The sequence below is a fragment of the Xenia sp. Carnegie-2017 genome, unplaced genomic scaffold (genome assembly GCF_021976095.1).
Source record: "Xenia sp. Carnegie-2017 unplaced genomic scaffold, XeniaSp_v1 HiC_scaffold_6, whole genome shotgun sequence".
Lineage (NCBI taxonomy): Eukaryota > Metazoa > Cnidaria > Anthozoa > Malacalcyonacea > Xeniidae > Xenia > Xenia sp. Carnegie-2017.
In genome coordinates this window covers 11590510-11712405 of record NW_025813526.1, presented here as the reverse complement: position 1 = coordinate 11712405, position 121896 = coordinate 11590510, and the positions used below count along the sequence as shown (strand labels likewise).

At 34.0% G+C, this 121896-nt stretch overlaps 3 protein-coding genes and 4 long non-coding RNA genes across 12 annotated transcripts; 5 read left to right on the top strand and 2 right to left on the bottom strand.

Moving 5' to 3' along the window:
- Window positions 1-1120: 1120 nt before the first annotated feature.
- Window positions 1121-7111, top strand: LOC124458200. Of its 2 annotated transcripts, XM_047008257.1 has the most exons (3): window positions 1121-1323; window positions 3421-3528; window positions 5965-7111. In XM_047008257.1, the coding sequence occupies exon 3, from the start codon at window positions 5999-6001 to the stop codon at window positions 6773-6775; it is 777 nt and encodes a 258-aa protein (XP_046864213.1). In that variant the 5' UTR covers window positions 1121-1323; window positions 3421-3528; window positions 5965-5998; the 3' UTR covers window positions 6776-7111. The 2 variants fall into 2 exon arrangements, with proteins under 2 accessions (XP_046864213.1, XP_046864212.1); XM_047008256.1 differs by lacking the exon at window positions 3421-3528.
- Window positions 7112-10518: 3407 nt separating this feature from the next.
- On the top strand, window positions 10519-16276 carry LOC124458246. Its single transcript, XR_006953094.1, has 2 exons — window positions 10519-10685; window positions 16037-16276. It is a non-coding gene; the product is annotated as an uncharacterized LOC124458246 (long non-coding RNA).
- A 1769-nt stretch (window positions 16277-18045) lies between these two features.
- On the bottom strand, window positions 18046-35962 carry LOC124457397. Its single transcript, XR_006952558.1, has 3 exons — window positions 35884-35962; window positions 31170-31175; window positions 18046-18058 (listed from the first exon to the last, which is right to left on the bottom strand). It is a non-coding gene; the product is annotated as an uncharacterized LOC124457397 (long non-coding RNA).
- On the top strand, window positions 34810-45794 carry LOC124457395 (solute carrier family 2, facilitated glucose transporter member 1-like). 3 transcript variants are annotated; one of them, XM_047007660.1, is made up of 14 exons: window positions 34810-34928; window positions 35372-35571; window positions 38485-38586; window positions 38727-38887; window positions 39741-39865; window positions 39959-40099; window positions 41240-41377; window positions 42284-42474; window positions 42926-43036; window positions 43205-43306; window positions 43695-43770; window positions 44542-44669; window positions 44802-44951; window positions 45398-45794. In XM_047007660.1, exons 2-14 carry the CDS (start codon window positions 35533-35535, stop codon window positions 45479-45481), a joined length of 1548 nt encoding a protein of 515 aa, XP_046863616.1. In that variant the 5' UTR covers window positions 34810-34928; window positions 35372-35532; the 3' UTR covers window positions 45482-45794. The 3 variants fall into 3 exon arrangements, with proteins under 3 accessions (XP_046863616.1, XP_046863617.1, XP_046863615.1); XM_047007661.1 differs by lacking the exon at window positions 34810-34928 and adding an exon at window positions 35273-35291; XM_047007659.1 differs by lacking the exon at window positions 34810-34928 and having other exon boundaries at window positions 35301-35571.
- A 3139-nt stretch (window positions 45795-48933) lies between these two features.
- Window positions 48934-73070, bottom strand: LOC124457394 (methylenetetrahydrofolate reductase-like). Of its 3 annotated transcripts, none has more exons than XM_047007657.1 (11): window positions 72738-73070; window positions 69407-69612; window positions 67424-67653; window positions 64374-64487; window positions 62797-62990; window positions 61950-62147; window positions 57444-57818; window positions 55586-55768; window positions 55159-55260; window positions 51413-51529; window positions 48934-49561 (listed from the first exon to the last, which is right to left on the bottom strand). In XM_047007657.1, exons 2-11 carry the CDS (start codon window positions 69601-69603, stop codon window positions 49319-49321), a joined length of 1953 nt encoding a protein of 650 aa, XP_046863613.1. In that variant the 5' UTR covers window positions 69604-69612; window positions 72738-73070; the 3' UTR covers window positions 48934-49318. The 3 variants fall into 3 exon arrangements, with proteins under 3 accessions (XP_046863613.1, XP_046863614.1, XP_046863612.1); XM_047007658.1 differs by lacking the exon at window positions 72738-73070 and adding an exon at window positions 70025-70129; XM_047007656.1 differs by lacking the exon at window positions 72738-73070 and adding an exon at window positions 69745-69829.
- A 14744-nt stretch (window positions 73071-87814) lies between these two features.
- Window positions 87815-104193, top strand: LOC124457853. The gene is made up of 3 exons (XR_006952837.1): window positions 87815-87880; window positions 93094-93095; window positions 104181-104193. It is a non-coding gene; the product is annotated as an uncharacterized LOC124457853 (long non-coding RNA).
- On the top strand, window positions 99468-100046 carry LOC124457852. The gene is made up of 2 exons (XR_006952836.1): window positions 99468-99558; window positions 99874-100046. It is a non-coding gene; the product is annotated as an uncharacterized LOC124457852 (long non-coding RNA).
- Window positions 104194-121896: the final 17703 nt, after the last annotated feature.

The following is a 121896-nucleotide window of genomic DNA, read 5'->3' as shown; positions in this document are numbered from 1 at the left end:
TCACCATAGGATTTTTATTATGAATTATAAAATAAACACAATGAAACACGTGCGCTGATTTGTCAAGAACTGAGTTTCCATTAGCCAGTGCAAAGCACATCTGAGCTCAACCAATCAATTCAATCTAAAAATTCGGCCTCGGGCTTGCACTGATCTGCTCTCGAGTTCTCCCAAAGGTCTCCTCGGCTTGCATAAGCTTGTGCAAACACAATAAATATCTTTTATTCTTAAATGTAAACACGATGAAACGCGTGTATTAATTGGTCTATAGCTGTGTTGGCATAAGCCAGTGTAAAATAGATCTGAGCTTAACAAATCAAATCAATCAAAACAATCAAAACAATCAAAACAGTCAAAGAAAATTTACAAATCGATCATGAACTTTAGAAAAATTAAAGCGTTTGTTTTGAATTTATCTTCTTCGAATTGTTGTCATCTTATAAAAGATATAAAGAGAACTTTCAAGCAGGTGCAAGCCTCGACCTTCGGTTTCGGGATTGCACTGATCAGCTCTAGAGTTCTCCCAAAGATCTCATCGGTTTGCATAAGCCCGTGCAAATGCAGTAACATCTTTTATTTCTTAAATGGCAACGCTTATTTCTCGTTTATATCAAACATCCTCGTGATAAAGCGTTTAATTGTGTGAAATATGGAAATCGTGTTTTAAAGATTATATTCAAAAGTTAAAAGTTTTTCATTGTACAGTTAAATTTTTCGTTTGATACGAAACATTAGACAAATTAATATTAGCAGTAAATTGGAGCTTTCTTTGATTAGAAGTTTTGAATCTTCGCAAAGTCTTGTGCCAAAGTCGATTAAACATACACAAGATCTTGCAAAAATATTTTCAGTGTTATTATGTTGAACAGAAAAGTATCGTGTGATAAAATTTCATAAGTAATTGTTAAAACAAAAAAAGCCAAACTATCTCAAAGACATCAGAAAAATCATTTTTTACAACCGTTATGCAAATTATTTGTGCAGCAAATCAATTAGAATTATAGCTAAGATTGTAGGTGCCAAGTCTGCCTTCCATATATGGTCATGGTGAACACATGACGTGAAATTTGATATTCAAAATAATTGTCGTGGAGATTTTTGTGGTTAAATTTATCAGTTTCACAACAGTCTGCGTGCCCATACTCGCGACCTACTTTGCAAGTAATTGTTGTTTTTTTCTGTTAAGGCTTTTGTAACAGAAAACTTATTCAAATTAACAAGAAACAGTGATAAATACGCAGCTGTTCAGTTTGCGTCTTATAGTCAATATCAACGTCTCATCCTAAGTGCTGTTAACATGAAACATAAACAAAGGCAACCAAGGTATGTATTTAATAATATAACCGATACTTTTGTCGTGATAAGAATGCCAACAAAGAGGCATTGTTGAGTCAAAAGTTTGTTTGTTGGCGTGATTTTAATATTGCGTTGTACGGTATACATTGTTGACATTGTTGAATGCATGTTTTGTGTGAAATTATAATAATGCGTGGCAGAAATTTATCACGTTAAAGACAGAATTGATGGATTCCTCCGTCAACATATCAGTAGTGGAATACAGAGCTTGACTTAAATTTTATTTTAAATGATTCTTAAAATTGTAAAAGATTTAAGAACTTCTTGTTTATTGCCCCATTAAAAACGACTACATTATTTCACAGTTTGTTGAAATTCAAAATTCTGTACACTGTTTTAAAGTCGACAGGACATAGTCCAGTACTTTCTATACTTTAGGGCATCACGAAGCTCTTTAGTTTCAACAATTTAAACTTTCTGCTGCCCCAAGTATTAAAGCGCTTATGTCAAGTGGAGGCGCGGCAACGTCGAGAGTTCTACCAACGTCAAACTTTTATCCGTTAAGCAAATTAAAATTTTAAGGGCATTATTATTTAATGTTCATTGCAGTGCTTCCAATTAAACGAACGTCTTTAGTTGTGTTTAAATATTTTGAGAACAATGTGAAATATATAAGCACATGTCAGGATGAACAATAAATCGGCCAAATTGTTTTCAACAATTAAAAATGCTATTATTGTGCAAATAAAAACATTGCTGCGCCATGATTAAAAGGCAATTTTTGTTTGACGTAAATCTCCATTATGCAAACAAGATAGGAAAAAATATTTAATCAAAAACTCCCTTTTTTTAATGGAAATGAATGTCGCTTAAGTACATTCGTATCTAATTCTTAAAGGACATTGGCAGCGAAAAATTTTATGGCTTATATTTGAACCTTTGTGATGTCTACGAACTAAAATAGCAAAAATTTTTTCAAAAATATTTTGTTGCTGAGATATTTGCTGCAATAGTTTTATAAATTTCGCCATCTTGGATAAAATTTTGATAAAATTATCTCGAGCGGTAGTGACGTCATTGGCTGGTGAGCAGTCAAAACAACAATACAATATACTTTGTGATTGACGGCGTTACAACACTTTTAAAGCGTATTTTCCTGATTTTTTTTGCTGTAATGGATGACATAACCGAAAATCAACCGAGTGAGGTTCTGCCCTATCAATATGAATAGAAGTGAAGGCCGAAACAAGCGAAGAAAGCGGTTCCAAACAGGAGAGAAAGCAGAGCGACTTGTCCTCGTCGGAGGATGAAAAAGATGCTTAATTTGAGAGAGCAAATGCTTGCCGCCTTCAAACTCTTAGTTGGTGTAAGTTTGGACATTGTACTTTGTCGAAAAAGGCAATCGAGTGTCTTTGTTGCCACTAAAAAGCGCTTGAATACGATGAGCATGAGGCTTTACTAGGCCAAACAGAAACTCAAGGAGAGTATTGCTTGACAACACACCAAGAATTTAGGGACAATATGCTGTCAGAAAGTGTGTTAAAGATAGACGTGTGTCGATATCTTGAAGAAAACAGGCCCCTGTCTGATGAGGATCTGGAGAGAATACACAAGCTGCATCGATTAGTCGCATATCAAAGATGTTCTAGGGGGATTTTTCAAATTTTAGGGAATAAACATCGAAGACCATTTCCTACTTGTGTTTATGCTAGCATACGAAAACGCTCGCGTCACCAGACGGACTTTATACACATTTTAAGTACGCATGTTATCACGAAAGACCGTAAATTTAGTCTTAGACAGACGCTCTTTGATGTTCTTTGTTATGATCTGCAATTGCGATGCCATATCATTGTCAAAGAATTGTCACGAACTGCGCAAAAGCAAAATGCATGAGTGATCCACCGAAAACTTGTATTCATTCATAAGTTATAAAGTTAATAGAAAAGTGTACTTGTACATTGTGCACGCAAACACGCACGTAAAACATTACGGTTAAACGAAACTGTACAGTCAAGAACAAAACATAGCGGCTTTGAGCTTATCACCTATATAAAACTACATAATCTCGCAGACTCATATATATAAATAATAAATTAAACTTAAACTCTTTGTTGGTCACAGGTTTCTAATATGGGAAAATGAAATATTTCTATTGCACGAAATATTCAGTGTACAAAACACGCCTATTGTTGTCTTGGCTTACACTTGGTATGTCGCGAAAGCCTAAATGTAAGATCTGCTATAATAAACGTTTCTACGTCTTATAACGACTAAATATTGGAAAAGTATATAAGCGTGATAACACAACTTTGTTAATCTTAACAACCGCCGACTGTTGTTTTGTTTTAAAATTCCAGTGAACTAATGTGCTATATTTTATTATAATACTATTATTTTATATTGTGTCATTCAGTTGATACCAGCCAATGACGTCAGTAATGTATTTCGGCATAATTTAGCATAAGGGTTTTTTCAAAAATGGCGGATAAGGATTCGACTTTATGTCAAATTTTCTCAACAGCAAAATTCAAAAGAGACACGAAAACACGAAATTAAGTATTCCATAGGTATCTATGATAAACGTATGAAAAAAAATTTTTCATTGCCATTGTCCTTTAAAGAAATTCAAACATGCGTAAATTATACAATCAAAAATGTGGAAAATTAAAGTTTTAAATAAAGTTTGAAAAACCACGCGATAGCTACGCTAAAGTTTCTTCAAGGTAAATTTTTTGTTCCAAAATTTGACTTTTTAAAAACCTGCTTATCAGTTACAAAACGATCGTATATGAGCCGTTGATAAAATTAATTATTATATTACAAACGTACGGCGACGGCGGTATTGAAGATCTTGTCGTAGGGTGCCTTTATTAACAACTAATAGTATATAAATATTTAAACTCAATTTTAAAATACAGTAATGGCTTAATAATGTATCGCTCACATATTAGAGAGCTTTAGCAAGAGTACGACTAAGACGACAAGTACGAAATTTGACCGTGTAAGGGATTGGCGCGAGGAAGCTTCTTGTTGTTGTCGCTTCGTCAAAATTTTGTTTTACTTGTAAACAACAGAACGAGATTCATTATTGTGAGAAACACTGAACTTTGCGAAGTACCTACGATTCTATTAGTGAACAATGATATCAACAAATCATATATACTGATTTTGAGAGAATATAGGTCTCTTAAGACTAAAAAATCTTGTCTATTTTACGTTTTATGTACGATGTATTTGTAGTATTTTACTGTATGTTTACGCTTTACTTAGCGTACGAGATACATGGAAGTTTTGCTGTTCGTTTTTGTACATCTGCGCTCAAAAAAGTTTCTGTCATAAAGCCTGGATGATGAAAAACAGTACTGTAAGCTGATTTCTTACTCAATAAAAAAGTGTTTCTACTTTCTTTGTTTGAAAAGAGATCTTAGTCACGATTAGAACATTTTAACAAAACATCGTACTCAGATTGATGATAGCTATGTGTTGTTGTAGTCGCAACAATGTTTTCAGGTCGAAATGATGTACTTCGTACTCGTCGTACGAAGTGGTCTTTGCAAAAGGTCTTGTTAAAATCCATGTGCCATGACAATGAACGTCACGTGTCTTTCACCATGTAAACCTAAAGATGACAATCCTCTACTGTTTTCAAAAAAGTTTACTGTTAGTAAACTTTACCTCGCTTTCTCCTTCATCTTTCTTGTTAGTACAATACAATCGATATGCTCTTAACTCAATTTTAACTTAACTTAACTTAACTCAATCAACTGAAACTGGCCTTGGAAATAAGTCGCAAATATACTATTCTCTACATTCACTTTGTTGTTGCAATTCACATTTTTATATTTATTATTTTTATATGTAGCTACATAATTTCACTTTACCTAAGCCATAGTTTAATTACCTTTATAATTATATACTTTGAGATTTTCTCGACTTTGATTCACTGATTGCAGTGCAGCTTATCTGTAATTGCATTATGAAAATGTGTAATTGCACTGTTGAAGATCTGTAAATGCTCTGTAGCAAAGCTGTAATTGCACTATAGCATGTGTAATTGCACTTAAAAACTGTTTTTGTGATTGACTGAAAAGCAGTGAAAGCCAAACAAACTTCTTTTCAATTCAAAAGAAGACATGGCAGATGTTGTGATAAACAAAGTTTTCCACAACTGGAAGCGTTTGAGATTCAAGCATTACAAAAGAATGCAAAGAGTACAAACCAAACCGGAAGAACTGTCGTTTGGGTGAATGTTTTAAACAATTGTGCTGCGTAACCAGGCTTTTTCTAAAGCGTTTGAGAGTAACGAAACAAGATAGACTTAGACAATACAGTCAAGAAATACCTAAAAGTGTATTATTATTAAGCAGTAGGATAGTTTCTCTTGCAATTACACCTAAAGATAGACTAGTAAGTTTTTTAAAGACTGCCAAGAGCACTCGTCCTTCGAACTTTCGCTATTTAGTTGCACTCTTTAAAAAGCTAATTTGTGCATGTTTATCCCTAATTTAACTCGAAACTTCTCTTACCAATACACAATCTCCGTATGCACAAGTGGATCCCACTTACAGTCTTTTAGACCTGTTATGTTTTGATTTTCTCTAGGTACCTCTGTTTTTTAGTTTTTCTTTCAATGCAATCATGTTAATATAAAATCTTGACTTTTAGACGAAGGCGTGTTTTATGTTCTATTGAAACTGATATGAAAAACGGAGCTTACTCAAACTCGACTTTTAAGTCCTCGGATACAAAAGAAAGCCATGGAGATGGAAAGCTAAATACGGTTAACACTTTTGCTTCAGAAATAGCCGCTTGTGCCTTGTCTGAAGATAAGAAGAAAGGCACATTTCATAAGAAAGTGTCAGCAAAATCTGAAAAAATACCTGATGTTCTGGAGGTTTGCTCTTTCAAGAATTTCGCTAAAGAAGACTCGAATATAACAAAAAACTCTCAACTATTTATAAATTACCATGAAAAATCAAGAGTCTCTTTTCCAGTAATTAAGAACGTTTTTACATTATCTTCATTACCCGAGGAAATTTTAAAAACTCAGCTAGACTTTCCTATCACATCTCCACGCTCTCCTTCTTTGATATATAAAGAAAATGCAAGACACCAGATGGTTTTACATCCGTCAATAACGTATTATTCGTGTATGCAAGGAAAATCTTCTGAGATATCGGAAAGAAAGAAGAAAGAACATTGTGAAGATGGAAATGTGATTTCCTTTTTGACAAACTCCATTGAAATGGGGCCACCTCACATCAAATCTTCTTATCAAAATTCAGGGAATGAAGTGAATTTTCTAAATTATCTTCGTGAAGACAACTTTCAAATACACAACGCTGACTATGTATTTAGCGAAGAAAAACAATCGAGCGATGTTGCTTTAACAGCTCACGAGCACAAAGTCTTTCAATTAAAGAGGAAGTTGCAAGAACAGGAATTGGCTTTGAAAAGGTTACGTACGCAGTTTTAAAAAAGACCAACGACAGTGATCCTTTATTCAAAGCATTATATTAATTTGAAAAATATAAAAAATCTGTTTTCATTTGTATGGTTACAGACAAAAAGAGAAAAGAGAAATCAGAGAAACACTTTAAAATTTTTGATTTTATTATTGTTTACATAAGGTTAGTAGTCATAAGGTTTGCATTAAAAATCAACTTGTGGCAAAAATTTTTACTCCAAATTTAGTTGTCTGATCTACTATCTTAAATGTAATTATCAATCCTACATAAATCTTATCCTTGTTAGGATCTTTTTCATGATAAGGATTTAACATATATTTATACTTTAAGGGTTGACTATTAAATAATTGTGCTCATTCTCGTTCTATTCTAATGGTAAGGGCAAGATTAATGTGCTAAAAAGTTGTTTCCAATTTTGAAGCGACGTAAGGTTTTGTTTTTCTAATTTTAATGCCTTTGAATGTTTCGAAACTTCGAAACGTGTTCCGAGATTACCATTAATTTACCACTATCGTGAAGCCATTTATTATCAACAATATTAAGTTGTTCATACATCGTGTGCCTTCAAGAAGCTTGTAATATCAAGAGCATCATGATTACTGAAATCCCTCTCAATGTTTACTTACATTTGTGCCAACCAAATTGTTATTAGAAACGAATTACGTTTAAAATACGTCTCATTTTTTACACAATTTAAGAGTTTTTTGTATTCCTTGTACTTGAAAACAGTAAGTAATAATGATCTCGGGCTCAAATCTCCATGCATAATCAATTACTTTATTTTATAAAAATAAACCAAACTGAACTTAACTGAACAGAGTGGGATAATACCAGACCTTTTTCAGCTTGTCTTCCAATGACATAAGAAAGAGATATCCTTCACCAAGTATTGGTTCAACTGGGTATAAATATGCCCAGCAAAGTAGTAGAGTAAGAAATATTTCTTTTAACTACATTGCTATGATTATAGTTATTTCCTATACATCAGTTTCTATGATTGGTTCAACATTTTATATTCCATTGATAGTGGATGATTGAGAATTGAATGGTCATATTTATGTATTTATATGTTATTATTTGTCTAATTTCATTTGTGTTGCGGGCTGATCTATTCAAGTTATTTGCGCTAACAATTCGAAAACTGAAAGAATATCTATGCACCTTTTTACTAATAAAGAAAAAGATTTACAAAGACGACGAAAGCGGGTAACCTCCGTACGTAAACATAGACCGGGTTTTAAAGCAACCTCAACTTCGTTTCTTTGTTGTGCGCATATTGAGGAATCGTGGTTTGATGTAAATATCAGTGTTTCCGTCAAATTAAAACGACGATTAAAGAAAGATGCAGTTCCTACTATCGATGTGGCTGAAATCGTGGAACCATTTGAGGACGAGATGACCGATGGAAAACGAAGACAGGTAAGTGTTATATTTACTGGCGAACACTTGTAGTTGATGTTTGTGATATATAATAGCCTTTAACCGTTTTAGATTGTCAGAAGCATTGTTATTAGATCCATCTGGGCATAGATATATCATCCTACAAATTTGCAATGTGCAGACAGCATTGGTATCATTAAGCAAAGGTGTGTATTATACCAGATTTTTTGTGGTGAGAAGTATACCAACAGCTATTATTACATGTTTTTAATGTCGTAGTGACAGTGTTACTGAAAGCATTGTCATACTTCATGGGTCTCTTGTCATAAATCTAATGTGGAGATAACCACGATTATGGTGATGTTGTATAGTATTTTGTGTCCTTTTTATTTATGCTTTTATTAATTAGTTGTACTGTGTTGAGTTTTTTTTTGGAGGTTGACGAGAAAGAAGCTGAAGAGACTAATGAACAGTACTTGGAAATCAAATTCAAGAAAATGAACACAATATTTGAATTCAGATTTCAAAGTACACAAATTATTGCATAACACGATGGGGGAAAGGTCATCAAATGATGAACTTATTTTTAAGTGAGCTGACGGCGCCACATTTTTATTCCAAAACAAGATAACTTTTTCATGTTTAATATAACTTCAGAATTGTGACCAGGGATATACCGAGCGGAAAGCGAATTCTTATTATAAATATCAAAGCGCACCGAAGTGCTTTTAAAAGAGCCATTTAATGCATAAAAAAAATATTTATTTAGAAGCGTTACGTTTCGTCTTGATTCTCAAGACATCATCAGACAGTATTAAATTACAAGTATAGAGAGATATATATATAATACCAGTCTCTTAAGTATCTCATAAAATAACCATTTAGTTAGTTACACTTGACTTAATTATTTACTAATTACAGGAAGAATATGAGAGCATGTATTAACAACAAGGTGTCTCAGTGGTGTTATTCCTGAAATTTTAACTGAAATTGGATTCGTAGAAGTGATTTTATGAACGTTCAAAGTCAGGATTTCCAGCAAATTTTTTGCAAACTTTTTGATCGGTATGTTAATGAATGTGACGTATATGGCTAGTTGAGCACATATATGAACATGGCGTATTCTACTAGTGATAGCGAGCTTAAGTTCACGCGATGCGCCCTCACGACGACGCTTACACGAAGTAAATTCTCGTGATTTCAACAACTGCGCATGCGTCTCTTTGAAAATCGGCGCGTTGTGTGGCGACGATGCTTCGATTTTTGTCAAAGACACGGCGTCGTCATGGTTATTTAGTTTTTTTCTATGGACTTAAATATGGCTCAAGAACTTTTGCTTCCCACCACCACATCAACTTTTTAGCGTTTATAAAGTTTGCATCATATGCAACAGAGAATTCTTCCCTAGTTTTTCTAAAGCTAGTCATCGCTTTACAAACACATATGCCGTTGGTTATCAATTTTCTTAATCAGGTCTGTTGCTACGACGCTGCCGTTGGCTATCAATTTTCTTAATCAGGTCTGTTTCAACGACGGCGTCGCGCTAAAGGTGCGTCCTGTAAGCTTAAGCTTGCAAATTTTAACAAAAAACGCTGAGGAAACGCTGTGTTGCAGGCGGAACTAATGAAGTTAGTTTCGCCAATGATTCAAAAACCGAAGGAATGTCGATGCACCTGTTTCCCAAACAAGAAACGGAGCCAAAAGACGAAAGAAATTTGGTAAATTTTGTGCTAAAACATCGACCGGGTTTTGAGGCTTCCTCTACCTCATGTCTTTGTTCCGCACATTTTGAGGATTTGTATTTATCTTAATTTGAGTGTGCAAGTCAAACTCAAAAGAAGGTTGAAGAAATAAGCTCTCCCAGGCATTGATGCGGCTGGGATTCCTGAACCATCTAGAGAAGCTTCTTAATGAAGAATCGTGCATAGATTACTCTTCTTTTGAAAAGTCTATAGTCAATGTGATGATTTAGATGAAGAGACCGCCAAGAATACAGTCAGGGATTTTGTCTTTTATAGAATTAAATACCTGTTTTATTTCATGATTATATTTTTTAATCATGTCTTGGAATTGATGAAGAAACAAGCTTTAATGATATTTGTTCATGGTATTTTACATTTCATTATAGTTGAGTTATTTAAAAGATTTTGCTGTAACTGCAAAGCTGAAAATCCAAAAGTTCAACTCAAAGCATTGTTCCATTGTTATTTTTCTATGGTTATGGGAAGATCTCCAGCTAGAAACATTATGGCAAGTTTCGGTATAATAATGTCTGGTGTCAATATAAGTCAAGCCTTGATAATTTTCAAGCACATGAAAGTCTCAATAATTAGTGCCTTTTTGTTTCCAGCTGCTCTCACGCATTGGGAAAGCTATCATTTGAAATTGATTAAAGATAGGAACAAAAGTGAGACAGATAGCCAGACGTGGTCAGGAGATGCTTTTGATTCTAGGGGACACAGTGCAAATCATGCATATGGAGTCTACACAATGTGGAACTACACAACATCAAAGCTGGTACATTTTGAATTGCTTCAGGTATTATCAAATAATAAAATTCATAATTTTTGGTATTTTTAATTTAATGGTAAAAGTATTTATATTTTTCAACAGTTGGCAGCAGTAATGCCATGGATCTAAAAAGAGCAAAAAGATCATTTTAGTTCCTTGAAAAATTTTTATATTTTAAATATGCTGTGATATAGTTTCTTATATTTTTTCTTTTTTGCCTTCTTTCCGGAGACTGACATTGTAAAAAAGCCATTGAGTTCTATAAGACCTGGAGGGGAAACGTCAACAAAATTAGTATAAATTATTAGCGCGCGGCCGCGTGGTCAAAAACATGGCGGATTTTGGTTGTCAAAGTCAGCGGAAAGACGCAGGCTCATAAAATGAAATTTTTTTCGCCCACCCGGATTTGACAACCACAATTGCGATTATAGAAAATATCAATGCCAAGCACAAAAACTTTTAGAAATTTTATCTTTAAAACATGCTGCAAACTTGTTTGGTATACGGATGCTGAAGTAATGCCAGAAAAGGAAACATTTCATGACACCGGTAAGCAACGTAAGATTGTTTACTATTTAAAGTGTTCAGTGTTTTGTTTTAAGTCAATACTTGAAGTGTGATGGCATATATTTTGTGAATGTTTTTACTCCTAGGTTGTAATTTAAGTTATGTTTATCCAGTCTTATTTGTTCTTTACTTAATCGATTGCTAGACGAGGCAAAGCAACCAGTTCTTATCGAGATATGCATATCTTAAAACTCCTTGTTTCAACTGAGTTGAAATGGAGGATTTTTTCATGATATTTTTCTGAAAATATGAAGCAAATATTAAGGACAGAGCTGTATTGAAATCAAATGCAGTGCAGGATTACCGTAAATGCTCGAATAAGCGCCCAGCTTCCAATAAGCGCCCCGCTTCGAATTAGCGCCCCCTAGGACTCAAATTTTGAAATAAGCGCCCCTTCCAATAAGCGCCCCTCGAGAAAAGACGGGTTTTGCTAAGCGTCCTCTCAAATAAGCGCCCCCAACCCCCCCACCCTTCCCCCGATAAAAGATGAACTTCGGTACTCAGTTCGATACACAGTATTTTTAATTTTTTACATCGGTAACGGACATTCGTTAGAACTCAAAATCAATGTTCTTCAGAGGTTTGCTTCTCATTTGCTTGATTTCAATATCCATGTGGGCACATAGGAGCTTTACTTTATCAAGTTCCTCGTTAAACTTTGCTCCCAGTCGCCGGCTTCGTGTTACTGCTTTAAAAGTTCCTGGAACAACTAGGCCTTTTCAAGTTTTCTTTTCCAGTTACTTTTACCTCCACCGCATTATCCTCATGAGCTCGTAAAAATGTAAACACGAGGAAGGAAAGTTCAATGGGCGCATGTCCAACCAGCTTGCCACTGTCTTGAATAAATGTTCCAATCGCATATTCATCGTGCTCTTTAGCCTCCTTTCGATCGTCTTTCCGACACACTAGCCGTTCTCCAAGCTGTGGTGACCATTTAGCTTTATAAACATGGTGTCCTCTTATCACAGACGCAAATTCTATTTCGTAAACCATTTGCCAAGTAAAGGTATAGCTTGAACGCGCCATGTTGTAAACAGCAGATGAATGTCACACACGTGTTTGGTAGCACGTGATACAATGTGATCTTCTCATGGGAGGTCTTTTCCGGCCTTCTCGCATTACAGCATGCTTACCTTTGACATCATGGACGAAAGTATAACTCTAGCATCTACATCGCACGCAGGATTGAAGAACTCTTCTTATTCTAACGAATTTAAACTTAAGGCTGTTCAATTTGCCGAAGAGTGTAACAGTAACCGAAAAGCCGCAGCAAAGTTTGGTGTCGACCGCAAGAGAGTAAGAGAATGGCGACAAAAGAAAAGCAAATTGGAAGATACTAGCAGCAAGAGAAAGCGGCTTGAAGGAGGCGGACGAAAGCCATTCGATGAAGACCTCGAAGAAGCATTATTACAGTGGGTACATGAGCGCCGTTCCAATGGCCTTCGTGTTTCCAGAAAAATGATCGCAAGCAAAGCAAAATTTTTCGATAACGAGAAATGCAAAGAGAAGGAAATGCCACCATCGTTTCTTGCCAGTTCCGGTTGGTTACAGCGGTTCATGTCAAGACATGGTTTGGCAATCAGACGCAAAACCACTGAATCACAAAAGGACCCCGAGAAAGTGATAGACAAACTCATAGCGTATGTTTTGCAGATTCGCCGGCAACGTAAAAAAATCGCTTACCAAGACAGGGATATCATTGCAATGGATGAGACAGCAGTATGGCAAGATATGGTATCCAATACCACGGTCGACAACATTGGCGAAAGCACAATTCGATTGAAAACAACTGGCCATGAAAAAACGAAGGTTTCAGTGTGTTTGACTGCAAAGGAGACGGTACCAAACTAAAGCCGTTCATCGTTTTCCAGGTGCCAAGAGAGTCGAAAGCACTGAATGAGGAATTCAGAACAAAGTGTGTCGTAGCGTCCTCGATTAATGGATGGATGAATGAAGAACTAACCGTTTCTTGGGTTAAAAGTGTCTTGGGCCAGTTTTCGTTCACCAGACGGATGCTGGCTTGGGATTCTTTTAGATGCCACGTCTTAGACAGCGTTAAACAAGAGCTCAATCGCGCAAAGATAGATCCTGTAATTATACCTGGGGTGTACGAAATATATCCAAGCGCCTGATGTATCGTGGAACAAACCATTCAAAGCCAAAGTGACTGAGAGATATGACGAGTGGATGGCAAATGGTCAACACACGTTTACTGCAGCAGGGCGAGCTCCTCCTAGGCGAGAGATTGTCCAGTGGATCATTGAAGCATGGAATGATCTGGATAAGGACATTATTGTTAACTCCTTCAAGTGCTGTGCGCTGACACTTGCTGTCGACGGTTCTCAAGATGAGCTGATACACTGCTTAAAGCCGAGTCAACCTTGTCATTCTGGCCTGGCACAACTGAAGGCAGTTCAGCAGCAACTTCAGCAAACACTGGAGAATGATCCTTTTCAGGATATCACGCTATCAGATGTTGAAGATGCTGCTCCTGTGTCAACATTGCTTGATGACAGCGATACAGAAATTGAGATTGATTAAGGATCAAATGGTTAGCGAAAGACGCGATATAGCATAAACAATGTCAGTACTATTTTCATTGTGTGTTAAATTGAAGACAACCGCTGAACATTAACGGCAGGCTTTCTTTATATATACAAAACATTTCACGATGTTAAACGCATTGTACAATACACATGCCCTTTAACGGGCACCAGGAAATCGCTTGGAGAACATTTCAAGTTTCACAAAATGTTAATGTTGCTTTCTAGAATGTTAACGTTTTCAAAATTTTCATACTTATGTTACAGTTAAGGTCACAAGAAATAAAATACCAGTGTCATTTTCACGTCAAAAATCCGAAAATGAAATAAGCGCCCCTTCCAATAAGCGCCCCTTCGAATTAGCGCCCCCCTCTCGCCTCCAAAAATTAAATAAGCGCCCCGGGCGCTTATTCGAGCATTTACGGTAATTAATGAGCTCTTTGGTACATGTCGTACAATAAAAATTACCTGTATTAAACAGCTAGCCTGGACAATTTGACAGATTTGGACAAGCATGATGATGGTGTGTAAAGGTTTGCTTTATGCTAAAAGTTTTATAAATGCCATATGGTGTTTCTGTAAATGAATTGTTTGTTACACAGTGTACTAAACAGGTTAGTACATCAAAATCAAGATAAAAACTACTTTGTTCAATAATGTGCCAAATTTTGCTCCTACCTTGAAATATTTGCTCAAGAAAAGCTTATCATGACATGCATGAAACATTAAATACAGTACTGCATCATCTGACAAAATCCATACATTTTTCAATTCCAGGTGATTAAAATTCACATAAGATGCATTGGTTGCAATGAAGTTGAATGTGGAAGAAGCAAAATTGATGGCAAAGAACTTTTATGTCTTTTGAAGAATTACGATATCATTTAAAAGAATAAGAGTAGCAATCTAGTAAAAGAAGCCACATCTGCCTTCAACATGAGACTTTTCCAATTATGTATAGTTACTTTGTACAAAATACTATTTTAGATAAACTTGATTTTAAGTCATTCACTGATATTTTTACCAAAAGACAAAAAGAAAAATTCAAAGGCATAATGTAAAATTCAAAATTTATCAAGTTGTTTGAACCTAGAAAAAATTAGTATAGGTAACTGTAATTTGTAAGGACACAAAAGAAAAGTAGTGCAAGAAGGTTAGCATTTTTGAGAATTAATAAGTTCTTGACATACATTACACAAGGCCATAATATTATAAATAATGTCTGTATAATAACAATTATACAACATGCGAAATATCTTCACCTACATAATTATTTAAACAGGTTTGCCTTCATGCAGCAATAAGAAAAGTGTTATGTCAGAGAAACCAATGCACTTCGATTTAAGAAATAGTATTTTCAATGGGAAATTAATGTAGTTCTGTTTAGTAGTAGATCCATGGTTGTCAATAACAATCCAGTTTCTAATATCTTGGCTTAAAACAGAATCAGCAACATGATTATAGAATTTCTGAATTTCGTTCTTTTGCTCTCCTAGTTCAAGATATTTTCCTCATAAGTTCTCAGTAGATTTATCAGAATATCATAATACTTTATAAGACACCCAGAATCAATCCTACCAAAAAAAACTCAAAACAATTACATACCTACTTATAATATATTTCCAGTCGACTTAAGTCGTAGGTAAGCTAACTTTTCTAACTCCTTTTCGACATTTTAACTAAGATTTACCCATCTATTCAAGAAAGACAGTTGCACCAAGCTGTTCACAAACAGTCAAAAACACAAGTAATGCGCATGGGATTATGCATTAAAGCTTAACAACACATTAAAAGTGTAAAGATTGTCGTTTGATATTTATTTCTAATATATCTAAAGCATTACTTGACAAAATATACGTTATTTTACAGTAGATTTACCTCATTTAAATGTGTGTGTCTATTTCACAAAAACCTTAAGCATTATTTTCAATATTTTATGCTTACGGTATCGTGGTTGTTTTTGCTGGTTGTCATTACTATGAGCAGTAATAGAGATCCGTTTCGGGAGGGAGCGAATGTTAAAAATTTTTCTCAAAGTGGAAGTTTTGACAACCAAAATCCGCCATTACCTTCATGTTTTTGACCACGGGGTCCAGGCCCCTTTGCCCCTCCAGGTCTTATAGAGCTCAATGAAAAAAGCTAAAAAGATTTTCTTTCACTTATTCACTCAGCAGTTCCTTTTTTATTGTATCCCCTCGTTTCAATGCAATAAATTGCATGTCCACTTATACAGTGCATACATATATCTCCTGCATGGTCTTCATCTAGGCATGTTTCCTGACCATTCTAAATTCAGCAAAGACGGTCAACAGTCACTACACAAGTCTATTGACTTGTTGTACCACTTGGATATGCTTTCAGAGTAAAGTGGTAAACACAAGCAGGTAAAGGACGACTGCTCTTTCATACTATACATCTACAAAATCATCAACCATCTGTATGCTCTCAAATACCTAAAGTAAATAAGGTTAGACAAATCATTGTTGATAAAACATTGTTAATGAGAAATTCTTGTACAATCTTACTATCTTACATATTTAATGGTTGCGATGCTTAGCGGCGATAAGCACGTCCATTTCTGTCTCTCAACAACGCCCTAAAGATTTCAAGAACAGCCTCGTGTAGTGGAGGCTCAAATTTCGCATGTTGTGTTATGCACGATATTTTTTCAATGCTGCCATCGAAAGTCATTTCTGTAAAGCTGATCCCATTTCCTTACAACACCAGTACTGTAATGCTCCCTCTAAAAATTCCGTATGACAGCAATGAATATTAAAGAGATACTGCATCTAACAAATGTTTTAAGTCCATAATTTTCCAGCAAAAAAAAATTGTAATCTGTTTGCATTAAATTTTCATGCCTGCATCACGTTGCAAAATATGTACTACCTGAGTAAAATTTCATGATTACAGTGCTTGAAAACAGAACTTTGTCCAACTATGGATAACACTGATTTAATAGCAGGCACAGGCACAAGTCAAAATAAATTATAGCAGCTCAATTGTAAATTCAAAATACTTTTTAGTTTTAGAATAAGATTATTAGGGATGAATTTCTAAAGAATATACTTTTACCAGCTAAGTTGCCTCTATAGTTTTGAAATGTGAAATATAATCAAAAGTGAGCAGCAGTGATTTGATTTCACTTACCTTATACCCGACAAAGCATTGATTAAGTCTGGCCGTATGTGTAGTAGCGTTTTTTCCCGGCCAAGAATATGCCCCTGAAATGTCGAGTATTTTCTTTATTGATGGTAAATTATAGGCAATGAAAACAAATATGTTGGTGCTTATGCTAAAAACTGCTAGAATATACGTTCACATACATAAAAATGTCTAGCGGTGGGTCACGATTAGTTTTAAAGCACAAACTAGTCAACCGCGAATGTAGCTGAAATCCATAAAATTGAGTTTGGTTTGCAGTAATTATTCACAAAAACGCCAAAAGCTTGATTGTGGTTTCTGATATATTTAGTTTAAAATTTCTACTAATGAAGGCAATATTGCTTCATTGCTTTGCTCACATAGTCAATTTCACACAGTTTCATTATAAGTTTAACTTGCAAGTAGGAAGGAAAATGGGGGCTTCGCGCTCACCTCAGACACGTTGTCCTAACTCTTCCAATAGAGGGCTCTGAATTTACCTATTGCATTATATTTCAAGTTTCACACACACATACGAAATGTTAAGCGAATCCCTGGCTACTGGATCTTCTCCAGCATCTCTATTAGAAAGATCTCAATGGCAAAAATACAAAAATCAAGACCTTTGCTTGATAGTTATCCCAAAAGAAGCAAGAGTAATAAAGAAAGGTGTTTTTAAGCACGATCGTATAACTTATTTTCATGGTTGGAGTACTTTGAGAACGTCGACGCCTGTTTTTGTTATCCTTACAAAAATTTTGTGAAAAAAGACAAAACCTTCACTAAAGTTGGTTTCTTAAATTGGAAGGCTGCCATGAAAACTAATAAAGGATTTAATAAACACCAGAAGTGCATATTCAAGCTATGGCAAGTTTGAAAGAGAAGAAATATAAAGAAAGTCGGGGTAGGACAGTGCAAAATCTCATCCAACTAAACCCAGAACATAAAGTATGGTTAAAACTGCATTCAACACGATAAAATATATTGTTGTTAATTGACAGCCGTTCCGAGGAAACGAGTGAAGGACAGATTTTAACGAGAAAATTTCTTGTGGGCTTTATCTTACTACGTTCACTGATCTTCACTTCGCTCAAAATCCAAATTTGGATGAGACAGTAAAGCGATTGCCGACAAACGCAAAGTACACTTTACATAATATTCAAAATGAAGTTATAGAGACCTTTTAAGGATCGTTAGTGACACAGTAGCCAATGAATGTAAGAAAGCTGGACTGTTTACGTTGACGGTGGATGGAACCACAGATCAAAACATCTACAATAGCTTTCTATATTTTATAGTCAATCTTAACTATATAGCCGTTTAGTTAGCCATATGGAGGATATTGTACGCTTTCCTTTACTAAAATCATCGCTACTTTTAATATTTATTGCCTTTCATGGAACAATTGTTGAGCATAAATATATTAACATAGGGGATTAAATTTCCATTGTGGCTATGGGTTACTTATGTTTTCATTAAAGTAACATAATTTTACGTAAAAAAATTAGGAAATGGAACGAATTGCGCTAAGATATTTGAATGATTCGTGTGGAGGAGCTGTGGAGCATATCATTAACAACAATACGGCAGATGATAGGAGTGCCGAATATCGCAGTAAAGTGAAAGGTTACTTGGCGTCTCTAAAAGAGCCAGTGACCGAGTTTCTAACCATTTTTATAGATGTAATGAGGTTGTATATGGATGTTATAACGATAACAATTATTAGGGAGGAAGTTATTCGTATTATTTGTGAATACTGTGTTGTAAATTTTAGTTATAAGGATTTCAAACTTTAGCTTTAATGGCTGCAATTAGCTTATGCGAATAAAATAAAGTACTTCAAACGTAAGCATTTCTACGTAATTCTCAACCCAAGTGCGTAAGTTTAAATTATGCCATTTGGTAAAACTTGACTAGGCTATTTTCTGAGAGTTTAAGAAATAAATTGAGACGAAATACTCTGCAGATCTAATGTACGTCGCTTGAAGGTAATCACACAAACTTTGGGTACAAAAGAAGTAAGGTAGCAGTTATATCGCATTTAGCTTATATCAGTTCAACAGCAGTCTCTCTTTGTTGATATCGAAACAAATTTAATAGATGAGCGTTAGAATGAGACAAATTATCTAGTGGTCATTTAAGCCAGTTTCATGCTTCACAAAATCCTCGAAATTTTTCGATTTAGATTCAAAGTTTTTTCTTAAATAGTGGGCATCAACAGACCGTTCATAACATCCCAAGCCAAAACCAATCTTCAATCAGAATGCTAACTCTTCTTTAATCTATGCATGTTGAATTTCTTCATAGCAGGCTCTTGGGACCCTTTTTTTATTTCAGATATGAAACTGAGTTCTGACGCGTAAGGCAATCTGGGAGCAACGTAAAAAATAAATTATAGTTTAGTATCAGTTTTTGGAGTGGTGATGGATACAGCATTAACCCTTCCCTTGGGTTGTGATGGGTTTGCTCCCTAAAGATGCTTTATTTCTTGTATTTTACATGTTTGAAAGTAATAAAACATCATTGATGTGTCTTATTTAAAGAAAAAATGTCTTCTCTGTAGCAAAGAATTCGTTCTCTAACATATTTGGAGACATAAAATCAAGTTGCCACCTTAGTGTATCAGGCTTTTTTATAATAACGTGAACATTAACATGCTGCCATCAAATGACAGTTTGCATTAACAAAAATATAAATTTTCGGAGTTGAATTGTTGCCCATGTCTGTAGGCATTTTTAAATTATAGTTTGCGATTAGGAGTGAAGCATGATCAAAAGAGAATGTATAAAAATCACAATTTTAAAGAAAACGTTATACTTCTTAGACAAGGTAACTCCCTTCACTTTTTGGGGGAATAACTGGTGGAATGAGCAAGAAGGATGTTTCTCTAAAATTGGACATGCTTACACGAAGTTTGTTGTTTGCTACCACCAAGAGGTTAAACATACAACGTTCGCATTATTAAAGGAAAAAAAGAGTACATCTCAAAGAAATGGGTTTAATGGGGAAAGTTTCCACTAATACTTCTTGGGGGAGGAGCTGAAGAGGTGGAAGAATAATTTCTATTGTATTATTTCGGGTATTTAAATTTCACCCTGTTGAAGGTTTGTAATGTCATTACTTCCAATTTCAACGTCGAAACAACATCAAAATAACGTCGGAGTTTTGATATAGATTTAATGTCATACCTTCGACGACGAAACAACGTAGAAATAACGTCGATTATCTCGTTGCGAAGACAATATTCGAGATTTAAACGTCGAGCGGACGTTGGGTGCCCACTGGGTGGTCATTGCGACCTATAAAGCAATAATTTTTAATGGTGAAACATCATACAACAAAGACAGCTTGCTAGGAAAAAGTTTGATACACGACAATGCAATAGCATGTGCTGCTTGCTACCTGCAGTAAAATTGCCTTGAGATGCATTTAAGTTCTGTATTGTCCACAGCTCTACAGACCAACGTTTTAGATGAATAAAGAAGGTGGTTTTCTATTTCAAAGTATATAATCACACGATAGGGGAATTTGGTGGACTACAAACATCGAGTGAAAGTTTTCTTGCTTACATAAAGAGACAGAGAAGATATTTTTTGGCACTTTTTCAACGTGAACAAAGAATTTATTCGTTGGAATGGATATACTGAATAAGCTCCACAACGTTTCTGTTCCACACGCCAATTGCGACAACTTCCTTATGATTTCACAAAAACGCAAAAATCCGACGAATGTTAATGATTGCCATAGCAGTTTCTCCATCCCGAAACCAAGAGGCTTTCTTTCAACATGGTGTCAGAACCGAAAGTCATAAAGTTTTGGGGATAGAAACTTCAAAGGTTCCGACCAGAGGGGTCTTCTGTGTGATCTCTATTCTGTTCTGAAGAAAAATCGCAGCAATGTTTTGGAAAAACAAGTTAGTTTCTTTATGCTTTTATTCTTGATGAAAACCTTCTGTTTTGACACCATAGACATTGGCCATGTCCTTATAACTCTTTAAAATGCAATAATGGAACGATCTCAATTAAAAACAAAGGGCTGTACGATGTGAACGATGTCAATTAAAAACAAAGGGCTGTACGATCTCAATTAAAAACACAGGGCTGTACAATTAAAAACAAAGGGCTGCAGTGGCGTAGCTAGGAAAAATAGTCACTCCCGCGAATCCATCTCGCGCCGGAGGCGCGACCCCACTAGGGGGGTCCGGGGGCATGCTCCCCCGAAAAATTTTGAAATCCAGAGCCTTGGAAACAGCATTTCCTGCGATTCCGAGGGCGAATTATTTGTTGTACAATAATTTATAAAAACCCATTTTTGTTAGCTGCATTCTTAACGTGGCAATCGTTGAAACTGCAACTAGTTAAAAAGGTACTAAAGGTGGCTCAGAGAAACGTTACGCAGGAGACAATTGTCCCCTAAAACATAATTTACTCATCACTGCCCCTGCATAAACAGAAGAAATTTGTATTAGCACAAAAAATAATATAGTATACGACACTTCTAAAGTGCATAGAGAGATTTTTCTTAGCATTCTACTTGTTAGTTTAAACTTGTTTAGATTGGGGCAAGTAGACAGGGATGGCTTTATTCTTTAAGTTATGCTTAATTTTCTCAATGAAGTACCATGTATTATACGAACAAATATCAAAACATACTATACTCATCATTTATAAAGAAAGGCCAGCCTCCTGGGTTTTCTACAAATTTTCAACCACCTCGTTATGCAACACCTCTGATTCCTCTTTCTTTTCAATGATATCTTTGTGAATAGATATTCTACACAAAGAGCTAAGCCGACCTTGACCCATTCTATTTCTTAAATAGCTTTTACCCTTTTAAGCAAGAAAACGACCTCTCTACTGAAGCACTTGCCACTGCCAACACACCATTCAATTTTAACAAATTTACCACTTGACCTAAACTCGACTGGAGATTAAATTTGAAGATGTATTTAAGAACCTCATTACTGCACTCTTTGTGAAAGTCCTTGTCGTTGTAAATGAAGGAAAGTTGACTCTCCAAAGTTTGGATGTCAAAAAGAGGACTATACTTATCTTTAAGAAGATTGATCTTCTCCTGTGGAACTATGCCCTTCCATGTAGTAAATAGTTTAGGATTTACAAGGTCTAAAAACTCGAACTGATTAATATCTTGAAATCGTTCACTTAACATGCCTTTAATGGAATCAATGATCTCAAAATAAAGCTGTTTGTAATTGTATCTACTATCTGCTCTGGTTGCTGGTGGGCCTACTTTTTCTAGTGCAGTTTGGTAAAACTCGGTGAAAGCTTGATCTGTGCGAAGTGACACAATAAACTGCTTGAAATTGTCAATCTTGCTTATGCCATAGTTAAAATGGGTTTCCTATTTTGAAGAATGGAATACAAAATTGTGGACTGTTCTAAAATCCTGTAAAAACACACACTAGAAAACAAAGAGAAAGCTATCAAGATAATGCAGTAAGCCACTTATTTTACTTAATGACTCATCATCCCACCCAGCTGGTTGTTCAAGTACCCCTCAAAAATATCTAAAAGTTTTTCATAGTTTTGTGCAATACATTGATTAATCTAGAGCGATAATACCATCTTGTTTCACCAGGGCAGGAAACTCAAGGTTGTTAGATGTGAGAAAAGCTTTTCTTTTGGGGCATTGCTTGTAAATGTGCTGAATGTAGCTATATTAATAAAAAGATTTTAACAGGAGAAATTGATGAGGCTGACTGGCATAGGACCAGGTTCAATCTATGAGCTGCACAATGAACAAAATGAGCAAAAGGATACTCTTGTCGAACCAATGCTTGAACACCATTGATATGGCCAGACATGACAGAAGCACCATCATATGTTTGTAAAACCAGTTTTTCTTTTATATTAGAATACTCACCAAGTTTATCTTTGACAACTTGTGATATTGCTGTGGCATTTCTGTTCATACTTACATCCACAAATCCTAATTGCCTCTCCATAATTTCACTTGCTTTGTCAAACCGAGCAATAACACTTAGCTGCTCTTTGGTGGAGACATCAGATGCTTCATCAACCTGAATACTCATAAATGTGCAATCATTTATTTCCTTTCTGATTTCATCTTCAATAATTGAATCAAGACAGCTGATAAAATCATTTTGAATTTCTGGGGAGACTCCGGTAAATCTTCTGTCACCAACTATATCAGATTCTGCTAGTCTACTGTGCAGTCGACGCTCAAATACAGAATCAAACTTAGCAAAACATTCGAGCAACTCTCTATAATTACCTTTGTTCAAGCTACCTTCGGACTCATTGTGACCTCTAAATGGCAACTCTTGCTTTGACAAATACAGCACGGCCTCAGTAACAGTTTTTAAAATTTCTCGATTTTGTCTTACCTCCTCATTGTGACGCTGAATCTCATTTCTTCTAGCGAGGGACATAAGACAATCAATTCGTTCACTAGCTCCATACGTTTTCCATGTCTTAAAAGCAGTCAAATGCGATTTAGATTTTTCATGCTTCTTAGCATCAGACATAATACTCCGCATATCGTTGTAGCCATTCTTAGTCCACGATGGCGATGTTTTGGGAAAACATTAGACATGGCCAACAAAACACTTTCTGCAAGGTTGTACTGCCACACAGCCAGTCCTTCGCCTCATACCAATCTCTCTGAAATGCTCTTCCCTTATTTTGGATAGTTAAATCAGGAGTAGGCCGTTCATGAACGATAACATTCTGTTCGACCGACGATCGAGCAGAGAACGGTTTAGCTAATAAGCTATTTACTAAGTCAACATCAGTTGAGCAAATTGCAGTCGCACTTGAAGCCATTGTGTCATACACAAATACAAAATAGCAATTTGAGAGTAAACACAATGGAAAATTAATACCGACAATGACACGTAATTTGATAATCACTAATCGCTGTACTCGTATTAAAAGGTCGAATAATTACAACCTCCGCCAATTTAAAATAGCGCGAGTTCGACTATAAAAACAGCAGATTTGAGCATGCGTCAAGTCCCTTAGCCAACCAGAATTCAAAACTTCTTATATAGAATTATATTGTATGTTCCGCCCTCTGAAGATGGGCGGAATACGTGGAGAAACGCGCGAGTATGCAATGTGCGAGAAAAGGCGGTTGCTAGGTTACATAACAAATCTTGAGATTTTGCTGTATTACGATTACGAACCACCTAATAAAAGCGTAAATATGAACGAATAAAACATAATATTACAAATTGTTCGTGAAATAATGTATATCTTATGTCCAAATAGAATATTTATTATTTTTTGGGGAAATTTCTACTCCCGCCGGGCGGGAGTAGCGGGACCGCTAGCTACGCCACTGAAGGGCTGTAATTGTATGTACGATGTAAAAAAAAATAGTAAAAAACAATTTGTAGTAAAATTTGCAACAAAAAAATCTAGAAAAGTTGTTGAAAATAGTTAAGATTATGTTTTTAGTTATTCATTTAAATGGAGCAGTGCTCAACTAAAATAACCTACGACAATACGCAAAATGAAACATATCTCAAACATAAAAACATTAAAGGAAAATCCTGCTTGATGTTTTTTGCTCTTAAATTTGTATATTTTGAGCTTTTCCTACAGTTGCAAGGTCAAGAATACTTTTGTAGTAGAAATATTATGTAAAATATTGGAAAAAACCATACAAGTTCAGCTTCAATATTAAAAAAATTGACTGTAAGAGCTGACGTCCTCAAAGCAAAAAAAAACGCCATTTTCACTTCTTCGTCGACGTCGCGTAGTGTTTTCTAAAGCTATCTAATAGAAGTCATCAGGGCACTGATTTATTTGTCCAATGAACAACATATATATACACTTCAGATGAATATCTTAAAAACGGAAGTTGATGACTCTATGTATTTATTGCAAAAAAGTGATTTTCATTAACATTGATAATATATTTATCGTTACAAAATTTGTGAGAACTCTTAAGTTAGGTCACATGACACGAAATCTAAATAACCGCAATCGGTGAATGCATGAGGACATTGACAATAACTGCGTGGTTTCATAAAGCAGTGACCGAAAAACTAATTTTAAAATCTCGAGCATGTTTTGAGTATATAATATTAAATAATTGATATCACTTGAACTAAATTTACAAGCCACCCACATGCATGCAATGTACCTGTTTTTAATATTGTTCACTCACAACAAAACATCATTTTCTCTCCAACAAAGCTAACAAAATCTCAGTAGGCATCTATAGCACCTCGACCGTTAAATAGAATAACAAATTCATATATTGACTTATCATCATCTCCTAATGGATTTGGGGTGTCTGGAACACAAACATGTGGAAAATCTCTGCCTGATAGCTTTTCATTGCATGGCTAATTAGGGTAAGGTTCTTTAATATGTATCTGCAAACCTTATTTTTGCATTAGAATATTTGCTCTGGTGTGTAGTTATTTTCAGTAAAAATTTTATGTTGGTTTTGTATAAAAACAAGTTTTTCAATTGCATTATTAGTGCAAGGAATTAAAACACAAAAACAAAAGATATCAGTGTCATTATTTACATCAAGGGCTCTTTCACTTTCAAGTATCGTCAAAATATGGACTATACTTGCTCATCGAGAGCACGGTTGCTTCCTTCTCTGCATTGATTGAGAACTGACTAACCCACTAGCACCTGAACCACAGAAGAGAATTTGTATCTAACCAGAAGGGTCACTTCTTTGAAGTTTTGGTCACGCTGACAACTGCCAGAAGTCAACGTCCGTCATGTTCTTGGATAGTAAAGTGTGAGAATTTTACTATGAACAATATGGCGAAAAATGGATGATCGATGTAAAATTCGTTTTTTCAGAAACACCGGGGAGTATTTTCGTAGCTTTTTTTGAGTATTTGGAAGTAAAGGTAGCTTAAAAAGTATTTTAAAGTAAGTCATCTTTAAATATAAAGAGTTTTAATGGTTTGTATTCGCGTTAAATAACTAAATAACAGGGCCGCGATTGTCTGTTTTCTTGAAAGTAGATTTGTTCAAATTGATTTCTAATAAGTCATGTAAATATATAACGATTTTTTACTTATTTGTAAATACTCCTGACGAATGATTAAAACAACAATGACAAGTCGAATCTTACGACCAAAACGGCTTGATACACTCCCAAATAATTCGCTGTATATATTTTGCGTAAACATCTTTTTAGGTTAAAATAGTATATATATATGTAAGATAAACTTGAATTACGTTTCCTTCCATATATTCAAGAAAGTTTCGAAAATACCCCTTTGTTTCTGAAGAAAACGCATTTTAACATCGATCATCCATTTTTTGCCATATTATTCATAGTATAATTTACTACAACACTTTACTACACAAGAAACCTCAAAGGAGTGACCCTTCTGGAAAGTTATATAATCTGTTCCGAAGCACTCTCTTCTCCTCTATAGGCAATGGTATAGTGCAAAATGTCAATATTCTCGCAACCAAGATCTGTGCAAACTATGAAAAATTTTTCTATATCTTGAAATAGGCTGAACAAAAAGTCTATTTGCAGTTTCTTCCCATTTTTTGTGCTGCATTTTGCATTAAAATAGTATTTGATTATACCAATCTATTGCATGATTGCATCCTCACAAGTTTATGGTTTCCAGTGCAATACATAGTTTGGGAAAGAATTTTTGTAACCTCTTTGCCTATTTGTTTTACGCTTGTATTGACCAACAGCATGTATTTCTTGTCTAACTTTTTCCCGCTAAGCATGCAATCTCCTTGATGCAAATTATAATAATTTCTCCAGCGTTTACATGATCATTTTTAATTGGCACAAGCTCAGAAAGTTTTTGACAACGTGCTCCTCAAGTTCCTCTATGTATTTGTGCAAAGTGACTTTTGATTCAGACAGCTATTTTGCAATAACAGATATGCGCAAAGCTAGAAATGAGATGGAATTATTTTTTCAGGTAAAAAGTTTTCTTCTTCTGTTCCTAAATCGTAGTAAAACTCAAAGGTGTGCAGAAATTTCTCGCGCATTATGAGTTCTAAAAACTATGAGTTTTACATCCTCAACCAGATTTCACCACTAGAATAAAAACTAATACTTAACCCGCAACATATTGAAGTCATAACAACATCTAATTTATCTTATGTATGCAGATAAACCTTGAAATTTGGCAAAACTGCAAAGTATTTTTCATGATCACTAGGTAATTTTTCTCATGATCATTATAATTTCTAAACTAAATTATTTCAGATTTACATTTAAACGAGCTTTGATCATATGAAATGATATTTATCATAACCAGTAACATGACACATGCACCAAATTTAACATTCATGTAATTATATGATTAAAGCCATGTTGGTTACATTCTGTTTGTATTGGCAAATACAATGCTACTGGTGATTGCTATATAGAACACATTGCATATACTTACAGAAGATAATAGTCTATTGAAACGCCTAATATACGTTAATGGCATTAAGCTGTCCTTAATTGCAAATTTTCACTCTGATAATTTTTGCTTAATCTTTGGCAGAAAAAAATTTTGAGTTTTTTTCTCAAAAGGTGAATTTTCTGGCACTATATATGGAGATGGGTAAAGGGTTACAATAAACTTGCATGGTTTGAAGTCTGAGCTTTTCTATATATATGAACTGTCATTAGTAGTACCAAATTTCTAACGTAACTCATTACATAGAGGTATGAATGGGGGTCTCCAGGGTGGTCTTTGCCTGACAACTTGGTAGAAATTTTTGAAGACAATATCTTTTTTGGAATAGCGTTATTGTAAATTAAGTTTTATGTTCTTAGACATGCTAATGAGCCATATATTTGGCATTATAATGAGCCTAAATATTTGGCAAAACATTCAAGTACTGTTCACTTCAGTTTATTTTTTTTTGAAAAAACGTAAGCAAAATGTTTTGTATTTATGCAAAAACGATGCCCACAAAATACATTTTGTATTGTTTTAAAACGCTGGAAATGGGATTTACAAGGCTCTGAAAATCAAAATTTCCCAGGGGAGAATGCCTCGGACCCCCCACAGGTGCGGAGCTACTACGACGTTTTATGACTGATGTTTGAAAAATCCTAGGTCCGCTCCTGATTAGCAGAAGTCATTGGCATGCAGTGGCACGCATTTTGGTTAAAGAATTGTTTCAAGAAGTTTGCTTTCCTGTTCAGATATGTCTAGTTTTCAGAAAGCACTCCTTTCGTATACAGTTGCATTGGTGAAAGATTACTTCCTGTTAACAAGAGATGTTCTAAACCTGCCATTGTTGTAAAAATTCATGTGATGAATTGTTAATTGTTTGTTAATTGCCTTTGTCTGGTTTCAGAATGGCGTAATCACTACTGAGTTTCTTAAGTATACGAACACATATTACGAACTAACATCACATTTTGCAACATACTCTCTCACATTTACTAGTGCCACTAGTCATTCATACTTTTTGTTTTCCAAACAGAGTTAAGATCAGCCGTTCTTTTTGGTCTCTGACTACATTCCACTTCTACTACTTTCTTCTCTGATCTCCCCTCGTCGTGCTTTAACTCAGTAGGAAAGAGTTTTCATACAGGACGATTAAGATGGATAACTTTACCATTTTCAACTAACCTAACCTTTGTTCCTCTAACTACACCATCTTGCCCAGAAATTAGCTCCTCTATCACATCTGTTTTCCAAAAACTCCTTTCACACCATCTTTGTGAATAACCACGACATTACCCTTCTCCGCTACCCTTATACCATTTTCTTTATTTTTCCCTTGAAACTCCTTTAAATCAAACACATACTCTTTACGCCACCTATTAAACAAGTGCAGTTTCTTTTTACTGGAGATATTGATACCTTTTCTTACAATATTTTTCATCACACTCTTCTTCATCAAATACCTTCTCTGGCACTGACAACAACCGCCTTCTTTTACCAAGTAAGATGGAGTTAACGGTTCACTTCCAACCTCGTCATACAAATGCATCAGTTGTCTAGAGTTCAATGTCGCTTCAACTTCAAGTAATGTCCTCAACAACTCATCATAAGTCAGTCTAGCGTTTCCCAACACCTTCTTTAATCATATTTCACAGACCTTACCATTTGTTCAAAAAATCCTCCCCACGATGGAGCCCACTCTAAATTAAAGTACCACTCGATTCTGTGGTTCCCCAAATACCCTTGTACAAGTTCGTTATCGTACAGTTTTCGTAATGTCCTAAAAGTTGCCTTAATCGTCAAAGCATCTCAGCTTCTTACTCCCTCTAACTTCTTCACACAATGCACGTGTTAAAAATGTATTTTACCCGTTGCCTCTTTTTGGGGATCCAAAATCCAGATCTTATCTCTGCCAACATCGCTTTCACTCGCCCATGATGTACCATGTCTAATTAACAATTCAGTTAACTTCCTTTCCTTTGCCATCAAAATAGGAAATTTTATGTCTACTTGTAAATCTGCTTCTGCAAGTCGCACATGGCACCTTTATTAAAAAGCTTTTTTTTTAACTAATTTTAACTGACTCTCTAACTGTTTAAATTTGTCATCTTTATTCATTTCTGTCTGAAAAACTTTAATCCAACGCTTCTCTGCTTCGTTTATTTTCCTGACTTTTCAAGTTTATAATTCAATTCTATCCTCGTGTTTACATGCTCAGCCACTAAGTTTATCACGAATCTAACAACCCAAACCATTACTTGAAATAGCTTCCTACGCTACTGTATCTATCTATACAGATAATCTTCTCTACACTAATTTTCTAACTAAAATCCACTACTAACACAGGCGCCTTTCTTTCTTCATCAACACTCTCCTCTGTTTTAATCAGTACAGACTGAAGCCATTCCTGTTCGAAACTGCCTAACCAATTTTGTCTATTACCCTAAAGTGAACAATCTTGTAACTTTAACGCAAATACTCCACGACTTCCTAAATCTGCAGGATTGCCTACCCCAGGATAATGTCCCCAGTTCTCCTAACTCGTTAATGCTAATATCTCATTTACCTTATTTCTCATGTACATTTAGTTTCGTGTCCAACTTCGAAATAATGTATAGTTTCTGCACGAGTTTAAGCTGCGTTTGCTCCAACTCCACCTTTCTAAGCTTACCCACGTCTGTAACGATGTCTCGCGCTTTCTTCACGACTTTTGTGGCGTACTCCCTGTGTCCACTTCTCGACTGTCTCTTTTTTGTCGAAGCTGACATCGTAAGGCATCAACTGTTTTGCTTATCTGTCTTTCTTGAATCCTTAAATCCGGCTCGAAGGACTATTTGTCGCACTAACTAAGCGTTCTGTTGGGGGGGATGCTGGATCTCTATTTAATACACGATAGGACTGTAATTAGTGTATTTGAATATAATTTGACAAAGATAGAACATTTACAGTGTCTCGACTTTTGAAGACAAACGCTAGTTCGTTACAACGAGTAATAAGCCTGTTTTCCACTAGCCACGTATCCTAACGTAACGTATCAAAACGTAACAGGGCGCATGCGTGCTTATGAGTTTTATGGAGAACAATAGTGACACTGATCTCGAATTAAGACTGGTTCAAGCATCTAACACAAAAGTTTAAGACAAAAATAAGGAGCGCCGCCATTACTAAGGGACCAACTTTCGAAAATAAGGAGTAAATATATTGTTGATTAATATACGAGAATAATCAAGAATTTTCAACATGTAACTACATGAACATAACTAAGAGATAAATCAGTTTATAGAAGAGCTAAAAATACAATGAAATATGATGAAATATGATAAAAATGCAGAGATTTTTGTCATCGGTAACTCTAATGTGGTATAGAAAAACTATGGAAAATTGCCAAAAACTTTATGGAACAACCTAAAATTGTTGGAATCGTAGTTCAGAAGTACAAAGTGATTAAATAATCATATTTATGATCATACACTGATCAATACTTTAAAATTACAAGCCTTTTTTACGTGTGATTCGGAGTGAAACCTGTATGCGTTTTGTTGTATACGCTCGATTATATTCTTTCTGACTCGCTATACCATCGCCACAAAGGTTGTTTTTCATCTTCTGCGTTATCGTAAAGCCTAGTTTGGCCATATTTTGCCATGTTTTCCATAGTTTTCCTCAAAAATCTTTCAATGTGTTGGTCCCTGACTAACGGCGGCGGTGGCTTCAAAATTTGTTTACTACAATTATAGAGTTGCTTGAAATAGTCTTTTTTCGATGTCAGTGAATATTGAGTGAAGAATGGGTCGACAAAAATATCAAATTGGGAGGAGGGCAGATACCACCTTTTAGTTTCATAATAACTAGAGCGGCTAAGTGGACTGGGACCTGATGCCAAAAATGGCGGCCAATGGACCTATTTCCGCTGAAATGATCACTTTGCAGAAAAATTATATTCTCGACCTCCCCCTGATGTCTACAAATAATTATACAGCATTTTTTAAATACAAACACGATATCTTTCTTTGACATTTCTTTTAAAATACAAACACTTCAATCATTCAATTGTTGAATAACGTAATGTTCACAAAAAGAACATGTCACTTTCACAGGTGAGATATTTGTTTTGTTTGTTCATCAAAAATTGAAAGCAATTGAACTTGAAGCCTGAGCGATAAAATCCGACTTATGTTTTCCTATTTTTGTTTTTAAATATCAACATACTTTTCCTCTTATTTGTTAATGTGGGAAACCGTAAATCTGTTTGCAAAATAGTTTCCATAACGTGAAAAAGATTGAGCTCTTTTTAGTCAGTGGGTATATGCTATGAAGAAACGATTTCCCCAAAGAGTACCCATAATGTAGAGCAGAGTTTGTTCTGATCAATTTGCTGACAACATAAAGAAATGATTGGACAGCAAAATGTTTCTGGAATATGCTGCAGTACTAGTACCAACACTATTTCATAGATCACTATCTGAAGACAATTGGAAGATGCTATTAACCAAACAAAGTCTAACTGCAAAATTGTAAGGCGGAATACAAACAAAGGTAAATGATTTACAGACTTCCCTGTCCAAGAGTTATTTGAACTTGGACTAATTCTATGGATGGAGATGATGGATTTAATAAAGATGCCTTGAATGCTTTGAAAGTAAAGGTTAAGTACCAATTAAAGTTGACAAGGTTTTGTGTGTCTTGATGCTTGATGAAATGTCATGTAAAAAGGTCATAAACTTTGTGCTTTTATCAAAATTGATACTGAAATTGATGATGCTAGCTGCAACTCTACAATCCAGTGTGTTTTTACAACTAAATCGTAAAATCATGTCACATCTCTTTATTAAATTATTTTAGTAGAATGTTGTTTGAATGTTACTTATATGTAATGCATGCCATATTGAAGCATTAAAGATTCCGTGATGAAAACTTCAGTGTTATACATTTCTTCTTTATTTCAGTTTTTGCTGTAAAAATACTCAGAGCTCACTTACCTAATAAAGTACAGAATGGACATTTGCCATTTGCTTTATTTTCACCTTTATTAAACCAAAGAAATGTTTTGTTTTTTCCAAGTTTTTCTTCAGTTTTTTGCTTCTTAATTCATTTCATAATATGAATGAAATACAGGTAGTACAGTTTAATAAGTCTATAATTTCTGAAAAGCTGTTAAGCTTCTAGCATTAAAGAACACCAGATGTGTTTAATTCATTTGGTTTTATTGCCTTATTTTTATATGTGTACATGCACTTCATTATTCTTGTATAAACAACACAAGATGTTGCATACTTAGAGGGAAAAATCCCATAGCAACAGGTATTAAATATGGGTATAAAATTTATTATTGAGGTGAAAGCTGTATTAGTCAATCAAATTTTAAACTAAAATGGCTATTAGGAAACATATAAAAAAGAGAAAAAGAAGAGAAGTATTAAATACACAATTGTGTAGTCATGTATTCAAGTATTATAAACACTATTGTAATTTAAGTGTTTTAATGATTTGTATTTTTGCCATTGGACAATCATTACTACGAAATCAAATATGCTACGACTTGTCAAGTATTTGATGCAGTTCTTGTTCAGACCACAAAAATCTCAAAGGTTCTCAAGATTTGTATACAATATTTTTTCATTACTCATTTACGAAACGCGAGATGCATGTACAAAAACGAATCCTACAATTGTTGCGAAAAAGGCCATCACATAAAAGAAAGCAAAAAACCAATTAGAATAAATGAGCTAACATTTCTCTCGTGATCCGTTGCGATAAAATTTGATATATTTTGCGCAGACTAAAAACTTCGATCGAGCAAATCATTAAACGACAGTTACGACGCGCACATCTGCATTCCTATTTGGCCAACAAATAGCCCGTTCGTTAAAAAAGGCATCCGTCGTAGAGGCCGAGGACTGGCAACCACAGTACACTTGCTTTTATGAAATTTGTGTTTTTACAGTGATTTTCAACATAAAGTGATTTGCTTGCCGAATATGCGAAAAACACATATACTTTTCCATCACTTTTTCTCGAGGAGGGAGAGAGAAATTATGAGATTTTCGGAAAAGCAGTCAATTTCGGTAAATCTCAGCGGTGATGGAACAAATCCACCATTTTTGGCGTCAGCTGCTAATTAAAGCAGCGCTTGAGATAGCCGCTCCAGTTATTATAGAACTCAATGGATACCACCCTTTAAGAAATTCGCTTTTAGTCATAAATACAAGCACATTCTTGCTTCAGTCCAACTTTACGTCGCACGAAAGTTCTCACAAAAGATGCAACTTTATTCTCATAATATAAACGTATGTTTATAAAGTTTTAATTCAATTGCTAATTATAAAGCGACCTATATAATCTAGCGATTACTCAGAAACCTTTAAACGCATAATTAAAAAGAACCCTCTGGTGAAAAAAAGCTTTTTGATTTAAGAAAGAGAAAATACTTTGTTTTTTCTGACTTTGCATGTTTTATAACGTAACACATCTTTTGCATTCAGCGTCTATTTTTTATTTTTACTTCACATCAGGATGCACACATATGCTTGACATTCAGCAAGTTACTCGGAATAAGTAAACATCATCTTCCAATCGTTTTACTTCATAATACTGAAGTAGAATAATTTGTAAGATCATTATGCGGATATATTTTTGTTGACTTTTAAGCTCTTAAGACAGACTTATAATAAAACAGATTTCATTGTTTATAGAACATTGCATCGCCATAAGGCCCATATCGAATCTTTTCTTTTTATTCAATGACAAAAGCTATATGAGGCGCGCAATGTATACGTCCGCCTTACAATTAATCTTTGAAAAGAAACTTCGCCGCAGCGGCAGTTCTTGACATTCTGTCTTTACTATGTAAAATGTTTTTAAAACACATTCATAAGCAATGTCAATATAATTATTAGATTGTAAACTGATACTCTTTGCACTTTACTAAAGTCATTTCCTCAATAACACTGCTTTAGTAATTTAAAACCCTTGCACGGCCTTGTACAGTTACTATAGCTTTAGCACACTGTAAAACTACCTTGTACCGCCTTGTACCTACTTTTTACCGCCTTTTATTTGCCTTAAAACGCCTTGCACCTCCTTGAAAAGCCTTTTACACGCCTTGTACACGCCTTTATGTAACTTTAGATGAAATCTAAGGCGCCTTTATATGCACATTAAGTTGCTCAAAGAAATTTCCCTACTAATCGTTTACGTTTTATCCCAATATTCATTTTGTTTTAAATTCGGCCACGCTTATGACGTTTTATTAATTCTTTCCAGATTAGATTTTTCTTTGAAAAGAAAATGTGGACATCTTTTTTCTGAGTCAATTCGCCAACATTGCCACAAGTACAATTGAGTCGTGATTAGTGTTAAACGTGGAAATATGAATAAAAATATTAAGGAGAAAGCAACTAAATTTATTTCAAAGCATTTAATGAAGTGGTTATCGCTGAAAAATTGACGATTTCTTCATGAATATCGTGAAAGTGCGGGATTCTGGGATGCTTCCTTCCGGCAGTAAGCTAATACTTATTTTGACTGACCAATAAAATTACTGTCATGGATAAGCAAAAATAAAACAGAGTTTGCTCTTGAGTTTGTAAAAGGAGGCTGTCTAGCAAGAATCTTATATTTCCACAGGTATGTAAACCAATGCTGTTTATGTATGTAAGAACAACGAAGTCGGAATATTACAGATATGTTTATATTTCAACCCTTGTATCTGTTTGCTTGGTTAACTTGATAGTTTGCAAATATGCATCAATTACACATAATAGACCTGCGTGACTTCGCATGCATGGAGGCGTGTTATTAATCCTGTAAAGCACATGGATTTTTCTACGTGTTTTCAATGTTAGTTAAGGTCATGTTAGGTAGCATGTTTGTCCCGCGACTATCTCGAGGAAACTGGTCACCGTGAGTTCAAGTGAAAAAATATATTCAGAAACACGACTTGAAATCTCAGCAGGATATGTGGGCACGGTTTGACCTTTTACATGAAAAGTATCCTTCATTATATATCCACAAACGTAAATAAATCGCAATGGGTTGTGCACGTTGAAACTCAGCTTCTTTTTACACAGTTAAAGCATAACACAAGTGCACGAGACTTGGCAAAGGAAACGCGTGATTTCGAGCAATATTGTTAACTCACCCGATGTTCACAGTTCAAAGAGCCTTTAGTTGACGAGCATTCTAAGTGGATCAAGTGAAGCTACCATCGTGTTACTTATACAATCAAAAAATGGCCGACAGTAACAATGCTAACGAAACCAAGGAAAAGGTGAGTAATCTAATTACCTTTGCGATTTCCTTTGTTTTGACTCTTTGATTTGCATATGTCAAGTAATTATTGGGAGTAATGATTCACGTATTGTTCTGTAGGCCAAAAATATTGAAAAAACGTCCAGGAATGTTTCTATTTATATTAAGATTGATTTTGCGTCCGTTTCTTCACATCAATTTTCATTTAAGAAAAGTATTGTTCATTATTTTCATTATAAATGCTCTGTGGTAATTTCGTGTGTAAACATATAATATATTCATCTTAGTCATTGCCTGCATGTCATCTGCGTTCATGTCAATCTGTAGATACATCGACACACGCAAACGTTAAAATTGCTAAAACTGATTATTGTACGACTAGAAAAAGCATAAGGTGTCGGTTGAATACACATTTGTATAATTTTTTGACAATTTTAACGAAAATATTTCTCTGTTGTAACAAAGGTCGAATTATTCGATGGACCTTGTACCTTAGTTATTTTTGCGTCAGTAGACGATCTACGAGTTATATAAAAAGATGAATAGTTTAAATATATGCGAGTGCTCTTGTAATGTACAGTTTGTACGGCAAATTGACGAAGCTATTGCCTCAAAAAAAGTGAATTTATACACAGGACTAATGTCACTGAATTTTTTGAATTTTTTAGACCAGTGTAAATGAGGATATTGTAATTGTTACGTAGCATATGTCTGTTGTCGATAAACTGCTCTATTTTATATACTACTTCTATAAGTAGGTAAAAAACATCCTGAAACATTTTTGTTTGGACGCATGGATTGCTTACAATTATGTTGTATAAAATTTACGTTTGAATTGTATTATACATACATATAATTGAAACCAGATAACAAATGTCGATGGAGCGGAGCACGCCGTTAGAATTCTGGCCAAAAGCCAATGTCACAAATATTTTTATGTTCTAACTATGTGTTATAGCCTATTACTCGACTCACTGCACATGTCATGTCACAAAATAATTATATGATGAGATTTCCATTTAAAATATATAAAATAAAAAGCTACGACAAAAATCTAAAGCTCAGGTTTAGTTGGTCTTATACGACATGGCTGGGGAATTAACAACTAACAAGATGATATTTGGAAGATAAAGTATTATGAGCTCATTGTCTGGCTGTGTATTGACACATTTTATAAACTTAACTTGCATGTTTTTGAACTTTGTCATGGTGATCGTGTATTGACAAAATTTGTAAACTGAACATGCACCAGTTTCATGCTTGTTAACTTTGTCATGATGCTCGTTTAAATAAACTCATCTTTTAACTTTGTGATGAAATTCACATCTCAAATAATCTTTAAAATGCATTCTTTAATTGATTCAGTTTATTTGAAACTCGATCAATTCACATTAAAATATGAAAACATACGCAGAATATACACAAAATTATGGACGCAAGAAAGTTCTCTGTCATCGCAACTCCTATTAGAAGGTTTATAATTAGAACACATATTGACAGTACTTTAGTATTACAATCAGTAATTTTCTCATTTCATTAGATGTACAAACTATGTTTAGGAAATGACAAGATAGGTCGGTTAGTTTTAATTAAGTTGACTTTTATTTACTAACATTAATGTAAGTTTAAGTCTTTAGTTTTGTGTCTTTTGTCTAACAAGTACATGCAAGTCAATAAAATTGAATTTATGTTGAACAAAAATTTTTCCAGCAGATCTCAAAAAAAATTGAGAAACCGTGGTGAAAAAGTTTGTTATCATGCCAGTTGTGTCATATGAGTGACCTGTGCATGACAACCTTGCATGATCAAGCTTCATCCTTTCTCATTGTGCTTATCATAGTTTGGAGACCTTGATTGGCAAAGTCGTTCAAAGGTTGAAAGAGGCAAAACCTGTTAATTAAAGCATGTGTTTCTTATGCAATAAACTTTCAGTAAACAACAAAATTAGATGAGAAGTCAGTTGTTTTCCCATTTTAATTAATGTTTACGTTTTTACCACTTTGCTGAAAGACGTCATGTTCTCTCACATGAATTAAGTTTACATACGTCACGTCATCAATGAAAATGGCAAAGGGAATTCTGTATAGAACTCGTTGTACTTCAATTTTGCTTCGTGTTTATGCAAATGTTATCTTTATCTGTAAAACGATGTAAAATTCCAGCTCTTAAAAACATGGATGACAATCTTATTCATCATGATCGCTTTAACATATAATGTGTGCAAACGTTAACAACAAGTTTATGTGTTTTTTTTTGTCGATAAATAAATACATTTAATAAAGCCATGTCAATATTTGAACTGCTATAATCTACCCCTCTCAATAACTCTAGAATTTCAAAAGAAAAGATGAAAAACGTCATATAGTCTTGCTAACAATAAAAATGCTAAACATTTATATTTCTTTCTATCTCCCAGCGTTGCCGTATGGCAACACCAAAGAAACCATTAAAAATTCAAAGAACCAAAACTTTTGAAAAGCTAAGGATTAAAGAGTTGCTAGCAACAACGTACATGTTCTGGCAGTAACGCCATGCACGCAAGTTTTGTCAGACTATGTGAATTTCAGATCACTCATTTTTTTCCGAAATCTGTTTCTTTTCCATTGACAAAACACAGAAATAACTAGAACAACAATATCGAAATCGAGGCTGATAATTCATACACTTGATGTTAGAGTTTGTAAACTACAAGTGATTTCAAAAGAAAGTATCAAAGTAATCTGGTGAAACGCGTAAATGTATGAAAAACCGTCCCAATTTTTAACGTTTTAGCGCCCCTGCTTAAATGAGAGCATCTTCAGGTTCAGTTTTATAAACCGCTTCAGACAAAAATATCTTTAACGAAAAATGCCATTTGCTTACTTGCACAAATACTTTCATTTATAATATCTACATTCTCTTTTTATATTTTCTGTTGTTTTCTTTATCATAGGAGCCAATCACTTGGATGCTTATCTTTACTTGCTTCTTGTGCGTGTTTGGATCATCGGTGATATTTGGCTACAGCACTGGCGTTCTTAACTCCCCCGAAGAAGTGAGTTTATGCAAAAATTATTTGCCAGAGGAAAAGTACAAACTTTTAATTGAAGTTTTTAACATAAATTTAACTTGGCGATAAGAATAAACATAATTTCAGCAAGCATTGTTTATTTTACAATATTTTCGCTTCTCTAGATCTTTCGTTCCTTTTACAATGAAACATATACGGAAAGATTCAATAAAAAAATGTCGGACTCACTTTTAAATTTTCTGTGGGCCTTCACTGTTTCAATATATCTTGCTGGTGGAATGATAGGAATATTTAGTGCTGGATATCTTGCCAACAGATTTGGAAGGTATAAAGTTATCAAAATTTAAAGCTTGTTCATTACAGTTTTTGTTTATTTGTTTGGCAAATTATGAAATTTAGCAAAGTTATAAACTTATTGCAAAGGTATTGTACTGATAAGGTATAAGCGTTAACAAAGGTTTCGTATTGCAAAGGTATAAACTTTAGCAATGGTATTGTATTACAAATGTATTAACTTTGGCGAATGTAGAAAACACGTTCATAATACTCTTTGTTATTCATTACGACACAAATTTCATCACGAGTTTATTTGATTGGATTACATAAGACATATAAAATCATTTAATAAATTCTTCAGCGAAAATTTCTTATTTTACTTTTTGCTGGAGATATTTAATTTTATTTACTTATGCAAATAACATTGTTATGACACATTATAGAGCTTAATATATTTTAAAACTATCAATTTTCCTCATCGTCAAGACATTTTATGCACAAATACCATGTAAAGGTGCTAAATTAGACATTTAGTCTTGACTGTCGACAAAAATGCTAGGTCCCAAGGCTATTTGTGCTGGAAATATAATGTCATAACATCGTCGTTAAAAATTTTAAATATCTATCAAAGTGAACTAAAATCGATATCACCTTTTTATTGAAGAGCTTATTGTATATAAAGAAGTCCTTTAAATTGTCTTTGCATTGGAATCAAAAGTCTATGGTAAAATTTTTTATCATGATCACTTTACAGAACCAAGTTAAAAAACATGTCATATACTACTCGATTCTTTACTTTTGTGCTTTTTGTAGTTCTTATTTTTAAAAACAACGCCATGTTTTGGTTTAAAAAAGAGAACTACAAAAAAAATTAGCTGAAAACTTATCAATTTAATTTATAGGAGAGGAGCTATACAATTAAGTCACATACTTGCCTTTGCTGCCGCGCTATTTTTTGGCATCGCCAAACCATCAAAACGATTTGAAATGATCATTGTCGCTCGATTTCTCATTGGATTATCATCCGGTAACTATATTCAGCAATAAGAATTGAAAAAGTCGTGCAGAAACATTTTAAAACCATACAGCACACACGTGATATAAATTTTCCTCTATTTAGGAATTGGTGGCGGTGTGGTGCCAATGTATTTGACCGAAAGCTCACCAAAACATATTCGAGGATCACTTGGTGTTTTGCATCAGCTGGGCTGTACGATAGGAATTCTTATTTCACAAATATTAGGATTGGAGCAGTTACTAGGTTTGTACAGATGCCAGTTTTCTTGTAATGTTTGGACGATATGCAAAAGTATTATATTTTCTTCATTTATGATTTCACTTCACGTAATAATTGCTGGTATTCTATTACTACAGCAAATGAAAATATAAAAGCTATGTGCTGAAGACGCTGGCTTTTAATCAAACTTGAGTTTGCAAAAGGAAATACTTTAAAAATCAATTTTTTATCTAAACACGCTTTAAGCAAAATATGAAATAATTTAAAATGCTTTAATTCAACCATTAATTGACATATAAATCTTTATAAATATTGCGAAACAGTTCTTTTTTTACTAACAAACGCGGCTCGAAGACACATTTTGTTCCGCTACATTTTAAGAACAGATTAAATCTAAAGCAATGTTACGATACTTGACTTATGATCAAAAAATAAGAGACCGAATAAAACTCTAGGAAATTTATCAAAAAGACGCGTCTTATGAATGTAGAAAGGTCTCCGATCAAGAGATCAAAATTCAGACATTCTCAGGAATCAGCGTTTCTATCGAATTATTCCAAGATTCATTTTATATATGACAGAAATTGAGAGCACAGAAACGTGAATTTCTTATACTGGTTATTAATAAAAATTGACATCATGCCATTTGAGCATGAAATGTGAAAAAGTGTTTAAAAAAAAGACGAAAGTCATGGAGTCAAGAAAAAATTGGTGATAGCTACACCGTAAAATTTATTATCATCAACAGGGAATTTGAAAAATCAGAACTAGAGATTTTTTCTTATACGCCTCGCGTTTTCAATACGGACTCCAAGTCGTTTTCGTCTCAGTACATGTCTTCATGGATAAATTCGTTATGTGCCTTTTTCGAAAAAATCCTTTGCTAGCAAAATTAAACTAAAAACATAGAGTTTGGCAATAATGTATCACCATTATGTCACAAGGCAATGTTTAGCAAATGATGCGCTTTAGAACAGCATACACATGCATTTAGCTTATGTGACGTGTACTTTGTATTAGGATCAACAATGTACATTAAAAACTTTAAAAAATTACAAAGTAACTCCAGTAAAAGTATTTTATTCGAAGTAATATAACTGTATTGTGAAATATATAGCTTCATATATAAATTTTTGGTGAGTAAATTTTATATTCATTTCTTAGGAAGCGAAGAGTTATGGCCTGTTCTTCTAATCTTCTCCGCAGTCCCAGGGTTTATTGTGTCCTTCATGCTCCCGTTTGTTCCTGAGAGTCCTCGTTATCTTCTCATAATCAAGAAAAACGAAGAACAAGCAAAGAATGGTAAAATACTGAATAAATATTTTGAACGTTGATTGCAATTTAATTAAAAATTATCTAGTATTTTGCGTGAAGCAAGTGCACTTACACTTACCATAAAAGATCAGAATGACAAAGAAACACACCACAACAAAAATTCAATTGAAAAACTTTTCAATTGTTTTCGCTAAATACAACAAAATGTTAAAATTTTTATCCAAGGTACTTTTTTGGAATTCGTATGAAAAAAAAACAATAGCCAACATAAAATTTGAATTAAAGAAATTATATGTAAAAAGTATAAAGTATGAGTGAAGATATAAAATATAGAGTATGAAGTGAACAAAAAATCTACTCGGATAATTTGGAACAGCGGGAACTTTGTAGCATAGTTTGGAGCAGCCGGAGAAATAACTGAAAATTTAAATTTTGATGAATTACTAAAAAATAAGCAACTGTAACGAGTCAAACACAAGGGTTCCCAGACCTGAATTGGTCAACTGTGCACAATGTACTGTAGAAGAAGAAACAATTCCATAATAGACTTCCCCATAAAAATTCAATTTAAACAATAGGTAGCAAATTTATGTGGCGAAACTTTGACTATTCTTACCATAGGTGGTTTGACAAACAAGATATGGTGTTGCACCCTCATCAATGAAATTGTTGCATACTAACTTTTGATTTTATTTTCATTTTTCGTACCAAATATTTAACTTGCTCTGTCCATCTAAAAAGTCGATTCATATGTAACTTGGCTGCGGACAGCAATGAGTTCAAGTGTAAGAAGGAAGATTTATCTGAATGTAGGAGAAATGCACTCCTAAAGTTTAAAGCAGACCTTCATTTCACCCTAAATAACAGTTGCTACTTTGGAAAATTAGTTCAAATGTACCAGATCAGAAATATATAAAAATTTTCCATATTTAGCATTGAAAGCATTTCGTGGAGAAAAGCACGACATCAAAAACGACATTGCGGAAATGCAAGAAGAGCAAAGGCAAATGGAAATTGAGCCAGCATGGACAATGAGACAACTTTTGAAGTCAAAGAAACTCCGCTTCCCACTTATAATCCTTGCTTTTTTGCAAACAAGTCAACAATGCTCCGGAATCAATGTCGTAAGTAAATCAGATGATTTTTGAATTACAATGAAAGCACAGTAAAAAAATACAATTTAAAAACTTCTGTAACAAATCAATGCCCAGCAAATTCATTTTCCTGTTCACGAAATAGATTCCTTTATATTTCACTATGTCATACTTAAGCAGTTTCTTTATAAAACAAAGTGTAGTTTTTAGTAGAAAAGGTACTGAGCTTTTTTGAGCCATTATAGCTTTTAAACATTCAAACTTCACGACAGTGTCTGTTAATTATACTTCGTAACTTACATTATTATGTATCTCAGACGTTCATTTTGAATGTCTTCCTTGATAGTAATGCACTTTTTTTACTTCCGTTTCATGCTCATGACAACACTTTGTGAATTTGAACGGAATGTCCAAGATAATAATACAGGTTGAGTTTAAAACAAAAATACTTATTCTTACCATTTGCATTTTCTATATCAAGGTGTTTTACTACTCGACTGGAATCTTCAAGAAAGCTGGCATACCTGATAACTATGTGCAGTACGCAACAATTGGAGCCGGTGCCATTAATGTTGCCATGACAACCACTGCGGTAAGACCAAGTAATATTTTTGGTTTAATTTTCAAGCTGCATATATAAAAATGATTACTATTGATATAAAAAATAAAGAGTGGAAAAGATATTAGTTTTCAATTATTATGCAATGATCAGTTAAATATTTTTTATCTCGGTTATAATTATATTGTATGTCAATTCAAGGTATTCTTGATGGAGAAAGCAGGACGACGTCCATTATTGTTGTATGGGTTGATTGGTATGGCAATATCTGCTGCATTTATAACTCTTGGATTGAATTTGCAGGTTGCCTTTCATTTCCATCGTAAAATTAAGTACAATAACAGCCAAAACGAGAAGACAAATAGGCTATTATTTTCCAACACACAACATCTTTTTAAATTTTATAAAGCACATAAGAATAAGAACAAAAAATCTCTGTTTCCTGGTGCCGTATCGATTTGAAACAAAAGCTGTTTTAAGTAAGAATCTAAACCCAGTTTTCTTACACAGAAATTTCTTTTTAAGTACGCATCAGTTAATTACAACACAAGACCTAAATTCTTCCAATTGTACGGAACATATTGTATAATTTTTACACTACGCCATAGTTTGAAGACGGCACGTACAATTTTTAAGGAAAAGTTTTATTCAAAAGCAGCATACTCAAGTTAACATTTCTCGTCAATTACAGGATATTGCTCCTGGAATCGCCATTGTCAGTTTCATATGCACCCTCACTTTTGTCGTTTCTTTTGCTGTTGGCCTGGGTAAGACTCCGCAGTTTATTAGAATAATTTTTTTGTGAGATTTAGTGGGTAAACTTACGTGTTTTAATGAAGAATCTTTACGCGTGATGCTAAATAAATAGATCGTTGAAAACTAAGATGTAGCCAGTATGAAAGCCAGCCCGTTTTCTACTCCAACAATGCAAATATTTTTTGTTGTGATGTCACTGGAAAAAAGAATAAATAAAATCAATTTTCTAAAGAAATGAATGATAATTTTGTTGAAAAAATTGCATTGTTGGAATAAAAGACAGGGACGTGCTTTGTCCCTGGACGTAGCACCGGCTTTAAATACTGTAGCATTAAAATAAATTTAATTTTACAATGCAGTATAAAATAATTCTAAACCTCGCTCTAAAATTAAAAATATGAGCAATGCATAAAATTACTTTGAAGCAGAAAGTATGTATGTTCATTTTCAAAATCATCATGGCGATGGAGCATCCAGTGCTGAGCAAAGTAGATCGCAATTTTAAAAACTTCAAAACTACATTGATGATAATGCTGTACTAGTAATAAAATTGCAAAGAATATAGTTTTATTCATGAACGGTTTTGTAATGTAAATTTATTAAAGAAAAAATCATCTTATTTGAGAAAATTACACAGATTTCAACACAGAATATGCAAGGCTGAACTTTTAGTGCACCGGCATCTCTTTTTATCTTTTATAATTTGTATAGTTACTTAAAATTCCAACATAATGATTAAACCGAAGTACATTCCACATAATGGCACATGCTTTTTTCCTTAGGACCCATTCCTCTGTTCATTGGAGGAGAATTATTCAAACAAGGGCCGAGACCAGCTGCCATGAGTTTCACCGGAATGCTTAACTGGCTTTGTAACTTCCTCGTTGGAATAACATTTCCATTTATTTTGGTAAGTGGGCAATATAACTTATTTCAAAACACGTAAAGTGTGACCATTTAACATATTATTTGTCTTTTTTATAATCTTTAGTCATTTCCCTACGCATGGTATCACTCTATAAAGTTACAAATTTATGTTTAGGATGGATTCAAAGGTTACACGTTTCTTCCATTTTTGGTGGTCGTCGCCATTGGTGCAGTTATAGTGTATAAGTATGTCAAAGAAACTAAAAATAAAACTTACGAGGAAATTGCTCAGATCTACTACGGCAAGGATGACACTACTACGGTGGTAAGTTGAATAAAGCATTTTCAGAAATAAAATGATCTTGTAAATAAAGCAGGTCTTGTAATTAAAGCAACGTTCATGCATCGTGCTTTTTATAAGTTTTCGTTCAATCAATTTAGTTTTATGAATGTTTTATGCAGTGCGGTGTTTGAAATTAAATGAAGTTTTGCTGGATTTAATCGTTCAGGAAATCAGGTGACTCAGGATCCCGTTGAGTCACCTGATTCAAATAAAAAATCATAACTTCATTCAATTTAGTTTTGTTATTCGTAAATAGAACTTAAAAATATAAAAAACAATTTTCTACCTTTGATCATGCATTTCAACATCTGCTTTGGTAAGCCATAGATTCTACTCCACGGCTATCGCCAAATTAAGCTAAGAAAAGTCTAAAGGTTAATGAATATAGCATTGGTCTTTATAAGTTTCAATTTAATGTACTTTTATAGGATGCAGAGATTGCACAAAATGGTATCAAGCTTGAAGAAATTCCGTCACTAGAAAATCCAGGATTTACTCGTGATGATCAGTAAACTTATACAACATGGGAACAATGCTCAAGAACGAATCGCTTTAAATTAGTAAAACAGTGTCCATTAGAAAAACTGGGCGAAACTCAATGCTACCTTTCGTAGTTTGTGAGAGAAACATCAACTATTAATGTGAATAATCAAACTGACCGAATAAACTTTGTTTAAATTTATACATACATTCCTTCTATGACAATAGAACTAGCAGAATAGGTAATTGAAAATCGACGACTGCTTAAAAGAATTGTTTTAAAAGAGAGGAATTTGATAAATGGTTAATGAATTCGAAAACAAATAATGCTATAAAATGTCGAAAGTTTGACAATGTATAGAAACACGAAAGACATGGAAAAGGAAGATTAGTATTAATGAGAGAGATCAAAGGAAAGAAATTCAAAAAATTTTTGCATGGTCCACAGATTAATTATTTTCCTCGAATATTCAAATTCATTTGCTGCATCAAATAGGAAATAATCGATTGATCACTTCAGCCTACATTCATGCTCAAAACAATTCAATCGGCAATAGCTAAATTTACGAATATAACACCCACTCCTCCCAAATTTACGTTCTGGTAAAGCCCTTGTTTTTCCTTCACCATTAAACATGAAAAGCTTGGCACAACGTTTATTTCACCCAAACATTAATTGTCAATTTTGTCTTTTGATTTTGGATTGGCTGCACATATCTTTTGAATGCCTTCATGGTCGCAAATCCGTCAACACAAAGTTTGTCAAAAAGATTGACCAAACGTGAGAATGAAAAGCTTTCCTTTCTTAAAACCTTAGTTTATTGCTTGTTTTTCATTTTTATAGTTTTGAATAGTGCTGAAATCTCTTATTAGTACAGGTGCTAGTATAATGTCGTGCGCGATTACGGCTAAACATAAACCAGTTAATTTTAATTGTGGAAATCTTTGTACCTTACAACTGCCGCCATGTTTAATTTTATTTGAAAAGTAGTTTGTTTGGCTTTCACTTGCAATTAAACTTTTCTACAGTGCAATTACAGCTTTTCAACACAGCAATTGAACTTTTCTACAGTGCAATTACAGCTTTTCAACACAGCAATTACACATTTTAACTGTGCAATTACAGATAAACTGCACTGCACTCAGCCAAACACAGTCAAGAATTATCTCAAAACTACATTATTAATCAGAGTAAAACGAGTCACATTTACTTTTTAAGTCTTTAAAAAAATGCCTCAATAATCAACTGGGGAGAAATGGTAGAGAGCAAAAATGTGGCAAAAAGCCTAACAGCCATTAAAAAGGTTCGAATATTTTTTGTCCTTGTAGTAAAACACGTGTACGGTAGTCAGGTCGAAAGATTAATTGCAGGCAAGTGATACTTATTTTTCTGTTACTTCAGAAAAATTAATTTATAAGAATATAAAGCTATCTTGCCAAAAAGTCCAATGGACGTTTCTTTTCGTTGGTTTTGCTTAATTACAGACTGCACATCAACCTAAAAAAAGCTTTATGATATACAATTGCTGTTGATTTGCAATCTGCATTTTGAACCAATGTCGTCAGAAATTGAATGATTGATAATAATTAGGCATTATAATTTTATCATTGATTCAACATCCGATTAAAATGTCATTCGCTTTGATAAGATTTGAAGCTATCAGTATTTTCACTCATTTTCTACTGTAACCCTTCTGCTCGGGTGATCCTACTTTCATTCAGTATAGGGACCTAAGTCTAGCTAGTTCGGCATTGATTTGTGTCACACACTAGTCAGAATGCTCTGCAGCTATGGTGAGAAAAATCTAAAGCAGAATTAATGTATATTGCACTTGAGTTTTATAACTACGAAACATTTGTCAAAAAACATTTTATAACAAAGTTTTATAACATTGCCTTGTCAGAATTGTTTGTATTCTGTTCAAACCGAAGTAAACACGCGTTCAATTAATCAACTGGATGAAAGACGAAACATACTTTTTACAAAATCCTTCGAAAGAGACATTATCAAAGATATAAGATACAACAGAAAAGCAGCAATGAATTTATTTCTAAGATTTTCAAGATTTCTTGCAGTGGCGTGGCTAACAAAAAATATTTAGCCATGTTCTGTAAGAACCTCACGTGACGAGGCGCCATCTTGGTTCGCCCCGAGCGTTAAAATTTTCAAATTTATACCGTCTAAGATCCTAAAAACGACAACATCTACCCAACCATTTATCTATAATTTGTACTACACGAAGCAATCCACTCTCGTTCGTTAAAATAGTAAACAATTATGTATGTTCTGTGTAACCGCATGAAGACAATACAAACGGGGGAGGCAATTTAACAATACTATAAAATATGCACAAGTGAAAGTTTTCCTGTGCACAGGAGTAAAATAATTGTGTAGTTCCTTATCAAAGAAATACTCCAACATTAATGAAATAAACATCTCTAAGAATGTCTTTGACATTTATCATGCAGCTAATTAATGATAGGAGATTTATAATACCATTTTGTGTCACCATAAGAAAACTCAATTATGTGGGAATTAAGAAAAGCCTTTTTTTGGCAATGTTGTTTTGAAAAAAGTAGAAAGCACTAGCATTTACAAAGAAAATATACAGAAGTAAAATTGAGGACGAAGTTAGCCACAATACAAGACTAAGACTAAGGCCAGAGCCACGTTCTTTTCACGTAGTATGAATTTACAAGTCGCCATGTGTACTAATTGATCTTGAAATTCTTAGAATGTAATCGTCCATGACATGAAGAGCAGTTTGATTACCAGAAACAAGAGACACGGCTAGCAAATCACTGGTCTTTCTATCTTGACTTCGCACTTCCATAAAGTAAATCATTCCTTGTGTATCAGCTCTCCCGAAAGCTTCGACGACATGTTGTTTACAATTTCGGCATCGTCCGTCGGTTTACGATAATATTTTAGTAGCCAGATTATAAAACCAAGAAAAGCTTTCATGGCAAATAACTGACGATGTCTGGCAGCATATATATATATGGAAATAATTGATAAATTATAAAGAGAATGTTTTGAAATGTTTTGAATGTACACGAACTACAAACACGAATCTCGCAAACAAAGAAAATTACTCGCGGGATTAAGTTTGGTCACGCCTTTCAAAGTCAGCATGACCAGATGACGTAAACGTCGCGTTTGAGCATGCTCAGATGCTCTTATCCAATGAGATTACGAATTATTTCACTATAAAATATATATTATATGTTACGCTTATTTTTAAAAGCATTTGTTTATACGCGTAAGTAGGTTCTAATATAAGGTGTTGCCTGGCAAGAAGATAAAACGTGATAGAATACTAGAATAAGACACAAAACGAAATACAATAGTTGACCTTTGTACCCATTGCGTATTTACTTTTTTGTACAATACACTTTCTCGGTGATAATAGAAGATATATGTTGACATCACCTATGAAAAAACGAGCAAGTCGCAAATCGTTAATTTTAACGGTTGAAATACTTTTCTCATTCTTACCATCACTACTTTATTGCAGAATTCATTATATTATTTACAACTGAGTAGAACTGCTGATATGTGTTCGGCAGGCCACATTTATTAAGGGATGAAATAATTTTAAGCAAGGATTGGAAATTTCACCCATAAAAGATTCAACTCTTTATTGAATGATTTTCTTACAATAATAGTTATGAGACAAAAATGTACTGTTGCCATTTTACGTCTCGTTTATTTATACAATGGAAATTTTAAAAAATGTCAAAGTGAAACTTTTTCCAATCATATTTTTATCGCATCAACTCGCCCTCTAATACACATGTATATTAATATCCTTTCTAATGAATCGAGATAATTGAACTTATTGATAAGTCAGAAATGAAATAAAGCGTTAATGAGTATCGGGCAAAATGCCGTTCGTAGCCCCAACTACAGTTGATTGTTTCACATTTGAATTCAAACGTTCGATGGTTTTCTTTATTGCTTCAAACAAACAATTGCCTGCAACATAGTCATTGTCAACCAAATTGACGAGAAAGTACTCATCGTGAATTTTATCGATTAAGTCACGTGACTTTGATCCCTCTGGATAGAGTCGCGCCCATTGGTGTTTCCACAAGCCAAACGCTTCATCCTTTTACAAAAAATAAAAAGAAAACACTCAATTTCGTAAAGGAAACACACGAGTTTGACTATTTGCAGCGTTTGAAAGGACAATACAAATGATGTTAATATTTCGAACAACAATATAGATAAACCGATTATCTTAACTACAAGAGCATTCCAGGGTAAAAACACATTAAGCTTAATAGAAACATTACACCAGCAATAATTTGTTGATGGAATCTTCCGGTCCAAATCATATTAGTAAAGTATAGATGCTTTGTCAGGGTTAGAAATTTCTTGGATTTTTCTAACCATATTGCTCTTCATCGTGCTGCCGAGAATCGGGTAAACGACTACGTTTGTGACTTCATTGCATTGCAGGGTTTTGTAACACAGTTAATCAAGAATATTTGATGTTTTTCAAGGGTGAATTGGATTTGAGAGCATCTAGCTCTAAGAGTAAGAGTTTATATGAGTTGCATAAATTATACGGAAGCAGGCGAAGTTCAGTTCGAACCTGGAACTGATTGCCATTAAAAATATATTAACATGATATTCTAGAATTTGCTAATTGAAATCAAGAAGTTGTTAACGTCACAAAACAACCTCGACATTTACATGCATAACGAAAAGTTCAGGCTTCCATGATAAACTACAGTATAGAAGCTGAACATACAAAGATCCATAGCACAAAATCCATTGTCACCATTTACACAAATCGACTTGTTCACAATGTTATTTGTTGCGAATGATAACTTTGTGGTAATTGAGGTAATATTGCGCTCTTTGAAACGAGAAACCAATACTGCATTATTTTCAAAGAAATACACTGGCACGTACGACTTAGAAACACGTGATGAGATCATAGAGCGACCGCTGAGCCGATTTGCCGAAGCACGAAGAAGAACAACATGAAGTCAAAAATCAACGGAATCGCTAAGTTTGATAAACGATTTTCTTTACTAAAATGATTTGGACCGAAATAATCCAGGTACAGTGTATTTGTGGTACGATCGTAGAATTCCTTTTCAATGGAACTCGAAAGTTATCATAAAAAAGCAATTAAACACGAAAATCTTCTGGTAGTTAAAGGATTTAAAGTGCAGTAACACCAGCTTACAATACATCCTGATATATTTTGTCCATGGAAAAACACATTAACGTTCTTTCAGTTTTATATAAAAACAAGATACCTGTCAGGCGTCACTTGGGTTACTCGAGAACCGCCTTAGGTTATATATTTGCGTATTATAAGTGTTTACAAATAGTACAACAAACTTCACGGCAGTGCTGTCTTATTTACATTAAAGTAAATCGAGTGTCATTATTCGTGTCACTAATGACACGCGTGAAACGATTCATAAAAGATTTTGATTGGTTAAGGGAATTCGGGTCAGTCACGCGTAATTGATGTATTGTCGCAACAGTACGGAAAAATCCGAATTTTAAACTCGGGCTCACTTTCGGTAGCCCAAATGTAACTAGTTGTGATCAACGATCGTTTTGTTTCGACAAAAATATAAACCGCTTTGAAGTTATGACAAGAAAGTGATCAAAACAAATGACGCAAACAAAATGCACAAAGAAATATACCATCATGCCATTTACTTTGATGGTATTGGAAAATGCCCGTGCTAAGTAAAAAATTAAAATGCATGCGTGTAGCTTGGCAAGTCTTGTGTCGTAAAAATACAAAATACGTTTAGCGAACAACCGAAAGGCAAGTCGAAACGAACATGATGAAAACAAAAATCAAGATACATACGAAGTAGTTTAAGGCAACAAACCATAGCTCCGTTTTTATGGCTTTACATAGTCCATATTAAGTGTGCTAAAATCACTGATTGGCAATTACTCTCTACCTATATGGACGAAATACCTTCCAAATTTGAAAGCTATCAGGATCAACCACCGTGGGTTGAATGATTTCTTTTCCTGGAAATACTCCCCAAGTAACAGCAATTGGTGTTAGAGTACTTGCTTCATCAACCTTGCCCTTAAAAAGATAATTGGACAGTTTTAAAGCTTAGTATCTAATGAAAATATCATTTAGCTAACAGTAATTAATTGCAGCATTAAACTGATTTGACGTACTAGCGATCCAAGAATAGTGCAAGGTTTGAAACACAAAAAAACCGCCTTTTAACTAGTAATTTCAATGAACCATGAAATGTTTCATACATTTATTTCATTTCTCCGCCATGTTTTGAAATGTTTTGAATGTACACGAAGTACAAACACGAATCTCGCAAACAAAGAAAATTACTCGCGGGATTAAGTTTGTTCACGCCTTTCAAAATCAGCATGAGCAGATGACGTATACGTCATTCAAAGATTAAAATGTATCATGACGCAAATATTCATTGACTTCATGGAAAATAAAAACATTCCTAATAAACTTGTCGCAACAAATAGTTTAAATAACCAATTGTTTTTCACGATTTACATGAAATCAATTATATTTTTTGCAAAAGCGTAATGTCTATGATTGTGTTGCTGTGTATTGCCTACATTGGCTGTACGCAAGAAGGCATGCCTGACTTTCAAAATGCAACTGTTGAAAGAAGCTAAAGGTAACGAACAACACGCCACGACATTGCGCAGTCCCTCGACATACGAATAGAGGTCAGTTTCCATCGGTCACAATTTATTTGAAAAAATCAATTGAGCATGCACAGTCCACTCAACCAACTGTTCGAGTTCGTGGTCATGGCGAAGACCAACTGCATCAACTAGACCTAATTTTGAACTAAATAGTCAAAATTTTTCAGAGAAATTATACACGCACGGGAAGACTGTTCGAGCATGAGCAGTGCACTTGATCAAATGTTTGAAACATTGGGTGCTATAACACCTGGAGGGAACAAGGAGCCTGGACCAGGTTGTCAAAAACAACACAAACAATAGACAACTGGTATTATTACATCACATAACGCAAAGCGCGCCTTTTGGTCTTAGTATTCACGCCATGAGCCACGCACATGAAAACATTGCAATATGGCCACTAGCGAAAGTGAGTTTACTGCTGTTCTTAGTCACGTTTCTGAATCAAGACGTACGACTGAAGGCCCTAGTTCTTTTGAGAACTCTTGCCCTAGTCTTCAGGAGACTTCTAGCTCAGAAAGTTGCGGAGAATCTAGGCTAGACAATATGTCGTCAACAAAACGAAAAGTGGGTAGTGGTGGATTTACATGTTGTGTACCTGGTTGCTTTTTAAACAAAAAAAAAAAGAAATCCTGAACTTTCTCTTTACAATTTCCCTGGAGGTCAAAGTAGGGAGCACATAGATCTTCGAAAGAAATGGATCAATCCTATTTCTCGAAAGGATTTTATTGCAACGACCGGCCACTGTGCATTTTCAGGTTTCAGCTATTGATTTTCCAACCTCATTTTTTATTCAATTGTAAAAGTTTAGATATTTTATCATTCAAAGTAGCGAGCTCTTCGTTCCTTTCGTCAGCATCAACGATGGCCTCATCAGCTTGTTAAGGAGGTTCGATGGTGTGGTGTCATTGTCAATTTAAGTTTAAGTAAACAATCTGGTTTCACGCGTTTTGTAATTCCAACAAAAAGTTTCCTAATTCTTGCTTTTTCAGTAGGCCATTGTATATTGTGTAAACTGATCAGGCAAAATAAAAAAATAAAATATTCCTCATAAATTGTTAAAACTGTTATAAAAGTTCATTAATTACATCCCTCAATACACCGACAAAGCAAAATCCATGCGGATTTTTATATAAACATTTGCTGTTGTTCATATTATTTAAGAATGTGTTTTAAGCATTTACTCAAAAATTTATAATTGCAAAACTTTGCCTCCTTAAGATAATGATCATTTCAGAGTTCTTCATCTGCACATATTGAAATACAAAGAACAAAATTAAAAACGTACTCATTCTTGAAGTTTACTCAACATTCACGTTTGAACTGTTTACACAACAGAAAACTCCACTGTCTGGTTTATTCAATTACAAGGCCCACGACTTCAAATACAACGCTTTTCGAGAAAAAATCGGGTGTTCCAGAGTACTATCCTTTACACGACTGACATTCAAGTGTTACAAAATTTACAACAAAGACAATAATTTTTTTTCAGATCTTGCAAAATAGTCAAAAGAATAGGACCTTGAAAACTTCCTTTATAAACTTTAATGTATTGACTAACGACATTAAATCACGACGTACATAAATTATATTCACACACCTTCTCGAAGATTACACTATGTATGAATTGTTTAAATTTCCTCCCTTCATCAAAATATAGCAAAGGTACTTAGAAACTTTCCACAGAAAACCATGTCAAAACGAAATTTGAAAAATAAAGCAAAAACGAACTTCCAAACTTTTTCACTGTCGTATTAGTTCAACTTAATTCTAGCAGCTACTTGAAGGCAATACCAATTGACATTTGATATGGAGGAATTAAGAAATTACAAAGCTTCGGGCTTGGTTCGTAACACATAACACTTTGGTTAGGCAAAAACAATGATAAGTCAGGCTGATGATCAAAGCAAGCCTTGATAATTATAGCTCAGTTTATTTGTTAGTCGAAGTAAGGTTTTCTTGAAAAAAAATTTTTTATTGACAAAAATGCTGAAGTGAAAGCCAACCCGTAAAATCAGAAAGGACGATAAAGAAAGAAAGCTTCGCGTCAGGTTAGAAAATGCCGTGTAATAAACCTTTTATTTACTATGCTTTCTTGGTCTTCACAGGAATATCGGACCTCTGAGTTTTTGTTCAAGCCTTGCCTGTACAAAACGGGATAGGTCTGTACAAAAAAACTTCGGTCCGACATTTCACAGTAACGACCTCGAGCTAGGTTAATAAGGGTTATTAATAATTACTAGTTTCAACAAAATATATAATCAGTAGGTTCTCAAAATGACAGCCTAACATAGAATTTTCAAAAGAGTAATTGCAAAGAATCCTTAATATTGCCTAGCCATCGAAACTCCCAACACTTCTCATAATAAAATTTATATTACCCTGTAAAATTATACGCATCTATAGCTCATATGTGAAGTCTCGTGTAAATATATATCGCTGTATCTGAAGATATCACATAAGTTATGCAATACAATTTAATTAATTAAATAATGTAACATAAAATTAAATGTCATCAATCTCCTTTCCCACAATTCTTTGCAAAAGCTGTATTGATTTCAAAATCATTTTTTATCCATGCAGTAATATTCAAAGCAAACATACGCGCTTTCGGCCAGGCAAATCATTGCATGATTACCAGTAGTCTGCGGATTGCTAATAGTCGGTGAATTTTAAACAGCTAAAGAATTTTACCTAATAACACTTGCTATGCACATATAAAAATTTGATAAATCAGCAAACCGCATTTGAAATAATACATAGTTTCATATTTGTAAATGTAGATCGTCCAGGTTGGTATAGTCCTGAGAAGGACTGTTTTCGTTGTTGTTGACTGACGTTTTGACAATCTTAGCGTTAGTCATCTGGGAGTCAAATGGTTGTCGAAACGTCAGTCAACAACAACAAAAACAGTCCTTCTCAGGACTATACAACCTGAACGATCTACATCTACAAACATGTAACGATACTCCCGGGTTCTAACCATTTACTTTACATAGTTTCATAGTTAGTTTGACTTACTGCATAGTCAACCACGTGGTAGCTCACGCTAGGATAATCACTCTTCAGGATTTTCAATAATTCAAATACAACTTCTTTTCGAGTAAAAAACTCCAGGTAAGCCTAAAAACAAATTAAAGGCATGTGTTTGAAAATATTGCACAAACATGTTACATTTGGTTACATTTAGCGCTGATTAGCATCATAAATATTGGAATTCTCGTTAACTGGGATAAAACTTTACAACATTTTGGTGAGAAAGCTTCAATTACAACAAACTGAGATGAATGAATTACATCAATTTACTAGAACTGTGTGATTTGAAAAACATAGTTGACAAACTATTAGACCAAACGAATTCTGAAAAAACTATGTCATATGAAAACCAGACTACAGTTTTATACATTTCCATTGTAAAAATCCCATAAAAGTACATAATAAAACATACTTTCTGGTAAACATATCCACCATCTCCACCCCAACCAAAAACGGGATCATTTGATTTCGCCGCGTTTACATGAGGTTGGCTGTTGATCGTAAGTACTCCGTTGCGGTTTAAATCAACAAGATCGTGACAAAGCTGCGATGTTTCTAAAGCTAATTCATCTTCATTCCAAGGAAGCATAGTTACCTTCGAAAAATAAATATGTAAATTACAAAACAGTATGATGCAGAATCTAAAATAGAAAGTTTTAGCTTGACGTTAATGTTAAGTAGGAGAAAGTCATGTCATCATTGCTTTGCAGTTCCAGTTCAAACGCCAAGAATTCTTAGTATTTTCAGACTAATAATGCACAATTCTATTTGAGCTTACTACGTAATTATGCCTTCTATTGCGATCAATTGGCAATAAAAACAATAAATTTAAGCTAACGACAAGCTTTAGTTGATGTTTGTCTTTATTTCGTTAACGCCAAGCTATAAATTTCCAAGTCTTTAACGTCAATGAGCTAATACCATTTTCTTCGTACTTGAATGAGGTAAAACATGTGTAAAATGGACATTACAAAAAAGAAAGTCTAATGTCATTTTAACTAAAAATTTTTGTTCAATGAAAATGTAATAGAGCAAGACGTCTAGCAGGCGTACACATAGGCTACTCGAGAGCAGTGTTTGGTCATATTTGAATTTTATATAAGGGTTGCCCAAATAGTACAATGAAATTCAACGAAATGCAAGAGGGACCACTTTGCCGAATATTGGATGTACCAAATGGCAGTCTACTGAATACTGGTCAGGAAAAAGGAAAACCAGACACCTGATATTAGGCCTATTCACGTTTTATTAGTCGAAAGCGTGTCACGTGAAGAAATTGAACTGTTTTCTCGAAAGCAGCTCAAGAATGAGATAAATTATCGACAGGTCAAGAATACAAAAACTACGGGCGCCGTCATGTTAAAATGCAAGCATTGCCCAACTTCGGTCAGAATCTGATCTCGATGAAGAAAGCGCGGAAATTTTTCTATAGAATTCTTTTTGCATTTTATTCATATATACTTTGAGTATTTATTTCGTTTTATTTACGTTGCTGTCAGTTTTCTCTTTGAAAATTTGTATCTAACAAAAAATTTTTTTAATGAAACAAAACAGTGTGTTGTGTTTACCCTCGACCGCCGTTGTTAAACAAAACACGCGGTGTTAACGTCTTTCCAAATAACAAATGTTTCTAACTATATGCATAGATACATAATTTCGCTAGGTTGCAAATATGTCAATTTGGACACAACCCCCTAGCTGAGATGGAGTGATATTAAGGTACAAACTTATGTTTCAAGTAAAAAATATTCTGCATTCTCATTCCCTACGCTGCAATCTCTCATGTGGCAATATAGCTGTGAAATGAATCCTGTATCATTTACGTGTCACTCGCACGAAACATTTCAAGAAAGGATTTTGATTGGTTCAAAGACTTCAGGAAAATCAAAGAAAATACAAGAACAAAAGAAATTTAAATTTTTGTTATAATTTACGTTTTATCTCGGAGACGTTTGTGAAAACTCAAGAGCAGATGCAAACCCTCGACCTTCACTCTCCTGTTTGTACTTATCGGCTGTACAATCATGCATATAAAAGCAGGTGCAAACACATTAAACATCTCGCTTACAGTTTTACTTAGCAAATGCGTTTAAGATCAATTTATGCTGAATCACTCAAATTTTAAACGTCGTTAGATTTCAAAGGTAAGCAGTTTTTTATGCATGTTTTGTTTTATGCAAAAACAAAATATGTCGAACGTATTTTCACAAGCATTGGACTGCTCAATAATTGCGAAATAATGCGTGTTAAAAGAAAAATCAACGACAAACCTTTTTCCCATATATGTTGTTCTCCCCATTTATGTAGCATACAAAAATATCGCTCACATCTTCGACCGAGTTTAACTCTTCACCCCACATTTTTAAAAGGGTTTCCTTCTTCATTCTGTTTCGTAGGTAAAACAAGTGATAGTCACAAAGATCGCCAAACGATGCGGCAGCCGAATCTCCCCAGCGACTGTTGGGGAATTCGTCCCACTCAGCCGTGCGATGAATGTAGCTCTTGAAACGTGATGCCCAAAATATTGGACGCACTTCCTCCTTACTACGTTTAACGTTTGCGCATGTTTTCCAGGGTAACGACCGCGCAGATAGCGGTTCTGTAGACCAAAGGCTTGTATCTTTCAGTACTAGAGTGGTTGCAACCTGTAAATGAATATCAATTAGTACATTGAGCAACAATAATAATAGATTCAGCAACATGTTGATCTGAGTGAGAAAAAAACGTTATACATGTAAGTATTTCATACGCAATGCTATTTTTGCTAAAACTTGGCAAAAATTATAGCTATCTTCGGCAGCAGCTAGATTTACACGAACAAAACAAAAATTATCCAAGTTAACTTCTCCCTATTTTAATCGCGTTTCGTATTTGTAAAACTATAGAGTTAAACACACGGCACAATGTTCAATGGAGCGAGCCTTCAGTATACAGGATGTCTACCCCTAAAACAAAATAGAACCCGCATAGTAAAGGAAAAGTACTAAGTGAGCTGCCAGTAGCTTGTTTACTCTTCCTTCTAACCAACACAATGTATATAACTTGTATCTGTTGGAGTGCATTTCAGCGGACACCTTTAGTCATACTGCGGAGGAGTGCATTTCCGCAGACTCCTTTAGTCATACTGCGGAGGAGTGCATTTCAGCGGACACCTTTAGTCATACTGCGGATTCTATTTACATGGGAATAAACAATAAAGAAATATACATCCACAATTATGGCCGACAAGAATTAAGTTTACGATCCTCTTTGTCAAAAGGCAGAGTGGGATATGTGTGGATCACAGTATAGTGAATATGTAATAGAGCCACTTCATTTAAGTTTTTCGTGTCACGCATGTCTTATTACGCATTTCATTTCCATAGTAGCAGCCAGTCAATTGGTTTTTCTTTATACAAAGAAATGATGAAATGGCTAACCGCAGCCAGTAATCTAATTAAATCTACCGCAGCCAGTTGCACACGAAGTGGAAGCGCTGGTCACTGGAAAATTCACTACATGGTCGACCTTTCTAATAGTCACACCTTACGTAATGAGCTGTGATCGAAGCCACTCTATTTGAAAATTTTTGTGTCGCGCATATCTTATTACGCAATGATTAACACAATGTCAACCAGTTAGTTGCATTTTCAAACCAATAAGGAACATTGAGATATATGGGTGTAGAAAATCGATAGTTGGAGAGGGGAGAGTCTCATATCATATATGCATGTTATGCAGAAGTAAATTCCTTTGAAATCCTTTGAAATAAATATGAGTCACCCTCCCTCCCGATTATCGAACTTTTTACGACCATGCAGAGATGGCAACTTGTAACTTCAGCCAGAAATCTAAATAGATATACAACATAAGGTCGAGAAGCAAAGCGAAATGATCCTACAATTTGTTTCTTAAACTGGGCCCTGTGGTTGTAAAAAAAGGCAATCACCAATTCAACAATACAATCAAAAGGCATTGTAATGAGTGCAGTGCCCATAAATCTTTTGTGCTTGTGAATATAAATTTTAGAACATGAAGTCGATGCCTTTTTCATACACCCTCTAACTAAAGATTGGCAACATGGGTTCAGCCTATATGAAGTAGTCCACTAAAAACATCAACCGGATAGGTGACAGTACAAGACTGACGTGGTAACTGGTAAACCTTACGCCGAACTAAATAAGCAAGAAGAAGCAAGTTGTTTTAGACATGAGAATGACTTACAGAATACAGTAAACGAGGGAAACACCTTCGACAAAACTCATTTGTGTTTTAAATTACGTGCAGCTTTCTATATGCCAATGTACCTTACGGCGCTTTGTCGTCCGTGCCATAAAAACTTCATACAAGAATTTTAGACAATAAATCATTCTACTCCACCTGGACCCTTATATCCTCACATAAACCTGCGATAAATATGAAGAAATTACCCGTTCAAAACAAAGTTTCCCTATTGTATATTCATGCAAGCATTTTATCCTGCTGTAACAAAAACGGAAACCAATGAGATCCAATTATGCATTCCTATGACCTTATCTCTCAATTAAATCGTTCAAACAATGGTCGACATGCAGTCATTGATAACAAATAAGAAGTCTTTTTATGTGTTTTTCGAAAAAATGTATAAGTCAGCGGAATTGGAAGCGAGATTATAAGTTGAACATAAGAAATGACGTCTTATTAATTCCTGGTATGTTGTTTCATAATATCTAAATAATAGTTTGTTCGCCCTGTCGAGTCACAGAAATTTTACTGTCATGCGTAAATTCTGTTTCTGTTTAAATTTTGTTAAGATGGCATTAAGTTTATACAGCATGTTGAGTTCGTCAGTTTGAACAACAATTTGAGACAACAAAATTGGCGTCGCCAAAGCGGCAATAAAAGCAGGATTTTGGCAGTAATATGACAAAAGAATGTTTGATTTCTAATTACAAGAGTAAATATCTGGTTAGGTAAACAATAAACGCAAATTATAACGGAAGCAGCCAAGGATAATAGAAATTTAGCAGCTTAATATAATATTCAAAATACTTTCCTAAGAACGCTGTTTATGAATTTCGTAAGAATGAAAGTGTGCGAATCGAAATGCTTACAAAGTATTTTATGACGTAGCTACTAAACAAATCAAGGAATGATCTATTATATGTTCAGAGTAGCATGTAAATCACACCATTCAGCTAACAGATTTCAGAAAGCTACAAAGTACAAACAGCTTTACAAAGTAAAGACGCAACTATAGTTGTAATTCGAGAATCATCATTCATATTCTAGAATGTGCCGATTCAAATTTTAGCCCACGTAATGAAGTACAGAGGTATATGTCGATTTTTACCTTTTCCAAGAGCCTTATACATTCAACGTTCTGTCAGTTTTGTTTTGATGGCAACAAGTGAGGCAAACATTAGACTTCACGTGATAACGGATAAATTTCATTGAAGTGAATTTTAAAAATTTTAAATACTACATGATATAAGCATAAATTTGTACAATACTTTAGTCACGCGCGCAATGTGTGACAGGTTTAATCAAGTTTAGAACAAGTTTCAAACAAGTTCACAAAGTGTTTTGTTTATTGCAAGTTTGGTTTATTTACTATATATTTGGCAACCGTTTCAATCCCGCTGTATAGCTTGTAACAAAGCAAGATCGCTGTGTGGATGTAGGCACAAAACACACACAATATAAAATTAAAATCACTATTTACTAAACTAGTTACTAGACATATAATTTTATGCAAAGTTGCTAGGCATTTAATTATATGCACTGCAAACATTGCAAATACGACTTTCGATAATGTTGAGCAACAGTGTGGACAACAATTTTGAAATATTTATAAATAAAACGAACATTTAAATATATGCACGTCTTTTGCCAAAAGCAACTGAACTGTATGAAAAGTGGCAAGAAACGCCATTTTTTGGACAGCCATAACAACAGTGCAAAAAATCTTCTAATTTTCTTGTTAATTTTGTTGGCTGAAGGCAGATATATGAGAGCAGACTGAAGGAAGTTTAGCCAATGATGCAAAAATTTGCCTTGTACTACAAACTTGAAGACTATAAAATAAACATCATAAGCAGTTGGATCGCTAAAGAGGAAAGATGCAGTATTGTAATTTCAAAAAGAAACACATGCCATTGATAGTACTCTTAAGAAATTCGCACAACTCCTCTGCCGTACAGGGATGCTGTAAAGAAAAAAGGAAAACAAAGAAAAACCACTACCTTGGAACTTTAGTTTTCAATTGAAGAAGCAGTACAATGACGCAGTGCCTCTGTTATCTGTTAAAGCACAAAAGACCTTGATGGGTCGTTGAAACATCAGACAACGACTGAAATACCAGTTCAGACAGCGCAGCATCACCGTCACAAAATGCGGTATAAGAAACACCAAAATAAGAAAGTGTTTATAATAGTGTACATATGCGTTCGTTGATACAGTTATCTTAAAACCTCCATGAACAATCGATCAAAGGAAGAAAGCTGTTTGGTCAGACGAATTGCCATATGTTTAAGGTACAACGATATAGTGAGGATTTGTTTGTTTGTTTCTATCGAGTTATGAAAGAACCCATAAGGACAAATTTTGCTTGTTTCATTATGAAAAAAACGAGGGCTCGTTCTTTGCATAGGCCTGGATGTATTCAATAATGCCTGAGATAGCAAAGATATTTTTGACTTCTTCGTTAAGCTACGACTCTTAACACCGCTTATTTTTAGTTCACAAAACGAATAAAGAGATTCTAAGTTCTAAACTAATAACAAAACAGTAAGTGCGTATGCAGACCTGAGGCTTACCTCTCTGTTTAATGTGTAGAAATGTATTCCAGGAACAACACCACTTGACAAAAGTTCATTGACCATTTTAACAGTATAATTGACGCCATAATTACGAATCGCCGAGTCGTCGTCTTTGATTGGTTGGATTGCGTCAACAATCTCTTGGGGAACACTCAACTTCGAGAGCTTTACCAAATGACGAAGAGAATCATAACTCTAAACAATATAAATAATTTTTCAAATACTTTATAGTCAAGGACGAATCGAGTATACGTATAGTTTGAAACAGTTCATTCTTGGAGAAAACCGCCGAGAGAGGAACGGGGACGATTATCTCCAGGGGGCCAGGCCCTCGGCCCTAACAGGATTCAGATTTGAGAGAAGACCAAAAATTTAGACAATCATGATTTAGACTTTCAAGATATGTTATTTGACATAGTACATGGCTTCTTAACAAACTTCAGATGCCTATAAAGTAAGTCATCTATATATTACAGATTTACTATTTGAACAAAATGAAAAAGTATTACATGTTTGTAAATGTAGATCGTCCAGGTTATTATAGTCCTGAGAAGGACTGTTTTTGTTGTTGTTGACTGACGTTTCGAAAGTATGAAAAAGTATGTCGTAGCAACTACGTAAACATGCATCGAAAAGACCTTAAAAACGAATAATAATCAATGACAATTTTACATCAATGTTTGAGCACACTCAAAATATTCCGATCAAATCAAGCAGATGTTCAATCACGAGTGCAATTGATATTAGTTTACAGCATTTGTTGTAGCTAATTACCAATTACTTACTAATTACTAAACTAATTAAACTAATTACTTAAGTTAATTTATAGAAATGCATAAATCACCTGTATAGGCATAATACCAGGGATGATTGGAACATTAATACCAATGTCGCGACAATCTTGAACAAAGCTAAGAAAAGTTTTTGCTTCGAAAAAAAGTTGAGTGATGATAAAGTCAGATCCCGCATCTACTTTCTCTTTCAAATGAACCAAATCTTCTTCGTAGCTCACGCATTCAGGATGACCTTGTGGATAACCTAATGAAATTCCAACAGTAAGACGCATTTTAAAGGACAATATTCAGCAGCAGCGTGGACTGGGCAGGAATTGATGATAATCTCTAATTTTAAAATCTAACAGAGTTTTCTCAGTTCATTGAACCAAAATACACGGAACGCTACCTGGGGAAAGAAATTAAAGACAAATGTTTGATGTCGGTACCAGTCTTTCTAAGCAACAAAAAACCCAGCCAAGAAATGTAACCATGTAAATAAACAAATCATGCCCGTACAACAAACGACATTGTACGTAAAACATATTTGGGGAAGCTATTGAGTATTTTTTGGCGGCCAATTTAACAAGAAAATACATTGATGATATGAGAAGTATAGTTATCGTTTATTATTTTTTCAACAAACTGTCTAAAAATACTTCTCCCGTACATGGAGAAGTTTGCAGTGATTTTTAACATTGTTCCAGACGTTCTTATAAGTGCTAAGAAGGAAGCAATTGATTTTAACGTTCAATATGATTAAATGCTATAGAATATAAATTAAATTACTCAATTCAAAGTCATACAAGTAACATGAAGTAAATGTACGTTGTCTATTTATCGTAATCGAGGCACGGAAAAATATTGTCAGAAGTGAATGATTTAGAACCCAATCCTCTATATGTCTAACAGGTGAGGCAAGGACGCAATGTTTAAAGCATTGGCGAATTACTAATTACAGAGCAAGAAAGCTGAAACAAAGTTATGGGCCTTAAAGTGATATCTACTTTCCTCCCACTAAATTCAGACTCTTCACGACGTTTGCGTTCCTAACGTAGCTTTGCTTTGTATTTCCCGACTTGTGTTCGTAACTCATATAGTGTAAACGATAAGGAAAAGCTCACTTTAAAGTTTAAAAGAAATTTTGAAAATCACCGACATGTTCATGGGAACTGGGAAAACTCACTACTTTACGAGCTCCGAGCATCGCGCATTTAAACAATAAATAAAACAAAAGCCATTTTTCCTCAAAATTAAATCGCTTGTAAGGGTTTTAACACCATAAGTAGTTAGATTATAAAGCACATTCATCTAGTCCGGAATGGTAAAAACAAAACATTAAAAAAGTCTAGATACCACTAGCCTCGAGAAAGCTCGTCCTGTAAGCTCTAGCCGACTCAGGCTACAAACAGCTAATAGGTTTAAAAATCCAATCCTAACAAACATCTTAGAAATTAAACCTAAACTATCAGCTTTGCAGCTGTATAAAAACTCAGGAAAAGCAGATATTAATATTCAAATATCGTCAGTTTTGCCACCTTTCAAGATGGCGGCTTGCTTCACTGGTAACTATAGAATTTTGGCGGAGTCAGACATCTAGTACAATGGGTTCTAGGTGATTGTTGGGAGTAAACTTTACTAAAACTACCTGCTACACATATTGTAAAATAATTTCCAAACTCCTGACGTATGTGCTTCACGAGATCAGTTCCGTATGCAAAACCACCTTCCATCATCTCAAAATCTTCTCCATGTGGAGGGTCTACGAAAAATTGTACGATATATAAATATATTTCATCATGTTCAAACATTACAAACAACAGCCTCTCTCCTCAGCAGACGCTTCGAGTCTCATGTGCCACACAAGCTATATCTTAGCGATGCATGACAACAATGCACCACCACGTAATTCCAGTGCCGCTGAAATTGAAACGCACGCGGAATCGAGGTTGAAGCCTTTGAAGAACCGCCCGCGTTCTAATTTCAGCGGCAATCTCATTACGTCGTGATATCATTGTTGTCATGCAGCGCTTAGATAGTTTGTGTTATACATGAAACTCGAGCCTCTGCGGAGGAGAGAGTACAAGAGCAAGTACTTGTTTAAGCTAATATACAAGGAAGTTGCTTTTTTTTCCTTTTTAAATGCAATGATTTTAAAATTCTTTTCAATTAATTATTATTGCATACAAAAGTTAAAATACAAAATAACATGCAATTTGGAAGCTAGGCGTTCGTGTACCCTTGAGTGAAATTTTCTGAAACTTTATTGACTTGGACAACACATGCTATACTTTAACACTATGTGCTCATATTGCTTTTAACCAAGTCATTTTGGTGCGCAAGATATTTTAAACACAAATCTCATCCAAAAAATAGTTATTAATTACAACAACTTTACTGTTAGATATAAAATAAAACATTATCCGAAAAAAGATTATTCAAAATTTACATGATGAATCATGGGAATTCATAGCTTTTCATGTACAAATATGTAGACCAAACTACTGATAATCCGGCATTTCCATGACAGAAAATGTTTGCAAGTAAAAATAAAACATTAATAAAACATTATCAGAATCAACATTAAGTCAAAACCAAAACAATTTGACAATTTGACAACTGCACTACTTCGTCAGAAATAAAGCCGAAATAAAACAGTTCAAGTAGCTACAAAGAATACGTCGATTGTACTTGAGGATAATCTGTATTCATCGTGTAAACGACAATAAAGTCGAAGCAAATTTAAAAAGTTGAAACAAAAGTCTGTGCTCAAGCTGCTAGACACCTGTTATGACAAATGTGTTGCTTGACAAATATTTGAACATTCTCGTCTTCACCGTGTCAAAAAAAGGTGATATTTATTATAATTTACAATGTATAACTCTCGGATTCAATGTGCCATTCAGACAAAGTGTATATTTGGAGATACGTATAATTAATACTGTGCCAATCTATGTATTGTTATTTGAGAAAGTTTGATTATAAGATATATTATTTACAAGCATAGCTTTGTGAAGATATAATTTTTTAAAGGCAAGTGACAAATATGCATTCAATGTGAATGTGATGCAACAATGATCAAATTGTAATCTGCTTGCTCTTTTGTAGCTTTGTATTTGTGAAATAATATTAGTAGTATATTGTTACATATCCCTTGTTACATATTCATTATTATACACTAGAGTCTTAATGCTTGTAAGTCTCATCACTATGTAAGATTACACTAAAATTCAATTGATTTATATTTGGTCAAAAGAGCATTGCAACTGCCATACAGCAAATATGTGTTGACATGTTTTGCTAGAGTTTATTTTACATGCATAGTTCATAGTTAATAATTATACAAGTTCGCATTTGTTTCATTTTTTTGGTGTGTATACATAACAAATACAGTAGATGATATACATTTTACAGTCAATGTTGTTTGTGGTGTTCTTGTATGTAAGGCAATTTATGTTGTATGAAAGCTTTTACTACTGTAACAGTTGTTTGAAAAAATTGTTTGTAATAATTAGTTAATTATACCACAGGCTAGTACCCAGATTCAAATAGAAAGAGTTGTAGAGCCATTTCCATAAATATATATACTTTGCAAAATGCTAAATTATGTTCACAAAATGTTGTAATATGCATTGATACCATGTAGGTAAAGCAATTAATGAAATGAGACCTAATGATTCATATATAGATGAAAAAGTTTGTAGTAAAGTAAATGGTTTGAACCCAGGAGTATCGTTACATGTTTGTAAATGTTGATCGTCCAGGTTAGTATAGTCCTGAGACGGACTGTTTTTATTGTTGTTGACTGACGTTTCGACAACCTTAGCAGTAGTCATCTTCAGAGTCAAAAATGATTAATTAATTATTACAAACAATTTTTACAAACAACATTTTTGACTCTGAAGATGACTACCGCTAAGGTTGTCTAAACGTCAGTCAACAACAACAAAAACAGTCCTTCTCAGGACTATACCAACCTGGACGATCTACATTTACAAACATGTAAAGTTTGTAGTGGTCAGGTTTACTTTTGCCATTGCATATTTAATATTGTGCTTATAAAATACTGCTTATTAGAATACATTCTATCCAGGCTAATTTTGTCAGCATCTTTATTTTCTGGAAGTGCACATTATTGATATTCATGTTTGTGTCGAATAGCACAACTATGTATGCAGATACATTAATGATTTGATTGGTCAGAATGGAGGTGGATGGCAGTAATGAATTTAGATGGTGTACAACTTTAGCTTATTCTTAAACGTTGTAACTAAATTGCTTGAAAAGACAAAGGGCTGTACATATTGGATATATATATTTATTCTAACGAGATAAAAAGAAAATGTACATTCTGGACATGCTTTTAAAGATCTGAAATTAATTGGACAAAACTGTTTGGCAAATCAATTTTTACGTGCAAAAGACAAGAATAAATAAACGGTTATTTCTATATGATTTGTTGTAAACAGTTTTTGTAAAATTGACTAGCAGGCGTCTCCAAAAATCACAGGAAATAGATTTCGGAATTTTCTGTGTGTGTGTGTGTGTGGGGAGGAGCGGAACGCTAAGGTGTTAAAATTTCTAGATCTGCCCCTGACCCCGGCGACCACTTTTTTAGTTTTATCACAAATGACGTCATACCCGTGTACGTATAACTGTATAGACAACGGTTAAATGTTATCTATTTGTTAAATGTACCTCCTCTTAATGCCAGGATATTTCTAATGCCCATGGACTTCGCCTTATGTAAATGTTTGGTAATTGTCTCTTTTGTTTCACCAGCACACGTCATATGTAACATGATCTCCACGCCGCAGTAATTCAATGCAGCACCCGCAATATGCATTGAGCTTGTCTCCTTATCTCCACCAGGATCTCCGGCAGGATGCCATGTGATATCACAGAACAGGGGAGAGCCATTAGAAAATCTACAATGAAGTTATATTAGCCACATTGTCGCCATACATGGAATTTTTTTGATCAGATTTGATCTGATGAGCTTAGACCGTTCCGCCTGCTGTATATAGCGCGAAAGTACAGAACAGGGGGAGTGGTTAAGCTTATGCTACCAAATCTGAAAAAAATAGTTCCATATATAGTCACACTGATTAGCCGTTACATGAATTCTACCACTCATTTATAGGTACTCAAACAATGCTTTATCTATATGTCTTACGTGTATATGTTATACAACTATAATTCGTTGGCTTACGCGCGCAGAGTTTGTGTCGGTCCTGTTTTTCTGCATTTCGTGCAACAGCAGATTATAAAATAAATGTTAGCACAACACTACCAAAACCTATGCCAAAACAACAATGGATTAACAAGTGAATAAGTGTGATTACAAACCTCATAACCAAATGTGGTAGTAAGTCCTTGGAACTGCGTGGTTGAAAAATCGTGTTTTGAAAAATCTTATGCACGTAATATGGCAACAACCTTTACACGGCAAACAACGAGAGTCGAACAATTTAATATCAGATTTCAAAAATCTCTCAAGACAGCTGACTGCAATTCTTAGACTTAATCACGTTTGTAATCAAGATTGGGAATACAGCATGCAAGTACATAATGTACTAGTTTTAATTTATAACTGAATATATATATTGTACTAGGTTTAAAATATAACTAAGTCACAGGCATTTCATGAAATGTTACAACCCGCTTTTTGCAAAGGTAAAGAGCAGTGATAAAAAATAGGAAGAATCTTATGAAGGTTTTGGCCTTTTCCAACGACAGATTTGACTAAAATCAAATTTCTTTTTTTCAAGTACCAAAATTATACAGTGAAATCTTGCCTTGTCATGCCTTACGAACATCCAGCTAATACTGACCAGATATCGTGCCGACGTATTTTAAAATCAGAGTGACATTTTTAAATTAGAGTGACAATATTTCGTGTCTTTATTATGTCTTCCTTAACAAATCAGTTAACCTTGATTAAATTAGTAATGATCAAACTCAACGAAACAAAATCGAAGTCAAACTAAACTACAGCTTGGAAAATACAGAGTTGGATAATGGAAAAACAAGATTCTATTTTTTTTTTCGCACACGTCGCTACTCAACAACATGGTCGCAAAAAAGCTTACAAAACATGTGCTGCTAAGGACAAAATCACGCATTCACCGTAGAGGTTTTCGCAATATATTTTATTGATTCATGTTGAAGAGTTGACATCCACAGTTAGTAACAACTCTCCTCTTGCAGTCTGCTTGGCACTACGTACCGTATAATGTTCTCCCTCCCTTCTTAATGAATTAATATTTTAATACACTATCGTACTAAAGAATAACAATTTCCTGCATGCAAACGTGTATATGAACATTTAACTAAGTATCAAACTATAAAAAATGCCAAACAGGGTCAGCGTGTCGGTAACAACATGGCTGAAACTGTGATGTACGCATGACTTACTTACAGCGGTAGAAGCGCCATAAAGTTTTCGAAGTTTTCGCATTTTTTTTCTGGTTTAGCAGGGGAAAAAACAGGGCACAGACTCAACGAAAATTTGTTGCATATGCACTTTGTATACGCGTGAAAAGGTCGTGAAATTCTTTTTTTAAAAGAGAGCCTAATCTTCTAAAGAAATTAGCAGTGTACGAGTAGCGAACAAATAAAATTTCAAAGATAACCAACGCACTTGTTTCAAAAATTTAACCTAGTCCACTAGGTACTTACTTTTCAATCTTTCCTATCAAGTTCGCTGCGCCAGCCGGTGTTCTTGGCGGGAAAAATTCGAGCGAGAAAAACGGTTTTTGCAATTCTGTACTGCGATTTATTTTATCAATGAGAGACATTAAAATCCCCGGAGAGGGTGGCGAGGGGCAATTTCTCTTTGCGAGTGGTTCATTGTTCACAGTGTCTTGCACCATCATTTACGAAAGCTAAAAAAAAACAATAAATATTTAGTATATATATTTACTATCTTAAGAGAAGCTGGGTAATGAACAGTAATATCTTCGGAGATTGTGTTTTTATTTTAAAAACATTCCTCTTCTAACAAGAAAAAAATTAACTTATCCTTTCTTTAACTTCCAATAATATACGATATTTTATTTTTCGTATGTCTACCAAAACAACCACAGTCTATGAAAAGGCAGCCTTTCAACTTATTTTACACGTTGTAACTAAGCTTAAAAAGACATGCAAGCCTTTTGGCTTAAAGGACTTAGCATATTATCGCAATATTGATGACACAAACAGCAAATAGCAACAAAGTTATGAAATTACATTAAAATGAGTTAATTTCTGTTCGTGAATAATTACATTCAATGATACAAGTCCTCTCTTTCTGACCTTCAACTAACGTAGCTATAAACACTTCTTTCATGCTCCTTTATTTGCCTAATACTTTTTGTTCAATTGTTTGAAACCTTTTTAAAAGCTGTACAGTCAATGTTGGACTCTTTGCAAACAAGTTTTCATCTAAATTCAAAAGGATTAATTTTCAAAGGGCTTAACTAACATCGTGCGTTTCATGAGGCTAATAGCACGTGGTGAGATTTTATCAACAAAAAACAATGAATATTATCAAAGAAATAAAAAGAAGCTATTAAAGGTCATGAACCTTAAGATGAGTGATTTTAGAAGGTCTAAAAAAAAAAACATGAGTCTTTATCCAAAAAGTAGCAACGACTATCCAATAAGATCGCTTAAAAATAAAAAATCAACATCTAAGTTTAGCTGCCATATACGTATGTCAAATAAAATGGCTGGAAGGGCATTTAGTAATTGATAGAAGCTGGTCTACCCCAAAATTCTTGTTCAATGCAACTGGAAATTTTAAATACTTAAAGCAAAATTTACAACATGATTAAGTCAGACATCAGAAGTTTGATATATTCTTCCCGCCATTCGTTAAATGAAATAACGGATATTTACAAGCAAAATTTTAAGAATTTCATTGATACAAAATCAAGCATTTTTTAGTATGTAATTTAAAGGCAACAATTTTTCAATACAACTACAAATATTACAAAACGTCATTTAAATGCAAAATAAAATTCAGTTTTGTTCTGTATGGTATGCAATTTGCCAAATTCAAGTTACACGCAACTATAATTGTGTTGATGAATGAGTTTGTATAGGTAATAACACTGTTTCAAAGAGTGCAATTTGGGAAAAACATGCACGAGTGAGTTTTCAAAGACTATCAAATTGCATGAGTCCGAAGGACGAGCAATTAATACATGCTAATAATAGCAACTAATACAACATCAATATGCAGTTGCAGCAATAACATGTGAAAATTTTTTGATGAAAATGTAAAACAACCTTGAACTTATCTAATTTTAAAGTTATAAAAAGCCTCAGAAATTATGAAAATGACCAGTTCAATTCTTAGCAACATTTGTTGCACAACACAATCGTAATGGATCCACGTAGGGTAAGTCAAAAAACATTAAAAAAGACAATATTTAAAATTAATTTTAAATTTTAAATAAGGTGCTATATTGTATTCTGGCTTGCTCCAGATCCATTACAATTGTATGAACACCTGACAAGCTTCAATGTAAAAAATAAACACAAGTTAAAGTATTTGGATTGCCAAAATAAGATGATCATCAATAATGATATTTTTCTAGTAGTGGCATAAATACTTGGAAAAATTTGAATTCATGACAGGCCAAAATTGAAGTCCTTGTTCAACCAATGAACCATACAATGTCTGTCCTAAGGCAATGTCAATATAAATTTGTGAAATAAATTATAGCTGCTCAATTTAAATTCTAGGTATCATAAACACTATTGGTTATGTATCCAAGATTTAGGAGCAATAATCTATTTTGATGTACCTTGTTCCCTAGATCTGACACTGTGTTTAAGTATTTGAAAATAACAGTAATAGATGATTCAAGAAATCAGAACTTAAATGTGCTGCACTTTGGCCATACACAATTCAGCCAAATTTGTATTAAGCTGAAACCCTTGGAATGTCTGCTTAATACAGGATACCTGCGGAATACCAATGATTGTACAATGAATTTACATATAAGAATGCATTAGAAGATACCATAAATCAAATATTCATGAATTTTAATCATACATAATCAAGTTGAGCTTTATGGAATTAGTTGTAGTCTTGGATTTGAAAATTTGCTAAAAGGGAAATTTAAGAACTGCATTTAATCGGCTGAATAATATATTCTAATTGGTATTTTAGTTGTCTGGCTCTAAGAATAGACAATCATTAGCCCCAATAACAAAAAATATTTGTCACTTATTGTGCCTTATTTGAAAGCATACTCTATCCGAGATACAAAGGCAAATGTGACACAGAAAGAAAAATAGAAATTTTGCTAATTCCTTTGAATGCAAGTACAAAATCTTACTGAATTTGACATGGCAACTAATGAAACACATGACAAATTCTACAGATAAAAATCCCTAGTTATACTGAAATACTAACATATAATAACGTATTACACAAGAAGTCTTGACACATTGCCAAGCAGGCTCTTTTAAAACAAATACCTTACTGATTAATTTAGCTACATACATAGTCAAATTATGAACTGCTTATAAAACACATGGCTCAAGGCTCAATAAATTCACATGTCTCAAGCAAAACTTCACAAGATATGCTAGTGTGACAGCAGTAATGACAATATAACATCAACTATCAGCTTTGAAACTATCCTACAGGCCCTACACTGGCAGGCTGAGTTAAATACCCAGCAAATAATTCATCATACGATTGCATAACGATTGAAACATTACGTTGGACGAATTTAAAAATTAAACGGTCGATTGAATTCGTAAACAATATTGTATTTTATGATCATAATAATCATATGTTTGCAGAAAAGAAATACATTTGTGAAGTAGCAGATATACTTGTGCAATTGAACTTCCGTTTCCTATTCTAAGAACAAGTTTTTAACCAGTTTAAACTAAAGAAATACAAGTTTGTGTGTTCATCTCACACACTAGTCTGTTTTGCCGGCATCAAACAATAGAGGACTTCACTTCTTAATTTACTCTGGAAAATTGGCCGCTGTTAGCTTACCTTATCGAATGCAAATCCGAATGTTTCATAAATACCGGGCCAGAAATAGCTAAATGTTCAAAGGTTCCTTTGTTGTAACGATGTGCCGATGTCTCCAGGTTATTAATACACGTGTAAATCATCGTATCACCATTACTGCATGATCATTGATCATGTTACAGTGAATTCACAGGCTACTGGAATAGAACTGATATTTTAAAATTATCGAACTAAATTCGTCGGTGTGATAGAAATCCGGTTTCACAATGTTAAGCTATGTATTTCATAGGTAAAGGAATTTCTTTTCTCCGTCAAAATGTTTTATTACGAATGCTATCAAAATCCTCGTAAATATGATTTAAATGCACCACTGGGAAATAGAAATATTTGCAACATATTTTTTTGTCTATCGGAGCCAGCGATATGATTCGCAAAACTTTATGTAAGCAAACTGAAAGGTTTCAACTAAAATATTGAAGTTTTATCTCAAAAGTTTTCAAAGCAGTTGTGATTATTTATGGGTATTATTTTGCAAAACGATATTTGAAATTTGAGAGTTTGTTACAGAATGTTCTAAAATTACAGTTGTCAGCAATGAATTCAAGTCCAAACCCCTCTTTTGCTTTATGTATTATCATTAAACAAATTACTTTGCGCGCCTTAATAAAGCACAAATTTCGGAGAAGTTGTTCATACAAATTGCTATGTTTATGATAGCACACAACCGATAAGTACCTTTTTTCATCAATTTCTTTATTCTAAACATCCTGATTGATACAAATATGAATGATGATTACACCAATACACATGTGTGTAGTTCAATCACCTTATTGTCAAAATCTCCTTATTGTCCATTGCTGGATTTACTAGACACACGTCGTAAAAATGAAAACAATGAGCTTCAGTGTAAGTTTAATGTAGCATTTCTCCGACAAGCTTGTTTTTTTGCTGTTACAGATTAGGAGTCATTGGCAAAAGAAAAAAAAGACAAGGAAATCTAATAAAGTGGTTAGGAAAGATTACTTTCATACTTTGTCTGCTAGCATATTAAATAAAGAAAGCAATCTTTACAAAACAATAGCAAATACAACAGTTGTATTAGGAATAGTAAATCTTCAGCAATGTGTCAAATCTTGGAACAAAGCGAAAGTGATATTAATGATAAAATTCGTTATATATGAACTTATATAACGACCACTGTTTGATATGCAGTGAGCAATACAAGTCGTAAATTTTGTGCATTTGGCATTTTTCTTGATTATTTTTTTACATGATATCTAATAAATTTTGCCGTAATAATACTGCAAAAAAAACATACACAAACATTTACGTAGTGATTACCTTTGATATTTTGAGTAAAAGCTCAACAAACACATACCAGCTTGAACGAAGGTTTGAGATGCCAATTTTTATTACTCTTTAAATTATTTATTGGTTGGTCTTTTACAAATGTGTCAATGTTGCATATACATTTTATTCCTGTGGAACCTGCTAAGAGTCAAACTTTTCTTATTTGCATACAACGTTTTAAAGCTGCGCAAAAACATTGCCAACAGATATTAGTGATTTTGTTAGTTATTAGTAATGTATATGCAACATCCACAAAGTTGTAAAAGACCAGCTAATGAAAAATCGAAAATTAATGAAAATTCACTGTTTGTATCTCTACTCGCTCCATCAAAATCATATATCTCGTCGAAATCTGTACGTATTCAACAAGCCCTACATTTTAATTTACGAGCACTTTACAACACAGTTTATTTACAAAGTGTCGTCAAGGAAACAGCGTATTTGTTGGAGAAACCCTTAGAAGTCTCTTTCTAAATCGATCTATGCTTGGTCTATACTTTCCGTGAATGTTTATGCAATGATTGTGATACGTTTTCAACAGTTTGCACGGATTAACTGGTTTTCTATTCATCAAATTTTTAAAAATCCATATCAATCTGTATTCTCCTTCCATTAAGTTCATAAGATAATCCATCTCATTTAAAATATTTTGGTTGAAGTCTTCTGCTTTTGGAAGAAGAACATAAGTATCGTGCGAAACAACTTTTCCAGTACCGCAATAGAGGGGCTTGTTAAACATATCACAACGTTCTTCCCGTCTCCCATGACGGGTTAACACATACGTAACATTGTACTTAATGAATAAACTATGATTCAGTTTTTCAAAACCTTCTCCAAGGTGTATATCCATATTAGTGAGCACCACAATCTTAATTAACAGCTTATCTCGGATATACTGAAAGAAATCCCTGAACGTTGGCATTTTTTTAATACGACGCACGTGTAACTTTTGTTTATTGTATAAATCGAGATTGATCAATCTCCTTTCTGCTTTCTCTTGATTGACAATAACATGAACACTTTCAGACATATAATGGTTCAGATTTCTTTGCAAAGTTTCTTCCAGCTCTTTTTGCCTTTCTTGCAGACTCTCCGTATTGTTCTCAGTTTGACTCTGACTGCAGTTTGACTCTGTCTTTTTTCTTTCAGTATTAAGTGAAGACGACCGTTGACTGCAGTAAATAAATTGTATTGGGAATTTGTACTTTTTCCATACCAGCAACGTTGTAAGCAAAAATATCACCACCGATAAGCTTAAAAACCAGCGATGCGAAGAATTCATTGTCGTGTGGTCAATAGTGGAAAAAACACTAGTTAAATTTAACAAGAAAGTTCATATTTAATGACCAACATGGTCAGATACGTTCTTCAGTTTCGTGGGTTATTTTAGAAATATACTTGTAAAGCTGCAACTACCAAAGAACTTTTGATTTTATAGCAACAAAAGCACACTTGGAATTAAAAACAAGGAAATATTTGGTAAATAAATATATACTATTTCATTGTCGTAGTTAACGTTGGAGTAAGGCGAAAGAGAAAACTACGTTTAATTTTTATCAAAATATAAAGGTAGTGCGCAAATATGGGCAGCCTCGCTTGAAAGCAGCTCAAAAGATATATGTTTTGTGCACATGATTTTGGCATCACTGCACATAAGTGTTTCAAAGTTAACGATTATGTTTCATTAAAATGATTACGAACTACGATAATACAACGACACAAAGTATATTCCGCAATTAAGAAATAAAAGACGATCACTGTGTTTGCACAGGCTTATGCAAACCGAGGAGACCTTTGAGAGACCTTGAGAGAAGATAAGTGCAAGCCCGAGGCCAAAGGTCGAGAATAGATTTGTAGAGAATAGGTTTGAATTTGTGGGGGCAGTTTTTCAGCCAGTTTTCTTCATGGAAAGACATAAATATGTTGGCAAAAAGAGGGCCAAGGAGACTACCCGTAGCAACGCCATAAATTTGTTGTTATAAGAGGTCGTTAAACAAAGTGGCGATTTTTAATAGATAGCGTTAGTAGATTACTGAATTCGGTGCGGGTAAGTCAATGAAATTGTTTATTGTAGTAAAAAGATCACAGATGATCTTCTAGTAAAGATTAGCTAAAAGAAGATCACACATTTATGTCTTTCCATGAACAAAAGTGGCTGAAAAACTGCCGCCACAAATTCAAACCTGTTCTCTACAGACGATATGTCGATGACTGCTTCGTCCTTTTTATATATGTAAGTGTTAATTTCTTACTATTACGTAAATATCAAGTCAGTTCCGACAAGGGCTTCTTATAAAGCAATGATTCGCGGACTTATATAATTTACTGAATAAGTATAAAAGCAACACACGAATGGCTTAAACCATCTAAAATTACTATAAAAAGGAAATCATTGTTCTACATTAGATTGCGATAGTGGTAGATGACATTAAAGATCATTAAAGTGGTAGAAACATTTGTAGAAGTTTGGAAACTGATGTACCCAATTCCTCTTGCTTGCACTTCTTTCCTTTCTGTAGCAACTACTTTTCAAATGAACTGGAGTATCAAAATGGATTTGTGAGAATTGAGATGTATATCTTTGATTGGATGGAAATGTTGAAAATGTTTGTGGTTGAGATACACTTCCATGTTCAAATTAAAACCCATTTCAACTTCATATAAAACATCATTGATTCGTTTTCTAGCAACTACTCTTTGCATTGGATTGAACTTTGCAAGAGTCTCTTGAGTAACCTGTCCAAAGGCAGCAATCTCTTTCATAAATGGGCGAAGGTCTTTGTCCCCTGGGCTAACTGTTTCATCAGAGCTTGAAGAATTCCATTCTGGCTTCAGCTATCTCATTAATCGGATAATTTTCTTTTTTCTTTTTGTACTAGACATTTGAGGTATACCAGATACATCATTTCCATCATTGCAGGATTGAAGAGTAGACACTGAATATTCAATCTCTTCACACTGTTTGATAAACTGCATAGAATTGTAAAATTTCCACATGGATTTATACATTGAATCATTACCAGCGTCACTTCTCTCGCTGCCCTATTCACGTTTATTATCCCTGTCAAAAATAGTTTTTAAAGAATTCCACTGATTTTTGATATCTTCAATCGTACGATCACCGAGAATATCTACGAGCTTATTCAAGGTTACATCTCATAAATTACGGTCTTTGTATTGTTCTAACTCACGCGAGATAGCGCGCATGACAAACATTGCATATAAGTCAAGCAATATGATAATAGATAAATCGATTGCATGAAAAATCTAAACAGATTCTTGCTTACAATGCTGCTGAAACATGACGTAGAGAGGCGGGAGGAAGGGGTGGGGAATGTAATTTCGACAAAGATTTTTCAACGTGTACGCATTTGCTCATATTTATCCAACAAGCTACAAACAACTACTGTCTTTAATTCTTTAAATTATGCATACAGACACGTTATACATAGAGTATCTGTTTTTGAGACATGCACCATGTTGAGGGTGTGTTGAAAAGAGAGACCTTTATAAAATAAAAAGCCTGGGAAGTACAACACGTGAGTCTAGTCTTTTTAAATGTCAAAAGCTTCTTTACACGCAAAGTCAGCACTCGTATGACGTCATAAAGTAATCCCTGTAAATTTGTGCGCCGCCAGACTTCACTGCGCTATCTACTTCAAATATTACATGAAGTATTTGGTAGAAATATAGAATGTACAAAATATTGCGATTTGCTTTGTGAAAAGGTCTTCTTGGATTAAAAAGGGCCTGAAATATTTATAGTTCACCTCACATTCACAATCCCTACTCCCTTGCTGGTATACAACTTCACATAATCTTATTAGAATTCTTATGCTGTACATAAGTACGCATTACAGAGCTACAACAACGTTCAACAAAGATTTTTAAACAATCGGATCTTTCTGTTAGGTTTTAATAAAGAATTATTATTAGTTCTGGTTCTTCCAAGTTAAAGCCGTTACCATCATTTGATTATGAGTTTAAAGAGGAAATACGAAGCTTTCAGTGACGAAAACTCAGAACAAACTCCAGGTTTTCTATTAATCAGATTTTTAAAAATCCATACAAATCTGTATTCTCCTTCCATTAAGTTCATAAGATAATCCATCTCATTCAAAATATTTAGGTTGAAGTCTTCTGCTATTGGAAGAAGAACATAAGTATCGTGAAAATAATAGAACTGTTTGATTAGCCCTTGATAAGGGAAAAATCAAGCTTTGTAAGATTGTGTAGCATGCTAAGACAATGTTTTAACATTTAGGCATTGAACAAAATGAAATCGTCAACATAATGGAAAGGTGCATTTGGGCAAACTGCCATTGCCAGTTACATATCAAAACAACGATACAATAAAACCAAAGGAAAAGCGCTGTGGATTACATTTTCTTGCACATGTAAAAGTTTTCAAAAATTTTAATTAAATTGCATTAAAACACTTTGGTAATAAAATTGAAGAAACATATGAATATTTATTTAATCGTCATTTAATAATTGATATTTAGTTGTTTCTTATTTGACTTTTTTTATTTTTTATTAACTAGTTCTTTTAGAAAAACAGGAGACCCTTGATATAGGGCCAACCTCTGGGTTTCCTTTTTCTTAGTAATCATGTATTTACATGTTGTTCTGAAATAAAGTATTGTATAATGGTAACATGCAAAAAAAAATTAAAACAATAACACAATTGCGTTAAGTAACTGTAACAATAATTTCAATTGCTGGTAAGGATAAAAATCTTATCTAATCACTAATCCATTATTTGCTTCTATGCAGTGCAATGGGCACTGCCATTTTCTGAAATCTACCATCTGCTTATATGATCCAAAACTCAACTAGAAAACTTAAAAACTATCTATTGCTTAAACTTTTTTAAGTTAAAATAAACTGCAAGCTTAAGAAAGCCAGAAAAAAGAACAATCTGTGGTAAATTGATGTTCTAGAACTTCAAACGTCTACACTACTAATGTTAGTGCTTGTATCACTGTAAGGACTTACTGTTCGCAATCCGTAAACTGGGCTACCTAATGAGATAGAGCCGGACGGAAAAGCATTATAACTTGGCTGAGGGTATGAAAAATCACGAAAATTTCGTTGGTGAGACAGAACATAGTTAACAGTTCCAGGTGTTGGGTATTGTTGGGGAATTTGTTTTTGGCCTTGCTGATTGTCTGAAGCTAGATGATTAAAGACAGTCATAATAGCGAGACTCAAGATCTGCATGGAATCTGCTATGTTCATCAATGAATCTGCATTTGTTCTGCTTTCTTCCACAGAAATATTTTTTTCTTAATTCCAATGTCCTCTTTATTATTTGTAAAATAACATTATCACGTTGTTTGCTACTCAGAGTTTTTTCTGTTTTTTCGTTTCTCATCGACGTACAAAGCAGTCGATACACCCCCATATTTGGATAAGAGCGTCTCCGTGTTCTTTAATAATTCGTCCACTTAAAGATCTAGTGCCCTCCAAAGCAGCCTTTAGGAATGAGGTACGAATTATCTATGAAACGAAAAAGAAAATTTATCATGTATGCACCAACTGATGAAGAGACATAAATAAATTATTGAAAATTTTAGGGACCTAAATATTTTAACTGAGATATATTGAGATGCAACGTTTCCGGTGAAGCTAAAGGCTCCAACGGACTCAGGATCTCTCTTCTCTATAGTACTAACACCATTTCTACAAAACGCTGTTCTTTATTCTTTTGTAGTAATACTTATTTTATAAAAGGAATATGATTGTATCTTTTTCCTAAAAGGAAAAAGATCAGAAACGTAGGCGTAGGAGAAAGTGGGAAAATTTTGTTGACAAACATCGACCGCACACATCTTGAAAGTTCGAATACATTGCATCTATTTCCGCCCGTCATCAACGATTCATTCTATAACGTGAATCATGCGTTGGCTAAGTTGCTTAAAACTATAGCAACATTTAAATACAATGCTATGCCTACAATTGTTGTTGTATGAATTGTTCCAGAGGCTGAAGTGTTAACAGCAGAAAGATCTATAAGTTCTGAAAAAGGATTTTTTGTGCAGAAGTAAGCTTGCCTAAACGAGTTTGGTGCTTCTACTATCACTCTATTACAATCAGAATTAAAATAAAGGTAAAAAGACTTAACTTTCATTGCTAAGAATTTAGTTGAGCGTGCGTAGGACCTTCATTTCACACGCGTGGCTTTTGTCAGGCAACGATTTAAAAATGTATGAATGAATAATAGATGAAAATGGTAGTACAGACAGTGTTATCTTGTAACTAACGTTCGACTTGTGATAAACAGGAGAAAATTTTCAAAGCAAAACTTCCAATTCATTTGAATCATTTCAAATATTTCAAGCTATCAAATACGTGAAGAATGCAATATGAAGGATGATATTTCAGTCCCAAAAACCTGTCATGTATATAACCTTATGTATCAAATAGTACAAATCAATGGGAAGTTGCTTTTCAGATTGCAACAACAACTTAAATAGAACCTGCTAATTGAGGCAAATTGAAATACGTGTCATCAGATAAATCATCTTGACCATTTTCATAATATTATGACATTATAACTACGATAAGCACTTAAAAAGAAAAAAAAATTATTTGCCGTAATTTGATATTTACAACAGGAATGACTTGTGCGGGTCTTGTGGTCCTTAACAAACAGCTGTAATCCATTCATGCTTCGCTGATTTTCCGTTTGGCTGGATTTTGTAAACAGTCTCAAAATATTTTTAGTATTGAGCAGAAGCCGCAATCAGTATGATTAAGTGTTTCCAATTACAGGTCTTTTAGAGTACGTCAAAATATGCAACTTCCATCATTTGACTGTATCATTTTTTACTAAAATCAAATTCTTTTAAAATTCAAAACGAAATGTGTCGTCAAAGTATAGTGAACATACAGTAGGGTCACTCAATTGATTTTTTCTTGCTAATGGCAGCAAATAATCTAATTAGGTTGTTACGTGCGTGGTCCCGTAAAAATAACTATTAATTTTGGTTCCCATTCCTCACGCAACAAAGATAGTGTGAATCAGTTATATTTCTCAAACAATTTATTTATCAACGCGTAATTATATAAGTAGATAAGTGTCTTAATAATAGTATTAACAATTATGAGTAAAACCTATCTACTCTGTCTGAGTACAACCGCGAGTCTTTATTCTTGAGCTTTCATGAGTCCAACAATGACTTAATGGTTTTCCAAAGACATTAAAGGCGCAGAAGCGAAAAGATAATTATGGCACAAAAGCCAAGATAGTTTTCTGGTAGATTGTAGCTTGTCAACCTACTTCGGCAGGCTATGCCTCCTAAGTCTGTCTCCTCGTGGGGTGTGCTCGTAGGTTGTACTTAGTGGTCTAAGCTACTCATATATATATAATATGTAATGTTAAGTATTGTAGTTTTTTGACCTACATCCCATACGCAATACAGTATGTTACAGCAACATGTAGTTAACTACAATAACAACAAAGGCGGTTACGGTTCTAAAATATGTGATATGTGTTTGCGCATGTAAGCAAGATTCTAATGCATGCAAGCAAGCTTCCATATTATCTTCTAATTAGTAATGACAATGCAAAATGGATATTAAAGTTAAAATATAAAAATATGAAATTATAATAGAATATAATAATACTTTATAAATGATATTACATGATAGTAGGTGCTATCACGTAACATAGGTATACTCCTGCCATTTGAGCATCATTAAGACTTATGAATTGTGACCAGGGATATACCGGGCAGAAAGCGAAGTTTAAATATAAATACAAAGCCCAGCAAAGTGCTTTTAAAAGAGCCATTTAATGTATAGAAAGAAATATTTATTTAAAAGTGTAACGTTTCGTCTTGACTCTCAAGACATCATCAGACAATATTAAATTACAAGTATAAAGGGATTTATATATAATAGCTATTTACATAATATTAAATTTCCTGGTGGGATGAAAACGTGTTAGTAAATATTGGATAAGATGGTATGACGTGAGATAAGTAGAAACACGAAAGAAACAAAAAAAAAAACAAAACACACACAATCACAAAGTATACAGACATAAGGACGAACGGAAATAGATTAGAGCAACTGAAGGACAATGGAGTTTCCTTGGACGTTAAGAGATGTTTTCATTTTGTTGATTAAGAGGCTTTCGTGAATAAGAAGTTCTTGTGAGTTTGAACATGAAGAAAGTAATTTAGAATCCTCAAAGGTGGCGGTGTGTCCTGTAGATTTAAGATGTGATAGTATGGAGGAATGACAAGAATGTTTAGAAGGTTTACCAGTCAAAGGGGTGATGCCCAAATGCTCTGAAACTCGAGTGTGCAGGTGGCGGGTGGTTTGACCCACGTACAATGCGTAGCAGCATCGACACTTAAAAGAATAGACAACAGTAAATTTCAGAGTTTTGGGCACTTTGTCCTTGAAATGAAACAGGCTGGAGAGGCGTTTGGTGGATCGAAAGAAGAATCGTATTTTACAGTGTAGGAAAGCGGCACGACAGAGGCGATTGATTTGTGTGCGGATTTGGGATGAGTGTAGACCAGTAAATGGAAGGCCGAAATACAGTATTTTTATGGGTACTGTATGAACAGGTGGTTTGAGTCGAAAGACTTTGTCAAGAAACATTTTTACACAGCGATGAAATATATGACAGGGAAATGAATTGGAAATAAATATCTGCGTGCTTTTTTGATTTCAGTATGGAAGTTTTCATAAGTGGAGCAAATATTAAAGAAGCGATGGACTAATCGTAATATTAAACTGCGTTTATTTGTTAGTAGGATGAAGCTGTGGAAATTAGTAAAAAGACCAGTGAACGTAGGTTTTCTGTATATGGACGTGAAGAAGTTTCCATTAGAGCGATGAATAGTGATGTCAAGAAATGGTATTTTTCTATTGTGTTCAATTTCACTCGAAAACTTAATATTGGTGTGCTTGTGGCTTAAATAGGTAAGAAAGGGTTGCACATGGTCAGCACTAGTAAAAAGGAGACTTAGACATTAAGACTTAGTGTATATTATATACAGCGTGATGTCAAACTGAAGGTATTTTGAGTATGAAATTGAGAAGACGTAAAGTATTTTGATGAACGCTAGATCCGCTAATGATTTAAAACGACCAAAAAATTTTTACTTTGTGCAATAGTTACAACCAATAAAATTGTGATAGAACCCTAGTTTTAGTAAAATATGTTGGTGAAATTGCAAATTTTCCTATTTCTAAGTTGAGCAATAACACAGCGGTCTTCCACGCCATCCTTGTCGAGAGCATGCATACATTACTACATGTATTAAATGTTTTAGTACATTAATGTAGGTCATCATGCTAGCGATCAAATCCTCCAAAGGCTTTATAGAAAGCCCCTTATTAAGAAATAAAGCAATTTAATAAAGAGAAAATGGAATGGCAGCGCATGCGTTTAATATTTTCTTACCCATGTCTTCTCCAGGGGGGGCGCAACAAATTCCCCGAAATAAAGGCTAAGGTCCCCGATGGAGAGGCGGACTTACTAGGCTGAATTTGCAATGCGATTTTCATGCAAATCATTTTTTTCAAACAAAATTAGTACCAATCTTCGCCTTAACCACATCGTTGAAACAACAGTTTTTTTGGAAATAGTTTGTTTTCGACTAGTTGAGAGCCGCGACTAGAACGCTAATTTGGGGGATGGGTTATTTTCACATATATTCGGTTGTGCCCAATTGATTTTTTTTTAAAAAGATAGTTACTTTTAAAAGAAGTCAGTCTGACACAACTTAAATTACGAATATCCCGACCAATCACGATTGTACCAACAGCCCAGCTAGTCCCGGATGCAATCCAGGAATATACATATGATTAGCTATAATAAAGCTATACAGTAAGTAAAAAGAATGCCTGGGGTTTTCTAGTAATGCTGGATATTAAAAATCAAAAAATATTATCTCCGTCAAAGCTTTATATACATATTGAACATGTTCTTTAACCTATATAGAAAGCTGTAATCAAAAAATGACGAACATCCTTTAGTTATTAGAGGTACTATATTTTTTTTTGTTTAACTTAAATCTTATGTTTTGGCACTTCATCTCAATGTTAACCCAATAAACTATTTTGTTGGTAAGCAGTTCTTTTTCACTGCATGTATATAACAAATCAGTGCTGTTACTAGGAAATAAATTATAAATATAAGAGGCAATGTTAATAATGAACGACTAAGATATAACCTGTGTATAATATAACAAGTAGGATAAAATAATGCACGACTAAGATATAACGGAGAATCCTTCAATTTGATTGTTTGATGTTCAGAGAGCAATTCTACACTTTGGGAAACTTAGCGTTGATCTTGCTCACTACGGTAACCAAATCCAGTTTCCTCTCTCGACCTTAATGAATTCCTAACATCATTAGCTGTCCAGACACTTGATGGTCATTTATCAAAATCAATAAAGATAATACATGTAAAGAACAATACACAAATAAATACAATGCGATAGAGTTGTATTTCTTGCTCTTGATCGGCCAGCTGTTGGGGACTTTATGCTACATTTTCCAGTTTACAGTATCGCTAGCTACGTCACTGTTCAAAATAGTTAATACAGTTCAATGGTTTAGTATTTTTGATGCATTTATCAATTATTTTTAGTTTTGATGCATTTATCAATTTTTATCGACATCATATAACTAGAACTTTTGGCAATAACACTTGTTTGAACAATATTTCCTCTCCATCGAAAATGATCAAATAACCAGAAATGTTAGAATCACGTTTTTTATAAGATAATTTCTTACTATGTAAAAAATCTTGCTTTTATGACTTTATTCTAATAAATTAATGTAAAAAAATCTTATTTTATGTCTTTTTCTAATTTTTTATATCTTTTTCTATTTTCTCCTACATGTCTTTTGTATTAAACTCAAATTCCATTCTTAGAAGATTATAAATTCATGAATTTTCTCTGCAAGTTTTTCTTCCATTTTATTTATTTCATCATTTATTGCTGGTATTATTTTGTTAATTTCAAGAAAAAACTTTTGATTCGACAGAAGATTTAATTTCACAATGGATACAATTTGTACAACACGATTGTTTACTTTTTTTAAAGGAGAAAGATGATTTGAAGTAAAATTATTGATTTCACAAAATGTTGACTTTCCAAATCTCGGATTTCCAAATAATCCACCTTTATTTTTGGAAAGGTTCATGCGCATCATATATGTCATTTTTTTCCATCTTTCTTCATTCAATACCAATATGTTTATCTTCCCTTAAAATGATATTAAGGATTTATAGAATACATTTTTAGTAAATAATAGAAAAAATTAACATTTCTTATCTTTTATCTTTTATTTCTTTTCTTTTTTATTTTTTAAAAAAATTTGAATTTCTTACCTTTTTATACAAGAAACAAACGGGTTTTTTTGCCAGTGATAAATGTTGAAATCTTCTATAAAAGAATTATTTGCGATTTAAAGTCTTGCTGTCTAAATGATGATGGAAAATTTTTAAATCAAAGTATCACTTTTATATTTGAGTGTGGTGAAGATTTTGATGAAGAAAAAGATTTAAGTCAAGCTATTATGAAATCAGAGTATATATCTAATTTTATTCATGTTGGTGGAATGATTATTTTTGATGAAGAAATTGAAGATGGAAGAAAATTTAATTTCAAATTATGCGATGAACGGATGATAATCAGCTGAAAAGATAGTATTGAAATATTTATAGAAAAAATGGGTGATTATTTTTATTATCATGATAAAGAAATGAAAAGAATAAAAGACATTTTACCCAATTGAATTTAATTAAATATGGACACTAAAACACAACAACATCGCTCACGATATCTCATGGAACATCATTACTCACGTCAAACCGTATAACAGCGCAAACAAAAGATGCAACCTATATCTGAAAGAAAAATTCTTTATTAACTACCATTCACAACTATCATCACTCAACAAACGTGACGAACTTATCTCCTCTTGTCGCCATAAAAACAAGGCACTTTTATCCAATTTGTAATCGTACACTGAATATATTATGTAATTCTATCTCAATTTTTACCCTAACTTCCTGTTGTATATATAATCTAGCACATGCTTTTGTATTCATTTAGTATTATCCCCTTAAGAGCGAGAAATCACAAAACAGGCTTGTCGGGATAAAATTGTAGTTTTTGTGTATGTTCTTCTTCTTTTCAATATATATATGTATAAATATTTGAAAATTAGTAACCCAAGCATATTATAATAATATTAAGGATTCTCTGGATTTTTATTTTGAAATTTTTTATTAAACTTTCAACTCGGTGTTTTGAGCCTTCGTCAGAATGTAAGAATATAGTATTTGGAAAGATTTTGTAGGCATTTGGAGCGTCTGATTGGTTGGTTAGTAGTTGAATTGATATTATTGGATGGTATAAGATGCGTTGTCATGGTTTCGGGTTTATGGAGTGCGTTAATGAAATTCGAGTGTTTTATTTTAGTCGTTGTGTTATTAGTTTGTTGTTTTGGTTTTGTCTTTAGTTGTGAATAGATGATGGGATGTCACTATGTCTGTTTATTTTGTTGTTGTCTTTGCTGTACCATGCCTCTTTGAAGTCTCGTGCGTGTTTTGTCTGTGCGCGTCCAAGAAGTTGTGTTTTTGTCCAGTCAAATTTGTGGTTAGTATAGTAGGTATGTTCTGCTGGTAGTGATTTTGGGTCGCGTCATTTGATGGTATTCTTGTGTTCAGTGAGTTTTGTTTCGATTTTCTTGGATGTTTGTCTTATGTACTGTTTGGGGCAATCTTTACATGGTATCATGTAGATCGCGTTGGTTGTGTCAAATGTCGTTGTTCGGTCTTTATGCTTAGTGAGGTATGATTTGAGTTTGTGTATTGTTTTATGTGGGATGTTTATTTTGAATGGTCAGAGTAGTCTTGATGTCATTTCTGATGTTCCGTTTATATATGGTAATGTCACTATTTTTACTTGTTCGTCTGCATCTTCGTTAGGTTTTTCAGTTTTTTGGTTTGTTGTGTATTTTGTTTAATACTTTGTTGATAAAGTTTCGTGGGTAATTGTTGTTTATGAAAGTAGAGTATAAGTTGTTGCGTTCATTCTTCTTGGCTTCTTCTGTATTGCAATGTCTTTTAATCCTGTTAAAGAGAAATTGTATGCAACTAATTTTGTGTTGTGTTGGGTGATTGCTATTAAAGTTGAGTATTTGGTCTGTGTGTGTATTTTTGCGGAATACTTGTGTGTTCAATGTGCCGTCATGTGATCTTGCGAGTAGAATATCTAGGAAAGTAAGTTGTTTGTTCTGTTCTTAGTCCATGGTGAAGGTTATGTTCTGTGTGGTGTTGTTTATTGTGTGTAGAATGTGTTCTGTTTTGTCTGTTTCGACGATAGCAAAGATGTGGTCAACAAATCTTCGCTATAGTCTGATGCGTGTGTTGTTGGTGACTGACAGTTTTTCAAGGTGTTGCATAACAGCTTCTACAAGGAACGTGGATAAAGGAAAACCCATTGGTGTTCCTGAGATTTGTCGGTAATATGAATTTTGGAAGGAGAATTCAGTGGAGAGGCAGAGCTCGAGCAGGTCGATGATATCGTCTTGGTCTAGTTCGGTTGAGATTTTCCACGAGTAGTTATTGATAAGTAGTTCGTTTAAGATATGTTTGGCTATGTTTAGAGGTATGGAAGTGAAAAGTGACACTACATCGTAAGATATCATGATTTCGCCTGGTTTTAGTTTAAAATTTTTAATATTGGTGAGGATAGTTGTGGCATTTTTGATAGTATGATGTGATGATTTGACTAGTTGGTGCAGAATATTAGAAAGATATTTTGATAGTTCATACGCAGGAGATCCAGGAAGAGATAAAATTGGTCGTAGCGGGTTCTTTTCTTTGTGAATCTTTGGTAGTCCATAGAATTTGGCGGTGGAGGAGTCGTTGGGTCGGATTCTTTTGTAGACGGTTTCGTTAAATTTCTTTTTGTCTTTTAGTTGTTTTAATTTCTTGTTGATGCGGTTGGTAGTGGTTTTGTTGGGATCTGTTTGTGAGGTTATAACGTGTTGGTGTCTTGTAAGAGGGTCTTCGCTTTGTTGATGTAGTCTGATTCGTCCATGATTACAGTTTTGCGTCCTTTGTCGACTGGTAGTATGACTATGTCCTTGTCGTTTCGTAAGTTTCTGATAGCTTTTTGTTCTTCGTTGTTTTGTTAGTTGAACTATATATCGAGCTTTTTAGTGAGGCCTGAATTTGCTTAGAAAATGCTTGTTAAAACTTCATTCAGTCTTAGTATGCAAGTTCAATGGTATTGTAGTTAGCTCAGTCGATAAAAGACTTAAATTCGGTAATGTTTTGTGGTAGTTTCTCTCTCCACTGCTACATCTTGTTTGAATTTTTTGTTTTATTTTTAAGGTTTCATTGTTGTTCCCCATGCGATGTTAAGGTGTTTTATTGCAATATTGTGGAATAGTTAGGGTTTTTGCAAAAGGTTTCATTATTATATAGTACACGTAATTACAGCATAATTACGTGGAGTGAATTTACCCTGCTTGAATATCGAACTTTGTCTTTGTGCAGTGACTACAGCTTGCTTGATTTGAAATTGCTATATTGGTTCTTTGAATTTAATGTTTAAGATTTGCATACATTGTAAGACTTTCTGACTATTTTGCACTTAACCAAAGGCAGGCTACATCATTAAAGTACTTTGTAGAACATTGCTATTATCAACATTACTAACTCTTGAACGGCAAAAAATTCTTACATATTGATAAAGAAATATGTGTTTTAATCGTAGCTAACATGAATGCCTTGAAAGTAGTAATTGCTTAGGGATAATGTAGCTAGCATGAATAGTAAAATTGTTATATTCCAACAAACATACTTAGCAAAACAAATCTGAATATGTTTATTGCTTACAAAATTCAAATGGCTTGATAGTTGGCTTGGTGTAAAAATCGATCGTTTTTATTAACTTGTATTTGTGATCAGGGTCACTGGAACAAGAAAAGGGCAGGAGTATTGAATGGCAGGAATAATAGAAGATTGCTAAATATGGGGCCTGTACGCTAAGACAAAGTTGTGGGCCTTTAAGGGATATCTATTTATCTCACTTAGCTAAGTTACCTTTTGCTTTCGCAATTACTGTTTATAACATAATTGGGTGAAAAATCACCGGTGTCACTCAACTCTGATATAAATCACTTGAAGTGAGAGTTGTAAATTCTAGATTGATGCTTGTAACTGACATGACTTGCTATATAGGCAATATGTCTGAGTACACTTGTGACCTGGAACCTGCACTCAAACATTCAACTAATTAAAACATTAAGCTAAAATACATGAAAAGCAACCTGTAACACCAACCAGAAATAATTTTTTGAAGCCGTGATTTTACACCAAACACGCGTGTGTAGTCATCACGTATGATCAACTATTATTCCGCGAGAAAATTTTGAAACACTACGCACGCGTGTCTGGGGAGAAATCTGGCGTGTCTAGCTGTAGGATTTAGCTTCAATTATTTGCTTTAGGTAGCGACGTAGCGTTTTATGTATTTTAGCTCAATGGATTCAATACAGCAACTTATATCGGGTTGCTAAGAATGGCTGATAGTCATAGATCAAAGCGTTTCAAAGCTTGAAAATTTCGAGATCGTACGATATCAAGTGGAATGTTTTATTCCTTTATCGCCTTACCATTCTACACTCTCATTGACCATCAGCAAAACTTTCCTAATTCAAAACACAGAAATATCACTTGTGTTGATCAAAATTGTGTGTCCGTTGCATTTATTTTAAGTTGATAAAACTTGCTGAGATTTGAGCCACGTGCGTCGTTTAAAAAATTCTGTTATGTCTTAAACCTCTACAACTCATTCATAAAAGCAAAATGTTTAAATTTATGCCCATTAATTGAAGCATATTGCCATTTTGTATGCTCGGTTTATTATGGCAGAATCATTACTTAGATTGAATCTGGTGTGGAAGGGTGTGGTCTTCGTAAGATGGTGCGTGGATATCGTGGAATAGAAAATGTAGCGATCGTAAAATACATAAACTACCAGCTAGGTTTGAGCAGATGGAGCTTCATTGCAGGCAGAAGCATTCACAATCAAAGGATTGAACGTCTACTGGCTGAAGTAAATAGAGATAATTCAGATATTTACTGCGATTTGCTTCCCTATATGTTCGCCCTCTTGAGGAAGACAGCATCAATGGAGCCATTCATTATTTAGCCACACTGAATATTTTAAGATAAGCTTAAACATAGTAAAAATTTTTTCTTTAAGCATCTTAGTTAAATTATTTTAGTGCCAAAATTTGGAAAATGTTTATTTCCATGCCTAAAAAATCGAAGTTCATTTTTTTCATATTTATAAAACTACACACAAAAAAATTTTCTGTTATTAATATATTTTTGAAATATCATTTACTATAAGAAAGTTGGCTCAACAAAATTAAACACAAAACTTCGTTTAACAACAGCACATAAAAAATTACAACTGGGTTTTTTATCATACTATGTCTTCCACAAGCTCTGCAAAACTAATGAGTCAATAAATAATGTAACTTGTCCGAAACCATCAAGCTATAGTGAATCCCTATGAAAATTTGTTCTTGATAATAAAGCTCACCAAAGATTGAGATAAAGCTCACCAAAGTAATTAAGGCATTTGCTTACAGGGCAAGGTTCTTGTCTCAAGCTGCAAAACATTAGGCACATCTGTTAATATTTTTCTTTATTTCTACGAAAACAAAAACTTTAGTAATAATCGATTGTTTACAAAAAAACTATAAGCAATCTTAGGTTTATGGCATCTTTGGTTAAAGCGTGTATCACAACTCTTAAAAAACATGAAATCAGCTACCATTAAATTAAATTTTTTAATGGTCTAGGTTTTGCCATTTCATCAATATGCATTTTTTATTTTGAAGTAATTACCAGTTGTTAGCAACAATTTGCTAATACAAACAAGGTTAAGGAACCCTTCAGGCAGTTGTTTGTATATTTTAAAGGAAGTGTTCAAGCTTTAAAGCCATTACATTTCAAATAAAAGAGTTCTCTAGGAATTGTTTTACAACTTTAATGTTTTTTAGTTAAATGATGTCCTCATTTTTTGCATTCTTTTCCTACAAAATGAATGAATGATAAAATGTATCTGCGCTCAAATCCCAAAATCACATTCTCCTTTCTTTTCTTAAAAATCTTTCAGCACTACTGGAAACACTAACATGGTGGTCTTTGGCAGTCAAAGTGTCACCTCTCAGATATTTCGTTACCTTATAAAAAAGGAATGTGAATGCACTGGCTTGCAGATATTTAATATTAACCATTTCAAGCAACTAACGGATCGTACTTTTTAATTTTTTTTACATATCTTTTGTCATGTTGAAAAGATTTTGCTGATAAGCTTTTAAGTATTTTTTTGACTCAATCATTTTTTTAGTTTTTTCTACATATATTCTTAACATCCTTATGTATTTTTTCGATTTATTTCAGCAATGTCTTCATAAACTTTGGTAATTGTTGGAAGATCAAGAAAACTCATAAGTCTTCCCAAAAAATTCTTGTTGAGTTATAAATTGATGTGTGAATCACTATATCTAGGGTGAGCTCAGTTGTCAAGCATACCTTGCCTTTATAAGAGGTGCACATAGACACAAGTTAACAACATCTTCATATTTATTGGTATTATACAAGCTAGAAAAAATTACCTTCAAACTTCATGTTTGTAACTGAAAACAACTTAAAATGAAAGTGCTTACACAAATTCATTGTATTACTATCATTGATTCAAATTGTAGTAGTAATATGGGAGAGACATTATGTTCCAGAATTTACCAACTTCTTTCTTCCTGAATCAAATTGCGCTAAAATAACTCAAATGCGTCTAAGTGGATGTTTTCGTTATATTTCAGTTTGAAAGCTTTCAAGTTCTTGCTCAAAGCATTGTAAAACGTCATCCAAATTGCATTCAAAGCTTCCTGGTTGAAGCTTGCCTGAATAGCAGAATATTGGAAAACTTCATTTGAAAATGTGTATAAAACTGGACCTTATAACTAAATAAGATTTGCCATTGATTAATATTTTTTTAGGATGAATTAAAGACCTCGATGATTACATTGCATTTTGAGCTTCTCATGATCAGGATAATATGAATGAATTGATCTTTCAATTAAGTAAAAAATGATCACTTCTACTTGTCATGGCAGTTCAAGAATGATTTTCTTAACAAAATCTTTGCTAGTCAAACAGAATCCAAGTATGCATTCCTGCGATTCAGACTGAGGCAAACATTTTCAACGCTGTGATTGAAATATTCAGTATGGTTTTTATCAAAAGTTGAAAGTAATTAATCATTGTAGTGAATATTGGCGTTTTTAAACAGCTCTATAGAAGTCAGCAGCCTTAATATTTTCACCAGTTTGTTATCAATTGAGAACATTAGTGACACAGAACTATACTGGCAAGTCCCAAAAGAATCTGATCAGCAAGTACAAAAATTAAATAGTCTATATTAAACAACATCGAACAAATACTGCATCACGACTGAAACATTTATACCTTATAGCTGTGCAAACACTTTATTTACAACCTAAATCTTTCAAAGGCATATAAACAAACCTCACCATACAAATCCTTTTTTAATGTCGTTTTGTTATATAATAAATCGACCTGCTGATCGTTCGATTAACTCTACGACTCACCCAACATACCTTTTACGCAAGGACAATTTTAATTCACCCAGACTAACTCTAGCTTCATTCGAAATTGCCCATTCATGTTTTTCGAGCATATCGGTCATCAGCATATTAGTTGCAAATGAAGTCAAGAATAATTCAATTACCCTTGGCCACTCAAAAAAATGGATATAGTCACTAAATGGTCCAAGATTTATGCGCTTAACAGTTATAAAAAAGAAAATACGGAATTACTCGCCAATTTGCTGACCTTTGTATTTAAAAAGGAATATTTTTTCAAGAAAATATAAGTGATTTGCATGTCTCTTTTGACATGCCTTAGATCCGCCCTGCTCAAACAGTACCCAAGATGTTGAGCTGATTTCGTTCTGATCTATTTTCCTGACAACATGAAGAGAGAACATGTTGAAAAGGGTATCTTGAACGTTGTGCATTACAAGCACTATCTCATGTATGATGATAAAAACAACTGGAAGGTGTTAGTGACCATGCTGCCTTTACTAGGCTTAGTTATTTGATCATGTTCTAATTTTTTACTACTAATGGATACAACTAATATACTAAGGATGCCCTGAAGGATTTGAAAGTAAATTTCAAATACCGTAGAAAGCTGGCTCGGAGATTGTGCGTGTTTTGATGTTTGACGAAATGTTAACTCACAAGCATGTAAAAAGATCAGAAAGATTGTGTGAATAATACCGTTAAATCATGTCATGACTTTATAATTTTTTTAGTAGTGTTTGGTTTAAATGTTGATAATATTTATATAGCATGCTATATTGAAGCGTTAAAATTCAGCGACGAAACCTCTAAAGTTACAGTACTATATATCTCTTCATAATTTGAGTTTTTGCTATAAAAACAGTTTGAGCTGATGAACTAACTAAACTATAGTTTTAATTAAAGAAAATGTTTGACTTTTCATGATTTTTCTTCAATATTCTGTTCCTAAATTCTTTCCCTGAACTGTGGTGGTATACAACGCTAATATAATAAAATAAATTGATAATTTCGAAATAGCTTAACTTCCTGCTATATAAAAGTGCTCAAAATGTTTTTAATTCGTTTGGTTTTATTGCTTTACTATAATATATCCCAAAGTACACGACACCAGATGTGGATACTCATAGGAAATTAAAAAATGCACTACCAATTTTTCATTAAACTTATTATTGAACTAAAAGCTGCATTAATCATTTATATAGTGAACTAACCTTGACAATACACAAAAAAAATTAAAAGAACTATTACAGTTTATAGCCCCAGAGAAAGTTACTTAGAGATTCGTATACAATGCTATTTGTTTTTATTTATCTGTGAAATATACTCATCTCTTAAGCTGCTTCCGTCTTCGGAATTTAATATGAAATTTCATTACATAAAATTAATCATGTATATTAAGTCACCTAACTCTCCAATGATTTCTTCATAGTTATGAGGCAACAAGCATAAGTCCTGCAATTGTAGTGAAAAAGGTCTTTATAACCATTGCATAAGACGAAGCAAAAAGTAATGACAATAAATAAGCTAATTTTTCTATCGTGAACCGTAGCGATCAACTTTCATAAAATTTTTTGGTCTAAGAGTTAAATCAAGCAATCAAGTTTCACATTTGACTGAGCTATACTCATAAAATGTCGCCCATCTTGATAATTCAATAAGTGGCGAAAATAAAGTTCCTTCACCGAGAGTTATAAAAAGGCCTCCCTCGTACGAGCTGCCTATTGTTACGAGGAAAGTAACCAAAAAAAATACTGCAATTTTTATTTTAAAGATATCAAAAAAAAAAAACAAGTTGATAGCGATCAGCCAATGAAAAAATCTGCAAAGTTCAAAGTCTTAACGAAGTCTGCAATGGCTTCTTTCCACTTACGAAAATTTTGCTTGGAAAAGAAAGTTGAGAGATATTTGTTTTTTCAGCAATGATTTCCATTTTCCATTCATGCCAGTGTGGAAATAAATATGGAATATTCGAATAGATTTATATTACAAATTTTGCTGTGGAGAAACCGCTACAACAGAAGTTTCTAAACACAAATAAGTACGAGAAAATGTTGTACGACGAATGTTGGCTGAAACAATCACTAACGGCGAAGTTGTCACTTTTATTCAAGAATAAGACTTGTAGACCACCAATACTTTTCAAACGATTTCATGTTTTTCTGCTAATTATTTCTTACATCTGTGACCTGATTAACAGACTGCTTATTTTCAACCGGACTAAATACATAAAATTGAAAAATTTCTACTTCAATAAACAATCAAGTTTTTTCCACTGGAAAATTTGATCGTATCTCTTGCATTACCAAACGCATGTGCAAACACGAAAATTTACCTTTCGTGGAAAGTTTTTTTAATTGAAACGGGCCTTTATTGGTGCCTCTGAGCGTCATATTTTCTGACAAAGTTTGCGTAGCCTGGTCTTCATTTGGGCGAAGCTAATGTAAATATACAGCGTTAAATGGTGGGAGATAATTTTTTTCTGTTGTTTTTCTTATTAAGCTATATACAGCGATCTCCATCTATGGAAATCGTTTATTTATTACAGTGGATGCAATTTATACGCCTTTAATACTGCTTTTGCCAAATGGGAACGCGTATGTTTCTATTCATCACTTTGATTGGCACTATTACAACGCCACATAAAATCATTGTAAACATTTTTTGTAATCTCCTATGTAAAAAATAGTTATAATTGACGCTTTTGGAACATAAATGGTGATAGATGCCCATCTGACCATATCCACCAAATCACCGTGATCATAATGCAAAACGAAGAAAACAATACGTGTCCCAACTCTTACAAATACAGGGCTCTGATTCTAACACACTTCTGTTCTTTGTGATGCTCTCTGTGTCAGTTGATTGCTTCTCGGGTTATCTGTTTTTTCTCCTATTGCACTGTTACTCCTTGTATTATACATTTCGTTTCGTCTGCATTCAGTTGTCTTACTTGGATTGTTTATATCTTATATCTGCCTTAGATTTGACTGGAATGAGTTTTTATGCTGTACTGCCATTTAGCTTGAGTTGTAGCATTTACTATAGGATGTTTTTATCGGTCACATAGTTGGAGGAAAATTCCATATAGTGGAAGGAATTTTTGTTAATTTCATGCTTTATTAAGCATTGTAACTTTGATGGAGACTTTTAACATGGCAGCTTTGACGTCATATGCAAACTCTATATTCTTGTTTCATTGAAATTTGGCTGTCTCGATTACTTAGCGCTTCACCCTGTTCTGCTGTTGCCTTGTTTTGTAGACCTTGAGTCAAGTTACTGTTGGGACTTAGATATCATCAGATCTTTTTTACTCTGTGCAAGAATATAAGGCTTTATATGGCTTGCTTCGTTGATGTTATGCAGTCTTGTATCGATAACGTTGAGCTTATTTTACAAGAGCATTGTTTGGCTTAACATGTTGGCCATTTCTTCATGGTGGAGTTCTGAACGAGCACTTGACATCAAGGAAAAATGCATATCCAGCTTTTGTATGTGAGATTAAGGACGCTCTTTACGTTGATGACCATATGGAAGGTGGCACGAATGTTAACGAGGTATTGTTAAAGAAGAAAAAACAATAGAGATTTTTAGCGACGCGATCTTCAAGCTCCATAAATGGCATTCCAATGCTGCAGAATTGGAGAAATCTAACCATGATCTACCAGAACAAGACATAGATCAACCAAACGCAACTTATGTAAAAGAACAACTCTGTACAGTGGACACGGGAGCAAGGATACTGGGCCTACCTTTAAACAACAGAAATATTCGTTCAGTGTTATCGTTGAAAAAGAAGAAAACGCAGTGAGAACCAAGAGAGGGGCATTGTCGCAACTTTCTAAGATTTACGATCTAATGGATTATATCTCCTACAACTCTTACAGGAAAACTGCTTTATCGGAAAATGTGTGAAAGTCATTTATCTTAAGATCATAAGTTTGATGACGTCATGGAAAAGTTGTGGCGTTATTGGTACAACGGATTGCCTATTGCATGTCCATTCAACCGTCAACTAATACCTTTTCGTGTGCCCGTACGGTCTATTTATTTGCCCGGGTTTGGACATGCTAGCAAGGATTGTGTATCTGCGGTAGTTTATGCAGTAACGGAGCAGGAATATAACCTCACTAAAAGCACTGTATGTTCTAAATGGCGGTTCTCAAAACGAATATGAACCATTCCACGGTTAGAGCTTGTTGTTGTACATATGTTGACAAAGAACCATTATCGTCAAGTGACTTTCTGTATGCGGAATAATCTTACATCAATTTTTCAACAGCTACATGTCCTTTAGAAAGTACCTGCTTCAAAAAATAATACATGTGAAAACGAATGAAGAAAAATACTAACAAAGCGTCCTTAACAAAAATATTAGCTTGTAAAGAAATGGGACACACCACCTAATATTTATGCGCGGACTATGCCCATCATCATTTACTTTAAAAAATGTGCATCTGTTATGATTTTTGAAAGAAATTTATTAAACAAATTCTTAAGAACATATCAATTTTTTAACAGGTGCATGTCCTTTAGTCAAACATTTATCATCGTATAGGGAAAGCTTATACCCAAATTGTAAACAACATCGTGTGTTCAAAGCTTTCGGGAGAGTTGATACCACGAATTGATACACAAAGAAAGATTGACTTTATGGAAGTGCTAAGTCAATATAGCATGGCCAATGATTTGCTGACACTCTCTATTCTTTGTAAGATTCAATGAATTCTATTCATGACATGGGTATTGTAAGAAATAAAAGACCAATTCGTACATAGCAATTTGTAAATTTATACTACACAAACAGAACTTGGCTATGTGAACTCTTTAAAGTCACAAACACAACGTAAAGACATCCAGCTTAAAATGAAATGAAAGAGGTAAGGGCAAAGAAGAAAATCGCTGAGCTTTTACATGTGTTATATATTCAAACAGACCTCTTTGTAGTGGTCATGACTAATCAAATGAAAGCAAGAATAAAGAATTGTAACGGCCTTCTGGACAGACTACAGTCAACAAAAGCAAAAACAGTCTTCTCAGGACTCTACTAACCTGGATAATCTGCATATACGAACATGTAATAAGTTTTCTTAATAAATGTGAGGGAGATTAATAGAGTTACAGATTAATATAAAGTTGCACATTAACAGATTAACATAAAAGGTCTTTTGTTCTATTAAACAGAAAATAAATCATTGCTTATAATCCAAAACGGAATTATTTCATATAATACTAATTAACACTAAATATTACTTTTAAAAACATCATTATGGTATTTGGGGTTTTAGACGATTTAAATTTCAAAATTTAACAGTGTTTTCACACTGCATATAGGAAATTTTCAACATTTCTGTCGTGATGAACTTAATTTTGACAACAAATCGTGATGTTATGGATTTATTTTAAATTGTCATCTAGACGTTCTCCTAAAATAAGGTTGTCCATTTTTTCCGTAAAAACATTTGCTCTATTTCTTTAATCTAAGCGGAATTCGATAAAATTTATGCAAACGTTTGTTTACTTCAAAAGAAGTATATTTCTTTTCTTCTACTTGAATTTGTAATTAATGATGAGCACTTGTCAAATCAATGGTGCTAAGAACATTATACTGAACGAATTTCACGATAATTTTATTTACTCTAGTCAAAAATTATCCATTCACTTGTGTGAACCTGTTATTAGTTTGTAAATTATTGATCACCATTTTTGTGCATGTTGTTCTTATTCACAATTTCTAGAGCTCTCTTATTTGACTCACTTGGCTCGAGTATACTTTCATTGAAAAGCTGTTGTATTTCAAATGTAATAGAATATAGTCTTCAAGAATATATCTCCTAGATTTAGTAGATATTTAGTAGAAAATCGGTTAAGTATTAACACAAGGCAAATGCGTTCAAAGCTGTTTCAGCATAGAGTTTTACAGCAAAGATAACACAGTCATAATGGATGGTCAAACTCTCGTCCTCATCTTTCCATGTTTGTCCTAGAATAGCATGAGTACATAAGTCGGGAAGAATTTTTAGCTTTACCAAAGTTTATGACCACCATTTCAAAGTTGCACCTTCCAAGAAAAAATTTTTTCATGTTTTCAAAATTGCACCTTTTCTTTGCACATTTGTGGAAAAACTAGATGTGGCCATTTATGTTTGCCTTGAGTCAATTACACTGCAATTGAGAGTTGTTTAACAAAATCTAGATGTATAAGACATTGAGTTATTTTTTAAGTTGATATAATGGTGGTTTTACAATACAAATTTTAAGAAGAAAGCTTCTGATGTATGGCAAACATAGACAAGATCAAGGACCTGCGACCAAAGTTGTAAATGTTTGGTCTTGCAAACCGAAGGCATACAAGGAAAAAACAATAATAAATTTTGTAGCGAAAAAAGACCATTCTTTAGGCAGCTTGAAGGAGGTAAAAGATGTCTAAATGACTCTTCTCAAAAAATCATGGATAATAAATAGTTAATGCAGTCCAGGTGGCTTTATAAAATATTAACATCATATAACAAAACGAAGACTTAATAAGGAAATAGCTTACAAAATATTTATATAGTTGTACTTCACAATTTGCCATACACAAGTCTAGATTAAAGCCTAAGCATTGTCTGAAGATAATCATTGATATTAATTGCAAATCAATTTGTGACAAAAAAATTTCGAAAAGTTTAAATTTCTTGGAATTTACCAATTAATTTTTTCTGAAAGATGGTTATTTATATCTTTGCCCTTTTTCTGATAATTCCTGCTTGCAACACCTCGAATGACATTTGCCAACGTTCACAAAGTGTCTTCATGAAAATAAAAGTTAGCGGTATGTTTATAACATAAAAGATAACAAAGACTTAAATCGATTTACTTGGTTTATTTTAAGTCAAGTCTTACAATGATGTTGCTGTAAATTTTTTTTTCGTCACATTTTTTATTCTGAATGTATTTAAATGTCGTAGCGAAATGTATTATTTCAATTTGTATAACAATTATCACATCTAAAATAAGCAAAAACTAAAAGTATAAAGTACTAACTGCTGTAAGTTTGATATTTTTTTGAATAAATAAATTACAATAAATTGGAAACTGACTTAATAATGACTAAATGTTGCATATTTTGTTCAACTATCGTTAAAAGGCTATACTGTTGCAGAAAAAGATATAATTTCAAGTATTGTTGTCGACAGTCTCATTAATGCTCTATGAATTGTCTTCAACAAAAACAGTGTGTTGGCTTTAGCTATCTAAACGATGCAAAAGAACATGAGATAAACTGCCAAACCAGCAAGATGACAATAAATACTAGTGAAAGAAAATTGTCCTTAAAAGGAAAATGGACTTTTTATCAAATTCGTAAGACGGTATATTTTCAATAAATACCACTATCTTATCGATCTTAATGTAATGAATAAAGCCTAATATACGTCGTCAAGCATCTAGCGAACAGACGTTCTAAGAACATGCATAACTCACCAACTATTTAAAACGCAGACGGGTTTTTCTAAATTTTAATGATGGTAATAGTTCATTTATAACATTTTCTTAGCTAGTATTTTTCCAAAGCTGGCTCTTTGAGGACATACTTTTCCCTTTGTGCTTCATAGTAATACATGTCAAGCATATAAAAATGACACTTAATAAAAGGGCAAATAATGACCTCCTACGCTTTTTCAATGCATCAGTCTACTCCCGTTCTTCTTTTTTTATTATTGATTGAAACGCAAAATTGTCGTTTAAGCAAAATTTTGTTTAACAATAATAGACATAAGATAGTTAAACATGTTTGAGCTAAATACATTAGAATGATGTTATTAATGCGATATTTTTTAATTACAGACCTACGGAATTCTTGGAGAGGATAAGAAAGGTTGTATGACTTTTTCTTCTTTTATAATACTATTTTGCAAGTAATAAAAACTAAACTTCAGTGTAAGAGACAAAAATAAGAAATAGAAGAGCTGACTAGGAACTAAAGGACACAAGGACAATCATCGAGAAATGAAACGAATATTGATTAATCCATGTTTAATATACAATAATGGTTGTAATTATTCTAGAATAAGTCTAAGTTAATCATCACATAGAGCATTACGAAAGATTAAAGTACAATGGAACATGAACAATTGCTTTTGTAAATTGGAGCTTTATTTACAACTTGAAGCCAGAAAGGACTCCTCGACAACCTTAACATAAAATCTCAATTTTGGCTTAACTGATAAAGATAACATGCTCGTCTTAATTCACAAATTGAATAAGCTTTACTGAAGGATGAAGAGCTTATAAGAAAAAAGGAAAAAAATAGTTTCAAAAATTAATTTATCTTTTTAAGATTATATACAGCTGACGAAGACGAAAAAATTCTAAGGTTTATAAAAGAAAATATTAGAAAAGTTTCTTCAAACGAGTTTTGGAAAAACGTGGAAAGAGAAAATGTATTGCATTGAAGAACATTTCTTAAACGGGTATTAGCTCTTTGATATCATTTGTCTGATTCAAATTTATCTAGATTGTGGAAAGAAGATCTTGGCGAAGTTTGAGGAACCGATATAATAATTAATTAAAAAAGAGACAGAATATAAAGTAAACTATTAAACACATATTTGCATTCAGTTAAGTAAATGTCAAAAGAAATTTAAAAATGTGAACATAATAAATTTAAAAGGAAATAAAGTACAAATAACTTGCAAAAAATCTTGACAGGTGAACTTAAGATGCAGGTTTATTCAACAGAATCGGCCTGCGAGCCAAGCAGGAAATGAAAAGGAATATGTTATTTTTTAACAACAATGCTATACCACTATTTAAATGAGCAGACATTATAAAGACAAAATCACAAGTTCTTGCAATAATACATCAACTTCTCTGTTTCTGTCGAAACTAACATACACAAACCGGAGCTGTCATTATGAAGTGTCAATACCTTTAAATAGTACTAATACAAACAAATTATTCTTTGACGGCTGCTATAGTAAACTCTGAGTAACTAAAAAAAACAACAACTATCCATCTCATTTGAAAACTCCTCGTATTATCATGTTTAAACAATCAACTAATTTATTTTTAAACCTGGGAAAATTTCTAGTTAACTGTCCACAATTGTCAAATAGTAGTTTATTATTTTATTCTTTTATTATTATTATTATTATTATTATTATTATTATTATTATTATCTTTCGCTGATTTAATAACGATTTTACAACAAAGAAACAAGTCATAACTAATGGCTAAAGTTTCTTTGCTTTTCTTGCTCTTCATGGAGGTCGATTTAAACGTTGGTTAACGAGTTAAACGCATTTCATACAACCTGCCCCCAGTTAGTTAAACGCTACGATAAACGGCGTGCATGCATCACAGTTTTAACCATCGTTTTACTATCTGTCGGATTAGGAATATACACGTTGGATGACGGCTAAACGTCGTTTATTGTAAACGGCTTTCGTACAACCAGCCGCAGAAGTATCTAAGTTACATTAATAAGTACAAACTTAAATAATCGTGATTTATGCAGTTGACTTTTGTATGGCTATGCTAAATTTTTCTTACTTCTTTAATTCACCGACTTAAGACTTGTTGATTTAATCGGCAAAGAAAATTTCTTACCAAAGTGACGGCGCCTCGAAATTAACCTGGGGGGGGGGGTAATAGGAGGGATTACATAAAATGAAAATTCACCCCGGACGTTGTATTATTTCCTTGTTAAGACTTTTCCGATTACATGGAACAAAAAATCAACCTGGTCAATGCATATTTTTCAATACATCTATAGTTTTCGTTACTTATTCATTTTGAATGATCATTTATTCACTCGACTATTTAGTGTTAAGTGATTTTTATATATTTAAATATTCAATTTTTGAGCAAATTGTTACGATCATAAATAGTGTCAAAAATTAATTTATTTTTCTAAGGCTATACAAAGATGAGGCTGACAAAAAGCTTCTTATGTATACTAAAGCAGATGAAAGAAAATTATTTACAAATGAATTTTGGAAAACCAAGGAAAGAGAAAATGTAATGCTTTGAAGAATATTTCTGAAACGGGGATTAGCTCTTTCATATCATTTGTCTGATCTCAATTTATCTAGATTGTGGAAGGAAGATCATAGCAAAGCCTGAAAGGCCGTTACAATAAAAATTTAAAAAATAGACAAAACAGTAAGTAAATTAATAAACACATGTTTGCGTTCAGTTAAGTAAATTTCAAATAAGATTTAATAATTACATGTGAATAAGATATATTTATGTTTTCTATGGTTGTCCATGCTTAAGTTTGATTTTGATATTAAGAAACACACATTTAGGCTTGTTTTTTTTGTCTATTTCTTGATTACAGAAAACACGAATGATAAAAATAAGCCGTCTCCTCAACTGTGGAAAGAGCCATCATGTAAGTTTTTTTATGATTTTAAGAGGACGATTACATGGAGCAATTTAACCCGGGCTTAGTTTCAGCCCTGTTTGTAATGCTGAAAATTCAGCCAGGTCCTGTTACAATATCATATGAAAATAGCTTGAAAACGATGGATGAAGCCACAGCTTAAAATATTCACGTATGCGTAAATGCGTACTACAATTTCACCGTAAACATTCGATAAAAAAACAAAGAAATGAGCAAGCTTAACAACTTAACGACAAAATTCCCGTCACTCAAAATTCCCGTCACTTGGTTACTCAAACAAAGAAGTGATCTAAGAGCCAACCAAAATAAAACATTTGGAAAGCGGGAAAGTTAAATTAATCTATGCAAAGTTATTACAATGGCTTATGCAAGTTTTGAGTAAATTTTCTTTGGCGAACAATTTTGAAGTTCACCGTTTTAAAGATATCTCTGGATACAAATATGAACACTGCTAAAAGTAGATAACTTCTCTAGCGGTGTGTGTGGAGGCTATGGCGTCACGGAAAGTAATGGTAGACGGAATTGAAATATACGAGCCGGTAAATATTAATAACTTGCCGGCTGAAATGTACGTACGCTGCAGTTAAAAATTAACAGAATTAACAAATTTTATATGTATATTATAAATAAGTAGTCTTCAAGCAGTCTTTGAAAATTCACTTGTGCATGTTTTTACCAAATTGCACTCGACACCAAGCTATTACATATAAAAAGTGAAAAATTCAACAAAATCACTCAATCTTCAACACTTCTTTGTTTTCAAGTAAATGGCAGTTACCATGCCATAATGTGATCATGACCTCTCTTTTGCTACGTGCCATTCAGATATATTCCACACTCACCTTCATGCATCATCTCCACGAATTTCTTTGACATCAAATGCGCAATTGTTATCATGCTATCATTTGCAAACTGTTGAATAATTGGCAAAAGCTTTTTATTCTATATCCTTTGGAATTCCTTCAAGTAAGTGGTGGAGGCATATTGAAAATCTAAGCAAATGTTAAAATTACATTGTGCCTTTTCCAAATTCCCTGAATGGTAAGACAGATTTAATATTTATTTCAATGAAACGTGCCTGTTCTTTAGATGCGTCAAAACACTTTTGCCGATCACGCCTTACCTCTTAAAACGACATAATACAAAAAACCATTTTTCTTTTTTATATCAATGTGAGCTCTTGTGTAACCTCCTTGATCAGGGCACTTCATAAAACCACGAAACATTCTAAATAGCACAGATATATTTACAAATGTCGTACCTGCTTTAAGAATATCTACGCATCTTCCGTCGGCTTTATAATGCAAGTCAAATTTGACACCAATAGGATTGCTATTATCAACATGAGGATCGCCATATTTTACTTTCTTTGCCGTTTTTCTAGACGTAATTTTTACTCTTTATCTGGTTCTATTGTGTTTATTTCTCATATTTATTACGACAAAAACTAATTAAAATGATCTTTTAAGCAAGGAAACTATTTTCGCACAAAAACGTAAAAACTATGGAATATTAAAAGCTGTGTTGTGTGTAGTTTTTAACATTCCCCAAACTGCTATTTATCAATGATTTCACGATAAAGCAATCAGAAGAGCATTTATATAGCATGGAGATTTTGGGGGGGCATTTTTGGAGTAGTTTCGGGTCGCTAAGTCATTTCGGGTCGCTAAAGCACAAATATCAAAATAGAGTTGTTTTTTTTGCCTTTTCCCATTACTTTAAAATAACTTCTTACAAAATTATGTTTATGGTCATAAAGGATTGCAATAAAAGAGTTTCAAAATTTAAAAAATATTTTCTTCATTTTTTGAAACATAAATGTCATTTAGACGGAGAATGACCACCTTAAGATTGTACACATGATCTTGCCATAATGTTGAACGATCTAATAAGAATCTCTTTAAGTTCTTAACGTAAACTTTTCATGATCTAACTATGATCTTTCTAAGACTATGTAGCTACTAACATCATACTGAGATCACGCACGAACATGAGAAATTTTTGCACATTATCATGGCAAAAAAATGCAAGCTCTTCTCATGATCTTTTTGAAGTCTCTCTATGTTCCTTCAACGATCTCAGGAGAATCTTCCTAATTTCGTACATGATCTGGCCTGTTTGTACAAATGATTATTTCAAGATCTTACCAAGGCAGAGTAAGGGCGGACAGAGCATTGTATTGTAAAATGTGTCTTTGTCTGCATTCTGCATGATGTTTAGGTAAATATGATCCAGTCGGCTTCCCGCCGCCATTTTTGTCCCAAAAGTGGAAAAGTAGCGAAAGTTTACAAGGCATAAACAAGGTTCAAAGTTCGGTTTTAAGATTATACAGTGTAACAAGTGAAGCGTCAAGGGGTATAAAACACACGCTGTACCTAGTAGCAAAGAGTGTATCGAAAAGCGTCAGTTCTGCGCAGTTAAGAGGAAACATTTCAATTTGACTCATTCTGCCATATTCAATTGTTTTATCTTCCACCAAAAAACGCATCGCGTGGTTTAAGATTCCTTATAATGTCATTTGTATCCAAAAAATGTTTTATTTCGTCCGTTTCCTTAAGTTTGCAATAGTCATGTTCCCAAATCGTCTTAACCTCACAGCCCAATTTTAAAATTCTATTTTGTCGTCTAATTGTTCCATCAAATACGTCAACCATCTGTTTCTCATTAAAAAAGGATGGTCATTTCTTAAATCGTAACAAGATGGGTATGCATGATAGAGACAGCCATTAAAAGAAAATAAAGTGTTTGTTTCTTCACAAAAGCCGTCGACATAGTACACTTTACCTAATTCCGGATCTTCCATTTTTTTCTACGCCATTGAGAGCGTGTTGTACTTTGAAGTTAGTTTGCGCAGATACAATTTCAAGCCACATGATTGCACTTTGAGAGAAGGGTCTATTTGAATTTCGATGCATATTTTTCTCTAAGATTCCGATTGTGTTTGGTTCGAGATATTTTATTAGATAAATTGCCGTTACGGCTGCTGCAATGGTACAATAACATATGGATCAACTTTAGTCTCTGCGATGTATAATTCTCCAAATTGCAAACCATATAAAAGCAGTATGGTAACGTCTTGAGAGCAGTATTTAGCCATATCATTTTGGAAATCAAAGAAAACGTTCTTTTTCTTTCGTTCTTCATGCCACGCAATCAATTTAGTGCGATCCTTTTTGAACTTTGAATTAGAGCTGCAAGATTTGATATCATGAAATATTGGCCTTCTTGTATAATTTCAAAGCTTCTCGCTCCTGTTTAGCTTTGCCCTGCTTAACTTGTTTGAGTTTTGGATTCATTTGGATTCATTTGTTTTGAGGATTTTGGATTCATTTGGATTCAAAAAAAGAACATTTTCTTTCTTCCAATTTCTCAGAACCACTTCAACCTTTTTCTGGGTTTTTTTTCTTCCACACCCACCACGCTCGTTATCTTGAAATATCTTACCTACAAATAATTACATAAGTTACTTAATCAACTGTAAGTTTTGATTTTAGTTAGCATCTTACTGATAAAGAGACATTTGTGAATTAAATCTCCCTGATCAGTTTTTCTTGTTGACCTTCACTGTCGCTCACGTATATGCTTTTTGACTTTTAGCTTGCCTTGAGTATATATTTTTATCACATTTTCGATGATACCCGTACTTTGGTGAGGGAAGATCTTCCCCAAAAGAATCGATTATTGCAATAACTTTCTCATCCAAAGTTGCTTTGCAGCTTTGTACATAGATTTTTTGGACGTGTCACTGAACTTAATAATCCATTAACGTGGACTCTTTTAACAGCACTATAGAATGCACCTGATAAATGTTTTATTTGATGTAGAGTTTTTTGTGCTTTTTATGGTGAAATACTCACATCAACTTCAAACGGTATATTTTTTCCTTTTTAGACATGATTTGTCAGAAAATACATGCAACCAATTTAACATGCCAGGCGAACATAAAATTTTTCGATCGCTTATATAATGTATACTAAGGTGCCGCTGATGAAAATAGCTAAGTCTCACCTCTTCCTGCAAAATTATTCAAAATCGTGGCGTTCTCAAAACAAACCAAGCGCTGTCATTAAAAGTTATTAGTCGGCCTTTTCCAGACCATTTTTGCTGGCCGACTAATTCAGACGGTTTTTAAAGATGTTTAACTGCAATTCTAGCATAAAATAAAATTGTCCCTAGGTATAGTAAGTTTTTACTCAATTTTCTTCACTTATATGCTTGACTACTAATAATATCATACAATATAAGATACATAGACAGGGCATTCACAAAACAGGTGGCCATTTACTCTTTTTATTCTTTACAAGCAAACGATAGAACGTTTTTCAATTTTTAATTTTTTCTTCGTATAATATCTATAAGAGATAACTTCAATGAGATATCCGAATGATGTAAGATAAACAAGATCAAACAATTTAAGACCTAAATAGTTCACGGCTTTATATATTACATGAACACTAATAAACACTATTTTTAGTATGGTCTTGTTAATTTTGTCGAATTTCTGCTCGGTTTATGACAAAACTTGACAAACGATTGCAAGCTATAGAACAAGCAACAATATCTATTATGGTTTAAATACTCACTCCCAAATGCGATACAGCCGAGGGAAGCTACAGCCCCCTGTCGGGGAATGCCATCTCTTTATCGGGGGAGAATGTGAAAATTTGATGTGGAATGAACAAAAAAATGATTACGAAAATTTACCAAGTCAATGTTTGTCGTCTGCATCCTATGTGGTTGAAACAAACTCTAAAAAATACATCTCAAATGCATGGGCGAATCTAGGATTTTTTAAACATCAGTCATAAAACGTAGGAAGCGCTCCGCACCTTGGGGGTCTGAGGCATTCTCCCCTGAGAAATTTTGAATTTCAGAGCCTTGAAAATGCCATTTTCAGCATTTTAGAGCAATACAAAATGTATTTTGTGGGCATCGTTTTTGCGTAAAAACAACACATTTTGCTTACGTTTTTTTCAAAAAAAAACGAAGTGAAAAATACTTGAATGTTTTGCCAAATATTTAGGCTCATTATCATGCCAAATATATATGGGTCATTAGCATGTCTAGGAACGTAAAATTGATATTACAATAATGCGATTGAAAAACAGATATAGTCTTTAAAAATTTCTACCAAGTTGTTAGGTATAGACCCCCCTAGAGACCCCATTCAAAACTCTATGTAATGAGTTAAGTTAGACATTTGGTACTACAAGTGACAGTTCATAGATATCGAAAAGCTCAGACTTCAAACCATGCAAGTTTATTGTAACCCTTTACTCATCTCCACATCAATGCCAGCAAATTCACTTTTTAATAAAAAACTCAAAATTTTTTGCCGCCAAAGATTAAGCAAAAATTATCATAGTGAAAATTTGCATTTAAGGACAGCTTAATGCCATAAATATTTATTAGACATTTCACTATACTATTATCTTCTGTAAGTTTGTGCAAGGTGTGCTATATAGAAATTACCAGTAGCATTGTATTTGCCAATATAAACAGAATGTAACCAACATGCCTTTAATTATATAATTACATGAATGTTAAAATTAGTTCATGTGTCATGCTTACTGGTTATGATAAATATCTTTTCATATGATCAAAGCTTGGTTAAATGTAAATCTGAAATAATTTAGTTTAGAAATTTTAATGATCATCAGAAAAATTACTTAGTGATCATGAAAAATTAATGAGTTTTTAATTAATATGAATAGGTAATTTTTGAATTTCAAACATCAGTCGCGCGGCGGATTTGACATACTCTAGATCAGCCCCTGCTCAAATGGTATTATAACTCTTTAAGAGGTGTATCTTGTCTGTTTAAACAAAATTTGTGTAAATGTACATCTTAACGGTGTTTCCTGTACACTTTGAAACTTAGAGTATAATAATATTGAAGCCTGGCAGAAGCATTGTTGCCTTAACACAACGACTCGGTGTATTAAATGAAGATATGATCTTCGCACTTTGCTGGACAATCCAAGCAATCATCTCAGGAAGCTGAAAAAATCAGGTGATTCAACGGGATTCTCTGACCAATTGAGCTATGAAGTCGCACAGCGGTGAGCAGGTCAATATTGTTGGGCTCATGTTTTCTCGTGAAAGGAATGTCGTATGAATGTTTTATGCAGTGCGGTGTTTGAAATTAAATGAAGATATGATCTTCGCACTTTGCTGGACAATTTAAGCAATCATCTCAGGAAGCTGAAAAAATCAAGTGACTCAACGGGATTCGAACCCATGACCTCTGCGGTGCCGGTGCAGTGCTCTGACCAACTGAGCTATGAAGTCACACAGCGGGCGGTGAGCAGGTCAATATTGTTGGGCTCATGTTTTCTCAAAGAAATGTATGAATGCTTTATGCAGTGCGGTGTTGATGATCTTTCAATTTGCTGGACAATTTAAGCAATCATCTCAGGGTTCGAAACCCATGGGTTCGAATCCCGTTGAGTCACCTGATTTTTTAAGGCTCCTGAGATGATTGCTTAAATTGTCCAGCAAATTGCGAAGATCATATCTTCATTTAATTTCAAACACAGCACTGCATAAAACATTCATACGACTCGGTGTATCTTAAAAGATATTACAGATTGTGATTTAATCAAACTTATAGGTAATCTGGTTTCTTGATCTCAGATGTCTGAGATCTTTTTAAGAAATTTTGTAAGATTAAATAACACACAAATGCTCATTAATGTTTATTACATTAACGCATTTCCATATTTTGATTGTTTTACCAGTTATACATGGAAAACGACACTAATGTCTTCAACCTTGTAGAAATATAACTTTGACAAATGGAAAGTTTAAAACAGTTATACCGACAGTTGTACCAGAAACCACGTCAAGCTCAGTAATAACTGTTTTAGCTGGAAGACATCATTCCTGGGCATATTTATCGAATATGCAAGAGTAAATTGAGTAATACTGACATTTAAACTTTTTGGTCTTTGTTCAAACTCACTCTTCATTTAACAACTTATCAGTGTGTGTGTCTTCCATTAAAAACGGCCTTTTTATGTAACGGACAATCAAAGAGCACTGCATCATATATTAAACACACCTGTAACCCAACTCAGAGCTTAACAACATTAGTAAATACGTTCTCAAATAACACACTGACATGAGAAAAAAGATGCCTCTTATTCTTCAAACCATTCTGTATGTACCCTTCCTTATAACCTTCGTATTACTGTCCATGGACTTGCACTATGATGATATTAGTAATTACACCGAATTTAATTTTGTCAAAATTTCTGCAGGATAAATTGCACACCTTTTAGACAATGTTTTTTGAGCTACCGAATTTTGCAGAAATATCAGAATGTGATTCTGGCACTGTAATAGCAGTTGTTTCGAAACATAAGCTTTCGAAATATGGTACATGAAAGTTGTGAGCTGCAGTCTCGTTTGATTAATATTACTGTGATTTTGACCAAATCAATTTTTTGAAACACCCTACCAAACAAAACAATTGGTGGAAAAGCAGAAGATTGTTGCAATTAAGCCAATACTAGCCTTCTTACCCTTCTTGCAGAACTTGTTTCTTTTTAAGTTTCCTATAATTAGACCATTCCGTAACATTGCAGTAATGTTAAAGATTATACTGCATCACTATTAGAAAAATAGAACTCTAGTTCGTATTCACATATATAGTTCAGTCTATTTAGTCACGTGATATTTTTGTATATATAAACTATTGACATTCCTCTGAGTCGTCCGTTACGATTGTAGTTTTGTATTGAATCTACTTACTTAATTAGCTCACTACATCAAATAAATGTTTGCTCAAACCGAATGATTCTGCTAAATACTAACAGGTTATGGGCCCAGAGAGCGCCTGTTTGGTTTGAGGACTTGTTGAGTGTAATTTATAGATAAATTAGCCGTATTTTTGACAATTTTTGACAATGGCGTCAGGTAGTGACGAACACGCAATGTTGTATCGAATCGAAAAATTTAATGGAGAGAACTTTCATCTTTGGAAATTTAAGTTACAAATGATCCTAGAAGATAAAGATATTTGGGATATTGTTAATGGCGTCGAGGTTGAGCCTTCTGTTGAAGATTCTACTGAAACTCAACGCAAACAATTTCAAAGACGAGAAAGAAAAGCTCTCGCTACAATCTGTTTATCATTAAAGGACGAACAATTGTCAATAGTTCGATCGCCTAAAACAGCGAAGGAAGCATGGTCAAAATTGGAAGACCACTATGAATTAAAGTCTTTGGCGAACAAACTGTTTCTTCGAAAGAAATATTTCTCGGCAACTATGGGGATTGATGAATCTATGACTGCGCATATTAATAAAATGAAAGCTTTGGCAAGTCAGCTTGAAGCGCTGGGTGCATCTATAACACAGGATGATCAGGTTGCAACGCTCTTATGTAGCCTCCCGGAATCCTACAGTAACTTGATTACAGCTTTAGAGTCTCGTGCTGATGATTTAACATTGGAATTTGTAGTAGCAAGGTTGTTGCATGAAGACTACAAACGTAAAGAAAATTTATCAAGTGCAGATGCTGGAGAAGATGCTTTATTGTCAAAAATGAGAAAACAATAAAATAAAAATAAAATACAAGAAAAAGGGAAAATGTTACAATTGTGGAATCCCTGGACATTGGGCAAGAAATTGCAATAAACCCAAGAAAAATAAGTCAAGAGACCCCAAAGAAAGAAAAGAAGATACATCATTTAATGCATCTGTTGAACATGCATTATTTTGGTCATCGGAATCTAAAATCATAAAGACTTTGAATGGTATATAGACTCAGGAGCATCCCAACACATGTCATATGAAAAGAAAATGATGGTTGGCTATGTTCATTTTGCAAGCCCACAAAAGGTACGTCTGGGAGATAATCGTGTTGTCCAAGCATTTGGAAAAGGAAATATTTGGCTTAACATCAAAGCTGGTAAGAAATATAAACCTGTAATATTGGTGGATGTTTTGCATGTTCCAGACCTTGCGAAGAATCTGTTTTCAGTAAGTGCCACAACTAAGCGAGGATATTCAATTCATCTTCAAGAAAGTGGATGTGTTATCTTTGACACATCAGGAACTGTCATGGGATCTGGTAAGCTACGAAATAGCTTATACATACTTGATGCAAGTTTAAAGAATGATAAATTCCATGATGTCAATATGGTTAACAAAAATCATCAAGAGGATTTATGGCATCAGAGGTATGGTCATTTGAGTATAAAGAATTTGCAATTATTGAGAGATCACAAATTGGTTAATGGGTTGGATTTTGAGTCTACAAAAGAACCTAAGTTCTGTGAAGGTTGTGCAAAGGGCAAACAGAATCGAATTTCATTTCCCAAAGGACAAGGAACTCAAGCAAAGGAAATTCTTGAAATCATTCACAGTGACGTTTGTGGACATATGCAAGAAAACAGTTATGGTGGTAGTCGTCACTATGTTACCTTTATTGACGATAAGTCCAGATTCACAGCTGTTTACTTTATAAAAAGAAAAAATGAGGTATTAGAGAAGTTTAAGGAATATGAAGCTATGGTTACAAATTTCACAGAGAAGAAGATCAAAATCCTTAGATCAGATAATGGCGGTGAATATAGATCCAAAGAGTTCATGAACTATCTTAAAGAAAAGGGAATTCAACATCAATTAAGTGTACCTAGAACACCACAACAGAATGGTGTATCGAGAGAATGAACCGAACTATACAAGAAGCGGCTAGGTCCATGATGTGTCATGCAAATCTTGAGAAAAGGTTTTGGGCTGAAGCTGTATGCACAGCAGTCGTTATTAGAAATCGAAGTCCTACAGCAGCTGTTAATGGAATGACACCTTATGAAAGCTTCTATGGAAAGAAACCAGATGTATCGCATTTTAAGGTATTTGGATGTACTGCCTATATGCATGTATCAAAGGAAAATAGAAAGAAATGGGATTCGAAAACAAAAGATGTATATTTGTTGGTTACAGTCTTTCAAGTAAAGGATATAGACTTTTTGACCTTGAGACTCAAAAGGTTTATATATCCAGAGATGTCTTGTTTAATGAAGATGAATTTATCAAACAAACAAAGAAAGAAATAGTTGATCTCAATGAAATGAATTCAAGATTTATTAAAGAAGAATTTACGATTACTAATCTTTCTTTACCTTCACCGAATCATAAAGACGATACCACAATAGATCCTAATCAAGACATGAATCAGTCAAACATTTTGCAAGAAACAGAAATCGAAGAACAACCACGACGTTCATTTCGTCAACGAAAACCTCCAGAAAGATATGGGACAGTGATTACTGGAAATTGGTGGAAAGTAACACAGCATTCATAAATGAAGAGCTAAGTTTAACAGAACCCACAACCGTAGATGAAGCTCTAACTGGTCCTGATAAGAAGCATTGGAAATATGCCATGGATGATGAATACGCAGCTCATATCAAGAACGAAACATGGACATTAGTTGATCTTCCCGAAAACGAAAAACTATCAATTGTCGTTGGGTATTTAAAGTAAAATACAACGTGGATGGATCTGTAGAGAGACATAAAGCTCGTCTGGTCGCAAAAGTTTTTCTCAGGAACCAGGTTTGGATTACGACGAAACTTTTCGCCTGTTGCAAAGTATAAATCAATTCGTTCTTTGTTGGCAATTGCGAACCAGCTTAATTTTGAGATACATCAAATGGATGTTTCTACAGCCTTTTTGAACGGTGAATTGGAAGAAGAAATTTACATGTCCCAGCCTGAAGGATACATAAAAAAGGGAGAAGAAAAACTCGTCTGTAAACTGAAAAGAGCATTTATGGATTGAAACAGTCATCACGATGTTGGTACATCACCATCGACCAATTTTGAAAGGTTCAGAATATCTACAATCAAAATCAGACCCTTGCCTGTATATAAAGCGAGAGGGAGATGATATTATGGTTATTGCCTTATACGTTGACGACATAATTCTAGCCAGTAATAATTTCAAAATATTGCAAAGAGAAAGGAAGCATTAAGAAAACGTTTTGAAATGAAGGATCTTGGAGAAATAAGTTGTTGTCTTGGAATTCAAGTTGAACGAGACAGAGAAAGAAAAAGAATGAAATTACATCAATCGAAATATCTTACTAATTTATTGGCAAAGTTCGGTATTGATCAGTGTAAACCGGTTGCAACACCTGTTAATCAAGGAGCAAAGTTGCTACCCAATCAAGAAGAGCCAGTTGAAACTACTAAGTATCAAGCGTTGATTGGAGGATTGACATATGCAGTTACTGGAACAAGACCTGACCTTGCACAAGCACTGGGAATGGTGAATCAATTTTGTTCGAAACCCTGAAAAGAACACTGGATAGCTGCAAAACGTATATTGCGATACGTCAAAGGAACAATTGATTACGGAATTGTATATGATGGAAAGAAAGAATTTGATATAGACTTGAAAGGTTATGTTGATGCAGATTGGGGAAGTAATCCAAATGGAAGGAAATCGCAATCAGGATATCTGTTTACTTTATGCGGAGGAGTAATCAGTTGGGCTAGTAAAAAGCAAAGTGTCGTAGCACTTTCATCAACGGAGGCAGAATATGTTGCTGCATCTTTGGCTTCTCAAGAAGCAATGTGGCTACGTGCACTGCTTTCAGACTTAAGTTTTGTTCAAAGAAAATCCACTCCGATTAAAGAAGATAATCAAGGAGCTATAGCATTATCCAAAAATACAAAGTATCATCCTCGAACCAAGCATATCGATATCAAATGTCATTATATCCGTGATAGAGTATCTAATAAAGAAATACGTCTTGACTATTGTCCTACAGATGAAATGCTAGCAGATTTGTTGACCAAACCATTAGGGAAGACGAAATTTCAAAGTATGAGAGAACTCATGAAAGTTAGAAGAACTCTTTAAATGTTTAATTGATTAGTTACAGTTCATATTTTTCGAGAGGGAGTGTTAAAGATTATACTGCATCACTATACGAAAAATAGAACTCTAGTTCGTATTCACATATATAGTTCAGTCTATTTAGTCACGTGATATTTTTGTATATATAAACTATTGACATTCCTCTGAGTCGTCCGTTACGATTATAGTTTTGTATTGAATCTACTTATTTAATTAGCTCACTACATCAAATAAATGTTTGCTCAAACCGAATGATTCTGCTAAATACTAACAAGTAATTCTACGTTTTATTTGTTTAACTAAAATGTTTACCAAATTTTACAGCTGTGTTTGCTTAAAAAATTCAGCTTTTACATTTCCGCTTCTGTATATAAAGCATAAAACACTAACGTCTAATTGTTATTTCATGAAACATTTTATACTACTGGAATCCTTTTCCCGGGACTTCCGTTATGGATAGCTGGACATGAGCCATTAACGTCATAAACAAGAGTTTCAACAAGAACAACGTCACTCCAGTTCATTCTACGTTTTTTGCTCTTTATTTCAGAACCAACAAGACGATAATGCTGTCGCAAAATCTTAAGGCATACCTCAACCGTGTCTCCAACACAGGTCTCTGGTGCTCTTCCATATTTAAAGAGAATCACGGAATTGTTAATTTCATAATCGGACTTGTTCACACAATGCTTAGCCGTTAAACCTGCCTCCTTGTTTGATAAGCAATAACTGGTTAATATTAACTGAGCTGAATCAAGTGCCGACCCAGGTTCACCCGTATGAACACTTAATTGGGGATCTGACAAAACTTCTCTGATGTCGGTTGATCTAACAGCTGCTCTGGGCTCAAATTTCTTGTTGTACTCATCCAAAGGTGCAGTGCAAATTTTCAGACTCCAATCATAACGTTCTCGCTCAAAGTGCCATGCGTAGTTAAGTACAAGACTTACTGGACATATAAAGCCGTCTTTGCTCATATTTCTATAAACTTCTTCAAAATCCCGAACTTTATATCGATTTATTAAGTATTTTCTACAATTTGTAAATGTATCACGATATATGTAAACTGGAAAATGTAGCATAAAGTCCCCAACAGCTGGCTGACCAAGAGCAAGAAATACAACTCTATCGCATTGTCTTGCAAACTCAGAGTATAATAGTGTGCAGTCTGTACCAATAACTCTTAAGCGTGTGCCATTAAACATTGAACGATGGGTCACAGATGCTGAAAATGCGGTGTCGGAATCAACCCACGCTATAACCGTATCGTTTGTGTACAGATCATTATAGAAACTGCTCCAAATTTGTCTGTTGTATCCAGTGTCTCGTTCAGGCCATGGCATTTTTAAGAGTGTTTCATGACTCTTCGGTAAAGATTCATACACAATTTTTAAATAACGGTGAGGAAAATATTTCAGAAAATGATCTTTCATAATTGCTGCTAGTTTATGATCAAGTTCAGACTCTTCGTCCAATACCACCACAAGCTTACCGTAAGATTGAGGCCAGAATAACACCATTGTCCTTAAGAAATCGCAATAAAATCGTTCTATATGCATCCCTGTCAATCGCATAAACAAACTTACAGATGGCAGTTTGTTAGATTCAACGTTACTTATTCTCAAAGGACTGCTTTTTGATTGCTCAAAATCGTGCTTACTCGTGTCAAGACGAGTAATAAGTACAATGTACATGCCAATTGAGATGGATAAGATGACACTCAACTTCAAGTAATTTTTCATTGTTATGGGCCACCACAAAAGGATAACTAAAAAATAAAAAACAAACTAGAAATTTTAATAAGATAAACAAGACCAGGGATGTCACCAAATAGAGGGCAGGGGGCTACAGCCTACTGTCGGAGAATCGTACTTACCCCCCTCCCCGTCGTTGATAATTTGACGATTTATCGGGGAATTGAAAACGAAAAAATGCTATTTCCAATGTCAATTATTGCCATTCCTTTAAAGTAATGCGAGCACTGAGCATGGGTAATAATCTTTATATACGCCAGCTATCAGACATCAAAATTAAAAAAAAAATTAAAGTTACTCTAAATACTTCTTTTTAAATGTTCATTCGAGAACAGATATGAAAATGCGACATGAAATATATTTGCATATGCAATTGCCACGACGCTTGCTCGCTATTAGTTTTCTGTCAAGTTTTTGCATTTAAACTTTCGAATTTTGAAAGGAAGTTCTTTGTAAAAACTAAAAAAATCTGCTGTTTGAGTTTCAAACCAGCAATGAGAATCAGATTCTGACAGTTTTACATGTATTATGGTTATTGATTTTGATAAATGACCATAAAGTGTCTGGACAGCTAATGATGTTAGGAATTCATTAAAGTCGAGAGAGGAAACTGGATTTGGTTACCGTAGTGAGCAAGATCAACGCTAAGTTTCCCAAAGTGTAGAATTGTTCTCTGAACATCAAACAATCAAATTGAAGGATTCTCCGTTATATCTTACTCGTGCATTATTATATCCTACTTGTTATATTATACACAGGTTATATCTTAGTCGTTCATTATTAACATTGCCTCTTATATTTATAATTTATTTCCTAGTAACAGCACTGATTTGTTATATACATGCAGTGAAAAAGAACTGCTTACCAACAAAATAGTTTATTGGGTTAACATTGAGATGAAGTGTCAAAACATAAGATTTAAGTTAAACAAAAAAAAATATAGTACCTCTAATAACTAAAGGATATTCGTCATTTTTTGATTACACCTTTCTATATAGGTTAAAGAACATGTTCAATATGTATATAAAGCTTTGACGGAGATAATATTTTTTGATTTTTAATATCCAGCATTACTAGAAAACCCCAGGCATTCTTTTTACTTACTGTATAGCTTTATTATAGCTAATCATACGTATATTCCTGGATTGCATGCCGGACTAGCTGGGCTGTTGGTACAATCGTGATTGGTCGGGATATTCGTAATTTAAGTTGTGTCTGACTGACTTCTTTTAAAAGTAACTATCTTTTTAAAAAAAAATCAATTGGGCACAACCGAATATATGTGAAAATAACCCATCCCCCAAATTAGCGTTCTAGTCGCGGCTCTCAACTAGTCGAAAACAAACTATTTCCAAAAAAACTGTTGTTTCAACGATGTGGTTAAGGCGAAGATTGGTACTAATTTTGTTTGAAAAAAATGATTCGCATGAAAATCGCATTGCAAATTCAGCCTAGTAAGTCCGCCTCTCCATCGGGGACCTTAGCCTTTATTTCGGGGAATTTGTTGCGCCCCCCCTGGAGAAGACATGGGTAAGAAAATATTAAACGCATGCGCTGCCATTCCAGTTTCTCTTTATTAACTTGCTTTATTTCTTAATAAGGGTCTTTCTATAAAGCTTTTGGAGGATTTGATCGCTAGCATGATGACCTACATTAATGTACTAAAACATTTAATACATGTAGTAATGTATGCATGCTCTCGACAAGGATGGCGTGGAAGACCGCTTTCTCAACTTAGAAACAGGAAAATTTGCAATTTCACCAACAAATTTCACTAAAACTAGGGTTCTATCTCAATTTTATTGGTTGTAACTATTGCACAAAGTAAAAATTTTTTGGTCGTTTTAAATCATTAGCGGATCTAGCGTTCATCAAAATACTTTACGTCTTCTCAATTTCATACTCAAAATACCTTCAGTTTGACATCACACTGTAGATAATATACACTAATTATGGCATTAAGAGTCAGGAGACTCTTAATGTCTAAGTCTCCTTTTTACTAGTGCTGACCATGTGCAACCCTTTCTTACCTATTTAAACAACAAACACACCAATATTAAGTTTACGAGTGAAATTGAACACAATAGAAAAATACCATTTCTTGACATCACTATTCATCGCTCTAATGGAAAGTTCTTCACGTCCATATACAGAAAACCTACGTTCACTGGTCTTTTTACTAATTTCCACAGCTTCATCCTACTAACAAATAAACGCAGTTTAATATTATGTTTAGTTCATCGCTTCTTTAATATTTGCTCTACTTATGAAAACTTCCATACTGAAATCGAAAAGGCACGCACATTATTTATTTCCAATTCATTTCCCTGTCACATATTTCATCGCTGTGTAAAAATGTTTCTTGACAAAGTCTTTCAACCCAAACCACCTGTTCATACCGTACCCAAAAAAATACTGTATTTCGGCCTTGCATTTACTGGTCTTCACTCATCCCAAATCCGCACACAAATCAATCACCTCTGTCGTGCCGCTTTCCTACACTGTAAAATACGATTCTTCTTTCGATCCACCAAACGCCTTTCCAGCCTGTTTCCTTTCAAGGACAAAGTGTCCAAAACTCTGAAATTTACTGTTGTCTATTCTTTTAAGTGTCGATGCTGCTACGCATTGTACGTGGGTCAAACCACCCGCCACCTACACACTCGAATTTCAGAGCATTTGAGCATTACCCCTTTGAATGGTAAACCTTCTAAACATCCTTGTCATTCCTCCATACTATCACACCTTAAATTTACAGGACACACCGCCACCTTTGAGGATTTTAAAATACTTTCTTCATGCTCAAACTCACAAGAACTCCTTATTCACGAAAGCCTCTTAATCAACAAAATGAAACCATCTCTTAACGTCTAAGGAAACTCCATTGTCCTTCAGTTGCTCTAATCTATTTTCGTTCGTCCTTATGTCTGTATACTTTGTGATTGTGTGTGTTTTGTTTTTTTGTTTTTTTGTTTCTTTCGTGTTTCTACTTAACTCACGTCATACCATCTTATCTAATATTCACTAACACGTTTTCATCCCACCAGGAAATTTAATATTATGTAAATAGCTATCATATATAAATCCCTTTATACTTGTAATTTAATATTGTCTGATGATGTCTTGAGAGTCAAGACGAAATGTTAAGCCCGCCGCACACTGGTGAACTTGCCGCGCGTACTTGTTATTCGTGACAAGTGTGATCGACAAAAGTTCCTAGTGTGCGCGGAAGTTTTGAACAACATTTGTCATTCGTGACAGATGAGTCAAATATCAAACGCGTTTGATATTTTTTGTCACGAGTGACAAAAAATCCTAGTGTGCGGAGAGCAAGCAGCAAGTGCGCTGTAAATGACAAAATTGCGCACGCGCGAGATTGAGAAAACAAAATGGCAGATTTGTTGAATGCGTTAAATTCATTGTTGGACGACGACGATTTCTCAGAGGACGAAGAAGCGCTGCTACTGCTTTTATTGCTAAGAATACGTCGTAGAAGGTTAAGGGCAGCAAATCGTAAAATATGGACGAAACAGTGGCTCTTAAGAAGAAAAAACAAGGTGTCTGTGATATTTTATTGAGAGAGCTAGCAGTAGAAGATCCTGAACAGTTCCTTCAGTATCATAGATTGGACAGGCATTCATTTGAAGATATTTTGAAGATTGTTTTTCCATACATTGTGAAACAAGGCACGTAGGCGAAGACAGCGTTAAAACCTCGCGAAAGACTGGGAGTAACCCTGCGATTTCTTGCAACAGGTACGTAGAATTACGTATAGTGATTGAACACTTGGTCAGAGAAAGCAGTTCTATTACTGTTTTTATTATTTTCGCATTTTAGGTGAAACATTTTGTAGTCTGTCATTCCAGTTTAGAATTGGCGAGCGTACAATTTCGAATATTGTTGAGGAAACATGCCATGTTTTGTATATCTCGTTAAAGGAAACATGTTTGGAGGCAAGTTATTAAACATTTATAACAAATATCGGTAGTATTATTAACAATAACTGTTTACATCCATTAAGAGCTCATGTTGTCATAGGCAGATGAGTCTTGACCTGAATTAAGCTCTCTAGAGATTGGTGAAGACCACATATTAACAACAGGACGGCTCAATCCACCATCTATTGGGGAAGATGTGTTGTATCGATGACTATTTGTCATATGATTGCTGATGGGGTGCATGTTGTTTTGTGCATAAGGTGTTTGAAACATATGTTGGTGCATAGCTACTGGCACTCTTGTGCTTTGATGTGTAAGTTCCCCTGATTGAGCCTGGAACAGTATTTCATTAATTTTGTATTGTGCCAAGTGCCTTACAGTGGGGGGAAGTTCAGACAACGACTGCATGATATAATGACCAAATGCTTCATCCGGTTATTACATTGCTTGTGAGACATTTCTCTGCTTCTTTTTCTTGAGATGTTTTTCCCAAACAAGTCATGAGATTGTATTCTTCATCTGCCTGCCTTTTTCTATTTCGCTTTATACGTGTTGGCTGTTTAGTACTAGAAATGGGACAGTCAACCTCATTCTCAAAACTGTTGCTTGGTTTTGTTGGATCATTAAAACTGTCGTCATCATCATCGTTTGACCATCAACTTCATCAGCAATTGTTATGCATGATGGTGAATTGGAATCGTCCTAGAAGCATTCAATAAATGAACATCCATTAGTTTAACATAAGCAAATTCATGATGTAATTGCTTTTATTTTCTTCAATTACAGACTCCATCTTGTGCAGAAGAATGGAAGGCTGTTGCAGACCAATTTGAAAAAAAATGGAACTATCCTGGCTGCATTGGAGCTCTAGATGTGAAACACATAGCCATACAACAACCAAATAGTAGTGGATCAGAATTTTTCAACTACAAGTATTTTTTCAGTGTTTTGCTTTTAGCTCTAGTAGATGCAAACTACAAGTTTGTCTTTGTTAATGTTGGAGCAGCAGGCCGTGCAGGAGATGCTGGCGTGTATAACGAGTCTAGCTTGCGAAAAGCTGTTGTTGAAAATACTCTTGGTCTTCCATTACCAATTGAAATTCATGCATGACAAATTTGAATCCATTCAACACAGACAGAAATCCTTCTAATAGTGCCAAAATGCAACGTGAAATTCTGACGACGTATTTTAACA

Coding starts and splice junctions, on each gene's coding strand:
- LOC124457395 (XM_047007660.1), top strand. CDS start 35,533: ATGGCCGACAGTAACAATGCTAACGAAACCAAGGAAAAG. Junction 35,572..38,484: donor CTAACGAAACCAAGGAAAAG/GTGAGTAATCTA, acceptor TCTTTATCATAG/GAGCCAATCACTTGGATGCT. Junction 40,100..41,239: donor AGGATTGGAGCAGTTACTAG/GTTTGTACAGAT, acceptor TTCATTTCTTAG/GAAGCGAAGAGTTATGGCCT.
- LOC124457394 (XM_047007657.1), bottom strand. CDS start 69,603: ATGATGGTGCAAGACACTGTGAACAATGAACCACTCGCAAAGAGAAAT. Junction 62,991..64,373: donor TTTTACAATATGTGTAGCAG/GTAGTTTTAGTA, acceptor GAATTTCATTAG/GTTATCCACAAGGTCATCCT. Junction 62,148..62,796: donor CTGGTATTATGCCTATACAG/GTGATTTATGCA, acceptor TATATTGTTTAG/AGTTATGATTCTCTTCGTCA.
- LOC124458200 (XM_047008256.1), top strand. CDS start 1,298: ATGAAACATAAACAAAGGCAACCAAG. Junction 1,324..5,964: donor CATAAACAAAGGCAACCAAG/GTATGTATTTAA, acceptor CTTGACTTTTAG/ACGAAGGCGTGTTTTATGTT.